Source organism: Oncorhynchus nerka, linkage group LG25 (genome assembly GCF_034236695.1).
Source record: "Oncorhynchus nerka isolate Pitt River linkage group LG25, Oner_Uvic_2.0, whole genome shotgun sequence".
Taxonomy (NCBI): Eukaryota; Metazoa; Chordata; class Actinopteri; order Salmoniformes; family Salmonidae; genus Oncorhynchus; species Oncorhynchus nerka.
In genome coordinates this window covers 24807693-24929731 of record NC_088420.1, presented here as the reverse complement: position 1 = coordinate 24929731, position 122039 = coordinate 24807693, and the positions used below count along the sequence as shown (strand labels likewise).

General features: G+C 44.0%; 1 protein-coding gene across 1 annotated transcript; it reads right to left on the bottom strand.

Moving 5' to 3' along the window:
• Positions 1–2633: 2633 nt before the first annotated feature.
• LOC115109267 (protein kinase C-binding protein NELL2a-like) lies at positions 2634–110572 on the bottom strand. The gene is made up of 20 exons (XM_029633995.2): positions 110190–110572; positions 109756–109884; positions 94396–94546; positions 92391–92564; positions 90669–90765; positions 88561–88633; positions 88273–88355; positions 84098–84226; positions 76800–76902; positions 66971–67062; positions 63759–63864; positions 63229–63357; positions 55668–55793; positions 40685–40807; positions 40262–40357; positions 13171–13311; positions 12202–12395; positions 8185–8361; positions 3345–3569; positions 2634–3133 (listed from the first exon to the last, which is right to left on the bottom strand). Exons 1-20 carry the CDS (start codon positions 110236–110238, stop codon positions 3092–3094), a joined length of 2439 nt encoding a protein of 812 aa, XP_029489855.1. The 5' UTR covers positions 110239–110572; the 3' UTR covers positions 2634–3091.
• Between the last annotated feature and the right edge of the window lie 11467 nt (positions 110573–122039).

Below are 122039 nucleotides of genomic sequence, written 5' to 3'. Positions count from 1 at the left end.
GGGCACGGAGCTGTACAAGAATGCTTGTAAAAGTCAAACTGGGCAGTCAAACCAACTAGTCACTCTGCAGTGTAGTTTGTTGGATAAGGGAAACAATTCTTACAGCTGGAGTGCTTAGAAGCCATTCCCAGTGTGCCACTGCAGTGAGGAATTAGATATTGATTTATGGGTGTATGCAGTAAGTGAGGGAAATCATCAAACCAAGAGTTTCAATAATGTTCGGGATGAGGTGGGACGTCTGTGCCCAAGTTGTGTACTCCCAAAATGAGATGGTTACTGCAATGGGTAAAGTTGGCCCTTCTGTAAGTGAGGAATAGTCATGCAACTTTGCAAGAATTGGCTTCAAACAAATTTTAGTTCAACTTCATGTCTGTGAACTGTGAGTCTCCTGTGAATCCATCAGTCAGGACAGAGGCAGGGTGGTTTCCCCATGAGACTGACTGGTCTGAAGACAGTCTGTCTGTCAGCTGTGTCTGGCGCTGTGGATGATGATGTTATCCCTGCCTGATTCCTACTGTGCCTCTGATGCCTAACAGTGAGACAGGGGGCTCAGATTAGTCCCTGGGTAGACTATATCCAGTCACTCGCTTGGAAGAGAGATTGACGGACAAAGAAAAAGTATTACTCCGATTGACTTTCTTCTGCTTCCTTTTCTTTGGAATAGAGAGGTGGCGAGAGTTCATTTTTATCAGCGAGGATGACGTGCTTTGAGTTAAGCAATGGTGGTTGCACACTGTGGAACTAATACCTGCACATATACTGTATGGTTATGCAGCGGAGGTGGTTTCTCAGCTAGTATAGCCTTGAGTGTTGACACCTCTCTTAATTTACTTACTGATGCAATACACAACACTTGTCGCGAGAATCAAAAAATAAGGGACTGCAGCTTTAGTGCATTCAACCAACCAACTATTTTGCCAAATAAGCACATACTGCATGTAATTTCTAGTTAAATGTAGGCTAAATCCGGACATATAGTGATAATTGGAGGCTTTGCTATACATAGTCAGCACTGTCTTGGATTTACATATGAACAAATTTGCCAATTAATAAAGATTTGAGGTTGAGTCTCTGCTGCTCCCTCTGACACACAGAATATGAACCAGGTCCCCTTACAGAGGAATCAAGCTACTGTAGCATTCTACACTGTACGTCCAAGATCTATGAAAGGGTTCAATAATGTCTGATGACTGACCTCCAATACATTACTCTTCTGATGCCTTGAGAGTTGTCAATGTCAACTAACACGCATGTTGTAAACTAATGGTTTATGAAGGCTACAGTGTTTACAGATCTCCACGTAAAACTATTGCGCTGCTCCACTGCCTTAGTCCTCCTGCCAATGCCAAACCCAATAATATGAGTGTCCATTAGTAATGAACACAGGACAGGCAATAATGTGGGTGGAGACATCTGTTGCGGTGAGTTCAACTTACCCCACCATGGAAAATTGGACATTTAGGAGCCAGCTGGACAACCACTCTGCCCCGCTGTGCCACTACCCCTGTGCCCCTGGCAAGGAGCCACCACCAGCTAGGAGTCACCACCGGCTTGCAGTCACTGGACCAAAGCCTGCCAGATGGTGCCCTTGCCAGTGTGCTTCCAGCCACTGCGGACGCACATATACACACACACAAACCAGACACGCTCGTATGCGCACACACGCACACTTTCATTGCAGTCAGGCACACGTTCACAGTAGTCTATATTCATCATTTGACAGGTATAACACGTTTCGAAGGAGAGAGAGATGGCAAATGTTCCACTGAGGGAGGAGGAAATGGTAGAATACCAATGTGCTCCATGATTCGGTTCCGCTTTGTTTTTGTTCATGTAAGAAGCTCTGCTAGGGAGACCCAGGGAATTAGTTGGTTAGTCTTATTCAGGCACAACTCATTCCTCCCAGCCAGCCTGTATATTGATATGCTAATTATTTTAGGAGTTTTAAGCACTGTACTCTGAATCATACAAGTATTACCATTACCTCTGGAACCAGTGGAAGGAAGCAAATCAAACCAATTGGGACATTGTGTATACTGTATCACAGTATACACACATGAGATGCTCAATGTATTGAACAAATGAAAGTTCTCAATCAAATCCAGTACTCAATCAAGTACTGTGTGTGTATTGACAAACCCTCAAAATGCTTAAAATCCTAAACTTCAAACACCTTCCAATTATCCATTCAATATCAGACTGATCTGGATGGTTCTTGATCCTGCACTGTACTATGTAATCATCACCAGCACCATGTACACCGGCAGCAGTGCAGACAGAGGAAGTCCACCTGCTCAATGAATATTTGATGTGAAAGGTCAGGCGTGATGATGTGTAGGTACCACTGATAGGCTGTGATTGCTGGTGTCAGGCTGAGTTTCCTCTCCTCTTTTCTGCTCTAACACACTGTCACATAAACATGTGTTCTGACATGAACTAACTCTCACCTCGCTATCCTCTTCACAGGAAGTGGGGAGGTCTGGGAAGGCACAGCTCAAGTGATTTGTCATCTGTGTTGATTGAATTTTCGGGTACCTGAGAGGATGAGTTTTTGACTTCAAATTAATACAGAGATCGATGGTTTCCAATGACTAATACACAACATCTTAATAAAGACAAGCTCAAACAATTAATGTAAATTGAAATACTTTATTCACCATTACACATTAACAAGCCTGGAAATAAATGTAAAAGATGAATAGAAAATAATGCTAGAGGACCACAAAATATCGACAACTTTAATAGTGTAGCAAATGAAACTTACACTAAAACAACCACTATCTAGGATATCATTGACATTTAAAGAGTTTAGAAATTAGCAAAATGTTTCTACATCGAGCACATTCATGCCAGTATAATAGTATTTTACAGCGTCATGTTGCAGATGATTTGGGGGTGTTCCTCAATGCACACAGGTCACCCTGATTGGTGAGGCTGAACACAGAGGGGGCTTGTGGGTACTGTAGTCCATCTGTGTTCTATGATACATTTTTTGTATTTGGTATAAAGAAGTTGGGCTGGAGGGTGGAAAACGCTGGTTGTTTTTACATGGATAACACTGTACAGGGAGGTGCCTTCAGAGCTTCAGGAACTAAAGGCACATGGGGTCCACTGAGCAACAAATATGTCCATTCTGAAAGAGAGGAGGAGGAGAGAGAGACTTTAGAGTGGGTCACTGTTAGACAACCCAGAATGAGCTTCTGTTATTATGTTCTGTTATTTCTCACTGAAAGGCTAACTTGGTTTAACATTTAGAATTTCGATAGTCATGGAGTGTTTAGCGCCAACATGGGGTATGGTTGGCTTAAGTCTGCATAGATATAATGAAAATCCATGGCTGTTACCTTGCACTGGCAGAGGGTGCACTCGGTGCTGTGTTTGACCCATGAGGACCCGCTGAAGCGCTGGATGCCGTGCTCGTCCATGCACGTCTTGGTGATGTTGTTGCGTATGGTGTCGGCCTGGCAGGGATCAGTGACGCAGCGGGCACAGCATTCGCCCTCGGGCACCACCGTGAATTCACAGTCCACATGGGGGCACAACAGGGGCCAGCAGTCCACCTGTCCCTGCTGTGGATGGGTGAGACAGAAAGACAGACTGGAGTCATATCACTGGGACAATACAATGATACATACCCATGGAGGCTGCTGAGGGGAGGACGGATCATAATAATGGCTGGAATGGAGCCAATGGAATGGTATTAACCACGTGTTTGATACCATTCCATTGACTCCATTCCAGACATTATTAAGAGCTGTCTTCACCTTAGTAGCCTCCACTGGTATGTGCAGCCCATCACCCCTACAATTGTATTGAATAGATCCTGTCCCTTGCCAAATGTTTAGGCATACTTCTATACCACCCTGATGCAGTCATTACCATGTAAACATAGACATTTTGTCCTGATACATCATAGATGTACAGTAAATTGGGCTAAGAATATGTTGTTGTGTAGGAGTAGCAGTATCAGAAGAAAGACATTTTCAGACACTGGTCTAAATGTTCTGTGTTTCCTAATGGAGTTGTTTTGGTCACCCGTTCATTCTCCCTCTTATATGAATCACTACACAGTTGCAGTAGAGAACGCCTTATTGGATTTCTCCAGCAGTCGTTTCAATAAGCCAGTGAATACATGACATATATTCTGGCCAACTTTATAGATCTTGGTTAAGCTATGATTCTGCATGACCTAGTTCTGTTAACATTTTCATCCCTGAGCTTTTGTGGTTTACACCTCCTTGGAAAAAGAGCACACACACACACACACACACACACACACACACACACACACACACACACACACACACACACACACACACACACACACACACACACACACACACAGTGTATTCATTAGTCGGATTCCATTGCAAAACATTTCATCTGTTGCAAAACGTTTTGCAATGGAAAGCATTCACTCAAAACGGAAAACGTTTTGCAATGAAAACAAGAGCTTCTATTGGACAAATGCAGGTAGGTCCCTCCATGGGTGGCAGACTGAAATTCGGGGTTCCCCAAAAACGTTTGAAAAAATTAAATGTGATGAACAGAACAACAATTTGTATTAGGTTTTTCCATAATAAATTATATTGAACTCAAGTACTCAAATAAAAAATATATTTTTTAGAACACATGGCCAGAAATGTTTTTTTTCATTTATCTATAGGCCAACAATGCCTAATATATCATAGCCATTACAGATAACAAATCCTAATTGCTAAATTGACCATATACACTGAGTGTACAAAACATTATGCTCTTTCCATGACATAGACTGACCAGGTGAATCCAAGGTGAAAGCTATGATTCCTTATTGATGTCACTTGTTAAATCCACTTCAATTAGTGTAGATGAAATGGAGGAGACAGGTTAAAGGATTTTTAAGCCTCGAGACAATTGAGACATAGATTGTGTATGTTTGCCATTCAGAGGGTGAATGGGCAAGACAAAATACTGAAGTGCCTTTGAATGGGTTATCGTATTAGGTGACAGGCGCACCAGTTTGTGTCCAGAACTGCAACGCTGCTGGGTTTTTCACACTCAACAGTTTCCCATGTGTATCAAGAATGGTCCACCCCCAAAAGGACATCCAGCCAACTTCACAACTGTTGGAAGCATTGGAGTCAACAGGGCCAGCATCTCTGTGGAACGCTTTTGACACCTTGTAGAGCCCATGCCGACGATTTGATTTGATGAAACCATAATATCAACTGGTTATATTATCGTGGGACACAATCTTCAAAAAGGCAGTAACCTCAGCAATGGCCCTTGCTTGTGGAAGCCAATGGCTGCGCAATGGCACAGCCTTGTTTTGTTAATTTAGCAGACAAGATACTTATTTCCCGAGCCCAGTTCACAGTCAAGACTCACCTATTTTATAGTACAAAACATGACGTAATATTACAGAATAAAATATGACAGAATATTTTTCCAGATGCGCATCTCGCTTTTGGAGCAGTTATTCTCAGAGGGATCAATTGAAAAGGGGGTCAATTTGGCGAGTTGAAAGACCATTTTTCCAGGGTTACAAACCAAAATCGCTCTTCTTTTTGATATAAAGACCTTCAATTTACACTGAACAAAAATATAAACTCAACATTCAACAATTTCAATGATTTTACTGAGTTACAGTTCATATAAGGAAATCAGTCAACTGAAATAAATTCATATAGGCCATAATCTATGGATTTCACATGACTGGGAATAGAGATATGCATCTGTTGGTCACAAACACCTTAAAAAAAAAAAGAGGTAGAGACTTGGATCATAAAACCAGTCAGTATCTGGTGTGAGCACCATTTGCTTCATGCAGCACAGCATATCTTGATCAGTTGATCAGGCTGTTGATGGTGGCCTGTTGAATGTTGTCCCACTTCTCTTCAACGGCGTGCAAAGTTGCTGGATATTGGCAGGAACTGGAACACGCTGTTGTTCAGGTTGATCCATAACATCCCAAACATGCTCGATGGGTAAAATGTGCCATGAGTATGCAAGCCATGGAAGAACTGGGACATTTTCAGCTTCCAGGAATTGTGTACAGATAATCATGCTGAAACATGAGGTGATGGTGGCAGATGAATGGCACAACAATGGGCCTCAGGATCTTGTCACCGTATCTCTGTGCATTAAAATTGCCATCGATAAAATGCAATTGTGTTCATTGTCCATAGCTTATGCCTGCCCATACCATAACCCCACCGCCACCATAGGGTACTCTGTTCACAATGTAGGAAATCAGCAAACCGCTCGCCCACACGATGCCTTACACACGGTCTGCCATCTCCCTGGTACAGTTGAAACCCGGATTAATCCGCGAATCAGCGTGCCAGTGACGATCAAAGGTGAGAATTTTCCCACTGAAGTCGGCTCCGACGCCGAACTGCAGTCTGTGTAACATGATAGAGCAGGAGCTCCCGTCCTGTAGATTTTCACTCTAACACTAATCTAGCACACCTGATCCTAATAATTAGCTGGTTGATAAGCTGAATGACATCAGTTAAAACTGGGGTTGGAGCAAAAACCCACAGGAGGGTAGCTCTCCAGGAACAGGGTTGAAGAACCCTGTGATAGAGTATGTGATGTCCTTCAATCACCTTCACATGAGCCCTGGCAGTTGGGTAAGTCACTGATAAGTTTCTAAATAGGCCACTCTTTCTCTTAAAAATAATCATGTTTTTAGATCTCAGTACGCTTTACAGAAGATGGTCCTATAAAAATGCATAAATGTTGCAGCATGTTTCAGGAGAATTACATTTACCGGTGAATTACATTTGGTTTAGGGAGCTTTGCCAGAAATGTTCCTTGGTTAGACAACAGCGTGGCGAACAACAACCATGTTTCAACCCTCCAAATCTAAGGCGAAAATAGTATCCTATACCCATTACGTCTAATACCTATAGTAGCAACTCAGAGATACATACGTCAAAGAGCCATATTCTGTCATTCAAATATTCACAAAAATACATGTAATTTAAAAGGGAATTTGTATCTTTGTCTTAGAGAATTGCTTTTCTGTTTCCCTGCTGAGCAGAGCAGGGCCAGTATGGTTCTGGCTCTGCTAACTGTGTAGGCATTCAAGGTTCATTTCACTTCGCGGTCACGCTTCTAGATCCCACGCGTATCTCTCACCATTCTCCTCCACTCCTCTATACCATTCTCCTCCACTCCTCTCTTTCGTTTGCTGCTGTTTATACCATTTTGGCTGGTAGCTGTCTTTGTGTGTGTGTGTGTGTGTGTGTGTGTGTGTGTGTGTGTGTGTGTGTGTGTGTGTGTGTGTGTGTGTGTGTGTGTGTGTGTGTGTGTGTGTGTGTGTGTGTGTGTGCATGCATATGTTAATCACAGAAGGAGAGTAAGGTGGGAAGGCTGTATGTGAGGCTACAACGTTCTGTTTGATCGGAGGGAAAAAAGAACCTACGGTAATGCCACTCCTCTGAGGGAACGGGCGGGCGGGAGAGAGCTGGCAGAACAACAAAGCTAAAGATGATTTATGGGTCGACGCAAAGGCAGATTGACACAAATGCAGCTAAGTGTTACTTTTATCTGGGAGTGGAATGGCCAGAGTGAATGCCAAGTGTGATATTTGCATTTAATAAACATATGGCTGGTGGTGAAGAGCGTCTGAAAGGCTTATTGAAGGCGGTAGGATGTGATGTTCTGTCAGATTTAGTATGAAATCCTTGTAAAAAAGCCTTCCTGTTGTTTGAACAGCAGGGATGCGGGAACCCAGGAAAAGGTCAACAGTGGAGAGAGTCAATGCAAACAGTGCGCATTTCTCTGAGTAGATTCAATAGAGAACGCTCTTGACACATCGTAATTCAGTTATATATATTGCAGGGCATAGAGACCTGTGGACATAGAAACCTGTATACAGTACACACACACACACACACACACACAGTATCTCCCATACATGAATCACGAAAGTACTGGTACTGGTATTCCCTGTATATACTGTAGCTCCATTCTTGCGTATTTTATTTTATTCCTCTTGTGTTAGATACTATTTATTATTCTTTTTTTTTTTAACTCTGCATTTTTTGGAAAAGTTCGTAAGCAAGAATTTCACTGTAAAGTCTACACCAGTGGTATTCAGCGCATGTGATAAATACAATTTGATTTGATTTAAAGCAGAGTCCAGTACAGTGTGTTCTATCTATTTATAGGGTGTATATTATTGGTACTCACCAGACACTGGCACTGCTGGCAGTTCTCCACCCAGGTGTCTCCACTGCCATAGGTCAGCAGGCCGTTCTGGTGCAGACACTGGCTGCTGAGGCGAGGGTCACACTCTGGACAGCAGAACAGGTCAGCTGTCGGGTTCTCACAGTCACACACCATCCTCCTGCACATCACCCGGCCAGTCTGCACAGAGGGGAGGGGGGCGATACACTGTCTGTCAATCAACTGTCAGTAACTTATTTTTTTTAAACTCTGCATTGTTGGTTAAGGGCTCGTAAGTAAGCATTTCTTGTTAAGGTCTACACCTGTATTCAGCGCATGTGACAAATACAATTTGAACAACTATTGTAAAGTACAGTCTCCATAACCCAAACTCAATATTTGCTAGTTGTTGACCTTGGTTATTGGTTGATTACACACACTCAATATTACCATTGCTCTCTACTAGCTGACCGTGAACATTACAAAACAATAACATGTTTACTCATTTAACTGTTTGCTCAGCTGTTCAATACTACTAATTCTGACAGACAGGTTCTCAATTTCTCCAATCAATTAAAATGACTAATTTCATTAAAGCTTAATTTCTCCCTCCTCTTTAATCAAATGTCAACTATGTGTCTGTCTATCCCTGTTCTCTCCTCTCTGCACAGACCATACAAACGCTCCACACCGCGTGGCCGCGGCCACCCTAATCAGGTGGTCCCAGCGCGCACGACCCACGTGGAGTTCCAGGTCTCCGGTAGCCTCTGGAACTGCCGATCTGCGGCCAACAAGGCAGAGTTCATCTCAGCCTATGCCTCCCAAAAGTCCCTCGACTTCTTGGCACTGACGGAAACATGGATCACCACAGATAACACTGCTACTTCTACTGCTCTCTCTTCGTCCGCCCACGTGTTCTCGCACACCCCGAGAGCTTCTGGTCAGCGGGGTGGTGGCACCGGGATCCTCATCTCTCCCAAGTGGTCATTCTCTCTTTCTCCCCTTACCCATCTGTCTATCGCCTCCTTTGAATTCCATGCTGTCACAGTTACCAGCCCTTTCAAGCTTAACATCCTTATCATTTATCGCCCTCCAGATTCCCTCGGAGAGTTCATCAATGAGCTTGATGCCTTGATAAGCTCCTTTCCTGAGGACGGCTCACCTCTCACAGTTCTGGGCGACTTTAACCTCCCCACGTCTACCTTTGACTCATTCCTCTCTGCCTCCTTCTTTCCACTCCTCTCCTCTTTTGACCTCACCCTCTCACCTTCCCCCCCTACTCACAAGGCAGGCAATACGCTCGACCTCATCTTTACTAGATGCTGTTCTTCCACTAACCTCATTGCAACTCCCCTCCAAGTCTCCGACCACTATCTTGTATCCTTTTCCCTCTCATCCAACACTTCCCACACTGCCCCTACTCGGATGGTATTGCGCCGTCCCAACCTTCGCTCTCTCTCCCCCGCTACTCTCTCCTCTTCCGTCCTATCATCTCTTCCCTCTGCTCAAACCTTCTCCAACCTATCTCCTGATTCTGCCTCCTCAACCCTCCTCTCCTCCCTTTCTGCATCCTTTGACTCTCTATGTCCCCTATCCTCCAGGCCGGCTCGGTCCTCCCCTCCCGCTCCGTGGCTCGACGACTCATTGCGAGCTCACAGAACAGGGCTCCGGGCAGCCGAGCGGAAATGGAGGAAAACTCGCCTCCCTGCGGACCTGGCATCCTTTCACTCCCTCCTCTCTACATTTTCCTCTTCTGTCTCTGCTGCTAAAGCCACTTTCTACCACTCTAAATTCCAAGCATCTGCCTCTAACCCTAGGAAGCTCTTTGCCACCTTCTCCTCCCTCCTGAATCCTCCTCCCCCTCCTCCCTCTCTGCAGATGACTTCGTCAACCATTTTGAAAAGAAGGTCGACGACATCCGATCCTCGTTTGCTAAGTCAAACGACACCGCTGGTTCTGCTCACACTGCCCTACCCTGTGCTCTGACCTCTTTCTCCCCTCTCTCTCCAGATGAAATCTCGCGTCTTGTGACGGCCGGCCACCCAACAACCTGCCCGCTTGACCCTATCCCCTCCACTCTTCTCCAGACCATTTCCGGAGACCTTCTCCCTTACCTCACCTCGCTCATCAACTCATCCCTGACCGCTGGCTACGTCCCTTCCGTCTTCAAGAGAGCGAGAGTTGCACCCCTTCTGAAAAAACCTACACTCGATCCCTCCGATGTCAACAACTACAGACCAGTATCCCTTCTTTCTTTTCTCTCCAAAACTCTTGAACGTGCCGTCCTTGGCCAGCTCTCCCGCTATCTCTCTCAGAATGACCTTCTTGATCCAAATCAGTCAGGTTTCAAGACTAGTCATTCAACTGAGACTGCTCTTCTCTGTATCACGGAGGCGCTCCGCACTGCTAAAGCTAACTCTCTCTCCTCTGCTCTCATCCTTCTAGACCTATCGGCTGCCTTCGATACTGTGAACCATCAGATCCTCCTCTCCACCCTCTCCGAGTTGGGCATCTCCGGCGCGGCCCACGCTTGGATTGCGTCCTACCTGACAGGTCGCTCCTACCAGGTGGCGTGGCGAGAATCTGTCTCCTCACCACGTGCTCTCACCACTGGTGTCCCCCAGGGCTCTGTTCTAGGCCCTCTCCTATTCTCGCTATACACCAAGTCACTTGGCTCTGTCATAACCTCACATGGTCTCTCCTATCATTGCTATGCAGACAACACACAATTAATCTTCTCCTTTCCCCTTCTGATGACCAGGTGGCGAATCGCATCTCTGCATGTCTGGCAGACATATCAGTGTGGATGACGGATCACCACCTCAAGCTGAACCTCGGCAAGTCGGAGCTGCTCTTCCTCCCGGGGAAGGACTGCCCGTTCCATGATCTCGCCATCACGGTTGACAACTCCATTGTGTCCTCCTCCCAGAGCGCTAAGAACCTTGGCGTGATCCTGGACAACACCCTGTCGTTCTCAACTAACATCAAGGCGGTGGCCCGTTCCTGTAGGTTCATGCTCTACAACATCCGCAGAGTACGACCCTGCCTCACACAGGAAGCGGCGCAGGTCCTAATCCAGGCACTTGTCATCTCCCGTCTGGATTACTGCAACTCGCTGTTGGCTGGGCTCCCTGCCTGTGCCATTAAACCCTACAACTCATCCAGAACGCCGCAGCCCGTCTGGTGTTCAACCTTCCCAAGTTCTCTCACGTCACCCCGCTCCTCCGCTCTCTCCACTGGCTTCCAGTTGAAGCTCGCATCCGCTACAAGACCATGGTGCTTGCCTACGGAGCTGTGAGGGGAACGGCACCTCAGTACCTCCAGGCTCTGATCAGGCCCTACACCCAAACAAGGACACTGCGCTCATCCACCTCTGGCCTGCTCGCCTCCCTACCACTGAGGAAGTACAGTTCCCGCTCAGCCCAGTCAAAACTGTTCGCTGCTCTGGCCCCCCAATGGTGGAACAAACTCCCTCACGACGCCAGGACAGCGGAGTCAATCACCACCTTCCGGAGACACCTGAAACCCCACCTCTTTAAGGAATACCTAGGATAGGATAAAGTAATCCTTCTCACCCCCCTCCCCCCCTTAAATGATTTAGATGCACTATTGTAAAGTGGCTGTTCCACTGGATGTCATAAGGTGAATGCACCAATTTGTAAGTCGCTCTGGATAAGAGCGTCTGCTAAATGACTTAAATGTAATGTAAATGAATAATATGATGCTTGATTGTTAAATACCCATACTAATCCTCTATAATCACCTGCAAGCATTCCCATACACCAGACATTATCCAGAAGTAAACGCTAAATGACTAAACAAGACTGTAGCCTAATAATGATTAGATAAATGTTAGGTTTTTTGCTTAATTAAAAACTAAGTTTTCCAAATAACTGGTTCTAGACACATCTAAATTCTTCAGACCTGTATTAATCATATAACTAACTGAATTAATAAAGTCATCATAATGCTTTACATCAACCAATAGAAAGCCCCTGACCTGATCATAGTTTTTTTCACCCATCATCCTCTCTGTCTCACCTGACAAGAGCAGACTGAGCACCTATCATTGTCCAGCACCCAGATCTGTCCATTGTGTTTGACTTTGTTGTCATGAATACAGTCTCCGGTGCAGTTCCTCCCATGGGGGCACCTGCAGTCATAGCCCCCCTCTAAGTTGAAGCACACCGTGTCATTGGCACAGGTGTTCCTCCCCGTCTTGCATTCATTGATATCTGTAGGGAGCCAGAGAGATGACTTCAGGCATATGCTCAACAGAGGTCAAATGCTGTAGGTCATGCTTAAATTCACATGCATCTTACTGCTTTAAAAAATTCAAAGGAAGCACATGTATTATATTCTAACAGCTCTCAGCCTCTGTAAACTAAAGTGGGCTTTCTTGTCAAAACACTTCGTAATTTCGTCCCCCCAGAGACCATTTTTCATCAAATTATAACTGCAGTTGGCTTTGTTCTTCACAGTATGTTCACCTCTCTGACAGTCTCTGATGTGCTCTGTGTGGATCGGCTAGACTTGACAGGTAACATTTGTCTATAGCGCAGACAGACAGACACAGAGCTGTAGTACTGTCACTACTGAGGCGTAACTGCATAAGGGTTTCCCTCCATTTTGACATGTGACAAGCTCTTGGCAGGCAGCTTCAGAGAATGTTCCAGAAAGATTGAATGAGCAGTAAAAAGCAGACAGGGATTTTGAGGTAAATGCACCAGTAATGGTATGTCCAGCCCAAACATATTGTTACCCACACCCGACAGCAAAAACAACTGGTCAAAAGAAGACCAAGGACATTTCTAGTTCTGCAATGGTTAGATGTGCTGCTATGATCAATGTTAGAATACACTAGACTAGAATCATGGAAAAACAAACTAGTTTGTAGGTATACTCTATGTGATATCAATATAAATTATCATATGTGACTAGGTGAATAAAGATTGCCTACAAACGCAATGTTTCTTTTGGTCTTGTGATGAAAGGAGTGAATCAACTCACCTATGCACGACTCCCCATTAGTAGAGAACAAGCCGTTGTCGTGGTAGCCATCCAGACACTCGCAGTGGTACCACCCGGGCAAGTTGACACAGATGGCTTTGTCATCACACTCCACGAAACCATGAAAACACTCATCGATGTCTGTCAGAGGGGGGGGGGGGGGGGGAGAGCGAGAGAGAGCAGTGAGGACTAGAACTCATCTCCCTACGTTTGGAACAGCGTATCGAATTTAGCTTCATTCTTGCCTGACAGGCATTTTCAACATTGACCGTGACAATTTATATAGACAAACAACTACTTGACCATCCATTTATTACAAAGGAATGAGGTGCAAATAAATTAAACATCTCAAATCAACTGGATTTATGTGAGTACTGAAAAAGAAGATGCCCTAATATTTCAACGAATATTTAATTAGACTGGATGAGAGAAGCTTAGCTAGTGATTACAGGATTGGGGCTAAATGTAAGGGCCCAGGTTGCAGAGTGATTAAATGTGTCTGTGTAGGCACGGATGGATTTTTTATGATTGTGTGCGTGTGTGATGCATTATCAGAGTCCCTCATTATGATAATTGCCCTGTACTATCAGTGACCTTCCCATTCAATTCCCCCAGAGTCCAGACAGAATAGAACCCATCAGTATCCCCTGGAGGGCCCAGGTCAGGCCTCCTCGTCCCCTCATCCACTCCTTCCCTCCATTCTCATTTCCTTTCCTCTCTGCTCTTCCCCTTACTCCCCTCCCCTTTCGTCTCCCCTCCCCTTTCGTCTCCTCTCCCTTCCTCTCCTCTTGTCCTCTCCCTCTGCCACAGCAGTAATAGGATTAAGATCTATTGGCTAATGAGCATTCACCCCTTTAAAATAATTTAACCAGCAGAAATGTTGTGGATATTAGGCACTTATCAGGGATAATTCACCCAAATTACATATTGGTTTCCTTACACTGTAAGCAGTCTATGGACAAGGTTTGACAGCAATCCAGGATTTTGGTTTACTTTGTTTCCAAATGCTAATGTTTTAGGATTTGTGGCAAACATCTCATCCAAGTCTTGGTACATGTTATCGTGTCCAAATCTTCAAAAGGTATCTAAAATTGATTGTGAAACTCAACAAAGTCACTTACAGTGCATTTGGATAGTATTCTGACCCCTTGACTCTTTCCATATTTTGTTACATTACAGATTTATTCTAAAATGTACTACAGACAATACCCCATAATAACAAAGCAAAAACAGGTTTAGACATTTAAGCAAATGTATAACAAATAAAAAGCTTTAATATTACATTTACATATGTATTCCGACTATTTACTCAGTACTTTTTTGAAGCACCTTTGGCAGCTATTATAGCCTCGGGTCGTCTTGGTTATGACACTTCAAGCTTGATACACCTATATTTGGGGAGTTTCTTCCATTCTTCTCTGCAGATCCTCTCAAGTTCTGTCAGGTTGGTTGAGGAGCGTGGCGGCACAGCTATTATCAGGTCTCTCCAGAGATGTTCGGGTGGGTTCAGGTCTAGGCTCTGGCTGGGCCACTCAAGGACAGAGACCTGTCCCGAAGCCACTCCCGCATTGTCTTGGCTGTGTGCTTAGGGCCATTGTCCTGTTGGAAGGTGAACCTTCACCCCAGTCTGAGGTCCAAAGGGCTCTGGAGCAGGTTTTAATCAAGGATCTCTCTGTACTTTGCTCTGTTCATCTTTCCATCGATCATGACTAGTCTCACAGACCCTGTGGCTGAAAAACATCCCCACAGCATGATGATGCTGCCACCACCATGCTTCACCGTAGGGATGGTGCCAGGTTTCCTCCAGACGTGACACTTGGCATTCAGGCCAAATAATTCAATCTTGGTTTCACCAGACCAGATAATCTTGTTTCTCATGGTCTGAGAGTCCTTTAGGTGCCTTTTGGAAAACTCCAAGCGGACTGTCAAGTGCCTTTTACTGAGGAGTGGCTTTCGTCTGGCCACTCTACAATAAAGGCCTGATTGGTGGAGTGCTGTAGAGATGGTGGTGCTTCTGGAAGGTTCTCCCATCCCCACAGAGGAGGTCTGGAGCTCTGTCAGAATGACCCCTCTCCCCTGATTGCTCACTTTGGCCCGGCGGCCAGCTCTAGGAAGAGTCTTGGTTGTTCCAAACTTCTTCCATTTTAAGAATGATGGAGGCCACTGTGTTCTTGGGGACCTTCAATACTGCAGAAATGCTTTGGTACCCTTCCCCAGATCTGTGCCTCGACACAATGGTGTCTCGGATGCTCTACAGACAATTCCTTCGACCTCATGGCTTGGTTATATAGACAGGTGCGTGCCTTTCCAAATCATGTCCAATCAATTGAATTTACCACAGGATGACTCCAATCAAGTTGTAGAAACATCTCAAGGATAATGGAAACAGGATGCACCTGAGTCTCATAGCAAAGGGTCTGAATACTTATGTAAATAAGGTATCTGTTTTTTTTTATACATTTGCAAACATATTTGCAAACAATATTTTATCAATTTTTGAAAAAAGTCTAACGTAACAAAAAGGTGGAAAAAGTCAAGGGGTCTGAATACTTTCCGATTGCACTGTATAGATGTTTGATCTGTGTGTGCGAAAAATGCTAATATCGGTACCATGAATTGGATTTGTGTCACCATGTAGGAAAAAGGTATTACAGTAAGATGAACTATGTTGAGAATACAGTATGTATATACACTGCTCAAAAAAATAAAGGAAACACTAAAGTAACACAGTCTAGATCTGAATGAATGAAATATTCTTATTAAATACTTTTTTCTTTACATAGTTGAATGTGCTGACAACAGAATCACAAAAATTATGAATGGAAATCAAATTTATCGACCCATGGAGGTCTGGATTTGGAGTCAGACACTACAGGCTGATCCAACGTTGATGTAATGTCCTTAAAACAAGTCAAAATGAGGCTCAGTAGTGTGTGTGGCCCTCATACCACCCTCATGGAGTCTGTTTCTAACCGTTTGAGCAGACACATGCACATTTGTGGCCTGCTGGAGGTCATTTTGCAGGGCTCTGGCAGTGCTCCTCCTGCTCCTCCTTGCACAAAGGCGGAGGTAGCAGTCCTGCTGCTGGGTTGTTGCCCTCCTACGGCCTCCTCCATGTCTCCTGATGTACTGGCCTGTCTCCTGGTAGCGCCTCCATGCTCTGGACACTACGCTGACAGACACAGCAAACCTTCTTGCCACAGCTCGCATTGATGTGTCCATCCTGGATGAGCTGCACTACCTGGGCCACATGTGTGGGTTGTAGTCTCCGTCTCATGCTACCACTAGAGTGAAAGCACCGCCAGCATTCAAAAGTGACCAAAACATCAGCCAGGAAGCATAGGAACTGAGAAATGGTCTGGTCACCACCTGCAGAACCACTCCTTTATTGGTGTCTTGCTAAATGCCTATAATTTCCACCTGTTGTCTATTCCATTTGCACAACAGCATGTGAAATTTATTGTCAATCAGTGTTGCCTCCTAAGTGGACAGTTTGATTTTACAGAAGTGTGATTGACTTGGAGTTACATTGTGTTGTCTAAGTGTTCCCTTTATTTTTTTGAGCAGTCTATAAAGTAAATAATCAATTAGTTATTTTTCAGAGATCAATTACATTTTAACAGAATAATGATGCAGGAATGCAAATCTCATCTGTTCCTAACTACAGAAACGATTTCAGAAAAATAAACATTACGTAAACATTATTAAAGTGACCAGTGTTCAATGACTCTGTACATAGGGTAGGAGTCTCTATGGTGCAGGGCGGGCTACGGGGCGGAGGCCGGATAGTGATGACTGTTTAACAGTCTTATGGCCTGGAGATAGAATCTGTTTTCCTTCTCTCTGTCCCAGCTTTGATGCACCTGTACTGTCTCCGCCTGCTACATGGTAGCAGGGTGAACAGGCCATGGCTCGGGTAGCTGAAGTCCTTGATGATCTTTTTGGGCTTTCTTTGACACCGGGTGCTGTAGATGTCCTGTAGGGCAGGGAGTGTGCCCCTGGTGATGCGTTGGGCGGACCACACTACCATCAGGAGAGCCCTGCGGTTGCGGACAGTGCAGTTGCCGTACCAGGCCATGATACAGCCTGACAGAATGCTCTCGATGATGCATCTGTAGAAGTCTTTGCCAAATTTCTTCAGCCTCTTGAGTTTGAAGAGGCTCTATGGCGCCGCCTTCACCACAGTGTCAGGATGGAGGGACTATTTTAGTTTCCCAGTGATGTGCACACCGAGGAATTTGAAGCTTTTGACCCTCTCCACTGCGTTCCCGTCCCTAGCATAAGACTGCCAAGGCTCTCACCTCCTCCCTGTAGGCTTTCTCATCTTTGTTGGTAAACAGGCTGTTGTGTTGTCAGCAAACTTGATAATTGAGTTGGTGACGTGCGTATCCATGCGGTCATGACCGAACAGTGAGTACAGGAGGAAGCTGAACACGCACCTATGTGGGGCCCCCGTGTTGAGGATCAGTGTGGCGGTGTTGCTGCCAAACTTCACCACCTGGGGTCATCTAGTCACGAAGTCTAGGACCCAGTTGCAAAAAGAGGGGTTCAGTCCCAGGGACCTGAGCTTAGTGATGCGCTTGGAGGGCAGTGTGAGGGCAGTGTGCAGTCCAATGGCGATTGCGTCGTCCGTAGATCTGTTGGGGCGGTATGGAAATTGTAGTGAGTCTAGGGTGCCAGATAAGGTGGAGGTTATATGGTCCTTAACTAGCCTCTCAAAGCACTTCATGATGACAGAAGTGAGTGCTTCCGGGCGATAGTCATTTAGTTAAGTTACCTTCGCTTTCTTGGGAACAGGAACAATGGTGGACATCTTGAAGCAAGTGGGGACAACATACTGGGATAGGAAGAGATTGAATATGTATGTAAACACTCCAGCCAGCTGTACTGTCATTTTGCATCTTTGATTTCCTTACGGAGGTCCTCGCTGGTCTGTTTGTACATGTCCATGTTGCCAGTCACCTTCTGGTGGATACATGTGGTGGTTTGAGATTTCAGTTTTGCCAAATGCTGCCATCTATCCACGTTGTTTGGTTTGGATAAGTTCTAAACGTCACAGTAAGAATAACATCCTCTATGCACTTCTTGATGAACCCAGTCACTGAGTCTGTGTATACATTGAAACTATTCCCAGAGGCAACCCGTGATCAAAACAATCCTGAAGCATAGATTCTGATTGTTCAGACCAAAGTAGAACATGACCTTACCACGGGTGCTTCCTGTTTAACCTCTTCAGTCGACCCTCTACTTTTTTGAACATTCTGTTAAAAATCGCGCAACATTTCAGCGCCCTGCTACTCATGCCAGGAATATAGTATATGCATTTGCTTAGTCTGTGTGGATAGAAAACACTCAGACGTTTAAAAAACTGGTTAAATCACTGCTGTGGCTTTACCAGAACGGCATTTACATCGAAAAGCACAGGAAAAACTGATCACTGAAAATGGGAAAATATATCCATGCGCTACTTGATCCCATTGATAAAGGTGAACCACAATTAATTGACTGAGGTTGCAGTACCTACAGCTTCCACACGGTGTCTAGAGTCTTGTCATTTCCCTTCGAGTTTTTTCTTGGTCAAACACATACAGGACACCGATCTAAATCCTCTGGTCTAGGACCGGATATTTTCGTTGAGTTTCTAGCCGGACATTTTTCCAGACGGACAGCTAATGATCTTTACATCGCCTCCTGATGAATTTTATCGCTTATTAACGTTTACTAATACCTAAAGTTGCATTACAAACGTATTTCGAAGTGTTTTGTGAAAGTTTATCGTCGACTTTTTGAATTTTAAAAAATGACGTTACGTTTTGAAACAATGTTTTTTTCGTTTATCACACAGTCTACATATAACGATATCTAGGCTTTATATGGACCGATTTAATCGAAATAAAGACCCAAATAGTGTTTATGGGACATCTAGGAGTGCCAACAAAGAAGATGGTGAAAGGTAATGAATGTTTTCTATTTTATTGTGCGGTTTGTGTAACGCCGAAATGCTAATTATTTTGTTTACGTCCCCTGTGGGTCTTTTGGGGTGTTGCATGCTATCAGATAATAGCTTCTCATGCTTTCGCCGAAAAGCATTTTAAAAATCTGACTTGTTGCCTGGATTCACAACGAGTGTAGCTTTAATTCGATACCCTGCATGTGTATTTTAATGAACTTTTGAGTTTTAACTAATACTATTAGCATTTAGCGTAGCTCATTTGCATTTCCAGAGCTCTAGTTGGGACGCAAGCGTCCCGAGTAGAAGCAACAGGTTAAGCTTCTGCTTATAGGCGGGGCAGAGCAGGATAGAGGTGTGATTTGATTTGCCGCATGGGAGGGCCTTGCAGTTGTCCCGGAAGTGAGAGTAACAATGGTCAAGCGTGTAGAATTTTGGGAGTGTTTTCCTAAGATTTCCTTTATCAAAGACCCCAGCTACAATAAATGTGGCCTCAGGAATTGCGGTTTCCAGTTTGCACAAAGTCAAATCAATCAAATTGTATTGTATTTGTCACATTTTTCGTAAACAACAGGTGTAGACTAATAGTGAAATGCTTACATACAGGTCCTTTTCCAACAATGCAGAATTAGAGATAATATACAGTACCATTCAAATGTTCGGATACACCTACTCATTCTAGTGTTTTTTTCTTTATTTGGACTATTTTCTACATTGTAGAATAATATCAAAGACATCAAAACTATGAAATAATATGGAATCATGTAGTACCGAAAAAAAGTGTTAAATCAAAATATATTTTATATTTGAGATTCTTCAAAGAAGCCACCCTTTGCCTTAAAGACAGCTTTGAACACAACCCTGTGGTTGTGGGCGGTGCAGTTGCCGTACCATGCGGTGATACAGTCCGACAGGATGCTCTCAATTGTGCATCTGTAAATGTTTTACGTGACAAGCCACATTTCTTCAGCGTTTTGAGGTTGAAGAGGTGCTGTTGCGCCTTCTTCACCACACTGTGTGTGTGAGGAGGACTATTTCAGTTTGTCCGTGATGTGCCGAGAAACTTAAACCTTTCTACCCTCTCCACTGCTGTACCGTCGATGTGGATAGGGGGGTGCTCCCTCTGCTGTTTCCTGAAGTCCACGATCATCTGTTTTGTTGATGTTGAGTGAGAGGTTGTTTTCCTGACACCACACTCCGAGTGCCCTCACCTCCTCCCTATAGGCTGTCTCGTCATTGTTGGTAATCAAGCCTACTATCGCTGTGTCACCTGCAAACTTGATGATTGAGTTGGAGGAGTGCATGGCCAAGCAGTCATGGGTGAACAGGGAGTACAGGAGAGCGCTGAGCACGCACCCTTGTGGGGCCCCAGTGTTATTTCACCTTTATTTCAACAAGGAACACAGCCTGAAACCATGGTTTCCTTTACAGCTGGGCCCTGCGTATATATATACAGTTTAAGTACATCCAGCAGTTTCAGTGTGGATGCCGTAGCATGCATGTAGATAATATCCCCACAATCTATAACAGACATAAAAGTAGCTTGAGGATCAGCAAAGTGGAGATGTTGTTTCCTACCTTCACCACCTAGGGGCGGCCCATCAGGAAGTCCAGGACCCAATTGCACAGGGCGGGGTTGAGACCCAGGGATGCCGTACGGGCAGGCAGCCTTGCAAGGGTTAACACGTTTAAAATGTCTTCGGCCAGGGAGAAGAAGAGCCCACAGTCCGTGTTAGCGGGCCGCATCAGTGGCACTGTATTCTCCTCAAAGCGGGAAAATGTGTTTAGTTTTTCTGGAAGCATGACATCGGTGTCTGTGACGTGGCTGGTTTTCTTTTTGTAGTCGGCAATTTTCTATAGACCCTGCCATACACGTCTCGTGTCTGAGCTATTGAATTGCGATTCCACTTTGTCTCTATACTGACATTTCGCTTATTTGATTGCCTTGCGGAGGGAATAAGTACACCGTTTGTATTCGTCCATATTCCCAGTCACCTTTCCATGGTTAAATGTGGTGGTTCACGCTTTCAGTTTTGCGCAAATGCCGCCATCTGTCCACGGTTTTTGGTTAGGGTAGGTTTTAATAGTCACAGTGGGTACAACATCTCCTATGCACTTCCTTAAACTCACTCACCGAATCAGCGTATAAATCAATATTATTCTGAGGCTACCTCCGGGCATGTCCCAGTCCGTGTGATCAAAACAATCTTGAAGTTTGGATTCCGATTGGTCAGACCAGTGTAGAATAGTCCTTAGCACGGGTACGTCTTGTTTGAGTTTCTGCCAATAGGAAGGGAGGAGCAAAATGGAGTCTTGGTCAGATTTGCCAAAAGGAGGGCGGGGGAGGGCCTTTTATGCATCATGGAGGTAGCAGGGATCCAGTTTTATGCCAGCGCTACAATCAATATGCTGATAGAATTTAGGTAGCCTTGTTCTCGAATGTGGTTTGTTAAAATCCCCAGCTACAATAAATGCAGCCTCAGGACATATGGTTTCCAGTTTGCATAAAGTCCATTGAAGTTACTTGAGGGCCGTTGTGGTATCGGCTTGAGGGGGGTATATACACGGATGTGACAATAACCAAAGAGAATTCTCTGAGATAATACGGTCAGCATTTGATTTTCAGGGATTCTAGGTCAGGTGAACAAAAGGACTTGAGTTCCTGTATGTTGTTACAATTACACCATGAGTCGTTAATCATGAAACATACATCTCGCCCTTCGTCTTCCTGGAGAGATGGTTACTCCTGTCGGCACGATGCACTGAGAATCCCGGTGACTGTACTGACTCCGACAACATATCACGATAGAGCCATGTTTCTGTGAAACATAGTATGTTACAATCCCTGATGTCTCTCTGGAAAGCAACCCTAGTCCTAATTTTGTCTATCTTGTTATCTAGAGACTGGACATTAGCGAGTAATATACTCGGAAGCTTTGGGTGGTGTGCTAAAACTGCAAAATTCGCTATGAACCCATAGCGAGGCCGCACTCTCTGTCGGCGCCATCTTGGTTAGTGCCTGGTATGGCAACTGCTCATCCCCCGACCGCAAGGCACTACAGAAGGTAGTGCGTACGGCCCAGTACATCACTGGGGCCAAGCTTCCTGCCGTCCAGGACCTCTACACCAGGCGGTGTCAGAGGAAGGCCCAAAAATTGTCAAAGACTCCAACCACCCTGGACATCGACTGTTCTCTCAGCTACCGCACGACAAGCGGTACCGGAGCACCATGTCTAGGGGGGGTTCTTTGCTGGTGACACTGTCAGTGACTTATTTAGAATTCAAGGCACACTTAACCTCGTAGTCCGACCCATCCCGGATCCGGTATCGTGACTACAGCCTCAAGCTCATTACCATAACGCAACGTTAGCGATTTCTAAAAATCGCAAATGAAATGAAATAAATATGCCTGCTCTCAAGCTTAGCCTTTTCTTAACAACACTGTCATCTCAGATTTTCAAAATATGCTTTTGAACCATAGAAAATCAATCATTTGTGTAAGAGTGTTGATGGCTAGCTTAGCATTTAGCATAGCATTTAGCACGCAACATATTCACAAAAACCAGCAAAGGAATCAAATCAAATAATTTACCTTTGAAGAACTTCAGATGTTTCAATGAGGAGACTCTCAGTTACATAGCAGATGTCCAGTTTTTCCTGAAAGATTCTTTGTGTAGGACATATCGCTCCGTTTTGTTACTACGCATTTGGCTACCGAAACTAACCGAAAATTCAGTCACCTAAACGTCGAACTTTTTTCCGAATTAACTCCATAATATCGACTGAAACATGGCAAACGTTGTTTGAATCAATCCTCAAGGTGTTTTGTAATATATCTCTTCATTGAAATGCCGTTCGTGGAAGCATGGTTTCTTGTCAGAATCCCATGGAAAAATACCAGTAGCTGAGTTTTGCGCACCAATTTCCACGCAGGACACCGTGCGGACACTTGGCAATTGTAGTCTATTATGGTATTATGGTCTTCCAATGATATGCCTGCAAATACGTCACAATGCTCCAGACCCCTTGGGGAAACGATAGAAAGGGTAGGCTCATTCCTGTCGCATTCACAGCCATATAAGGAGATCATGGAAAACGTAGCTTCAGAAATCCTGTTCATTTCCTGGTTGCAGAAACATCTTGGTTTTGCCTGAAGGTTTTGTTCTAAGGCACTCACAGTGAAAATCTTTGCAGTTGTGGAAACGTCAGAGTGTTTTCTTTCCAAAGCTATCAATTCCATGCATAGTCGAGCATCTTTTCGTGACAAAATATTGCGCTTAAAACGGGCACGTCTTTTTATCCAAAAATGAAATACTGCCCCTAGAGTCTTATGAGGTTAATCAGCATGGCTACCACATCATTCTGCAGCGATACGCCATTCCATATGGTTTGTGCTTAGTGGGACTATCATTTGTTTTTCAACAGGACAATAACCCAAAACACCTCCAGGCTGTGTAAGTGCTATTTGACCAAGAAGGAGAGCGATGGAGTGCTGCGTCAGATGACCTGGCCTCCACAATCACCTGACCTAAACCCAATTGAGATGGTTTGGGATGAGTTGGACTGCAGAGTGAAGGAAAAGCATCCAACAAGTGCTCAGGATATGTGGAACTCCTTCAATACTGTTGGAAAAGCATTCCAGATGAAGCTGGTTGAGAGAATGCCAAGAGTGTGCAAAGCTGTCAAGGCAAAGGGTGGCTACTTCGAAGAATCTCAAATATAAAATATATATTTTGATTTGTTTGACACTTTTTTTTGGTTACTACATGATTTCATGTGTGTTATTTAATAGTTTTGATGTCTTCACTATTATTCTACAATGTAGAAAATACTTTTTTTTTAAACCATTGAATCAGTAGATTTGTCCAACCGTTTGACTGGTTCTGTATATAAAATGAATAAATATACAGTAAAAAACGAATAACGATCACTAAATTAAAATGGTTATATACAGGGAGTACCAGAACCGAATCGATGCGAAGGGGTACGAGGTAATTGAGGTTGCTTTGTACATATAGGTAGGAGTAAAGTGACTAGGCAACATGATAGATAGACAGTAGTAGCAGCGTATGTGGTGAGTGTGAAAGTGTGTGTGTGGCATTAGTATGCATGTGTTACGAGTATGTAGTGTGTGTGTGTTTCGCTGTCAGTGTAAGTATGTGTGAGTTTGTGGGTAGAGTGTGCATAGAGTCAGTGCCTTCCTCTGACAGCACTTGGTATGGAGCTCCTGGATGGTAGGAAGCTTGGCCCCTGTGATGTACTAGGTGGTACTCACCACCGTAGCGCCTTGCCTTGCAGTTGCCGTACCAAGCGGTGATGCAGGCAGTCAAGATGCTCTCAATGGTGCAGCTGTAGAACTTTGAGGATCTGAGGGCCCATGCCAAATATTTTCAGCCTCCTGAGTGGGAAGAGGCACTGTTGTACCCTCTTCACAGCGATGTGGGTTTGTGTGCACCATGTTAATTCCTTAGTGTTGTGGACACCGTGGAACTTGGATCTCTTGACATGCTCCAATACGGGCCCCATCAATGTGGATGGGGGTGTGCTCGGCCCTCCGTTTCCTGTAGTCCATAATCAGTGTAATGATTCCGTAAAACAGAGTATGCTACCGTCCCATATGTCTCAATGAAAGGAGATCCTTGCCCTGAGCTTGTCTACATTATTGTCCAGGGACTGAACGTTTGCGAGTACTATACTTGGAAGCGGTGGGTTGTTTGCTCGCTGCCTGACTAGAACCACACTTCTCCTCCCTTTTCTCTGGCGTCAACATTTGGGTGTAGCACCCAGGATGAATGGGGCTGCCTCGGGAAGTCCCAACAAAGGATCCAGATCAGGGAAGTAAAATTTCTGGTCGAATTTCTCGAGTGACCTCCAAAATAATGTCCAAACATTATTTTTGGTTGTAGGACATAATACTTAACATTCTGAGCAAATCATTTAAGAAATAACACAAAAAAAGCTAACTACAGCACCTTGCCACTATAATGAATACTCATTCACATGCAGAGCGCGGCAGGTGGTTATTTCACCTTTACAGAAGGCAAGACTCTTGGTCACAGGCAGGCAATGGTCATACACAGGTAGGCAAACAGGCAGGTGAATCAGAACTAGGACTGAAGGCTATAACTGGTTCTCACAAACGAGCTAGGAAAAGGCTTAGTAGAGTTAAAATGAACAATACCTCACAAAGGCACAAACAGAATGAACTGAACTAAATAAGGAGCTGATGAGACCAGATGACTAACTAAACACAGGTGACATCAATGAACAAAAATGAAAGACAGGGCTACGTTCAAGAACACAACAAAACAGAACACACGGTTGACTAAGAAAATAAATGCAGACCCTTACAGCCACCTTGTCAACTAAAATCATATGGTAACACCAAAAATAATAACCAGCCTTGAAATGAATCATATTCTCTCGTCTCTCAGTCATAAAGTGAAATCTCTCATGATCTTTGCTGCCAGTGAATTTCCGTTGACAGAGCTTGGCATGCTTTGAAATAGAAGCGGCATGTGGTCTCAAGCCAGGATGGGGAAGGGGGAAGAAAGAATCTATTGAAATTATATTTTCATCCAATCTAACTGTATGAAATTGTTCAAAGAAAGATAGAGTTACTATTTATAACCAACCTAGAGGGAATGCAGTTCTAAATATACACAAATTGAACTATTTTCAGCGTATATTCATTCAAACTGTTCTGTTGCTATGCCTAAATGCCCTGCAATGGTGACAGGAGGTCACGTTTTCAATTAAAAGTTTAACCCTCTACTTCCTTTATGTGACACCACAGCTGTCGATCACAATTACAACAAAGCACTTCCGAGGCCTTTGTAAAATTGATGGTGGGTCTAAATATACCTTCTCACACGACTGCTTCCTGTCACGTCTGAATTAGACTTATCACGAATACACGGCACATGCGTAAATTCCCCCTTACATTCTACAATTCTTAATTTACCATCAAGAGCAATAACAATATGGGCATTTCATGTGAAAATGACCTATTCCTGGTGAGAGGAAGGAAATTAAATGAATATGAATGCATGAGGTAGAATGACTGTGAATCACTATAAGCAGTGGCAGTGCCTGACTCAAGTCTGTGAATCATATTTTATTACATCTTGGCCATAACTGGTATAATATTTTATTTTCAGTGAAAAACAATGGCTACCGAAAGAGAGCGATAGCGATCAACTCAACTACTTGGTTGATGTTTTCTCTTACCTTTCCTCCTATTTGTTACACTGGCACTTCCTCCTTCTCAACCGGATGGACAATTACTGAGGATGGTAGCGGACTATTGTCACTCCTATTTCCCATTAATTCTAAGCCTACGGGAAAGTGTGTGCCCTCAGGCCGGGAGGAAAGCAAACACTGGGCGTAAAGGATCCATATATCTTTACAGGACAAGTTTTTGATATTCTAGAGAATACAGACCATTTCCAATGCATATTTTGAGTTTTGTAGATATGCACCTTATCCTGACAAATTCTGAATCCAGATGTATCTTTTACTCCGAATATCACATATTGACATTTCCTATGGCTGGATATGGACTCATTCAATATCGTGAGACATGACATCCTATTTTCTCTCTTCATGTTAACAAATACTGACTGTATACATCCAACCTGGTCTCAGAGCATTTTGTATTATTCTGTACAAGACACTCCATTTATACTGATAAAAAATATAAAACGCAACATGCAACTATTTCAAAGATTTTACTGAGTTTTATAGTTAATATGAGGGAATCTGTCAATTGAAATAAATTCATTAGGCCCTAATATATGGATTTTACATGACTGGGAATACAGATACAGTGCATTCGGAAGTATTCAGACCCCTTGAATTTTTTCACATTGTTATGTTACAGCCTTATTCTAAAATGGATTACATTGTTTTTCCCCCTCATCAATCGACACACAATACCCTATAATGACAAAGCAAAAACAGGTTTAGACATTTTTGCAAATGTATTCAGATCCTTTACTCAGTACTTTGTTGAAGCACCTTTGACAACGATTACAGCCTTGAGTCTTCTTGGGTATGACGCAATAAGCTTTGCACACCTGTAATTGGGTAGTTTTTCCCATTCTTCTCTGCAGATCTTCTCAAGCTCTGTCAGTTTGGATGGGGAGCGTTGCTGCACAGCTATTATCAGGTCTCTCCAGAGATGTTCGATCAGGTTCAAGTCTGGGCTCTGGCTGGGCCACTCAATGATATTCAGAGACTTGTCCTGAATCCACTTCTGCGTTGTCTTGGCTGAGTGCTTTAGGGTCGTTGTCCTGTTGGAAAGTGAACCTTCACCCCAGTCTGATATCCAGAGCGCTCTGGAGTAGGGTTTCATCAAGGATCTCTCTGTACTTTGCTCTGTTAATATTTCCCTCAGTCATAACTAGTTTACCAGTCCTTGCCGCTGATAAAAATCCCCACAGCATGATGCTGCAACCACCATGCTTCACTGTAGGGATGGTGCTAGGTTCCCTCCAGACGTGAAGCTTGGTATTCAGGCCAAAGAGTTCAATCTTGGTTTCATCAGACCAGAGTATATTGTTACTCATGGTCTAATCCTTAGGAAACTTTGCGGTATTTGTTTTTATTATGTATTATTTCTTACATTGTCATCCCAGAAAATCTTAAGTGCTATTACATACAGCCGGGAAGAACTGATTCCTGAGGCTGACCCAAAACAACGCCGCCGGAGGAGAGGGAGTCGGAACGGTCTTCTAGTCAAACTTCGGAGGCGCACACCACCCACCGCTTCCGAGTATATTACTCGCTAATGTCCAGTCCCTAGATAACAAAGTTGACAAAATCAGAGTAAGGGTTGCTTTCCAGAGAGACATCGGAGATTGTAACATACTCTCACGGAAACATGTCTCTCTCGGGATATGTTGTTGAGTCAGTACAGCCATCGGGATTCTCAGTGCATCGCGCCGACAGGAGTAAACATCTCTCCAGGAAGAAGAAGGGCGGGGATGTATGTTTCATGATTAACGACTCATGGTGTATTATCTCCCAAGGGAATTCTCTTCGGTTATTGTCACAGCCATGTATATCCCCCCTCAAGCCGATACCACAACTGCCCTCAAGGAACTTCACTGGATTTTATGCAAACTGGAAACCATATGTCCTGAGGCTGCATTTATTGTAGCTGGAGATTTTAGCAAAGCTAATTTGAGGAAAAGACTAGCTAAATTATATCAGCATATCGACTGTAGCACTCGCGCTGGAAAAACACTGGACCATTGTTACTCTAACTTTTGCGGTGCATGCAAGGCTCTCCCCTGCCCTCCTTTCAGCAGACTCCATTTTGCTCCTCCCTTCCTATAGGCAGAAACTCAAACAGGATGTACCCGTGCTAAAGACTATTCAACACTGGTCTGACCAATCATAATCCATGCTTCAAGATTGTTTTGATCACATGTTCTGGGTAGCCTCAGAATAATATTGACATATATGCTGATTTGGTGAGTGAGTTTATAAGGAAGTGTATAGAAGAGGTTGTACCCACTGCGACTATTAAAACCTACCCTAACCAGAAACCGTGGATAGATGGCAGCATTCGCGCAAAACTGAAAGCGCGTACTACCTCATTTAACCATGGCAAGGTGACTGGGAATATGGCAGAATACAAACAGAGGAGTCATGGGGCGGCAGGGTAGCCTAGTGGTTAGAGCGTTGGACTAGTAACCGAAAGGTCAGCTCTGGGATTTGAACTTGCAACAAGGTACAAATCTGTCGTTCTGCCCCTGAACAGGCAGTTAATCCACTGTTCCTAGGCCATCATTGAAAATAATAACTTGTTCTTAACTGACTGGCCTAGTTAAATAAAGGTAAAAAAAAAAAATCCCTCCGCAAAATGTCAGTATACAGACAAAGTAGTCGCAAGTCAAAGACTCAGACACGAGACGTATGTGGTAGGGTCTACAGACAATCACGGACTACAACAGGAAAACAAGCCACGTCGCAGACACCGACGTCTTGCTTCCAGACAAACTAAACACCTTCTTTGGCCGATTTAGGGTAATACAGTGCCACCGACGCGGCCCGCTACTAAGGACTGTGGGCTCTCCTTCTCCGTGGCTGACATGAGTAAGACATTTAAACGTGTTAACTCCCACAAGGCTGCCGACCCAGACGGCACCCCAAGCCGCATGCGCAGACCAGCTGGCTGGTGTGTTTACGGACATATTCAATCTCTCCCTATCCCAGTCTGTTGAACCACATGGTTCAAGATGACCATTGTTCCTGTACACAAGAATGCAAAGGTAATTGAACTAAATGACCATCGCCCGTAGCACTCACTTCTGTCATCATGAAGTGCTTTGAGAAACTAGTCAAGGATAATATCACCTCCACCTTACCTGTCACCCTAGATCCACTTCAATTTTCTTACCGCCCCAATTGCATCGCACTGCACTGCACATCTGGACAAGAGGAATACCTATGTAAGAATGCTGTTCATTGACTACAGCTCAGCATTCAACACCATAGTACCCTCCAAGCTCATCATTAAGTTTGAGGCCCTGGGTCTCAACCATGCCCTGTGCAATTGGGTCCTAGACTTCCTGACGGGCCGCCACCAGATGGTGAAGGTAGTAAACAACATCTCCACTTTGCTGATCCTCAACCCTGGGGCCCCTCCTGTACTCCATGTTCACGCATGATTGCGTGGCCATGCACGCCTACAACTCAATCCTCAAGTTTGCAGACGACACAACAGTAGTAGGCTTGATTACCAACAATGACGAGACAGCCTTCAAGGAGGTGGTGAGGGCTCTCAGAGTGTGGTGTCAGGAATATAACCTCTCACTCAACGTTGACAAAACAACGGAGATGATCGTGGACTTCAGGAAACAGCAGAGGGAGCAGCCCCCTATGCACATTGACGGGACAGCATTGGAGAAGGTGGAAAGTTCCTCGGAGCACATATCACTGAAACTTCAATGGTCCACCTCACACAGACAGTGTGGTGAAGAAGGCGCAGTAATGCCTCTTCAACCTTAAGAGGATGAAGCAATTTGGCTTGTCAACTAAACCCCTCACAAACATTTACAGATGCACAATTGAGAGCATCCTGTCGGGCTGTTGTATCACGGCCTGGTATGGCAACTGCACCTCCCGCAACCGCATGGCTCTCCAGAGGGTTTGCGGTCTGTACAATGCGTCACCGGGGGCAAACTACCTGCCCTCCAGGACACCTACAACACCCGATGTCACCGGAAAGGCCAAAAAGATCATCAGGGACAACAACCAGCTGAGCCACTTCCTGTTCACCCCGCTATCATCCAGAAGGTGAGGTCAATACGGGTGCATCAAAGCTGGGACCAAGAGACTGAAAAACAGCTTCTATCTCAAGGCCATCAAACTGTTAAACAGCCATCACTAGCACAGTGAGGCTGCTGTCGACATACAGACTTGTAATCTCTGTCCACTTTAATAAATGGAACACTAGTCACTTTAATAATGTTTACATTGCTTGCATTTCTCATCTCATATGTACACTACTGTTCAAAAGTTTGGGGTCACTTACAAATTTCCTTTGTTTTTTAAAGAAAAGCACATTCTTTGTTCATTAAAAAAACATAAAATTGATCAGAAATACAGTGTAGACATTGTTAATGTTGTAAATTACTATTGTAGCTGGAAATGTCTGATTTTTAATGGAAAAGGCCATATCTCAGACTGGCCAATGAAAAATAAAAGATTAAGATGGGCAAAAGAACACAGACACTGGACAGACTAACTCTGACGAGTAGGCCAACAACCCGGAGTCGCCTCTTCACTGTTGACGATGAGACTGGTGTTTTGCGGGTACTATTTAATGAAGCTGCCAGTTGAGGACTTGTGAGGCGTCTGTTTCTCAAACTAGACACTCTAATGTACTTGTCCTCTTGCTCAGTTGTGCACCAGGGCCTCCCACTCCTCTTTCTATTCTGATTAGAGCCAGTTTGCACTTTCTGTGAAGGCAGTAGTACACAGCATTGTACCAGATCGTTAGTTTCTTGTCAATTTCTCGCATGGAATATCATTCATTTCTCAGAACAAGAATAGACTGACGAGTTTCCAAAGAAAGTTCTTTGTTTCTGGCCATTTGAGCCTGTAATCGAACCCACAAATGCTGATGCTCCAGATACTCAACTAGTCTAAAGGCCAGTTTTATTGATTCTTTAAATCAGAACAACAGTTTTCAGCTGTGCTAACATAATTGCAAAAGGGTTTTCTAATGATCAATTAGCCTTTTAAATGATACACTTGGATTAGCTAACACAACGTGCCATTGGAAAACAGGAGTGAGGGTTGCTGATAATGGGCCTCCGTACGCCTATGTAGATATTCCATTTAAAAAATCTGCCGTTTCCAGCTGCAATAATCATTCACAACATTAACAATGTTTACACTGTATTTCTGATCAAGTTGATGTTATTTTAATGGGCAAAAATGTGCTTTTCTTTAAAAAAAAATACATTTCTAAGTAACCCCAAACTTTTGAACGGTAGTGTACACTGTATTCTAAACCATCGATTGCATCTTAGCCTATGCCGCTCTGACATTGCTCATCCATATATTTATATGTATAAATTCTTATTCCATTCCTTACTTAGATGTGTGTATTAGGTATTTGTTGTGGAATTGTTAGATATTACTTGTTAGATATGGCTGCACTGTCGGAACTAGAAGCACGAGCATTTCTCTACACTCGCAATAACATCTGCTAACTATGTGTATGTGACCAATAACATTTTATTTGATTTGAGAGTCTTTTAGGTGCCTTTTGGCAAACTCCAAGAGTGTTGTCATGTGCCGTTTACTGAGGGGTGGCTTCCATCTGGCCACTCTACCATAAAGACCTGATTGATGGTGTGCTGCAAAGATGGTTGTACTTCTGGAAGGTTCTCCCATCTCCACAGAGGAACTCTGGAGCTCTGTCAGAGCGACCATCGGGTTCTTGGTCACCTCCCTGACCAAGGCCCCTCTTCCCCCGATTGCTCAGTTTGGCTGGGAGTCTTGGTGGTTCCAAACTTATTCCATTTAAGAATGATAGAGGCCACTGTGTTCTTGGACCTTCAATGATGCAGAAATGTTTTGCTACTCTTCCCCAGATCTGTGCCTCGACACAATCCCGTCTCTGAGCTCTACGGACAATTTCTTCGACCTCATGGCTTGGTTTTTGCTCTGACATGCACTGTCAACTGTGGGACCTTATATAGACAGGTGTGAGCCTATCCAAATCATGTCCAATCAATTGAATTTACCACAGGTGGACTCCAAGTTGTAGAAACATGTCAAGGATGATCAATGGAAACAGGATGCACCTGAGCTCAATTTTGTGTCTCATAGCAAAGGGTCTAAATACTTATGTAAATAAGGTATTTCTGTTTTTATTTTTTACGAATTTGCAAACATTTCAAAGAAACTGTTTTAGCTTCGTCATTATGGAATATTGTGTGTAGATTGATGAGGAAAACATTTTATTGAATCAATTTATAATAAGGCTGTAACATAACAAAATATGGAAAGGATCTCATCACAGTATCTCTGTGCATTCAAATTGCCATTGATAAAATACAGTTGTGTTTGTTGTCCGTAGCTTATGCATTCCCATACTATAAACCCACCACCACAGGGCAGTCTGTTCACAACGTTGACATCAGCAAACCACTCGCCCACACGATGCCAAACACGTGGTCTGCAGGTTGTGAGGCCGGTTGGACATGTCAAACCTTTAACTGCAGTGTGCTAAATCAAGGTCACACAGTGTTTCTTTGTAGTCTTAAACAAATCAACTTTGAAACAAAAGTATACACCTCACACATATGGTTATGGGCTTAAAAAAGACACCTGTACCATGTCAAATATAGAGTTTGAATGTATTCAATATTACACTTCATATACATCACAGAAGACTTCAATTTAAAAAAAATGTTAGACATAGAAACACCCTAGTAATTATTTTTTGTATGTTCATTAATTATTAACATTCCACCCATGAGGCCACTAGAGGGCTCTTTGGTCATTTGACTGCAGGAGAGGGCTACATAAACATTTATTTTTAGCAAAGATTTGCCTACATTTGCAATTTTGTGATGGGAGCTCTGGATTTGCTGTGCTGCATATTTTAAACAGAAATAGCAAAGATGTGCTTTGGAAATAGCAACTTGGATTAAATATGATGTTCGCCTTTCTGTGCTTTGTAAAACCTACTACTGAATATGGTGCAAATGTATGCTCAGATATGTCACCATCATATGTGAAGAAGCATGCTGATTTTCGGCACCTGAACAGGTAAAATCATTTGGTCACTAGGCATTTAATGAGTTGGATTTAGCCCTTTTTCAATCAGACATGTGAGGATGAATATTACATATCATTTAAGGATATATATTGAAGAAATTCAGTATTAAAAAAACATATACATAAATGATCAGGTAACCAAAGATATGATACATTTCTGAAAATATGTAAGCGGGTGCACGCGCATCAGGTGTGTGTCTTGAACATATCTCACCTCAGATATCTCTCTGGACTCATACGGTAGCAGGGAGATTTCTGAAGTCCAGAGTGGACACATGTAGAAACTGTCCCATTAAGGAGAATATCCTAGCTCTGTATATGAAAGGACATGAGTATCTGGAGCATGTCTATGTATATATTTCTGGATATCTAACATGTTATTTAATATATCCCCTGATAAGACCGTTTGAGCCCAGTGAAAAGTAATTATACAACCAAAAAATACCAAAGAGCCCTTTACTCGTTCAAACAGCCGACCAAAGCAGCCTGCTACCGACCTTCACTAAACCTTTTAACCAGATACAATGCTATTTTACAGTAAATGTGTTAACTGACAAGGTAAAAATCTGTCATTCTGCCCATGAACAAGGCACTGTTCCTAGGCCGTCATTGTAAATAAGAATTTGTTCTTAACTGACATGCCTAGTTAAATAAAGGTTAAATAAATACAAAATATAAATGGTTTGGTTGATTAGCAACAAAACTGATGCGTGCGCAACTACAGGGAAAAACAGACAGGGATGGCTCAGATTGTTTTTAACATGGAAACTATATTTAGTCTACAATGTTTAAAAAAAACAGAACTAAAGTTCCACAATGAGCACTCAAATACATATTTACAGCTGTTGGTTAACTAGCAAGCTAGCAGATGTTAGTCATATTTGCATAGACGCGACATCAGTCAAAACACCTCAAAACGAGACATGGTATCAAGAACAAGATCAAATGAGCTGAAATGAGCCACTTACGATTCCCCACATGGAAGTTTCTTGTCATTGTTGTTAACTATCGTGCCGCTTTGAAGCGTGCACATCGTTTTCATGACATTGTCAGCAAATGACTGATGGATTGGCTGAAAGAATTGGCTAAAATAAGAAGATTGTGGAAGCAGTTATGTTAGACTTCAGTGCAGCTTTTGACATTTTTGATCTTAGAAAATACCGTGTTATGGCTTCACATCCTCTGCCATATTGTGGATTGAGAGTTACCTATCTAACAGAACACAGAGAGTGTTCTTTAATAGAAGCCTCTCCAACATAATCCAGGTAGAATCAGGAATTCCTAATGTAAACCAGGTAGAGTCTTGGCCCCTTACTTTTTTTTTTTTTTTTTACTAATGACCTACCACTAGCGTTGAGTAAAGCCTGTGTGTCTATGTACACTGATGAATCGACATTATACACATCAGCTACCACAGCAAGTAAAATCACTGCAACACTTAACAAAGAGCTGTAGTCAGTTTCAGAATGGGTGGCTAGTTTTACGGTAGTCCTAAATATATCAAAAACTAAAAGCATAGTATTTGGGACAAATTATTCGCTAAACCCTAATCCTCATTGTTATCGGCTTTGGTTTTCAAGGTTGGTTCTATTCAGGTGTGGACACACACTGATTGGAATCATTCTCATTGGTCAGGATGTGTTGCAACTGTCGCCTCATTAGTCAGTCGTTAGTCTCACCTGTTGAAGAGACTAAACTGCTTAGTGTAACACAAGATTGTAAACTGACAGAGTCAAAACATTTTTGATGTAACAGTAACTAAGATGGGAATTGGTCTGTCCGTGATAAAGAGTTGCTCTGCTTTCTTGACATCACAATCAACAAAACATGTCCTACAGGCCTTAGTTTTAACACACCTGGACTACTGCCCAGTTAAATGGCCAAGTGCCAAAAAGAAGGACATAGGCAAATTACATTTGGCCCAGAACAGAGCAGTGTACACAGAGGGCTAATTTCAATAACATGCATGTCAATCTCTCCTGGCTCAAAGTAGAGGACTTCATCACTTGTTGTCTTTGTGAGAGGTATCAACGTGTTGAAAGCGCCGAACTGCCTGTTCAAACAGCTAAAACACAGCTGAGACATACATTCCCCACAAGACTTGCCACCAGGAGTCTCTTCACAGTCCCCAAGTCCAGAACAGACTCTGGGAAACACAGTACTACATAGAGCCATGAGTACATGGAACACCTCATGGCACAAAGTGGACAGTGAAGAGACACACACGCACTCTAACACATACACTCTACACACATTTTATACTGTAAATTTGTAGTAATGGAGCAATGCCAATATGTATAATGCCCAATTTGTAGTTTGATGTACTGTTTTATTTATGATGTAGACTATTGTTTTATTCCTGTTTGGACCCCAGAGAGAGTCTCTCCCTCTCTCTCTCTCTCGATCGCAGAACATCAGGGCCTGGACAGTCAGATCTTACATACAGTACAATATGAATACAGTATTTCCATTTTCACAGGAAAATTAACTATAATCCTGATCTGCTCCTCTTATTTATAACACTTCCTAATCCTATTTCAAATATGAATCTGGTGTCCTCTCCTGTATACATGCTTTGGCGTTAAGTGGATTTATGACAGAATACTGATCCTGGGGGTGTGTCTGGGGAATAGAGGAGTGTGTTAAAATACTCTGTACACATTAAATGAACATTAGCATGTACAGTAACAATACAACATGGTAGAGAACGAACAGTGAGTCACTTGGAAACAGGAGAAGTATGGCGAAGTGAAGTAATAATCATTGTGATTAAAACATCACTAGATCAACTGGGCCGCATATATATGAGAGAGAGAGAGAGAGAGAGACTTCATGGGGGCTGTTGAGGGAGGAAAAGCAATCACTGCAATACTATTCAAACACTCACTCCCTACTTCAGACTATGTAAGGAAACAGTTATGTGAATAGGAGAGCATTTCGCTACACTCGCATTACAATTTGTTAACCATGTGTATGTGTGACAAATAAAATTTGATTTGACAAGATGTCTCCTCCAGCTACCGTCTGTCCGTCTGTCTGTCTGTCTGTCTGTCTCCATGTTAATGAGGTCTGTAGTAACAAACTGTTTGTCTGCATCCGTCCACCCATCCACCCTCCTGGTCGATGTGTCAGAGTGACCCCTGGGCTCCGGCTCCTCTGCTGTCTTGTTTGTAACATAACTGTGCTGTATCCTCTCTGCTCTTTCTCTAGTCAGGCTACCACTCTCATTTAATAGAGCCTAAAAAAAGCCTAAAATATGAAGTTACCTGAGGATGTTGAAAGGTTCATCAAGCATGTTTAAGACCTTTCGGACCTTTCTTAAATGTAGAAAGGAGAGTATGTAAATCTGAGTATGTAACTACTGTAATAGTACAAAAATAACAAGCCTTGAATAGTTACAAGCTTTTCAAAGCTTTCCACCAGGTTGTTCTCCATATTTCAAGCAGAGTTGTTTCTAAAGCACATCAATAACATCTAACACAAGCCCCTTTCTTTATCTTGGTCCTCGAAGAACAATTTTAGTGTAAAGATGAGTCAAACATAGGGAGTGAGACAACACCAAGATCACTCTTGTTTTGGCTGCTTTCATTGTCTTATTGTAACCACAGATAACTGCCGCCAAGGGCAAAAACGGGTTGCCATTAGCGACTGAAGGCACAGTGGGCTATCAGAGTGGAGGAAAAAAAACAATAAAGCATAACAAGCTTGGAATGGCTTTGAATATAAAGGGAGACGATAATGAGCTAAAAACAAAATAAATATGTAGTGTGTGTGTGTGTGTGTGTGTGTGTGTATCTTCGCTCTGTGTTTTAGGACCTCACTCTCAGCTGTCACAGGCAGGTAGCTTGCCACTGTTCTGGAGGCAGTGTGTGTGGGGGGGTTCTAAAAGCAGCGCGGTGGGTTGGTTGGGGGAGTGGGCCGCTGTGAAAGCTTTTCCTTGTTGGATGGATGGAGCTCTCTCTCTGTCTCTCTCTCTCTCTTTCTCTCTGCTCATAAGCACATGAGCACCGACTCCTCCAGTCCATCCACTGACTGCCTGGTGAGGTCTCTGCAGAGGCCTCCAGAGGTTGCCTGGTTGCCCAAACTCCTTGCTCTAGCCAAACGCTGCGTCACGCCCATGGACGTTAGTTTCTTCTCCTCAATGAGTCTGGATCTGAGTACCACCAGACTATTTCCAGAACCCGATGGGTTTCATACGTGGGTAAAGCAGCGTTTAGAAAATGTGTCATTGGTGGGGCCTCCCGAGTGGCGCGTAACTATAGACCCGGGTTTAATCCCAGGCTGTGTCGCAGCCGGTCGCGACTGGGAACCCCATGAGGCGGTGCACAATTGGCCCAGCATCATCCGGGTTAGGGGAGGGTTTGGCCGGCCGGGATGTCCTTGTCACATCGCACTCTAGCCACTCCTTGTGGTGGGCCGGGCGCATGCACGCCGACTTCGGTCGCCAGTTGTACGGTGTTTCCTCCGACACATTGCTGCGGCTTGGCAGTGTCGTTTTGGAGGACGCATGGCTCTCGACCTTTGCCTCCACCGAGTCCGCACGGGAGTTGCAGCGATGGGACAAGACTGTAACCACCAATTGGATACCACAAAAAAGGGTGTAAAAAAGAATGCGCCATTGGCTTTGATACTCTGATTGGTTAGAGATGATCCAATCGCTGATGTTTTGTGCAACATCCCTAATTTTGACGTCACCACAAATTACTTCAACTATGGCGTCTCAGACTGAAGTATGTAGTGTACATAGAGCAGCGGAAGAATTCAGTTTGAGTCGTCAGGCAACTCCAGAGGTGGCTCCAGCTATTTGTTGAGGGCACAATGGGCACGTGAGGACAGGAGCTGTCACAAGCCTGACGGGGCTGGAGACAGAGTGGAAAGGAGGAGAAGACTCTCAGAGGGGAAAGGAGGAGAGAAACAGATGCAGAGGTGGTGACAAAAGCCTTGTCACCTGAGGCACCCTCTCTGGGAATCTGTTTGAGTGTGTGTGTGTGAATTAACATCAACATTGATGATTAACTGTTGGGAAGGAAGGAGCCCAAAATTAACAGAGGCCTGAGCTCCACATCATCATCATTACTGTTTTCCCTCATTCTGTGATTAAATTGACAAAGTCACTCTGCACCACAACTATTTGTTTGTCACTAATTAGGCTTTAAGCATTCTGTTCTAAACTGTTCTATTAAACAGAAAATACATTCTCACAATTCCATGTCCCCTGCTACTCACTATTGCTAGATCTACAGAACAGAAAATTGCAGATTCTACAGAGAAAACCTAGTGAAGGCAAAGCCCAGACTAGTGAAGGTAATGAAATGGTTGAGGGCTCTGGCCATATCTTTACTAGGGTACATGGTCATCAGAGCTGGTCTACTGCAGAGAGCAGGTGGAGTGATAAGAGATCGTGGTTATTATGCTCATAACACCAGCCAGCTTTCTAGCCTTCCCTTCAGCTGTCCTCAGCATCACAAAACAGGACAGAACAGCACCTTGAGAAAAGTAATTTGCTTTAAGACAGGCAGTAAAAGGGTACGCCTCATAAAGGTCCTTTATGTGCAATCAATACCTGCACCAATGAGTAGGCAGCGGCTCAGCTCAGCAGATCTCGGTTTCTGTTCTGTCTGCCCTGTCTGGGAGCCTAAAGACAGTCTCAAACTGTAAGGGCCCTGTTTTTTTTATTAGCTTTCCATGTTGCCTTGTCCTGACAGCTATTCTCTATGTACAATAGGCTGAGAGCAAAGCATCTGTTGTATAGATCAGGGATAAGGAGTGTTAAGCTAATACATGAGCATGTCAACGCTGTTTCAACCTCTCCCCATGATGCTAACATATACACCACCGCAGATGGAAATATATACAAAAAACAGATTACAAAAGATATACATCAATATAGGATGAGTTTGATACATAGTGGTAAATCTACAGTATAATGCTTGATGCACTATAATGCACAGCGAATCAGTGTTTGTGTGCTATTGTCATTTGAAAGTGAGAAAGTTTAAAGCCCTGTAAAAGAAAATGCCATACTGAATAATATCTGGTGATATTAATAACAGATTACTATCTTATTAGTCACCACAGAACAGAATACATAGGTAATGATGGAGGATGAACAGGGGAAATGGAGAAACTAAGAGCCATGTATTTATGGATAACAGTTCTGGAGAAACTGAAGACGGGTGCTTTTTGTGAATAGTTTCAAGTTTTAATGTCACAAGTACAGTGAAATGCCTTTCTTGAGAGCTCCAAATACCTCAGCTGGGGTATAGTGAAAATACCACATGCCATTTTTACTGTCAGAGTAAATAAAGACAGTCACTAAGTACAGTCAGGGCCAGGTCAACACTTAAAATGGACAACAGTCTCATTTGTTTGTCTCAGTCAAATGTATTCCAATTGAACACAAGACATTGGTTTTATTTTAAACAAGGAGGCAGATGACTTAATGGGCTCTTTCTGGTATGTCTAGAGAATGAAATAAACTCTGGCACCAAAGCGATGATAACACTGAAAGTATCCTCTTAAGATTTTATTTTCAGCAAGAGTGACTACTTTAAAGTAGTCTTGAGTGACTAGTTTAACACTTATTTAACACTTAAAGCATTGTTGGTTAAGGGCTTGTAAGTAAGCATTCCACTGCAAGGTCTACAGCTGTTGTATTCGGCGCATGTGACTAACATTTGATTTGATTTGATTTAAAAAATCATATTTGATCCTTTGAAATGCAAATCAAAGTAAACAACTCCACACTTCACCTCTTCCCTCATACTTTATATTATGTAGTCTTGATGCAGTGTTTAAATCAGAGGACTGCTGACTGGACAAAGGAAGTCTTACCTGTCTCACACCTCTTCCCTGTGAAGCCTAGCTGGCAGATGCAGTTATTAGGGGAGATGCAGGTTCCTCCATTCTGGCACAGGCCATCACACATCACTAGAGGAAGAACACAGGTACCACAAAGTCAATATTCAATATTAATTTAGCTCGATTAACATTTTATTTAGGCCTAGATAAAAAAGGGTTATAAAAAGGTTTCTTCAGCTGTCCCCATAGGAGAACCATTTTTGGTTCCAGGTAAAACCATTTTGGGTTCCATGTAGAACCCTCTGTAGAAAGAATTCTACCTGGAACCAAAAGTGTTCTATCTGGAACCAAAAAGGGTTCTCCTATGGGGGCAGCTGAAGAAACCTTTAAGGTACTAGAATGAAAAATGACCCTATCTGTACTGTATCTGTGTGGGTCTGGTCAGTAGGATCTCACCTTTGCAGATGGTACCGTTGCCAGTGTATCCCGGCTTACAAGAGCAGCTGTGTCCCCCCACTGTATTGAAACAGAGGGCATTCTGGGCGCAGCTGTGTAGTCCGCTCACACACTCATCATGCTCTGGAACAGCAAAACAAACACAGATCAATCATACCATAACCGCACCTTTAAGACCTGAACTAAACTTCACCTTACACAGGTCAATCATTCCATAACAGCACCTTTAAGACCTGAACTAAACGTCACCTCACACAGGTCATCATACCATAACAGCACCTTTAAGACCTGAACTAAAATTCACCTTACACAGGTCAATCATACCATAACAGCACCTTTAAGACCTGAACTAAACTTCACCTTACACAGGTCAATCACACCTTAGCCGCAGGAAGCAGAGAGAGGCAGACACACACTATCATCAGTACCAAGCAGAACACAGGGAGATCTTTATCCCAGACACGCAGGAATAAATCTATTCTGTGTGGACCGTTCCAGAGGGTTCAATTTTATTGGTCGCATACACATATTTAGCAATGTTATTGTGGGTGTAGCGAACTACTACTTTGTGATAAGTATTTGCTTACTGTGTCCAACTTAAGGACGTTTTTTACTAAACTTTTGGTGTTGCGTTGTGACCTTCCAAAAATGACTGGAAACTTCCTGTGTACCTTTTTATAGAAGCAAAACAAAACTTCAGTTATGACTCAGTATCTAGAATGACACAAAAAGTCAGGTCCCAAAGGACCCAAACCTGCCATTGGTTATCAAACTATCCAACTCTTTTTGGCAGAGAGAATAATTCTAGTCCTATGGTGCATAACATTGTATTGCTTATCTCTGGGTAACACTTCTACCATTTGTGTTAGTGGATTTCTGGGCCATCCTAAGCCTGGCATCAAGTCCTCTTTGCTGTGCTCACACATGTTCATACACCAACCGACTAACTCTCAGGAGGCTTACTACACAATAACAATAAAGTATAGTATTAATATATTGTGCTTTTCTCCTAATTAGTGGAAGTATTTTTTCTGTAGTTGTTGGACTTCTATTGTTTAATACAGCAAAAATCAAACGTCCCTCGAACTGAACATCTTACTATCTGAGAACAAGGATGTATCTGAATGAGAATGCGTGCCACGGGAGAGACCTAAGCTACATCCATTTCATTGTAATCATCCCATCCATTACATTTCCTGAACAGTATCAGGCTCAAACAAATTGAAAGTGATGTGGTGTTGAGCTTCTCCTTTGAGGGTATGATGTCTATATGACAGAGTCAAGAACATGGAGGAACACCGGTCCTGCTGCTCTATCACACCTGCTGATGTCCTGCATTAAAACCTGCTCTGAGTCCCCACTGAGGCAGCATATAGGATGTGTCCGAAATGGCACCCTTTTCCCTACAAAGTGCACTACTTTTGACCAGAACCCTATGGTACCTGGTCAAAAGTAGTGCACTTTATAGGGAACAGGGCGTCGTATGAGATGCAGATAGCATATAAAACTAACGGAAGGGGAAAGTAAAAACAGAGAGGAGATTTGCCCAAGGTCACATCTGTCACATCTGCAGGGGAGTTGTATGCCATCACTCTGAATCGACAGGATGGAGAAATTGGCAGACTAGGTGCGTGTGTGTGTGTGTCTGCAAAGAGGTTATCCTTTGTGTGTGTGTGTGTGTGTGTGTGTGTGTGTGCGTGCGCGTACAGTACATGTGTCTGCGTGCGTCCATCTGTGTATGTGTGTGCCTTTGCGTCCTGTGTAGGGGTTTTTCTTCTTGACTAGTGCTGCTCATGCTGCAGACAGATAAACAATCAATTATGTACAGGCTGTCACTAGGGAGCCCTCTGTAGCATGCTACAGCAGACTGACTGACTGGAGCCTCAGCCCAGCCTGGAGCCAACTCCGCCTTTGTCCAACAATTTGACCGACACACTGTAACTAAAACTGCATTAGGCCGTGGTAATACAGTCACTGTATCAGTTAATACAGTCACTGCATCTAGAACTACTTATAAACTGATGGAGAACGCACTGATCTTAATGCAAAATGGAGACATTCTGGGTCTTCACAGGCATATCATAATAACAGTTCTAAATGTGAAGGCTGTGGTGAAATAGCAGTGTCTGTTTTCCATCTTTGGGAGAGTATCAACGTCATCATAAGATGCAATATCTGAGATAAAGGGAGATATAATAGAGTGGGAACAAAGCATGAAAGGATGGGGAGGAGACGGGGGTCAAGGCCCACTGTTTTCCCATAATCCTCTATATCTGCCAGGCCCTTTGACTTCACACAGTGGAAGTTATCCTTTCTAATCCCCACTGCCCCACCGCCGCCCTCCCTTCAAATCCACCTCCGCCCTCCCTCCCTTCAAATCCACCTCCGCCCTCCCTCCCTTCAAATCCACCTCCGCCCTCCCTCCCTTCAAATCCACCTCCGCCCTCCCTTCAAATCCACCTCCTCCCTCCCTTCAAATCCACCTCCGCCCTCCCTTCATATACACCTCCGCCCTCCCTTCATATACACCTCCGCCCTCCCTTCATATACACCTCCGCCCTCCCTTCAAATCCAACTCCGCCCTCCCTTCCTTCAAATCCACCTCCGCCCTCCATCACCACCTCCGTCCTCCCTTCAAGTCCACCTCCGTCCTCCCTTAAAATCCACCTCCGTCCTCCCTTCAAGTCCACCTCCGTCCTCCCTTCAAGTCCACCTCCGTCCTCCCTTCAAGTCCACCTCCGTCCTCCCTTCAAGTCCACCTCCGTCCTCCCTTCAAGTCCACCTCCGTCCTCCCTTCATGTCCACCTCCGTCCTCCCTTCATGTCCACCTCCGTCCTCCCTTCATGTCCACCTCCGTCCTCCCTTCATGTCCACCTCCGTCCTCCCTTCATGTCCACCTCCGTCCTCCCTTCATGTCCACCTCCGCCCTCCCTTCATGTCCACCTCCGCCCTCCCTTCATGTCCACCTCCGCCTCCCTTCATCACCACCTCCGTCCTCCCTTCAAATCCACCTCCGCCCTCCCTTCATCACCACCTCCGCCCTCCCTTCAAATCCACCTCCGCTCTCCCTTCATCACCACCTCCGCCCTCCCTTCATCACCACCTCCGCCCTCCCTTCATCACCACCTCCGCCTTCCCTTCAAATCCACCTCCGCCATCCCTTCAAATCCACCTCCGCCCTCCCTTCAAATCCACCTCCGCCCTCCCTTCAAATCCACCTCCGCCCTCCCTTCAAATCCACCTCCGCCCTCCCTTCATCACCACTTCCGCCCTCCCTTCATCACCACCTCCGCCCTCCCTTCATCACCACCTCCGCCCTCCCTTCATCACCACCTCCGCCCTCCCTTCATCACCACCTCCGCCCTCCCTTCATCACCACCTCCGCCTTCCCTTTCACCTTCCCTCCTTCCTTCCTTTCCTACTGCCTCTGAGACCAAGGCCGGATTGGTTATCATCGGATAAGAGCGGGGTCACACACCTCACATCTCACCACACACACCTCAGGACAGCAGCCCTCTAATAACATTCAAAGGCAACCCATCTCTAGGAGTGAGGAGCACACCCCAGGCACTTTCCTTCAAGATCAAGGCTAAAATGATAGTCAGAGAGCAGGGGAAAGTTGGATTGCTCCTTTCTGTTCTGACTCTATTCGACATTGACCAGATGGGATGTTAAAAAGTGACCCCTTTCACTGTGGGGTGTTTTACGTAAATACCATGTTCACTTGAACCCAGAACCTCATGATGTTACTATAGAAAATCTCTCTGGGTTTAGCCTTTTAATCCAGAATTACTGTTAGAGTTACTCAATTAAATAAGTGTATTCTATCTTAAATCACTATGCGGACTAGTAGATACATGCACTTATGAAAAAGCAATATAATTAGGCTACCTGTGCATTATTTCTGCTGAGGTTTGCAATCTAGTAATTGCTCGAATCCACGGAGAATAATAAAGATCCTCATATTGAATGAGTTATTCTAATGGACATGGGAGATATTATATTTTGTGTTTTGTTGAGCTGGTGCTATATTTCCTTTCTAAGCCACTTGGGGAATAGCCCATTCCCTCTGGACCCTGTTCAAACAGAAACAGATGTTTGATTGCTATTAATAATGAATAGAACCCCATGGCTAGCTTAGCACAGGGCCCCTATCACTAACATATCACAGTGCAACAGGAATGGGCGAGATGGCATACTCTGGAAATAAACATTGAATCTTGTCGGAGGCAGTGCCTTGTGTATGTGCTCTAATAAGATTGTGTCGGTTTGATTTGATTTAGCCACATATGAGTCCATCGGACAAGTTTTGAATGAAGTACAATTTAACCATAATTGATCTTTTTAATATCAGATAAGAGGTGGAGTGTGGCTCTATATGAGCGATTCTATATCATGCGCTGAAGCAATGATTGTGAATATACACTGATAGTCCAATAACTCAGAGAGAGATTACGACAGTAATTTGACTGTACTGTAGCAGGCAGAAAGTCATTACATCAGGCCCCCTGAATACGCCTCGGTTTAATCAGGATGCATAACAGAGGTGTGCATGGCTCTGACTTGAAGGCATTTTAATAAGATTCTATGTAAAATACAGAGACACAAACTTAATCCACTGGGCTGCAGTATTAATCTTCTTTGTAAATCGGTGAAACTAATGGGTTGCAGGATAGGAGACAAATGAATAGGAGACTGCATCCAGCTCTAAAATGCATAGAAATATAACTGAGTGGAATGTAATTCAGGGTGTGTCTAAGGAGAACTAACACTAGAGAAAAAGACTGAAGTACGCAAGGTGTCTTTTCTTCACTGAATAAATAAGAAAACTAAAAAGTGTGAGATGAGTGAGAATTCTCATGATTATTCCTTCTGAAACATTCCTAAAATACCTACTGACAGCCTCACCACCTCCATTCCCATATCCTCTTTTGTTTCCTGTTCCCATCAACAAGGGGAAACCCACCATGGGCATAGTTGTGGCAGTCAGGAAATGTAAAAAATCTGCTGTGTTGTTGCATTGTCTTGGTGGGTCTTACAGACTCTTACTGCTTTAATTCAAACCCAGAAGCTCAGAGGGGAGGGAGGGAGGGGGGAGGAAAGCAGCGTTGCAGCAGGCCCGACTCCTTTCTCTGGTTATGTCCTAAATGCACCATATTCCCTATATAGTGCACTACTTTTGGCCAGAGCCCTATGGGCCCTCCCTACGGGCCCTGGTCAGAAGTAGTGCACTATAAAGAGAATAGTGTGCCATTTGGGATGCAACCCCTCTTTCTGGCACATCTCAGCCAGGCAGGCTGTTCCTTTACTCTGCATTCTACCTCATCTCCTCTCTGTCTCCTCTCCTCCTCGTGCTGAGTTAGGTTGAATTAGTGGTAATTGCTTTTTAATTACAGAAGAAGAGGAAATGTTTTGTGTCCCCATCAGAGACGACACACACAGGGATCTACTTAGCCTCATAACTCGCACTGTAATGCACTCACAGCGAACATGACGACCATGCTACATACTGTATCTATGGGTATACCATTGAGTCATCTTTACAACTGGAAGGAGACATGGGCTTGCTGTTCAGTAACAATATTAGTCATGATGTTAATTTAAATATTTGATTTCTTTCTTTATCTTTGTGATATTGTTTATTGTGAAGCGTAAGATTGATTAAAATGACTAATGGAACAATGGTTGTTCGTCAACAGTTTGTGGGTCATCAAGAAGTCAGGGCCATAATCAAATGATCTTCATTAAAGCCTGAGTGTAGTCACAAAGGTCTACTCAAGTTCAAGTAGTGTATTTGCTATTTATCTATTCAAGGTCTGCACCTACATCCACGGTATGCAAACTTAGTAAATCTTTCCCGAAGTCTGTTTCTTCAACTCACTACCTGAAACAATCTAAGGGAACACAACTCTGCCTCCCAAGTGGGTGAGCCTATACCTTCTAAGGGAACACAACTCTGCCTCCCAAGTGGGTGAGCCTATACCTTCTAAGGGAACACAACTCTAAGGGTAGCTCTACAGAAAAAGAGTGCTTGTTTCAGTAGTAACTGTGTCACCATGTGGCATTTCAATCTGGTGTGAGGAGAACTGGCTGACCTGAACATGGAGGGCTACAGTACTGCTGGCAGAGAAACAGAACAGGGGAGAACAGAGGAGAAGAAAGACGACGAATCTTGCTTGCAGTCTTTTTATATTAAACAAATATATATATAAATGTTTTTTTTTTTTGTGTGTGTTTTTTTTCACCTTTATTTAACCAGGTAGGCAAGTTGAGAACAAGTTCTCATTTACAATTGCTACCTGGCCAAGGTAAAGCAAAGCAGTTCGACACACACAACAGAGTTACACATGGAGTAAAACAAACATACAGTCAATAATACAGTAGAAAAATAAGTCTATATACAATGTGAGCAAGTGAGGTGAGAGAAGGGAGCTAAAGGCAAAAAAAAGGCCATGGTGGAGAAGTAAATACAATATAGCAAGTAAAACACTGGAATGGTTGATTTGCAGTGGAAGAATGTGCAAAGTAGAGATAGAAATAATGGGTGCAAAGGAGCAAAATAAATAAATACAGTAGGGAAAGAGGTAGTTGTTTTGGCTAAATTATAGATGGGCTATGTACAGGTGCAGTAATCTGTGAGCTGCTCTGACAGCTGGTGCTTAAAGCTAGTGAGGGAGATAAGTGTTTCCAGTTTCAGAGATTTTTGTAGTTCGTTCCAGTCATTGGCAGCAGAGAACTGGAAGGAGAGGCGACCAAAGGAAGAATTGGTTTTGGGGGTGACCAGAGAGATATACCTGCTGGAGCGCGTGCTACAGGTGGGTGCTGCTATGGTGACCAGCGAGCTGAGATAAGGGGGGACTTTACCTAGCAGGGTCTTGTAGATGACCTGGAGCCAGTGGGTTTGGCGACGAATATGAAGCGAGGGCCAGCCAACGAGAGCGTACAGGTCGCAGTGGTGGGTAGTATATGGGGCTTTGGTGACAAAACGGATGGCACTGTGATAGACTGCATCCCAATGTATTGAGTAGGGTATTGGAGGCTATTGGAGGCTATAAATATATTAAAAGTGTTGGTTCCATCTGTCATGAGCTGAAATAAAAGATCCCAGAAATGTTCCATACGCACAAAAAGCTTATTTATCTCAAATCTTGTGCACGAATTAGTTTACATCCATGTTGGTGAGCATTTCCCCTTTGCCAAGATAATCCATCCACTTGACAGGTAAGGCATAGGTCACTCAAAAATGTGCAGTTTTGTCACACAACACAATGCCACAAGTTGAGGGAGCGTGCAATTGGCATGCTGTCTGCAGGAATGTCCACCAGAGATGTTGCCAGAGTATTTAATGTTAATTTCTCTACCATAAGCCACCTCCAATGTCGTTTTAGAGAATTTGGTCTCACAACTGCAGACCACTTGCAACCACGCCAGCCCAGGACCTCCACATCTGGCTTCTTCACCTGCGGGATCATCTAAGACCAGCCACCTGGACCGCTGATGGAAATGAGGAGTATTTCTGTCTGTAATAAAGCCCTTTTGTGGGGAAAAACTCATTCTGATTGGCTGGGCCTGGCTCCCCAATGGGTGGGCCTGGCTCCCAAGTGGTGAGCCTATACCTTCCCAAGCCAACCCATGGCTGTGCCCCTGCCCTGTCACATCCATAGATTACGGCCTAATTTATTTATTTGAATTGACTGATTTCCTTACATGAAGTGTAACTCAGTAAAATCGTGGAAATTGTTGCATGTTGCGTTTATATTGTTGTTCAGTATAGATTGACTTGGCTGCCTCTTCTCCCTCCCCACTCTGTCACATGCACGCCCTGCCTGCCCTAATTTGTTCAACTGATATAGCGCTTTCAAAGAATCTCAAAGCGATTCAAGTCACATGCGCCAAGTCACATGCTCCGAATACAACAGGTGTAGACCTTACAATGAAATGCTTACTTACAAGCCCCTAACCACCAATGCAGTTAAAAAAAATACAGATAAGAATAAGAGATAACAGTAACAAGTAATTAAATAGCAGCAGTGAAATAACAATAGCGAGACTAAATACAGGGGGGTACTGATACAGAGTCAATGTGCGGGTGCACTGGTTATTTGAGGTTGAATGTACAAGTTGGAAGTTTACAAACACTTAGGTTGGAGTCATTGAAACTAGTTTTTCTTGTTAACAAACTATAGTTTTGGCAAGTCGGTTAGGACATCTACTTTGTGCATGGTCTACCTTCAAACTCAGTGCCTCTTTGCTTGACATGGGAAAATCAAAAGAAATCAGCCAAGACCTCATAAAAAATGTTTTGACCTCCACAAGTCTGGTTTATCCTAGGGAGCAATTTCCAAACACCTGAAGGTACCACGTTCATCTGTACAAACAATAGTACGCAAGTATAAAAACCATGGGACCACGCAGCCGTCATATCGCTCAGGAAGGAGACGGGTTCTGTCTCCTAGAGATGAAAGTACTTTGGTGCGAAAAGTGCAAATCAATCCCAAAACAACAGCAAAGGACCTTGTGAAGATGCTGGAGGAAACATGTACTAAAGTATCTACATCCACAGTAAAAACGAGTCCTATATCGACCTAATCTGAAAGGCCGCTGAGCAAGGAAGAAGCCACTGCTCCAAAACCGCCATTAAAAAGCCAGACTACGGTTTGCAACTGCACATGAACTAGCCAGCTAGCTACCAGCTAGCTACCAGCTATCAGTCAGCAAACCATTGCTAGCGGTCTTCAGCTAACCGGTCATCAGCTAACCTTTAGCTCGGAAAGCTCTCGCCAGTTCGAACAACGCGACTCTAACCAGAGCATAACGGACCTATTATTTTTATCCCCGGATTCCCACCGCAAACGGAACATTTTCAGCTGGATTCTTCACAACTAGCTATCTAGCTAACCGCAACCCCGGATGATTACTCCTGGGTAGCGTTTCCACCCACTTAGCTTGAAGCTAGCCCGGCCAGAGCTCCTGTGCTACCACCGAAGCATACTCCTGGGCTACAATATCCGGACCCACGACCGGTCTATCGATGTCACCGCATGAAGAGGAATAAACAGACTCACCCCATCGCGACGTCCCCCAAAGGCTAACTTTCTAGCCCTTGCTATCTCCTTGCTTGCTAATTCGGCCTGCTAACTGCTAGCTTGTTTAGCCCCGGTCCGCTAACTGCTACCTTGTTTAGCCCTGGCCTACTAACAGTTAGCTTGTTAGCACAGGCCTGCTAACCGTCTGAATCACCGCGTCCCAAACACTCACTGGATCCATATTTACTTTCTATCTCTTTTCGATTTTTAATTTGTTTATACCTTCCGGTAACCTGCCTCACCCAATGTGATACGGAATCACCATTATTTTTAATTTTTAGAACACACTCAAGAACCTCCAGAAGCTAACCAGCTAATTAGCTACAAGCTATTTAGTCATTGTTAGCCACTGCTAACTGTTTTTTAACCTGGATAACACTCGCCAGTCCAGCTTCCCTGCCCCATCCACCGCTGCCCCCCTGGACACTGATCACTTGGCTACATAGCTGATGCATGCTAGACTGTCCATTAATCATGGTACTCCATTCTGCTTGTTTATGTTTTATCTGTCGGCCCCAGCCGCACTCAGGCTCTGTGTGTAGTTAATCCGACCCTCCCTGCCTAGCCAACGCCATTTTACCTGCTGTTGTTGTGCTAGCTGATTAGCTGTTGTTGTCTCACCTACTGTTTTAGCTACTGTTTTAGCTAGCTCTCATTCAACACCTGCTAGCTCTCATTCAACACCTGTGATTACTGTATGTCTCTCTCAAATGTCAATATGCCTTGTATACTGTTGTTCAGGTTAGTCATCATTGTTTTAGTTTACAATGGAGCCCCTAGTTCCACTCTTCATACCCCTGATACCTCCTTTGTCCCACCTCCCACACATGTGGTGATCTCACCCATTACAACCAGCATGTCCAGAGATACAACCTCTCTCATCATCACCCAGTACCTGGGCTTACCTCCGCTGTACCCGCACCCCACCATACCCGTCTGCGCATTGTGCCCTGAATATATTCTACCATGCCCAGAAATCTGCTCCTTTCATTCTCTGTCCCCAACGCTCTAGGCGACCAGTTTTGATAGCCATTAGCCGCACCCTCATACTACTCCTCCTCTGTTCCGCGGGTGATGTGGAGGTAAACCCAGGCCCTGCATGTCCCCAGGCACCCTCATTTGTTGACTTCTGTGATCGAAAAAGCCTTGGTTTCATGCATGTCAACACCAGAAGCCTCCTCCCTAAGTTTGTTTTACTCACTGCTTTAGCACACTCTGCTAACCCTGATGTCCTTGCCGTGTATGAATCCTGGCTCAGGAAGGCCACCAAAAATTCTGAGATTTCCATACCCAACTATAACATCTTCCGTCAAGATAGAACTGCCAAAGGGGGAGGAGTTTCAGTCTACTGCAGAGATAGCCTGCAAAGTAATGTCATACTTTCCAGGTCCATACCCAAACAGTTCGAACTACTAATCTTGAAAATTACTCTCTCCAGAAATAAGTCTCTCACTGTTGCCGCCTGCTACCAACCCCCATCAGCACCCAGCTGTGCCCTGGACACCATTTGTGAATTGATTGCCCCCCATCTAGCTTCAGAGTTTGTTCTGTTAGGTGACCTAAACTGGGATATGCTTAACACTCCGGCAGTCCTACAATCTAAGCTAGATGCCCTCAATCTCACACAAATCATCAAGGAACCCACCAGGTACAACCCTAACTCTGTAAGCAAGGGCACCCTCATAGACGTCATCCTGACCAACTGGCCCTCCAAATACACCTCCGCTGTCTTCAACCAGGATCTCAGCGATCACTGCCTCATTGCCTGTATCCGCTACGGAGCCGCAGTCAAACGACCACCCCTCATCACTGTCAAACGCTCCCTAAAACACTTCTGTGAGCACGCCTTTCTAATCGACCTGGCCCGGGTATCCTGGAAGGACATTGACCTCATCCCGTCAGTTGAGGATGCCTGGTCATTCTTTAAAAGTAACTTCCTCACCATTTTAGATAAGCATGCTCCGTTCAAAAAATGCAGACCTAAGAACAGATATAGCCCTTGGTTCACTCCAGACCTGACTGCCCTCGACCAGCACAAAAACATCCTGTGGCGGACTGCAATAGCATTGAATAGTCCCCGCGATATGCAACTGTTCAGGGAAGTCAGGAACCAATACACGCAGTCAGTCAGGAAAGCTAAGGCCAGCTTCTTCAGGCAGAAATTTGCATCCTGTAGCTCCAACTCCAAAAAGTTCTGGGACACTGTGAAGTCCATGGAGAACAAGAGCACCTCCTCCCAGCTGCCCACTGCACTGAGGCTAGGTAACACGGTCACCACCGATAAATCCATGATTATCGAAAATTTCAACAAGCATTTCTCAACGGCTGGCCATGCCTTCCGCCTGGCTACTCCAACCTCGGCCAACAGCTCCGCCCCCCCCCCCCCCCCGCAGCTACTCGCCCAAGCCTCTCCAGGTTCTCCTTTACCCAAATCCAGATAGCAGAAGTTCTGAAAGAGCTGCAAAACCTGGGCCCGTACAAATCAGCTGGGCTTGACAATCTGGACCCTCTATTTCTGAAACTATCCGCCGCCATTGTCGCAACCCCTATTACCAGCCTGTTCAACCTCTCTTTCATATCGTCTGAGATCCCCAAGGACTGGAAAGCTGCCGCAGTCATCCCCCTCTTCAAAGAGGGAGACACCCTGGACCCAAACTGTTACAGACCTATATCCATCCTTCCCTGCCTATCTAAGGTCTTCGAAAGCCAAGTCAACAAACAGGTCACTGACCATCTCGAATCCCACCGTACCTTCTCCGCTGTGCAATCTGGTTTCCGAGCCGGTCACAGGTGCACCTCAGCCACGCTCAAGGTACTAAACGATATCATAACCGCCATCGATAAAAGACAGTACTGTGCAGCCGTTTTCATCGACCTTGCCAAGGCTTTCGACTCGGTCAATCACCATATTCTTATCGGCAGACTCAGTAGCCTCGGTTTTTCGGATGACTGCCTTGCCTGGTTCACCAATTACTTTGCAGACAGAGTTCAGTGTGTCAAATCGGAGGGCATGCTTTCCGGTCCTCTGGAAGTCTCTATGGGGGTGCCACAGGGTTCAATTCTCGGGCCGACTCTTTTTTCTGTATATATCAATGACGTTGCTCTTGCTGCGGGCGATTCCCTGATCCACCTCTACGCAGATGACACCATTCTATATACTTCCGGCCCGTCCTTGGACACTGTGCTATCTAACCTCCAAACGAGCTTCAATGCCATACAACACTCCTTCCGTGGCCTCCAACTGCTCTTAAACGCTAGTAAAACCAAATGCATGCTTTTCAACCGTTCGCTGCTTGCACCCGCACGCCTGACCAGCATCACCACCCTGCATGGTTCCAACCTTGAATATATGGACATCTATAAGTACCTAGGTGTCTGGCTAGACTGTAAACTCTCCTTCCAGACTCATATCAAACATCTCCAATCGAAAATCAAATCAAGAGTCGGCTTTCTATTCCGCAACAAAGCCTCCTTCACTCACGCCGCCAAACTTACCCTAGTAAAACTGACTATCCTACCGATCCTCGACTTCGGCGATGTCATCTACAAAATTGCTTCCAACACTCTACTCAGCAAACTGGATGCAGTTTATCACAGTACCATCCGTTTTGTCACTAAAGCACCTTATACCACCCACCACTGCGACTTGTACGCTCTAGTCGGCTGGCCCTCGCTACATATTCGTCGCCAGACCCACTGGCTCCAGGTCATCTACAAGTCCATGCTAGGTAAAGCTCCGCCTTATCTCAGTTCACTGGTCACGATGGCAACACCCATCCGTAGCACGCGCTCCAGCAGGTGTATCTCACTGATCATCCCTATAGCCAACACCTCATTTGGCCGCCTTTCGTTCCAGTTCTCTGCTGCCTGTGACTGGAATGAATTGCAAAAATTGCTGAAGTTGGAGACTTTTATCTCCCTCACCAACTTCAAACATCTGCTATCTGAGCAGCTAACCGATCGCTGCAGCTGTACATAGTCTATCGGCAAATAGCCCACCCATTTTTACCTACCTCATCCCCATACTGTTTTTATTTATTTACTTTTCTGCTCTTTTGCACACCAATATCTCTACCTGTACATGACCATCTGATCATTTATCACTCCAGTGTTAATCTGCAAAATTGTAATTATTCGCCTACCTCATGCCTTTTGCACACAATGTACATAGACTCCCCTTTTTTTCCCCACTGTGTTATTGACTTGTTAATTGTTTACTCCATGTGTAACTCTGTGTTGTCTGCTCACACTGCTATGCTTTATCTTGGCCAGGTCGCAGTTGTAAATGAGAACTTGTTCTCAACTAGCCTACCTGGTTAAATAAAGGTGAAATAAAAAAAATTAAAAAATGGGGACAAAGATTGTACTATTTGGAGAAATGTCCTCTGGTCTGATGAAACAAAAATAGAACTGTTTGGCCATAATGACCATCGTTATGTTTGGAGGAAAAAGGGGGAGGCTTGCAAGCCGAAGAACACCATCCCAACAGTGAAGCACGGAGGTGGCAGCATCATGTTGTGGGGGTGCTTTGCTGCAGGAGCGACTGGTGCACTTCACAAAATAGATGGCATCATGAGGATGGAAAATTACATGGATATATTGAAGCAACATCTCACGACATCAGTCAAGAAGTTAAAGCCTGGTATAATTGGGCTATATGTTTAGATTTTTTTATACATTCTAAGGCTGCATCATGTGACCTAATGATGATTTAAAAAAAAAGTTGCACGGAAGGCATGAGCTCTGTTTTTTTTGTGATACAAACGTTGGGCCATATGTTTAGATTTTTTATACATTCTAAGGCTGCATCATGTGACTAATGATGATTTGTTTTAAGTTGTATGGAAGGCATGAGCTCTGCTTTGTTTTTGTGGAGGCTGCACACATTTCCTCTGTCTCTCATTAAAAATTTGACAAGCACTTGATAATCCCTTGAATTTCGAGGTGGCATCCCCTTTGTGTGGCCGTAATGCCCTCTAAAAAAATGCATGCCTTTTGCGGCCAGTGTCCGTTGTACCCTTGGGCTGAATATAATAATTATAATTCCCTTCTCCCGGCTGCGTGCTCCGAAGCACCTCTCACTCACATGGCTCTCTCAGATATCTCAATTCTTATTAGCCAATGCCCGTCACGTGATCGGGTCCTTCTCATAGCCATCTCGGGTCCTCTCAAGCTAGAAGTGAAGAAAAACACATTGTCCTAATTGAATTCCGAGGCGCATATTCAAGATGATGGAAGAACTGGCTACCCAAAACGTTTGACCCAAGTTAAAGGCAATGCTACCAAATACTAAATTGAGTGTATGTAAACTTCTGACCCACTGGGAATGTGATGAAATAAATAAATCTGTACATGACTATGCAGTGTTTGAAGTGTTTTCATCACATGATGATAGTTCTGGAAATGTTTTAAAAAGACTCACAAGCATGAGTCACAATTGCGGGCACACACTGACACACACATACAAACGCTGACACACACACACTGAGCACAGCTAAGTTACCTTATTAAATAATATCCCTTCCAATAACTTCTGTTGAAAAGTCAAGTCTGCAACTTTCAACGGTTTAGTCCGAAGTCATAAACATGAAACAAGTACAGTATGCTGCCTTACCAAGCAAAAAGGCAGTAACTGCTTATATCGTGGAACTAAGAAAAATGGCTTTTATTAACGTGGTTTCACAATAACTTTATGCAGTTACTGCTGACATGACCCCCATTTTCTCCAAGTCAAAATAGTGGAAGGACACTTGTCCACATTATTAAGCATGTATTTAATGTAGCAAAAATGACATCAACTCTTTTTCAAATGAGCAGTTACTGCCTTTTTGCTTGGTAGGGCAGTATGGGTCTCTCCTGTTAGCAGCTATAAGAGTCTGCCAGAAGAAAGGACTCACCTGTGCAGCAGTAGTCATCGATCCTGATGTAACCCGTGTGGCAGACACACATGAAGGAGCCGGGGGTGTTGACACACAATGTGTTCTCCCTGCAGTAGTGTTTCCCCTCTGCACACTCATCGATATCTGGGGAGAGGTGTAAAGACAGGGCAGCTGGTCATGCATGGCCAACCCTAGGATCCTCTACTAAAGACAAGGGCCCCAGATTAGCTTTAAGTCCTCATACAAAGCTAGGGAAGGAGGGAGAGCTCAAGTGTAGTTTTTCTTCATCAGTGGAGACCCTGAGGAGATGGAGGGGGACACTGGAGGCTGTGCGTCTAGGTCTTCCATGTACTCAAAGAACAACATCCTTTACTCATACTTTAGGTTAGGGATGGGCAACTTTGATGGGGGTGGGGGCCATCAAAAATCTTGAAGGGCGACAGTTGCTCGCAGGACTGCATGCCCACATGTGCGTACCTCTCCCCCACCACCACATTACAAGCAAAACATTTTAGCAGCCCACTTTTGACAGAAGATACATTTTTTACATTTTAGAGTTAATTTCGTGCCATGGGGCGAAGAGAAAATGTTGCTGTTTAAACAGCTAATTTCCTGCAATTCTACATATTTTCCAATAGGGTGGAGAGAAATGTTTGCAGGTTTTAATATGATATCTGAGTGAGGTATATTTTTGATTCAGGGCCTTCAAAAGGAGGGCCAGTTGCCCATCCCTGCTGTTGTACTGGAAAAGCCAAGTAGTCATGTAGTCAAGTTCACAGAACTGTCTATATATTTTCTTTATGCATAACGACTCACCACAAGGCAGTAGATTCAATCTTTTATAAATGTATTCCTAACCCCATTAGCTAATATAATAAATAATAATTAGGGGGTGCTTATATAGTCCTGTTTCACTGTATGTTTAAGTGGGTAACCTGTACAGGTGTGAGGTGTGAAATGGGTTTGCATCCCCCTGTGGTCACAGCAACTCTTTGTGAAGTACACAAACAAAAAAAACTGTCAAAAGCATTATACACAATATGCAGAATCTCAAAAAACTGTTGGGGTAAATAAAATGCTCATATTGTGATTCAACGCAGTGCAATGCAAACAGAGCTCAACCAACAACCAGCGATCTACTGTATACAGTGAATTTGAAAATTACTATAATAACCTATAATGATAAAGCAAAAACCAATTTCACATTTACATAATCATTCAGAACATTTACTCAGTACTTTGTTGAAGCACCTTCGGTGAACGGAGCAAGAGTATATAAATAGGCTATTCTGTTTGGAGAGTTTTCAGACATTTCTGTCTTTCAGACAATTCAGTAGTTGCCACTGCTTTCCGTATGAATTACATGTTTTTAAATTATTCTACATATTACAATAAAAAAATAGTTCCTCAATAGGTTTCTCTCTAGGCAGCACTCCACTTACTGTGATGCTACATGTTAATTGTCTATGTATTTGTGATGGAAAATGCTATGTTGGTGCTTTTCTATTTACCAATTTCTATGTTCTATGTTTGTGCTTTTCTATAAACCAATTTCTGTGTTCATGCAAATGACTGATTTAACGAGTCCTCACACACAGAGCCTTGTTTAGAGATATCTCCGTTTTAAGGTCTCCGCTCAGAGAGAAGAAGCCTTGTGAGGTATTGGTCTGTCACATGCATGACCCAGTATTGGTCTGTCACATGCATGACCCAGTATTGGTCGGTCACATGAATGAAGCAAACAATGATTAATGAATTATGAAAGGGAAAAGGGGATACCTAGTCAGTTGTGCAACTGAATGCCTTTAACTGAAATGTGTCTTCAGCATTTAACCCAACCCCTCTGAATCAGAGAGGTGTGGGGGGCTGCCTTAATCGACATCCACGTCTTCGGCGCTCGGGGAACAGTGAATACGCTAAATCATGCAAATATGACTTGTCAGTATAAAAGGGAACTAACGGGACTGCCCCGTTCGAGTTTCTGACAGACGTTCACTATAGGGAATTAACTTTGTTGGAACCTCTCAAGCATGCTGACAATAAACAATGATTAATTTAAGATTGACTTTGAGTGTCTCTGTGTAAGAATTTCCACAATATATTGCTTAGGTCGAAGGAGGCAGAGCATGGTATATTAGGAGGGAGAATAAATACAACTCCATCTCCTTCATTCAGCAGAGTCTGCAGCTGTAATTGATAGAGGAAAAATAGCTGGCTCCTTTATGTTAAAATCCCAAGAGTCTCCGATTATTTTCAAGCTACATGTTATAATCACTCTACGCAAGCAGGCCTCTCAGTAAAACAACTAGGAAGCCATTAGTATCTCTTCAGAACAATTGCCTAAACATTGGTGGGGAAATTATATGCTTTGTTGATTGTGTTTTAATGGGCGAGACACAATGCTCAACATCTTTTCATCTCTTTCAAAAACCAGTCAATGAGACCAAAACAAACATGGAAAAGCATCTCAAACTGTTTTGGAAAGCGAAACAATTAACACAATGGAGTGAAAAGAAGCAACAACAATTCTGTCTCAATTCTGTTTAAAAAGCAGTACAGTCATTGTCTCTTTTCAAGGCAACAACCAGAAGTGATAAATCATAGCGAGAATGAAGTGAGAGGATTCATACCACTACAGTACCTGAGTTTAGAATAACGGACTGGTATGAATGAACTCCGCAGACACTGAGGAATGCAGTGTGTGTGTGTGTGTGTGTGTGTGTGTGTGTGTGTGTGTGCGTGTGTGTGTCATGACAAGCTACTGTATATGAATGCTAATGTATTTTACGGAATAAACTCCTTGCTATGCTATCAAGCATGTAAGGAAATGATGGGGGATTTGTCTGAGGGAGTGAGTGGGCTTACGCTCCTTCACGACACTCATTAATCCTGAGGAATCTTGCCTCTTTGAATGAATCACCATCATCTATCATCCTTCTCTCTGAATAACAGGTGCTAGTAGTTGTAGCTGTCTCTAATGCTGCCTGACAAACACAGGGGAAGTGTCTCTGGTGATGAAGGATACAGTAGGAGTGTGGTTGCTGTCATATGCTGATGCTATTTACAGACTGGCCTGGTTTTCAGCACCACAGGGTGTTTGTCAGCAGTCTTGGCGTTTGCACGCTGTGTGGGTCAGGCTCATCCCAGCAGTGATTGCGTTGGGGAGTGAGCTGTGCCCCTCAGTCAACACCAATTAGCCTCCCTCCACCTTGTGACATTAAAACACGCTGCAAAATACACCGGCCAGGTCACAATGCACTGGATGGTACACAGCCGCTATCCTTCTGTACACACACAGTCCCTCTGAATGGTAATAATACACTAGATAAATCTTGTGAGGTTTGCAATGTGCAAATGCCGATAGTTGACTAAATTACTGCGTACTTCAAAATAGAGACGCATTTCAAATTGTCCTTTTGAGGTATAAAAAGAAAAGTGATACAACAGTAATTTTCAGAGACCCAGAAAAGAATGATTTCCGTATGAGAAAAACCTACACGATCTGCCCCTTGTCCTTTCTCCTGTGGTAAGAATACTAATAACGAGACTAGCTTCAACCTTTAGAGCGCTTTACTGATGCCTCAATTTAGAGCCAATCACACAGTCCATCACATAGAGTAAGAGCCAAGCTGCTGTGGCTAACATTGATGTTTAATACACCCCAACACATGAAGCTGTGTTGGAAAATACAAATCAAAATAGGTCATATGCGCCAAATTTCACTTTACCTTGAAATGCTTACTTACGAGCCCATTCCCAACAATGCAGAGTTGAAAAATGTCATAAAAGGAAAAATAACAATGCAATACAAGGAGTACTGGTAACGAGTCAATGTGCAGGGGTACGAGGTAGTTGAGGTAATATGTACATGTAAGTAAGGGTAAAAGTGGCTAGGCAAACAGGATAGATAAACAGAGTAGCAGCAACATATGTGAAGAGTGTGAAGGAGTGTGAAAGTGTGTCTATGTGCGAGTGAGTGTGGGTGTGTGTGGCGTCAATATGCATGTGTGTGTGTGTATGTGTTTGTGAGCATATGTAGTGTGTATGTATGTGTGTGTTGGAGGTTCAATGTAGTATGTGTGAGTGTGTGTGTAGAGTCTACAGTGTTCATACAGCCAGTGCAAACAAAATAAAAATAATAATAATAATAAAAGGGGTCAATGTCAATAGTCTGGGTGGCAATTTGATTAACTGTTCAGCAGGCTTATGGCTTGGGGGTAAAAGCTGTTCAGGAGCCTTCTTAATGGCTGCCTTCGCCTTCTGAGGGACTGAGATTGCATCCCAAATGGTACCCTATTCCATATGTAGTGCACTACTTTTGAACAGGTACCATAGGGCTCTGGTCAAAAAGTAGTGCAATATATAGGGAACACGGTGCCATTTGGGGCGCACCCTTAGAGATGGGTTCTGGTGCTTTTCTCACAGAGCAGAGAGAGGAGTGTATCTCCCCCTTTGTCTCTGCTACCATTGCTTCTATGAAACATTTACACAGGAGTGATCTCATATGCTATTTTCAGCACATCAGTGACCTAGGACTGTTTTAAAGAGCTAACGTTAGTGTCTGTCTTATCTTCCAGACAGAGATATACCTAGTCCTATCTGACTCCTGCCTGATGGGTGCAGGGAACTGTATTGGGGTATTTTGTATGTACTTTATGTATTGTGTACTGTATGTACATTGTGTGCAGCAAGACTGTCTATCAGAGTCCATCTCATCTCTTCTGCGATCTGATAATGAAGCTGACAAACATTTGGAACCTGCCAATTTCAATGTCTGTGTGCATCTGTCTACTGACATATACCAACCCTCAACAGCAAAATGGTATAACTACCTTTGTCCAGACTATTATCTGAACAACACTCTCTCATACACTCACTCAAAACAACTACAGTGTAAGTTGACGGGCCCACTTATTTTAGCAGGGCACATTACTCAAAATGTAAGTGACATCCAGAAGCACCCCCAAAAATACATGTATTTTGTGAGAGTTACAAAATTTGGTTCCTATGCAATTTCAGATGCAAATGCAGTTTTCAGATCACACCCCTATCCAATTTCATACAGAGACCTGGGTCACTCTCGAGCTAAGCTATGAGCAATAGCTAAGTCTATGAATGTAAGAGTGATTACATTCTTCCAGCCGCATCCCTCAACTTTTTACCGAATCAGTGGCGGGGAAACGCTTTGTTGTCGTTTTAACAGCTGATTGCCCCTTTGATGGAATGGCTGTTCTGAGTCATTCAGTGAACAACTGAATACAGTCATGAATATGGTCAATTTCCAAACATACTACAACATCAATATAAAGCAAAATAAAAACACTATTATGGCTCTAAATTGAAATATACCTAATTTGAACCTTCACATTCATTACACAATAGGTGTGCAAAAACATTGGACATTGGTCTTCCTCACAGATTTTGCAAAGCCTTTAGCAAAACTCTTCCCTCCAACATATAGTGGGTTAAGCTGCCTGTAGTGCTGCATGTACACAGCGGAGGGAGGTCACAGTCTATTTCAGTGCGTGGAGGTGGTGCCGTGTGGCAAGAGCTTAACCTGAAGCCCAGAGACCATACACTCCATTAATTTGAGACCGGGGGCTGATGTCATCTTCAATTATGCAGATTCCCAGAGATGCAGAGAATATGACCAACTGGTCATATTCAGCATATTAAAACAGACTGACATGAGGTCAGGAATAACTGTTCTCTTTCTCACACACATGCCTTTCCCTCCTTGGTTATCTCTGTCAGCGCCAACGAACTTGTAGCCAAAGACATCCCACTGATCTTGGTGAAGGTGACAGAAGAGAGAAGTTGGAGGGAATGTTTCAGCTTGCTAAAAGTAGGGCATGTATGCACACAGGCACGGAGTGAAGCAGTGAGGAAGAAAGCGATATGGAACCAAGATTTAATGGCTTATTTGCACTAGTCATCAACGTCATGTTTCGATTTAGCTCCCGGAATCCCACATGTATTAATATGAGTTGGGGTAAACACTGTAGATGTTATAGCATGACATCACTGCAGATGAAGCAGTCATCTCGTCTTTGATCATCCCAGGAAGATTCCGTATAGTAAGAAGCATACATGTACTGTATGTGGGAAGTTCCACAGAGGGAGGAGGAGGGGCGAAGACATCTATATTCACAGTGTATGTTATATAGCATTTACAAGCATGTATTTTAGCAGGCAACGCATGTGAAATTATAATGCCCTTGATGTATTAACACGTTTTCCAATCTTCAAAAGTGGAGGGCCAAATCACCTCACCTTGTGCACAGGGGCATTGTCATGCTGAAACAGGAAAGGGAATTCCCAAAACTGTTGCCAAATGTTGGAAGTACAGTATTGTCTAGAATTTCCCTTCACTAGAACTAAGGTGCCTAGCCCGGACCATGAATAACCAGACCATTATTCCTCATCCACCAAACCTTACAGTTTGCACTATGCATTGGGGCAGGTAGCGTTCTCCAGGCATCTGCCAAACCCAGATTTGTCCATTGTACTGCCAGATGTTGAAGCGTGATTCATCACTCCAGAGAACACGTTTCCACTGCTCTAGAATCCAATGGTGGTGAGCTTTACACCACTCCAGCCGACGCTTGGCATTATGATCTTAGGCTTGTGTGCGGCTGCTCAGCCATGGAAACCCATTTCATGGAGCTTCCAACTAACAGTTCTTGAGCTGACGTTGCTTCCAGAGGCAGTTTGGAACTCGGTAGTCAGTGTTGCAACAGAGGACAGACAATTTATACGCGCTACAGCACTCGGTGGTCCCATTCTGTGAGCTTGTGTGGCCTACCACTTTGCGGCTGAGAAGTTGTTGTTCCTAGAAGTTTCCACTTCACATTAACAGCACTTACAGCTGATCGGGGCAGCTCTAACAGGGCAGATATTTGACGAACTGACTTGTTGGAAAGGTGGCATCCTATGACGATGCCACGTTGAAAGTCACTGAGGTCTTCAGTACAGGCTATTCTATTGTCAATGTTTCTCTATGGAGATTGCATGGCTGTGTGCTCGATTTTATACACCTGTTAGCAACAGTTGTGGCTGAAATAGCCGAATACACTCATTTGAAGGGGTGTCCATATACTTTTGTATATATAGAGTAACACTACTTACATGACTGCACTACTTATGAGCATCTCTGCTCATAAAATATCACTGATGCATTCTTGACAGTGATACAATAAACAAAGCTAGGGAGCATTCTGTATTTTCATACCAATGGACAGTAGAGACTGACCACAAGCAGACACAGGGACAAGAGTGGTGTGAGAATGTCAGTGAAAGTAAGTCCTTGGATCGGACACTGTACGTATGTCTAATACCTCCACACAAATCCCAGCAGACAGTCTGTTTAACAGTATGTCCTCTCTCAAAGTGTTGAAAGATGTAGTTATGTTGCAAAATAAGAATTATGCTGTTACAAGTACCTCACAGTTCAACCAAAGTGCACAAAAGGAAAAGCAAACTGGATCTACAAAATAAATTAACCTGTAGGAAAACAGTAGATCAATGGAAGGTGTTTGTTATCAATTCTATTATTATTTTATTAGAATCCTTTATGTACCTTCACAGTATGCGTTGTCATCTCGGAGCGGGCGGAAGCCGTCCTTGCAGCTGCAGCAGACTCCAGCCTCCAGGTTGATACAGTCAGAGTGCTCCACACAGCCGTGGCCCTCCGCACAGAAGTCGTGACCTAGGGCACAGAGGTTACTATAGATATAGATAGAGGACTCATGGATGTAAGCCGTTTTAGCATGGACATTGCTTTAAAATGGTGGAAGCTATCAATGGCAATCCACTGGGTGGGGATTCCTATGACTTGGGAGCAATCAGCCAATGAAGAAGAAGAAAATGGACTACTTTAAAATGTAGATAGCCTCAATGGCGCTGCCCATGCTGTAAAAGATGCTATAACAATACAGATACAAATATTAATCCTCTATCCATCTCTATGGAGGTTACACACAGGTCACTCCTCTTAGACTGGGTCTAACAGTCCAGGTGGGTTTCTTGCAATGATTCCAGTCATGATTTGCAGATTATTTTAAGGTTTACATCTGTAGAATATAGGTAGGTGAATGTATTTTCCAATACCTCTGCAGACTTTGCAGCACCTGTTGGTGAGGGTGACCTGCTCGGACTCTGGACAGTTAAGTTCAGGACAGGGGCTAGTCATGACGACCCGATGCATGGTCCTCTCCTAGTAACAGGGAACCAATGAGAAACAATATGAGACACAACCCAATGGAGGGTTAGATTAGCTCAGCTGCTAGTTTCCCACAGATTTAATAAGGCTTGAATTTAATTAGAGGCAATTAGCCATCCATTGTGTGCCTCCTTCCTCACTGTGCACATCTTCCCAACTAAAGTGACATAATGGGTCAATAGCAGTAAGGTCTACATATTTCAGGTTAGTGTTTAGCGATGTAGTAAACTCTGCACGTCGATTCTCTTACCTATAGATGGATTGGCTGACAACGTCACAAAAATGATGCACTCACATCGATGAGGTAGAAGGCCGTGTGACGTTATGATTCTGAATGGTCAGATAGCTAGAAACAATGACAAGAAGCTGCCATGTGGAGAATTGTAGGTGTATCGTTTCAGCTCGTTGTAGCTTCTTATTGATGTCATGTTTTGACTCATGTCATGTCTATGCTAATAAGGCAAAAATTCCCTAGCTAGCTAACCAACAACTGTAACTATGCATTTGAGCAACAACAAGTGCTCATTGTGCAAAAGTATTTATGTTTTTAATCAACATTTGGAGAGGAAATATATCTTATAAGCTAAACCTTTCTGTTTTACTCCATAGTTGTGCACAAGTCGATTTTGATGCTAAACAACCAACCTGTCTTTTAAGATTCATGATGAGTATGAGCATGATCTCCAATTGAACAGAGCTCATTGGATAGGATATGAAACCAGTGTATTTGTCCCCAATTGTATGATTAGACAGTAACGTTATAAGGGGGCTCCCTCTCCCACCATCTCTTCAACAGCTCCGCTCTTCTCCACTCTGTCTACCTGACTGATGCCAAAATAGAGATACATCTAATAGTTGTCTCTCTTAGTCACTCTCTCCCCAGAAACCTCCTTCAACCAGCAGCAGTCAGACATGAGATCAGAGACACAAGACATGCCAGGCAGCTGTCACCAGTAGTCAGATGGCCACCTGTCTGAGACTGGAGGACCAGGATGACTATTGCCATCACCCAGTCCTTTCATCTGCAGCTTCTGTCTGTAGCTTGTGTCTATGTCCGTCTGAGTCTGTATCTTTATCTATTGTATGTCTACATCTGTGTCTGTAACTGTGTCTTTATCTATGTCCCTCTCGGAATCTGTCTGTCTGTAGCTGTATCTTTATCCATGTCTGTATCTGTGCTGTCAGAATGCAGGGGCCGTCAGTGGGCCAGGTGAGTGACCTCACCATACACTCTTAGGTTCTAAAAGGGTTCTTCGTGGAGGGATAGTGTTTTACCAAGAATTGTTTTGATCAGAAAAAATTGGTTCTTTGAAAGGCAAGAAGAGTTCTACATTGAACCATATATAATATTTCCCAGCATGCTCTATTGCAGGAAGATTTTCAGAACTGGTTGTTTTACTGTAGTATCTGTTTGTGCAAGTACATTGATTGGTTGATACATTTTATGCTACACAATGATTAATAACATACGGTTTTCTTAACTAATCCAATCTGTTGGATTTATTACACCCGTTACTGAGATGGCTGTTCCAGTTTAGATGATTGTAGGTCGTCTCAGTAGTTAATCTTTCCTACCCTGGCAGTCACCCTGAATGCAGGTCAAGGGTGATTAACAATTGCACTTCTTGGATATCCTAACTCTGGCTCGATTTCAATAGAATTACACGTCACATTTGCAAGCCAGCATAATGTGACTTGCAGGCCTGATGTGGCCTGTCAACCAGGAGATTCCGAACACTGCCGTGTTAGGGTATAACTGTAACGATCTTCTTCATCTGATGAGGAGTATGAAAGATCGGACCAAAACGCAGCGTGGTAAGTGTCCATTTTAATGAAATATAACTGAACACTGAATACAAAATAACCAAAGTGAAACAATGAAAATCGAAACAGTTCTGTATGGTGAAACACAGACACAGAAAACAACTACCCACAACCCATAGTGGGAAAACAGGCTGCCTAAGTATGGTTCTCAATCAGAGCAAAGATTGACAGCTGGCTCTGATTGGGAACCATACCAGGCCAAACACATAGAAATCTAACACACAGAACAAAACATAGAATGCTCACCCCAACTCACGCCCTGACCAAACTAAAATAGAGACATAAAAAAGGAACTAAGGTCAGGACGTGACAATAACTAGGCCTTAAAAAAGGCCTCATGAGATATGTAATGTATCATCTTAAATTATACATGTTAAAGGCTAATAATGTTGGTGGAACCGTTCATAGAGGGTTCTAGGAAGAACCCACCAAAGATAAAAGGGTTCTCGGTAGAACCCTTCATAGACGGTATTAGGAAGAACCTTTAGATGATAAACTGGTTCTTGGTAAAAACCCTTCATAGAGGGTTCTAGGTAGAACTATATACAGGTGGTTCTTTGAAAAACCCTATATAGAGGGATCTAGATAGAACCCTATGCAAAGGGTTCTACACAGAACCAAAAAGGGTTCCCCTATGGGGACAACCCGAAGAACCCTGCATGGTTGTACAGTACTTAGCACCTTTTTTCTAAGAGTGTACATCCATCAGTCTCAAATCAAATCTTAATTGTCACATGCTTCGTAAACAACAGGTGTAGACTAACAGTGAAATGTTTACTTACGTGCACTTCCCAACAATGCAGAATATATGTATTTTTTTTATAAAATCTATAGGGCCATGCATGAATCCACAGGAGATGTATTTGATGAGGATGGATCAAAACCCTGGAGTGATTGACATGCTGTGACAGTGTGGTACCCTTACGGAAACTCAATTACTCAGTTCTGCCCATTTACTTTCCCCTTAGAGAGCAATAGATAAAAATGGGGAGTTGACAACCAACGGATCAATACATTTAGCTGATGTTGACGGCCACCACAGTCTCTCATTCAGGCCTGATTTAGCCCCTGGCCTGAGGAGCGCAGCTCCAGTCAGGAATCACTATTTAATGAGGCTGTCATACACATCAAGATGAAAATGAAAACACTGAAATACACTTTTAGCGCTTGTTTGCTTGAATTATTGTATTTTTTCAGAAGAGTTGAAGGAGTTTTAAGCAAGCAGTACTACAGAAAAACAGTTGTATGTTTTTATTAGGGCTGTCGTGTTACTTACCCTGCACTCAGACAGCTGGCATCTGCCAGAGTTATAATGCACCGCTTTCTGATCTCCCTCCACCAACTCTTCTTCTCCGAAATGGCATACAGCTGAAAATAGACACACACACACACACACACACACACACTTTTCAGTATGGCAGTCTGTGACAACCTGTGGTGGTGTGGAGTAACACTGGGATCAGGCATGGCAATCTTTATTATCAAAAAATAGAATTGGAGCATTGGACTTCAATGTTACTTGGGCAGAACATCATATTAAATGTGTCAGGTTGATGTGAAGGTTTGAGTGGATAGGCTACCTGGTTATCAGAATTATTGGAGGAAAGCACTATATAGGACTAGCACTAAGCCACTTCACACTTCAATCAAACTGTGAATTTCTACATCTGCAAGAACTACAGTAGTAAAACTGAATAAACGGATACATCACATCCAGTATGTTAGAATGGGGATTACAAGTCAAATCAATGATGAACTTTTGACAACGCAATTAAACATTGTGTTTGACAAGTCATCAGAACGAGAACCTAGCTCCTTGCCTCCCGCTCCGTGGAGGATACTGTACAATATGTCAACAGATAAGGTTTTAATTTGGAGCGGGAGCTGTGACTTTGTGTCTAACACCAAAGCGAGCTCAATAAACCCTATGTTTGTCTACCTAAGTGAGATAAGCGCTGTACACAGAGACACGGTAGAGACACACTAGCAGGAGGATTAATACCAGTATGTTGATGTCAGATTAGGGTGTTTACAGGCCTTATGACCCACTCCCCCAACGTAGTGCAGTTGGGTATGAAGTGGGTATGGAGTGAGAGTGTTTACATCAACACAGCCTGATTAGCTAGCTAAGCTAATGGAGGTTTTGTAGAGTGTGAGTTTGAAGTGAATTCAATTTACATGTGAGAGTATGTATGTACTGTTTAACCCACCCAGGCCTCATATACACTACCATTCGAAGGTTTGTGGTCACTTAGAAATGTCCTTGTTTTTTAAAGAAAAGCTCTTTTTATGTCCATTAAAATAACATCAAATTGATCAGAAATACAGTGTAAACATTGTTAATGTTGTGAATGACTATTGTAGCTGGAAATTTCTTTTATGGAATATCTACATAGGCGTACAGAGGCCCATTATCAGCAACCATCACTCCTGTGTTCCAATGGCACGTTGTGTTAGCTAATCCAATTTTATCATTTTAAAAAGGCTAATTGATCATTAGAAAACCCTTTATTAAATTATGTTACCACAGCTGAAAACTGTTGTCCTGATTAAAGAAGCAATAAAACTGGCCTTCTTTAGACTAGTTGAGTATCTGGAGCATCAGCATTTGTGGGTTTGATTTACAGGCTCAAAATGGCCAGAAACAAAGAACTTTCATCGGAAACTCGTCAGTCTATTCTTGTTCTGAGAAATGAAAGAAACAGATGCCTCACAAGTTCTCAACTGGCAGCTTCCTTAAATAGTACCCGCAAAACACCAGTCTCAACGTCCGTGTAGAGTGAAGTGAACAGTGAAGAGGCGACTCCGGGATGCTGGCCTTCTAGTCAGAGTTCTTCTGTCCAGTGTCTGTGTTTTTTTGTCCATCTCAATCTTTTCTTTTGATTGGCCAGTCTGAGATATGGCTTTTTCTTTGCAACTCTTGCCTAGAAGGTAGTAGTACTTCCGGGTTGGAGCGAGCGGTCCGCAGGTAGTATTACATTTCATTATAGTACAACGGTTAGATTTGTCTAATCTTATCAATTTCTTCTTAGCTAGCTACACAGCCGTCTTTGTATCATAGATAATTGCGTAATTATCGTATTTCGTCGTCCTAACGCAGTCTACACTGCCCTGCAGCTAGCCAGCTAGCTAACGTCCACCGTTAGCTAGTCCACCGTCTACCGATTAGCAGCACAACTATTACACTCAACTGAACGACTTGATTAGTGTAGTGTTAGCTAGCTACATAGTTGTCTTTGCTGTCTTCGTACCCAAGATAATTGTGTAGTTTAGAGTGTGTAGTTTTATGTCGTCCTTAACATAGGAGACTCTGCTAGCTAGCCAACAGCTAGCCAACGTCTACCGAACAGAACTTCTGCACTCAACAATCCGGTCGCATTTCGCTTCGCTCCACAGGTAGTATCACATTTTTCATTTCATTTCATTACAGTACAACGGCTTGATTTGTTTGATCGTAGCTAGCTACATAGCTAGCTACATAGCCGTCTTTGTATCAAAGATAATTGTGTAGTCTAGAGCGATTTCCTAGGTTAGTTAGCCAGCTATTGTCGTTCTTTTAACGCAACGTAACGTAATCAACACTGCTAGCTAGCCAGCTAGCCCCGAATAGCAGCACAGTAGAAACTATTACACTCAACGGAACGACTTGATTAGTGTAGTGTCAACAACGCAGCCAATGCCAACTAGCCTACTTAGTCAACAACGCAGCCTCTGCCAGCTAGCCTACTTCAGCAGTACTGTATCATTTTAATCATTTTAGTCAATAAGATTCTTGCTACGTAAGCTTAACTCTCTGAACACTCGTGACGTGTAGTCCACTTGTCATTCCAATCTCCTTTGCATTAGCGTAGCCTCTTGTGTAGCCTGTCAACTATGTGTCTGTCTATCCCTGTTCTCTCCTCTCTGCACAGACCATACAAACGCTCCACACCGCGTGGCGCGGCCACCCTAATCTGGTGGTCCCAGCGCGCACGACCCACGTGGAGTTCCAGGTCTCCGGTAGCCTCTGGAACTGCCGATCTGCGGCCAACAAGGCAGAGTTCATCTCCGCCTATGTCTCCCTCCAGTCCCTCGACTTCTTGGCACTGACGGAAACATGGATCACCACAGACAACACTGCTACTCCTACTGCTCTCTCTTCGTCTGCCCACGTGTTCTCGCACACCCCGAGAGCTTCTGGTCAGCGGGGTGGTGGCACCGGGATCCTCATCTCTCCCAAGTGGTCATTCTCTCTTTCTCCCCTTACCCATCTGTCTATCGCCTCCTTTGAATTCCATGCTGTCACAGTTACCAGCCCTTTCAAGCTTAACATCCTTATCATTTATCGCCCTCCAGGTTCCCTCGGAGAGTTCATCAATGAGCTTGATGCCTTGATAAGCTCCTTTCCTGAGGACGGCTCACCTCTCACAGTTCTGGGCGACTTTAACCTCCCCACGCCTACCTTTGACTCATTCCTCTCTGCCTCCTTCTTTCCACTCCTCTCCTCTTTTGACCTCACCCTCTCACCTTCCCCCTACTCACAAGGCAGGAAATACGCTCGACCTCATCTTTACTAGATGCTGTTCTTCCACTAACCTCGTTGCAACTCCCCTCCAAGTCTCCGACCACTACCTTGTATCCTTTTCCCTCTCGCTCTCATCCAACACTTCCCACACTGCCCCTACTCGGATGGTATCGCGCCGTCCCAACCTTCGCTCTCTCTCCCCCGCTACTCTCTCCTCTTCCATCCTATCATCTCTTCCCTCTGCTCAAACCTTCTCCAACCTATCTCCTGATTCTGCCTCCTCAACCCTCCTCTCCTCCCTTTCTGCATCCTTTGACTCTCTATGTCCCCTATCCTCCAGGCCGGCTCGGTCCTCCCCTCCCGCTCCGTGGCTCGACGACTCATTGCGAGCTCACAGAACAGGGCTCCGGGCAGCCGAGCGGAAATGGAGGAAAACTCGCCTCCCTGCGGACCTGACATCCTTTCACTCCCTCCTCTCTACATTTTCCTCTTCTCTCTCTGCTGCTAAAGCCACTTTCTACCACTCTAAATTCCAAGCATCTGCCTCTAACCCTAGGAAGCTCTTTGCAACCTTCTCCTCCCTCCTGAATCCTCCTCCCCCTCCCCCCTCCTCCCTCTCTGCAGATGACTTCGTCAACCATTTTGAAAAGAAGGTCGACGACATCCGATCCTCGTTTGCTAAGTCAAACGACACCGCTGGTTCTGCTCACACTGCCCTACCCTGTGCTCTGACCTCTTTCTCCCCTCTCTCTCCAGATGAAATCTCGCGTCTTGTGACGGCCGGCCGCCCTACAACCTGCCCGCTTGACCCTATCCCCTCCTCTCTTCTCCAGACCATTTCCGGAGACCTCCTCCCTTACCTCACCTCGCTCATCAACTCATCCCTGACCGCTGGCTACGTCCCTTCCGTCTTCAAGAGAGCGAGAGTTGCACCCCTTCTGAAAAAACCTACACTCGATCCCTCCGATGTCAACAACTACAGACCAGTATCCCTTCTTTCTTTTCTCTCCAAAACTCTTGAACGTGCCGTCCTTGGCCAGCTCTCCCGCTATCTCTCTCAGAATGACCTTCTTGATCCAAATCAGTCAGGTTTCAAGACTAGTCATTCAACTGAGACTGCTCTTCTCTGTATCACGGAGCGCTCCGCACTGCTAAAGCTAACTCTCTCTCCTCTGCTCTCATCCTTCTAGACCTATCGGCTGCCTTCGATACTGTGAACCATCAGATCCTCCTCTCCACCCTCTCCGAGTTGGGCATCTCCGGCGCGGCCCACGCTTGATTGCGTCCTACCTGACAGGTCGCTCCTACCAGGTGGCGTGGCGAGAATCCGTCTCCACACCACGTGCTCTCACCACTGGTGTCCCCAGGGCTCTGTTCTAGGCCCTCTCCTATTCTCGCTATACACCAAGTCACTTGGCTCTGTCATAACCTCACATGGTCTCTCCTATCATTGCTATGCAGACGACACACAATTAATCTTCTCCTTTCCCCCTTCTGATGACCAGGTGGCGAATCGCATCTCTGCATGTCTGGCAGACATATCCGTGTGGATGACGGATCACCACCTCAAGCTGAACCTCGGCAAGACGGAGCTGCTCTTCCTCCCGGGAAGGACTGCCCGTTCCATGATCTCGCCATCACGGTTGACAACTCCATTGTGTCCTCCTCCCAGAGCGCTAAGAACCTTGGCGTGATCCTGGACAACACCCTGTCGTTCTCAACTAACATCAAGGCGGTGGCCCGTTCCTGTAGGTTCATGCTCTACAACATCCGCAGAGTACGACCCTGCCTCACACAGGAAGCGGCGCAGGTCCTAATCCAGGCACTTGTCATCTCCCGTCTGGATTACTGCAACTCGCTGTTGGCTGGGCTCCCTGCCTGTGCCATTAAACCCCTACAACTCATCCAGAACGCCGCAGCCCGTCTGGTGTTCAACCTTCCCAAGTTCTCTCACGTCACCCCGCTCCTCCGCTCCCTCCACTGGCTTCCAGTTGAAGCTCGCATCCGCTACAAGACCATGGTGCTTGCCTACGGAGCTGTGAGGGGAACGGCACCTCAGTACCTCCAGGCTCTGATCAGGCCCTACACCCAAACAAGGGCACTGCGTTCATCCACCTCTGGCCTGCTCGCCTCCCTACCACTGAGGAAGTACAGTTCCCGCTCAGCCCAGTCAAAACTGTTCGCTGCTCTGGCCCCCCAATGGTGGAACAAACTCCCTCACGACGCCAGGACAGCGGAGTCAATCACCACCTTCCGGAGACACCTGAAACCCCACCTCTTTAAGGAATACCTAGGATAGGATAAAGTAATCCCTCTCACCCCCCCTCCCCCTGAAAAGATTTAGATGCACTACTGTTCCACTGGAGGTCATAAGGTGAATGCACCAATTTGTAAGTCGCTCTGGATAAGAGCGTCTGCTAAATGACTTAAATGTAAATGTAAATGTAAGGAGTGGAGTCGCCTCTTCACTGATGTTGAGACTGGTATTTTGTGGGTACTAACACACTTTTGACTGGTACTGTATATATAAGGTATAGGTAGCCACAAAGAGACATAAACAAGAGCCATGTCTTATTGAGAGCAAACAAAGTTGAGAGAACCTTTGAATATGTGACATACAGCATGTACAGATATAGGATCCTAATTTGAGCCAGTTTGCTACAGCAGGAAAATAATTCCGCAGTAGAAGGAAATGTGAATTATTACGTGGATTATAATGAATGAACATTTTTATAGGGGTTGATACATTTTGTCAGGGAAAATCAAGTGGAAATTACAAACTTCAGAAGCAGTGTTGGACCAAGGTGGACCATGGACCAAGGTGCAACGTGGTAGGCATACATTTTTATTTTATTAAAAATGACACCAAAAAACAACAAAATATAAACAAATGTCAAATTCTGCTGGGCTAACAGCGCAAAAACAAGATCCCACAACAGAAAGTGGGAAAAAGGTCTGCCAAAGTATGATTCCCAATCAGAGACAACGATAGACAGCTGCCTCTGATTGGGAACCATACTCGGCCAAAAACAAAGAAAGACAACATAGAATGCCCACCCTAATCACACCCTGACCTAACCAAATAGAGAAATAAAACGGCTCTCTAAGGTCAGGGCGTGACAGTACCCCCCCCCCCCCCCCCCCAAAGGGCGGACTCCCGGCCGCAAACCTGAACCTATAGGGGAGGGTCCGGGTGGGCATCTACCCTCGGTGGCGGCTCCGGTTCGGGACGTAGCCCCCGCTCCCTACGCTGATCCCTCCGCTTCTGTGGAACCGGACCGGGGACCGTCGCCAGAGGCTCCTTGCCCTGGATTTTCACTGCAGGCTCCGGGCCATGGATCATCACTGGAGGCTTCGCGCCATGGATTATCACTGGAGGCTTCGTGCCATGGATCATCACTTCAGGCTCCGGGCCATGGATCATCACTGGAGGCTTCGTGCCATGGATTATCACTGGAGGCTCCGGGCCATGGATCATCACTGGACGCTTCGTGCCATGGATCATCACTGGAGGCTTCATGCCATGGATTATCACTGGAGGCTTCGTGCCATGGATCATCACTTCAGGCTCCGGGCCATGGATCATCACTGGAGGCTTCGTGCCATGGATCATCACTGGAGGCTCCGGGCCATGGATCATCACTGGAGGCTTCGTGCCATGGATCATCACTGGAGGCTTCGTGCCATGGATCATGGAGCCGGAACAGGTCTCACAGGACTGAGGAGACGTACTGGAGGCCTGGTGTGTGGAGCTGCCACAGGGCTTACCAGGTTGGGGAGACATACTGGAGGCCTGGTACGTGGAACCGGAACAGGTCTCACCGGACTGAGGAGACGTATTGAAAGCCTGGCTGGGGAGACTGTTACGTTCCCCAGTTTCTGTGTTGTAGTTTGTGTATTTGAGTGTGTTTCAGGAGCTTCCTGAAATCCCCCAGCAGCTGATTGGTCGACTCCACGATTAATTCAAATCAAATCAAATTTATTTGTCACATACACATGGTTAGCAGATGTTAATGCGAGTGTAGCGAAATGCTTGTGCTTCTAGTTCCGACAATGCAGTAATAACCAACGAGTAATTTAACTAACAATTCCAAAACTACTACCTTATACACACAAGTGTAAAGGGATAAAGAATAAAGAATATGTACATAAATATATATGAATGAGTGATGGTACAGAGCGGCATAGGCAAGATGCAGTAGATGGTATCGAGTACAGGATATACATATGAGATGAGTAATGTAGGTTATGTAAACAAAGTGGCATAGTTTAAAGTGGCTAGTAATACATGTATTACATAAATATGCAGTAGATGATATAGAGTACAGTATATACGTATACATATGAGATGAATAATGTAGGGTATGTAAACATTATATTAGGTAGCATTGTTTAAAATGGCTAGTGATATATTTTACATCAATTCCCATCAATTCCCATTATTAAAGTGGCTGGAGTTAAATTGGAGGGCTGACCCCGCCCCCTCGTCAGGACGCAGCTGTCTCCAATTTCCAATGCCTTCTGAAGCTATAAAAGCCAGTGTTCTATTGTTCAGGAGAGAGATTGATTGTGATGTAGATCATTGCTGAGAGAGGAGGTTGATGGCTGAGGGTTATAGCATGTTGGTCGTTGTTATGTACTATGTGAGTTGTTGTTGGTAGCAGCTTTGGTATGTTCTGTGTTTGTTGCTTTGTCAGAGCTTCTTTAATGGCCCGAGTTAGTTTTTTTCTCAGTTTTGTAGTGAAGTCGATTGTTTGTTATTCTGTTTAATTTGTACCCAGAGGGGAAGGGGCAGGCACCTAGGGAGTTCTTAGGCAAGAGGCCCGCGGGCATACATATACCCCTAGTATATTCACTGTGTAGGCACACTAGGTAAGACCTGGACGGACCACCCCCTGTATTTTGGTTAGCGCACCAGGTGGTGCTAGGTTAGATAGGTAGTGGGTAGGCAGGTTAGGTAGGAGAGGGGGCTTTGAGATTTACTTTCTTTGCTTTGGTTCCGGTCAGCCTCTTTTCCCCATATTACCGTGTGAAGGAATAAATTCCTAGTAACGGTAAATTCTCTGCATTTTGTCATCCTTACTCACACCTACAGTCCATAACTCTTTCACTTCACGGAGAGTTGAGTTGTAGCAGGGTGTTGGGTTCCCGCTTTACAGAGGCGTGCGTAACAGAGACATATTGGAGGCCTGGTACGTGGAACAGGTCTCACCGGACTGGGGAGATACACTGGAAGCCTGGTGTGTGGAACAGGCACCGGATACATTGGGCTGTGGAGGCGCACTGGAGGTCTCGAGCGTAGAGCTGGCACAACCCATCCTGGCTGGATGCCCACTGCAGTCCTGCAAATGAGGGGCGCTGGCACAGAGTGCACAGACCTGTGAATGCTCACTGGAGACACCGTGCGCATCACCGCATAACACGGTGCCTGACCAGTCACACGCTCCCCACGGTAAGCACGGGGAGTTGGCTCAGGTTTAAACCCTGACATCGCCAATCTCCTCTTGTGCCCCCCCCCAAAAATGTTTTTTGGGGCTGCCTCTCATGCTTGCTTTGTTGGTATAACTCCTCGTAATGTCGCCATTCTGCTTTCGCTGCCTCCATCTCCTCCTTCGGACGGCGATACTCCCCGGCCCTTGTCCAGGGTCCTGCTCCCTCCAGGATTTCCTCCCAGGTCCAGTCCTCCTGACCACGCTGCTTGGTCCGTTGGTGGTGGGATCTTCTGTTACGTTCGTCTGCATGAATAGACCAAGGTGCAGCGCGGGAGGCGTACATTTTTCTTTTATTAAAAATGACACCAAAAAACAACCAAATATAAAGGAACGTAAAGTTCTGCAGGGCTAACAGCAACTGTGCAAAAACAAGATCCCACAACAGAAAGTGGGAAAAAGGGCTGCCTAAGTATGACTCCCAATTAGAGACAAAGATAGACAGCTGCCTCTGATTGGGAACGCGGCCAAAAACAAAGAAATAGACAACATAGAATGCCACCCCAAATCACACCCTGACCGAACCAAATAGAAAAATAAAACGGCTCTCTAAGGTCAGGGCGTGACAAGCAGTTTTAAACCTCAAATACACAACAAGTTTTAGCGTATATAGCAAACGGCTATTGATCAAATACAAAACACACAGACATGTATCTTAATGTTTCATAGTCCACTCAGCCAGACACAAGGATACTCCAACAGCTTCCAACTTCCATTTCATAATTTTTTATTTTTTATTAAAAACTCAATGAAAGTCCTTGGATGTGTTCCCGGCTCATAGCATCATCCTGTCTATTGTAAACAGGAACTAGTTCATCGCACATCCTGCGACCCCTGAATTCTATTTCCCATTTGTGTCAATGTGGCCACCCCTGTTGAGAAGCTGGCTGTTGAATAATTGATTGGTCCATGTATATGCAAAAGTATGGAGCATCTCAAGAGGTGTGTTGGGGAGCAGCTTAGCAACGCAGGTCAGTTGCCAGGCAGCCGTTGTGGAGGCGTGCTATGTGTGTCTCTGGTGTTTCTGTGTTGAGTGTGTGAGAAGAGGAGTGTTTATGTGTGTGCATACGTGTGTCCATCTGTGCGTGTTTATGTTAAAACACTTCACTCACGTTGGCACTCCATGCAGCAGGCACCCTTCACGTAGGCAGGCGTGGTGTCCGCTGGGCACTGAGGGGGAGGGCAGGAGATAGTCTCACACTGCACCGTGCCGTTCTGTAGGAGAGAGAAAAGACTGGAAGTCACAGGCAACCCCAAAATAATTGCTTGCGGGTGGTCCCGGAGTTCAACATTTGGATAATAAAACATTTTAAGGCTGACAATGGTTGATTTATACGTTTTTTCAAGATGGTCGATGAGAAAAGTATCGTCCAACCCATCTCACTGCACCCGTACATGCCATGTCTTGAAATATGCAGACAGACAGATTAAAAGTTAATTTTCATTGTAATACTTCTGACAGCCACATTTCTAACTCTTCGTTTAACTTTCGGACTTCATAACATTCTCCGAAGGCATGGATTATTATAACCTAACGAAAAATGAATTTGGCAATCTAATTGTATTTATGCAGGCCTAAGATCTATGGGTTTAACCTTCTGAATGAATGATTATATTGAAGGTGGAAGAGTTGGGTGGGTTGTCTATGTTTGTTTTTCTATGTCGCGTTTTGTGTTTGGCCTGGTATGGTTCTCAATCAGAGGCAGGTGTCGTTAGTTGTCTCTGAGAATCATACTTAGGTAGCCTTTTCCCACCTGTGTTTCGTGGGTGATTTCCTGTTTTGTTATTTGTGTCACCATTCAGGACTGTTTTGGTTTTCATTTCCATTCACTTTGTTATTTTTGTATTGAGTCGTGTTCAGTTATTATTAAAGTATCATGGACACTTACCACGCTGCGTATTGGTCCGATCCTTGCTACTCCTCCTCAGACGAAGAGGAGGAAAGCCGTTACAGAATCACCCACCAAAAAAGGACCAAGCAGCGTGGTATCGGGCAGCAGCAGAAATCTCTGGACTCATGGTCATGGGAGGAGATTCTGGACGGAGAAGGACCCTGGGAACAGGCTGGGGAATATCGCCGCCCCAAGGCAGAGCTGGAGACAGCGAAAGCTGAGCGGCGGTGGTATGAGGAGGCAGCATGGCAGCGCGGCTGGGACGAGAGGCAGCCCCGAAAATGTATTGGGGGGCGGCACACGGGGAGTGTGGCTAATTCAGGTAGGAGACTTGAGCCAACTCCCCGTGCTTACCGTGGAGAGAGGTGGACCGGGCAGGCACCGTGTTAGGCCGTGAAGCGCACGTTGTCCCCAGTGCGCAGGCATAGCCCGGTGCTTTACATCGCAGCGCCTCATATCGGCCGGGCTAGAGTGGGCATCGTGCCAGGTGCCATGAAGCCGGCTCAGCGCATCTGGTCTCCAGTGCGTCTCCTTGGGCCGGGGTACATGGCATCAGCCCTACGCACGTGTGTCCCCGGTTCGCCCGCACAGCCCAGTGCGGTCTGTTCCACCTAGTCACACTGGCCTGGCGACGGGGAGTATCCAGCCAGGTAGGGTTGTGCAGGCTCGGTGCTCGAGACCTCCAGTGCGGCTCCCTCCACGGTCCCGTCTATCTGGTGCCTCCTCCACGTACCAGGCCACCGGTGGCAGCCCCACACACCAGGCTGTCTCTCTGTCTCCTTCCTCAAGGTGCTCCCGCCTGTCCAGCGCTGCCAGAGTCTCCCGTCTGTCCTGAGCTGCCAGAGCCGCTAGTCTGTCCTGAGCTGCCAGAGCCGCCCGTCTGTCCTGAGCTGCCAGAGCCGCCCGTCTGTCAGTCAGGAGCTGCCAGAGCCGCCCGTCTGTCAGTCCTGAGCTGCTAGAGCCGCCCGCCCGTCAGTCAGGAGCTGCCAGAGCCGTCCGCCCGTCAGTCAGGAGCTGCCAGAGCCGTCCGCCCGTCAGTCAGGAGCTGCCAGAGCCGTCCGCCCGTCAGTCAGGAGCTGCCAGAGCCGTCCGCCCGTCAGTCAGGAGCTGCCAGAGCCGTCCGCCCGTCAGTCAGGAGCTGCCAGAGCCGTCCGCCCGTCAGTCAGGAGCTGCCAGAGCCGTCCGTCAGGAGCTGCCAGAGCCGTCCGTCAGTCAGGAGCTGCCAGAGCCGCCCGTCAGCCAGGAGCTGCCAAAATCGCCCGTCACTCCGGCGCTGTCGGAGTCGCTCTTCACTCCGGCGCTGTCGGAGTCGCCCTTCACGTCGGAGCTGCCAGAGTCTCCCGCCGGTCTAGTGCTGCCGGAGTCTCCCACCTGTCTGGTGCTGCTGGAATCTCCTGTCCATTCGGGGCCCGTTGCTAGGGTGCCCAGTCCGAGGTCGGCGGCAAGGGTCGCCGCTCGAAAGGCACCACGGAGGCGGGTTAAGAAGCGGGTAAAGACTATGATGGAGTGGGTTCCACATCCCGTGCCAGAGCCGCCATCGCGGACAGACACCCACCCAGACCCTCCCCTATAGGTTCAGGTTTTGCGGCCGGAGTCCGCACCTTTGGGTTGGGGGGGAAGTACTGTCACGTTCTAACCTTAGTTCTTTTGTTAGTTCTTTTGTTATGTCTTTGTTTTACTATGGTCAGGGCGAGAGTTGAGTGGGTTGCCTATGTTTGTTTTTCTATGTTGTGTTTGGCCTGGTATGGTTCTCAATCAGAGGCAGGTGTCGTTAGTTGTCTCTGAGAATCATACTTAGGTAGCCTTTTCCCACCTGTGTTTCGTGGGTGATTGTTTCCTGTTTTGTTGTTTGTGTCACCATTCAGAACTGTTTCGGTTTTCGTTTCCATTCACTTGGTTATTTATTTATTTTTTCTTTCTTTAAAAAAATGTTTTACCCCCTTTTTTCTCCCCAATTTCATGGTATCCAATTGTTGTAGTAGCTATTATCTTGTCTCATCGCTATAACTCCCATACGGGCTCGGGAGAGACGAAGGTTGAAAGTCATGCGTCCTCCGATAGACAACCCAACCAGCCGTACTGCTTCTTAACACAGCGCGCATTCAACCCGGAAGCGAGCCGCACTCACTGCGCCCGGCCCGCCACAGGAGTCGCTGGTGCGCGATGAGACAAGGACATCCCTACCGACCAAGCCCTCCCTAACCCAGACTACGCTAGGCCAATTGTGCGTCGCCCCACGGACCTCCCGGTCGGTTACGACAGAGCCTGGGCGCGAACCCAGGGACTCTGATGGCACAGCTGGCGCTGCAGTACAGCGCCCTTAACCACTGCGCCACCCGGGAGCACTTTGTTATTTTTGTATTGAGTCGTGTTCAGTTATTATTAAAGTATCATGGACACTTACCACGCTGTGTATTGGTCCGATCCTTGCTACTCCTTCTCAGATGAAGAGGAGGAGGAAAGCCGTTACACTTACAGTGAAATGCTTACTTACAAGCCCTTAACCAATAATGTAGCTAAGAAAAATACCTTAAAAAAATATAAAAGTAACAAATAATTAAAGTGCAGCAGTAAAATAACAATAGCGAGCCTATATACAAGGGGGTAGCGGTACAGAGTCAATGTGCAGGGGCACTGGTTAGTTGAGGTAATTAAGGTAATATGTACATGTAGGTAGAGTTATTAAAGTGACTATCAATAGATAATAGCAGAGAGTAGCAGCAGCATAAAAGAGGGGGGCAATGGAAATAGTCTGGGTAACCATTTGATTACATGTTCAAGAGTCTTATGGCTTGGGGGTAGAAGCTGTTTAGAAGCCTCTTGGACCAAGACATGGTGCTCCGGTATCGTTTGCAGTGCGGTAGCAGAGAGAACAGTCACCGTTTGGTATAGAGGTCCTGGATGGCAGGAAGCTTGACCCCAGTGATGTACTGGGCCGTACACACTACCTTCTGTAGTGCCTTGTGGTTGTAGGCTGAGCAGCTGCCAAACCAGGCAGTGATGCTCTCAACTGTGCAGCTGTAGAACCTTTTGAGGATCTGAGGACCCATGCCAAATCTTTTCAGTCTCCTTAGGGGGAATAGGTTTTGTTGTGCCCTCTTCACGACTGTTTTGGTGTGCTTGGATCACGTTAGTTTGTTGGTGATGTGGACACCAAGGAACATGAAGCTCTCAATCTGCTCCACTACAGTCCCGTCGATGAGAATGGAGGCGTGATCGGTCCTCTTTTTCCTGTAGTACACAATCATCTCCTTAGTCTTGATCACGTTGAGGGAGAGGTTGCTGTCCTTGCACCACGCCGTCAGGCCTCTGACCTCCACTCTATAGGCTGTCTCATTGTTGTCGGTGGTCAGGCCTATCATTGTTGTGTCATCGGCAAACTTAATGATGGTGTTGGAGTCGTGCCTGGCCGTGCAGCCATGAGTGAACAGGGACTACAGGAGGGGACTGAGCACACACCCCTGAAGGGCCCCTGTGTTGTGGATCAGCGTGGCGGATGTGTTGTTACCTATCCTTACCACCTGGTGGCGGCCCGTCATAAAGTCCAGGATTCAGGTGCAGAGGGAGGTGTTTAGTCCCAGGGTCCTTAGTTGAGTGATGAGCTTTGAGGGCCCTATACTGTTGGACGCTGAACTGTAGTCAATAAATAAGATTCTCACATAAGTGTTCCTTTTGTCCAGGTGGGAAAGGGCAGTGTGAAGTGCAATAGAGATTGCATCATCTGTGGATCTGTTAGGACGGTATGCAAATTGGAGTGGGTCTAGGGTTTCTGGGATAATGGTGTTTATGTGAGCCATGACCAGCCTTTCAAAGCACTTCATGGCTACAGACGTGAGTGCTACGGGTTAGTAGTCTTTTAGGCAGGTTACCTTGGTGTTCTTGGGCACAGGGACTATGGTGGTCTACTTGAAACAAGTTGGCATTACAGACTCAGACAGTGAGAGATTGGAAATGTCAGTGAAGACACTTTCCAGTTGGTCAGTGCATGCTCGGAGTACACATCCTGGTAATCTATTTGAATGTTGACCTGTTTAAAAGGTCTTACTCACATCGGCTGCGGAGAGCGTGATAACACAGTCGTCCGGAACAGGTGATGCTCTCATGCATGTTTCAGTGTTATTTGCCTCGAAGCAAGCAAATAAGTAATTTAGCTCGTCTGGTAGGCTCGTGTCACTGGGCAGCTCACGGCTGTGCTTCCCTTTGTAGTCTATAATAGTTTGCAAGCCCTGCCACATCCAATGAGCATCAGAGCCGGTGTAGTACAATCTTAGTCCTATATTGACACTTTGCCTGTTTGATGGTTCATCGGGGGGCATAGTGGGATTTCTTATAAGCTTCCGGTTTAGAGTCTCACTCCTTGAAAGCGGCACCTAGGCACCTGCCCAGAGGGAAGTTACAGCCCTTACCCATTCCACAGAGGAGACCTGGGATGCCGCTCACCGCCACCGCAGTGAGGCCCCGGTGTTCGCACCTGGGGACCGGGTCTGGCTCTCGACCCTACACCTGCCCCTCCACCTGCCCTGCCGGAAACTGGGCCCGTGGTTTGTGGGGCCATTCAACGTACCGAGGAGACTGAACGAGGTTTGCTACAGTTTACAGCTTCCCCCCAATTACCGTATTAACCCCTCCTTCCATGTGTCTCTCGTTATTGTGGGCTCGGTATTTACAACATGTTATTGGAATATTTGAGTAAGGTTACTTGTGTTACTCATCTCTGCTGTCCAGCGCCTGACTCCTCTGCACCAGCTACACCCAAGACCATTACAGTATGCTGTGTGATGACACGCACAAATGAATGATTGATTGATTTCCTTTATATTGAAGTAGGCCTGTATGCCAATAAGTAAGTTACGCTAAAACAGCTACAGTAAACAGGACACTTAGGCCTACAGCTCCATGTCATTTCAATAACTTAACTTCTCAAAGATGCTCTCTGGTGGTCAAACTAAAATTAACTAGCATTAATGGAGACAATGGCTGAGAGTAAAATACTATGACGTCATGCACTCCAACGTGCCATACCATTCTGCAGCACCCTGCAAGCTGTGTCCTGCAGTATGATGCAACTTTTAAAGGAAGAACCACTGTATGTGACTGATCCACCGTAATTGATAACATCTTAATGCTGTGACCTTTGAGTTTCAAAGGTCGCGGCTAATTGCCACACATAAGGTAACGAACACGTCTATCTAATGGCGTAATTGCAGTCTGCATCAGAAAAGTGACACGTCGATGAGCACCGATGATTCATTAGACAAACGGGGCGGAACGAATCGCAGACGATAATTATCATCTGTCGAGAGTAATTAGGTGCAATATAGTGAGAGATGTGATTTACTCACATTATACCAATGTAATGTACTGAGAAATATGTGATCTCCTCAGTTTATCTCAGCTGCAGGTGCTAAGCCACAGATCCACCCCATTGGCTCATTTCAGGAGTCCAGTGGCATAGAAAGTAACACATGACCTATAGCTGGGAGAGTGACAGAGGTGAAATCTCTTTTGTTGTGGTAAATAATCCCAGAGACTCTCATAAGTATTTACGCTCCTTTGACATACTTGTTGAAGAGGAAAGTAGACCCTTGAGAGGGTCTGTCCAGCATAGCTGAGTCCTGGTGCTCTGTTTAATCCTAGCTACTGTGTATGTTTTCTATTATTCCTCAGTGTTTCTGTCCTGTTTTCTTTAAATATCTAGGGCAACTCTCCTCTCAAACCAATGAAGTAATGAGAACACAAGCCATCAACAATGGACAATTGATTAACAGAAGACTAAAACATAGGCAGGGTCAACAATGGGATTTAATCACTCACACATACACGTTTGTTTTACTATCTTTGTGGGGACCAAAAAATGTATTCCCATTCAAAATACTATTTTCCCTAACCATAACCACAATCACTAAAATAGCCTTTTTCCTTTTGGGGACCGGTGAAATGTCGGACTTCTGAAGCCCACAAGGATAGTAAAACCAAATGCATGCACACAGACACGCGTGCGCACACATACACACCAGTTATATACAATGAGTGTACAAAACATTAAGAACACCTTCCTAATATTGAGTGTACCCCGCCCCTTTTGCCCTCCGAACAGCCTCAATTTATTGGGGCAGGGACTTTACAATGTGGCAAAAGCGTTCCACAGGGATACTAATCCATGTTGACTCTAATGCTTCCCACAGATGTGTCAACTTGGCTGGATTTCTTTTGGTTGGTGAACCATTCTTGATACACACGGACAACTTTTGACTTGCCCATTTACTCTCTGAATGGCACACATACACAATCCATGTCTCTATTGTCTAAAGGCTTAAAAATCCTTCTTTAACCGGTCTGCTTCCCTTCATCTACACTGATTGAAGTGGATTTAACAAGTGACATCAATAATCCAAGCTTTCACCTGTACTCCCCTGGTCAGTCTATTTCATGGAAAGAGCAGGTGTTCATAATATTTTGTACAGTCAGTGTACACGTACTGTACACACACACAGTACACACACACTGATATAGCCCACCGTGCATGTGCAGTTCCTGCAGCCATCTGTCAATGATTCGTCCTCTCTGTAGACGACCCCCTTGACGCTGCAGGTCCTCTCACAGTAGCATCCATCCAGACTATTCATCATCTCCTCTGCTCTGGACAGCTGGCCAAGCCAGGCCCAGATATAAAGGGAGGGACGGAGATGGAGGGAGGGAGAGGGTCTCAGATCGGTGCATATAATCCATCTATATCAGTGGTCACCAACCTGTTGATCTCCAAGGCATTCCTAGTCGATCACCAAACATTTCTGTAAAAACCCAACGATAAAGCCTTGCGTTCCTGTGTTTTTTATTTGTTTTGTGCTGTTGGCTGGAGGTACACTTGATTCAGCAGCCCTAGCCCCGGAAAGGCAAAGTGTTCCCATTCTTAACCATTTCATGTGTCTGAAGGTAGAACTCCGCCTACCGGGCAGGCCCAGAGAAGATCAAGTGAATCTATAGGCTTACCGCTGCCCAATCAGATAGCTCAGACCACTGTGTCTGCACAGTTTCCTTGGGCCATAGACTGTAAAAATAAATCTTGAACGCACAGCAAAACTTAAAACCATGACTAGAGAGAGACAACACATACAGCTGCTGTTTTTAAAAGTATGTTCATGTTTAAATTGTTATTCAGCACCTGTCAACACTTTGTTCAACACTTTTATAAGGCATAAAATGCACGTTCTCACTACTTCCACTCACAATACAACCAGCCCTGCAATGAATAAGATAAGTATAGCAAATTATTTCTGATAAGCATGCGTTGTTATTATTATGCTCCCTCAGCTGTGCCTCATAAGTAATACAACAAATGATTACCAGTGTGATCATACACCTACATTTTGTAAATATAATTTCAAAATGATCTGAGAAAAACAACAATGGCAAGGCAATTCAAGATTAGCCAATATGCAATGATAATGTATTGGGTCTATAGCCTACTGCACAAATGTCATTGCTACAGAACTGTTTTTGATTGGTTAATGTTGCATAGGCTTACATTACATACAGTCATAAAAAAAAAAATCTGAGTGGTAGATCTCAGCTTGCATTTTGACTCAGAAAGCAATCTTGACTCAGAAAAGGTTGGTGACCACTGATCTATATACACATGAAACGCCTTCTACTACAAGCCTTGCTACAGTCAACCATGCACTAAAGGAGATCTACAGTGTATGACATCATCAAAGTAGATTCATATACATTGCCCTTGGAAAGTATTCAGATCCCTTGACTTTTTCCAAATTTTTTTAGGTTACAGCCTTGTTCTAAAACTGACCCCCCCCAAAAAGTGTATCAATCTACACACAATACCCCATAATGACAAAGCAAAAACAGGTTATTAGGAATTTTTGCTAATTTATTTAAAATACCAAACTGAAATATCACATTTACATAAGTATTCAGGCCCTTTACTCAGTAATTTGTTGAAGCACCTTTGGCAGCGATTACAGCCTCAAGTCTTCTTGGGTATGACGCTACAAGCTTGGCACACCTGTACTTGGGGAGTTTCTCCCATTTCTCTCTGCAGATTCTCTCAAGCTCTGTCAGGTTGGATGGGAGAGTTGCTGCACAGCTATTTTCAGGGTCTCTCCAGAGATGTTCCTTCTGTTTCAAGTCCAGGCTCTGAAGTCCAGGCTCTGGCTGGGCCACTCAAGGACATTCAAAGACTTGTCCCGAAGCCACTCCTGTGTTGTCTTGGCTGTGTGCTTAGGGTTGTTGACCTGTTGGAAGGTGGACATTCACCCCAGTCGGAAGTCCTGAGTGGAGTGGGTTTTCATTAAGTATCTCTGTATTTTGCGCTGTTCATCTTTGCCTCGATTCTGACTAATCTCCCAGTCCCTGCTGCTGAAAAACATCCCTACAGCATGATGCTGCCACCACCATGCTGAGTCTTTAAGTGCCTTTTTGAAAAACTCCAAGTGGGCTGTCATGTGCCTCTTACTGAGGAGTGGCTTCTGTCTGGTCACTCTACCATAAAGGCCTGATTGGTGGAGTGCTGCAGAGATGGTTGTCCTTCTGGAAGGTTCTCCCATCTCCACAGAGAAACTCTAGTGCTCTGTCAGAGTGAACATCGGGTTCTTGGTCACCTCCCTGACCAAGGCCCTTCTCCCCCGATTGCTCAGTTTGGCTGGGCGGCCAGCTCTAGGAAGAGTCTTGGAGTTCCAAACTTCTTCCATTTAAGAATGATGTAGGCCACTGTGTTCTTGGGGGCCTTCAATGCTTGAGAAATGTTTTGGTCCCCTTCCCCAGATCTGTGCCTCGACACAATCCTGTCTCGAAGCTCTACGGACAATTCTTGGTTTTTGCTCTGACATGCACTGTCAACTGTGGGACCTTATATAGACAGGTGTGTGCCTTTCCAAATCATGTCCAATAAATTGAATTTACCACAGGAGGACTCCAATCAAGTTGAAGAAACATTTCAAGGATGATCAATGGAAACAATTTTGAGTCTTATACCAAAGGGTCTGAATACATATGTAAATAAGGTATTTCTGTTTCTAAAGTAGAGTTTCTAAAGTTTCATTGTGGAGTATTGTGTGTACATTTGTCATGACGTTGGCCTCTTTGGGTATAGCAAACCCATCTCCCTCTCCCTGCCTCCCCCTTGCCTCCTTCAACTAGGCTTCTGTGGTCAGCGGTCGTAAATTCCTGAGAAGACCTCATGGACACACAGTTATAGAGAGTAGTTTTTCATGGAGACAAAGGAAATCCTTCCACCTCACAGAACTTGAGGTACGAACAAATTTCATGTTCCGGAGAAAGTGTAAAAGATCGGTGAAGAATCCAGCTACGAACTGGTCCGTTTGTCACAACTTGGGAAGCTCATGGGAGACGGTGTGGCCACATCACCATAACGCTGTTTAAATAATAGCCCCAGATATAAGGTTTATCTAATTGTTGTATAAGATGAATGAGTGAGTATGATACTGTTTACACAATTTTACAATGTGATTTTGGACTGTTTAATGAAGGAAAACTCAATAAGGGAATTGGATTTGAACTAAATAAGAGGACCGCTCTTGAGCCAAGTTAGGGTCAGACATTCTGGAACATTCCAAATAAAACTCAACTTTGAGAAATTATCACCAGACCGAGCGTACCTCAATTACGAGATGGCTAAAGGTTGCAGAATCTTTTAACCATACCACGTGGTTAAACTCTTAGACTATCGATACAGACAGAATGAGAACAAGTCTTTGATATTAATTACTAGTCTGCAGCTAGGAATTCGCTATCATTGAACGTGAAGAACGACAACCGCCGAAAAATCCATTCCATAACGAATGTCACTTTGAACTATCCCCTCTAACCAAGACAGAGAGAGAGAGAGAGAGAGACGGACAATTCTACGAAAGACAAACTTTTCTCCAGCGATCAAGACGACACACTGAGTGTAAATATATATATTGATTGCAATTGTTCCCGAATGAGTGAGCGTTCATGTGTAAAGGATTAGCATTTCAATTGTTATAAATCATTAACTGTAGTGACTTCTTAGTCGACCCCCACTCCCCCTCTTGTCTAACAAGCCGCCATGCCGGTTCAGCCCACTAGGGCACATTCTCCTATCATTTCATGTAACCACATTTACCATGTTTGTTTGTTTATGCATTCCTGTGAATTACTTAGTAATAAATAAATGATTTAAGACAATTGATGCATGGATGACTCAGTGAAGACTGGGTTCGTGCAGATAACCAACTATTTGGAATGAGACGTTTGGAATGAGACTAACGTGTGGTACAGTAAATAATTCATTAATTCGAAGACTAATTGATCAGATAAAATATCTGCAAAGTTATTTTAGGAAATAACTTTGTAATCTGAATAATTTTCCTTGGTGCCCCGACTTCCTAGTTAATTAGTTACGTGATTAATCAGTTGATCGCATAGTAACTAATTACAGAGAATCTTTGATAAAAACTATCAGTCTTCAGTTAATGATAGTAAAGACAGGACACATTGCTGAGGATTATTTATTTTTTAAAATCCATTTTAGAATAAGGCTGTAACGTATCAAAGTATTGAATACTTTCCAAAGGGACTGTAGGTAGACCATAGATGCCCTTTGATGGTGAATGAAACTTGTTGAAACAGAAATGAATAGCCTGAGGTATCAGCCTTGACAACAAAGGTTTATGAGCAGGATACATTACAGTACCTTGCTGGATGTTTTGGCTAAGGTATCCTGCAGTTCCATGATCTTCTGCACCAGTCCGTGGAAGTCATTGCAGGTTGGGCAAGCTAGAACAGACCACAGAGACATGTTTACACATAACTTTGTTATAGATGAATAACATTTTTATATGACTGCACCAATAAGTAGTGGAATGGTATCAAATAGATCAAACAAATTATTTCCAGGTGTTTGATACCATTCCATTTGCTCCGTTCTGGCAATTATTATGAGCTGTTCTCTCCTCAGCATCCTCCTACGGTGTAGACTTACTCCGGTTGAGATCTGGGCACTGGGAGATGAATCCCTGAGGCATGACTAATATCTGAACGTCCTGCATTACACCCTGCAGACACACATAGAAAAAAAAACACCGGCTTAGTTACAGCCAGCACAGAGCGTACTGTCTCGTCTGACAAAGTGTCCTACTTGATCACAGATAGCACCCCTAAATGAGAGGATAGCCGTCATCACAATGCCGTGGATGGTGTTATATAAAGAGAAGCTAGGACAACTACATGTGCAATAGGTAGAAAATAGATAAGAGAGATGGTCTAATATTCTTAGCACACACACACACAACAAAGCCCAATAAATACTGTGCTATAAGTAAACAACTACTAAATATTTAGTGAAAACTGTTACTGGAAATGTATGTTTCGATAGAAGGGAGGGAGTCTGACAAGTTTATTCTGAGTTAATGTGTTCTCTGGACTGGTACAGCCTGATGTCCGTTGAGTTAATTGGACTGAAATGGGATGTAAATTGAACCACTAATGAATGTAATCTCAATTTCTGTTTTCTTCTGATTCCCTTTGATAAGCATAGCTATGAGATGCATGTTAAATTTGATTCATAGGTATCCTCATTGTATAGCCTATCATTGTGTGGTCGAAGCACACATCCAGACACTCAGTAACCATGGAAACCTGGCCCATCTCATTCCTTGAGTGCATGTACTTCTCTTACAGAAGTGGAGCCACGCAACTTATGATATTTTTTATATTTTTTATTGTCTTGCCACTTTAATTTACTGGCCATGAATTCAAATCCAAAGAAACCAATGAGCTGATTTCTCACGGCAACATCATGCGAGATGGAAGCAGGCATGAGTCATGTTTTGTTAAACATGCTTCCATCTCCTGGTAATTTAGACTCAGTGGAAGGCTGAAAAACCATTGGACTAGGGATGATAATGCATGTATGTATCACTGATGAATGTGTGCATTTTGTGTGAAAGGTTATTGAGTATACGATTACAAACAAGCTACTTTGCAGATGTAGACTACAGCTGTAAACCACACACAGTGTCTTTTAATGAAAGACGAAGATCTAAATGCAACTAAATTGGTAATCAATTGTGAATAAATCATCTTATGGACTTCTACTTCACACACATCAAGGTATATTATACATGTAGGATGCTATAATATCGAACTGCTGAATGGGTATCATCCCATCTCTGTGATAAAAGTGTTTGCCACTATACTGCTGGGGATGCAATTTTTGCTTCCTCTAAACCCCCGAGAGAAAGAATGTCTGATTGTTAATGAAGGGGTTTTCCTTTAGATGAGATGTGGTTTTCCTTTCCCAGCACTAATCAGGGCTTCAGAGGCACAAAAGCGGGAGGTGTGGTGGGCACACGTCAAGATTAGTGGGTGACCTCCAAGTCTTCTTTCATCTGCCAATTAACGCAGAGTAAATGCAACAGCCAGGAGCATCACACAAAATTATACACATGCAGTTCAACACACAGACACACATACACGTTCTGCCCAACAGCAAACAAAAAGTAGTACCATTGTGGTTAAAATAGGTAAAATCCGACATTAAAGCTGACATTATACTCTAAGTCATCAATATGGGAAGGATGTTCCCATGTGGATTAAACCGCTGTGAGGGGTGATACATGTCTTCATGTCTGATAAACAATGGACCATGTTTAATGAGCACGGTCCAGAGAGTTTAATGATTTCTCCCAAATCAGTGTTAGTGGGATAATTACGGCAGCAATGCATAGAGCAGCAGACTAGGGGGGAAACAATTTATGGGACAAAATTGTAAATGTATTCTTAGCAGTGAGGGAGAGAAACGAGAAAGAATGCACAAATTACATTGGCAGTCTGGAGAAAATGCGAGCAATTAAATTCCCAGCCATAGTAAATAAAACAAGTCCAGGGCTAAACAACCGAGGATGGGAAGGGGGGTGCGGGGTACGTACCAGGGTGGCATGTGGGAAAACAACGTCCATGAGCCAACGCGCTTCATTTCCTCTTCAATTATTTGAATAATTTATTAAGCAGCATCGGCATCGTTTATGCCACACCGTCAAACCTAAGCCACCATGAAGAGTCTTCAGCTTTACAAAACGTAATATTTACCTTGAAAAAGCCATGGGCGCTGCTCCGCTGCCCTAACCAGAAGGTTGTGTCCTCAGGGATGTCCATGAATGGGATCTCTACCACCCTCTCATAGATCCTACAGAGACAGAAAGACAGGAACGGGTCCACAAAACATGATCACTGCTCATCATAAAACATACTGTATTTGCCAACCACACCACACCTTCTAATACTACTACCACTAAAGCTTGTAACAGTAATAATATGTAACCCGTTTCAGGAAACTACGCATATGTCGCAAGTCATGACTCCACAGGAGAGCCATTCTTTAAAAAAATATTTTATCAAAATGTGTTTTTTGGTAGAAATGCCTTCTGGAACATGTGAACTTTCATGTCCCTTAATAAGAAACATATATGCCATCTGTAAATACGAATAAAACTTTACAGTTATGAGCCTTGTTGGTTAAGCCACAGAAAAAGTCAGCAACCTTTCCACTAGCCATGATTGGCTGAGATAATGAGTGGGCTAGACATGCCGAAAGAGGAGTTCGGATTGGTCTGCCATACAGAGGGCTTCTGTCTATTTGAGTTGGTCAGTCTGTGTTGGTAATCCTGTTGAACGAGGCTTTTTTTTAAAATGTATTGTGTAGTGGAGCTGCGTAAGTGTTGCTCACCACTTTCTGGAGGATCGAGTTTTGAAATCAGTGGAATTGGAGTGTGATAGCTAAAGAGATGGAGAAAACACCGGATTACATCTTCAAACTAAGGGCAACCGTGACAGGGAGACCCATCCATCATGCATGATGATGTATACGGGTACGATAGTCTAGCTAGCTACATTTTCAGATATTACAAGTTCCTGATTTTGTCAGAGTGTTTTCATTTCAAGCTAAAGTGTACTGTTAGCTAGCTAGCTAACGTTAGCTGGCTGGCTCCCTAGCTAACGTTACGTGTATAACGTTATTATTCGTATTCGAGTCGTTTGCTTTGCAAGTTAGAGCCTAATGTTAGCTAGTTAACCTGGTTGGTTAGCTCCCAGCAGATTCATGCAGGGTACTAGCGACATGATTTGGCACGATGTTCATTGTTGTTTAACTAGCTAACGTTAGCTGGCTGGCTCGTTAGCTAACGTGACGTGTGTGATCTTATACGTTCTTTACCTAGCTAGGTTCGTTGTTTACCTAGCTAGCTAGCTACATGTCTTAAGCTAAAGTGTAAAACACCCATTGAATATGGCCGGTGTCAGTAAACGTCGGCAAAAAAAGAGTCATGAAATTGTTGCCAGCAGAGCTGGTTAGGCTGTTTTCATGCTATCCAGAGGTAAACAAATCATCCAGAGCGTCAAGTGTGCGCTTTGAACGCTCCGAGAGCGAAACGAGATGGGTGGGGCTCAAGCTTAAGAGGGTGTCAACGATGCTGAATGGGTGTAGACAAAGAAGAGCTCTTCACTAGATACCAACACATTCAGAAAACATTCTAAAAAGTGAGTTTACAAGTTCATCAACTTCCAAAGCATAATTACTTTCCCATTGTTACTCAGGAATGCAGTGTATGATATACCATTTGGTAGCTCTGAGTCTCTACTTTGATCCAATGTAATAAAAAAAAACATATTTGATTCAATTGATTGGTAATAATGCCTCTAACACTAAAATACACCCTCTTCAGTCACCTATTCCCTTCTTATTATAGGTTGTTTATACTGGGAATAATACTGGATTAAATGAAACAGGTTTATATCTCAGTACATTTAGCCTACCTGTTGCAGTCAACGTGCAGTATGATGTGGGAGGCACTGACAGCCACAGAGACCTTGTGCCACTGTCCGTCTGCCAGGCTGTAGGGAAACACCTCGGTGTGGGCCTTCTGACCCTTGGTGCGGTAGTGGAGACGCACCTCATTGCGCTGCCCACTGCTCTCCAACTCCAGGAACCTGAAGGGACGAGCAGACAGAATATGGATGGAGAGATGAATTGATATGGACACAAGTTTGTCTAAAGTGGATCCTGAAATAATGAGCAGATGGAATATGGAAAGAGAAAATGCTACACACATACACTACATGGCTAATAGTATGTGGACAACTGTTCGTCGAACATCTCATTCCAAAATCATGGGCTTTAATATGGAGTTGGTCCCCCCTTTGCTGATATAACAGCCTCCACTCTTCTGGGAAGATGTTCCATTAGAACATTTTTACGCACTACGTGCTTCAGCACTCGCCAGTCCCCTTCTGTGAGCTTGTGTGGCCTACCTATTCGCGTCTGAGCAGTTGTTGTTCCTAGACATTTCCACTTCACAATAAAGGCACTTACAGTTGACCGGGGAAGCTCTAGCAGGACAGAAATTTGACGAACTGACTTGTTGGTAAGGTGGCATCCTATGACGGTGCCAAGTTGAAAGTCACTGAGGTCTTCAGTACAGGCCATTCTACTGCCAATGTTGGTCTATGCCGATTGCATGGCTGTGTGCTCGATATTATACACCTGTCACTGTCAGTAACGGCTGTGGCTGAAGTAGCCGAATCCACCAATTTGAAGGGGTGTCCACATACTTTCGGCCATGTAGTGCACGTGCACACTACCCAATTCAACCACAACATCACTAACAGAGGTAAAAAGGCAGTGAAACTGAGGACAGACCACACCCATAACTCTACAGATAGCTGAACATTTCCTGTTCATTCCCTGAATCAGAATCCTTCCAGTAAAGTGGATTGTGCACCTCACTCACCCCATGGTAAATTATAAGTGCTTCACCCTGTTTCAAAGAATCATGACACATTCCTCTGTAGATCTGCAAACCCTTTCAAGATCCAATCACTTGAAGTGCAAGCTTAATGCTACACAACGGCTGTCAAGGACAGCTTCAGCGAGACAACACTAATGCATATGTGTAATGTGAGTGAGAGGAGTAAACTCATTGGTACATTGGTATTCCAGGAAACCCCTGCCTTCCTTCTGTCTAGTCCGTTGAGATTCCCCATGTGAAGTAGCGACACTAATGGAAAGAGCTGACAGAGTTACCAATACAGATTCATCAGCTCTGGCTTTAAAGACTTCTACTCACTTCAAAGCATTATTCAAAAGAAAAACAGCCATTTAGAAGAACTGTAGCGGTGGAGTGGATTTATCTACAAACCGAATCTAATGAGTTATTGTCCTCCAGCCATGCACAATATACCAGCTGCACAAATCCAGTAACACTGCCTGCCGAGATCCCCCAACAACCCATTTCTAAACCAAATGAAACAATGGTTCTGTAGCGTGAACACACATCCTGCACACAGTCTGGCTCAGCTAATCAGAGCTGGGGAAAGTCATTAACGTCGCTATGAGGTCTTTACTCTGCGCTGACTTTAATATACACAGTTCAATCAACACATTATGTGGCATCCTGACTGGAAAACAGATCAGCATACTAGCTAACTAATGGTTCACAATCACCACGGTTTTATGTTAAGTTTGGTGATATACTAGGAATAAAGTGTTGGTGTAATTTGCTTTTTCTGTACAGCATTGTTTAGTCTGTTTTGTCATCTGATTCCTGCAGCACTAACAGATTTACAAAAATACTGTATGTACCCTCAACACATTTTACGCACAGATGACAATCCCATATTTTTTTTATGGACTTCACTGCAAAGGTGAGCCATTCATTCTCTGACCAGTGTGTTTTATGTGGACTCTGGCATTGTGGTCAGTGGGTATTGTGAGGACTAAAGCATTGTATTCAGTACGTATTTGTAATGGCCCTGGCCATACCTCTGTTCAGAGTGGTGGATGGATAGGATGACCCCAGAGTTGAAGTGCTCCTGTTTCAGGGTGACCACAATGGTGAACTCCCTCCGGCCCCTCAGCTTCTGGAGCATCCGCTCAGACACATCCTCAGGAGCCTTCACCTCCCTGGACGAACCTGGGGAAAGGATGGTTGGCAGTTTGGTCATTAAAAAGGCAATATTGTAGTAGCACTTGAGCATTCAAATACATTAGCATTATTTACGTAGGCATTTCATTTCCATGTGTTTTTATTCATTACAGGTTATCATTGTTGCAAAATACAAATTATATTCATGATTGTTCAACCATAGTGCCATATTAGAAATTAAGGATGATTTCAACCAGTATAATGTGTTTAGATTAATAACAGGGAGATCAGTGTTACACCGTGGCTCTGGATAAGAGTGTCTGCTAAATTACTAAAATGTAAATGTGTCTCAACTGAAGCCAAACAGAGCCAGAACAGAGAAACAAACCCCCGTTAGCGTGATTCACAAATGCCTCAGTTGTTGGTACAGACAGTTAAAATAAGTATTTCAACACAGCTTGAAACTATCCAAATTACAGCAGAACACATCTGGCTGTTATAGAGAATACAAACAAAAGACCTCAGCTCCTATGAAGCTGAACAATCTCCGACAAGCAGCTTCAGAGCTGCACCTTTTGAGCTCAGCTTGAAGAAGAAAGAAAATGGAAGGAAGAAATAATAATAATAAGAAAGATTGAAGAAGAAGAAAAAATAAGGAATAAGTGCGGTGGAAATTCAGATCTCTGTGTAGCCTGGCTAGTCTGTAGCTACTGTTCTGCAGCTAGTCTTCTGTAGCTAGCCTTTTGTTCTCCAGTCCCAGTAGTGTGCCACCTTCTCCCCCTAACTCCACCCAGACATCTATGCTACTTTAATGGAAGCATCAATAAATGATGATGTTTCTCAGAAGCAAATCACATCAAAGGGTTCACTCCCAGCCAGGGGATGCATGCATGATGCCATGGCACACTTTAGAGCTACAAACAAACATCTTTCTGGTAAGAAGAGTGGCGGGGGCGTATGCCTCATGACTAACGAGACATGGTGTGATGAAGGAAACATACAGGAACTCAAATCCTTCTGTTCACCTGATTTAGAATTCCTCACAATCAAATGTAGACCGCATTATCTTCCAAGAGAATTCTCTTCGATTATAATCACAGCCGTATATATCCCCCCCCCAAGCAGACACATCGATGGCTCTGAACGAACTTTATTTAACTCTTTGCAAACTGGAAACCATTTATCCGGAGGCTGCATTCATTGTAGCTGGGGATTTTAACAAAGCTAATCTGAAAACAAGACTCCCTAAATTTTATCAGCATATCGATTGCGCAACCAGGGGTGTAAAACCTTGGATCATTGTTACTCTAACTTCCGCGACGCATATAAGGCCCTGCCCCGCCCCCCTTTCGGAAAAGCTGACCACGACTCCATTTTGCTGATCCCTGCCTACAGGCAGAAACTAAAACAAGAGGCTCCCACGCTGAGGTCTGTCCAACGCTGGTCAGACCAAGCTGACTCCACACTCCAAGACTGCTTCCATCACGTGGACTGGGACATGTTTCGTATTGCGTCAGATGAAAATATTGACGAATACGCTGATTCGGTGTGCGAGTTCATTAGAACGTGTGTCGAAGATGTCGTTCCCATAGCAACGATAAAAACATTCCCAAACCAGAAACCGTGGATTGATGGCAGCATTCGCGTGAAACTGAAAGCGCGAACCACTGCTTTTAATCAGGGCAAGGTGTCTGGTAACATGTCCGAAAATAAACAATGCAGCTATTCCCTCCGCAAGGCTATTAAACAAGCTAAGCGTCAGTACAGAGACAAAGTAGAATCTCAATTCAACGGCTCAGACACAAGAGGCATGTGGCAGGGTCTACAGTCAATCACGGACTACAAGAAGAAACCCAGCCCAGTCACGGACCAGGATGTCTTGCTCCCAGGCAGACTAAATAACTTTTTTGCCCGCTTTGAGGACAATACAGTGCCACTGACACGGCCTGCAACGAAAACATGCGGTCTCTCCTTCACTGCAGCCGAGGTGAGTAAGACATTTAAACGTGTTAACCCTCGCAAGGCTGCAGGCCCAGACGGCATCCCCAGCCGCGCCTCAGAGCATGCGCAGACCAGCTGGCCGGTGTGTTTACGGACATATTCAATCAATCCCTATACCAGTCTGCTGTTCCCACATGCTTCAAGAGGGCCACCATTGTTCCTGTTCCCAAGAAAGCTAAGGTAACTGAGCTAAACGACTACCGCCCCGTAGCACTCACTTCCGTCATCATGAAGTGCTTTGAGAGACTAGTCAAGGACCATATCACCTCCACCCTACCTGACACCCTAGACCCACTCCAATTTGCTTACCGCCCAAATAGGTCCACAGACGATGCAATCTCAACCACACTGCACACTGCCCTAACCCACCTGGACAAGAGGAATACCTATGTGAGAATGCTGTTCATCGACTACAGCTCGGCATTCAACACCATAGTACCCTCCAAGCTCGTCATCAAGCTCGAGACCCTGGGTCTCGACCCCGCCCTGTGCAACTGGGTACTGGACTTCCTGACGGGCCGCCCCCAGGTGGTGAGGGTAGGCAACAACATCTCCTCCCCGCTGATCCTCAACACGGGGCCCCACAAGGGTGCGTTCTGAGCCCTCTCCTGTACTCCCTGTTCACCCACGACTGCGTGGCCACGCACGCTCCAACTCAATCATCAAGTTTGCGGACGACACAACAGTGGTAGGCTTGATTACCAACAACGACGAGATGGCCTACAGGGAGGAGGTGAGGGCCCTCGGAGTGTGGTGTCAGGAAAATAACCTCACACTCAACGTCAACAAAACTAAGGAGATGATTGTGGACTTCAGGAAACAGCAGAGGGAACACCCCCTATCCACATCGATGGAACAGTAGTGGAGAGGGTAGCAAGTTTTAAGTTCCTCGGCATACACATCACAGACAAACTGAATTGGTCCACTCACACTGACAGCGTCGTGAAGAAGGCGCAGCAGCGCCTCTTCAACCTCAGGAGGCTGAAGAAATTCGGCTTGTCACCAAAAGCACTCACAAACTTCTACAGATGCACAATCGAGAGCATCCTGGCGGGCTGTATCACCGCCTGGTACGGCAACTGCTCCGCCCTCAACCGTAAGGCTCTCCAGAGGGTAGTGAGGTCTGCACAACGCATCACCGGGGGCAAACTACCTGCCCTCCAGGACACCTACACCACCCAATGTTACAGGAAGGCCATAAAGATCATCAAGGACATCAACCACCCGAACCACTGCCTGTTCACCCCGCTATCATCCAGAAGGCGAGGTCAGTACAGGTGCATCAAAGCTGGGACCGAGAGACTGAAAAACAGCTTCTATCTCAAGGCCATCAGACTGTTAAACAGCCACCACTAACATTGAGTGGCTGCTGCCAACACACTGTCATTGACACTGACCCAACTCCAGCCACTTTAATAATGGGAATTGATGGGAAATTATGTAAATATATCACTAGCCACTTAAAACAATGCTACCTTATATAATGTTACTTACCCTACATTATTAATCTCATATGCATACGTATATACTGTACTCTACATCATCGACTGCATCCTTATGTAATACATGTATCACTAGCCACTTTAACTATGCCACTTTGTTTACTTTGTCTACATACTCATCTCATATGTATATACTGTACTCGATACCATCTACTGTATGCTGCTCTGTACCATCACTCATTCATATATCCTTATGTACATATTCCTTATCCCCTTACACTGTGTATAAGACAGTAGTTTTGGAATTGTTAGTTAGATTACTTGTTGGTTATCACTGCATTGTCGGAACTAGAAGCACAAGCATTTCGCTACACTCGCATTAACATCTGCTAACCATGTGTATGTGACAAATAAAATTTGATTTGATTACAGGAAGCTAAGCTAGCATCGCTGCCTCTCTTTTCATCAGCGCATAAACATTTTACTTCCAGCTGGTGGGAGTAGCCAATTAACACAATGTAATATGAAAATGCTAAAAAGGCCATGATGAAGCCTGGCACTGTGCAGGGTGAGCACACAGAGTAGAGACATGTGCAATGCATGTGACTGGAGAGAAGCACGTTATACAGTCTTCAGAGAAGGAGTGTAGCGTGTGCTGCTAACATTAGCATCTGTCTGATCCTGGCTAGGCTACTCCATGGGGAGGCCATGTTTTGAGTCATTTCTGTCAGAACAAAAAGGTTGTCTGGTTTTTAGGTCAACTAGACAGATACAGTGCTTGAGTACATCCTCAACAGAGCTACTATCATTAAAGTGTTATTGGCTGAGGTGGGTCAGATGGTGTGATGACATGTACCAGAGTAGTCTGCTAAAGCAATAACCTGCACTGCAAAAAGGGAAATATAAGCAAGCCTAAATATCTTATATTGTGATAATTCACTTAGTGTCTATTACCATGCTAAATAACCTAACGTCATTGGTAGATACTTGTGCTTATTTTATCCCCCCCCCATTTTTGCCAATGAGATTAGATAATTTTAGTTTGGTGAGGATTCATTTTAAAAAGTGAATTATCACTCAAAATATATTTAGGCTTGTCTAGATTCACTTTTTGCAGTTGATGGTAGCAACAGAAAGCCTCTGAATGAATAATTAAATATAAGTGACCACTTTTCATAATAAATGTAGGACATTGGTGGAAATGATTAATGCTTTGAAGTGTCTTAGTAGACCACCTCATTAAATCACAATTACAGATCAAATAGACAGACCCATAAAGGGTTTGGTGCATTTTTTCCCTTTGGAAAAATTATACAATTGCAGTCAGATCCCGTGGAATTTTCTACAACAGAAATACAAGAAGCCATTTGTCAGACTTGAAACAAAACTAAATTCAAGCAAAAGACTTCATCCCGAAGATGGTAGAGTGCAGTGCTGATCAGTCATGTGCCAGACCTAAGCATGGCGAGTGTGACTGGGCAAGGAAAGGGGAGGACAACAGTGATACCTCAATCCCAGACACAATGGTTAGGGGGCAGTTTGGGCCGAGGGACCTTGGGACTAAGCCCCACCACAGGGCTCCACAGAAAGTCATCAGCCTTTGATCTGTTAGTAGCTTCTCTTCTCCAGGACACAGCCTGCCTCCCCACGGTGGATGGGGAGACGCCCAAGTGGGAGGAGGGGCAGGGTGGGTCTCACCGGACCCCTTTCTAGGACTTACTGATAAGCACGGCTGTCCTTGGAGAAGCCTGCATTTAAAGCACAGAGATAGGACCCCTGCATCAGTGCTGCTCACTCATGGCATAAGATTACCACCAGACAGTAGTACCCTACCAGTAAACCTCCCAAAAACCCTCCACATGAAAAAGGAGTGGATGAGACTCTGCTCTTATAAGAGGCCCCCCACCCCACCAAATCAATACCAATCAATTCACATCGGCATACCTTATCTCACATCGGCAGCGCTTTCAATGTTTCATTAAAACTAATGCACACAGATAATTACTGAAAAAAATAAGAAAACATTTACATTTTCAGGAATCAAGAAATGCATTGACAGAGTGAGAAGTCCAATGTCTCAGAGAGTGTTCCTGGGAAGCACAGCCTTGTGTTAGCCTTGCCGACACGCTAATCTTATCTGCAGGATCCAGTATAAACAGCTTTAAATGGTTTCATACCAGGCGATAGTCTCCATCATAGGGATTGACTCTAATCTGTCACTGAGTAATAATACCTTATTTTGTCGGTCTGAACTCTAAGTCCGTGCACAACGGTGAATGCTTCCCTACCATTACAAAATAAATACTGCCAATCTAATCAATGGTTCATATGTTTAGTATTTAGATCAGGTGCCTTTAAATGCTCCCTTTGAAAAGCTGCCCTACAGTACATTAACCTAACTATCACAATCATTTCTGCTCCCATATCTTCCTGTCTTTTCAGAGTGACTTCTTTACTGTATACTGTACAGGGAAGAACTTAGTTTATTGAGATGTAAACAGCCTCTCAAGGACGATATGAATTCACTGGGAAACATTTAAATTCATTTTGGCCCTGGTTTCAAATTATGAAGATGCCTGACTTTACCCATAACAAAGCAACAACAGCAAGTAAAAGATCACAGCGGTGTTCTGATCGAAATAACACGGGTCAGGTTTATAACACTCCTCTCCAACATTTCAAGTAATCTCTCTCAACATGCAACTGTGTGTAACCCAGGTCAAAACAATGGGTGAAATATTTATGTAAATGTGAACAAACAACCCAATTAGATTATCACCCAATCAGTAAAATTAGTAAAACGTGGATATATTTTCAGAAAAACGCTGATAATTGATGCTCTATTCATTGCAACATCTTGAAGTGGTTGAATGCATTTGTGGACCATTTACTTGATGAGTTTTATTTGCATTAATGAAGCTATTGATTTAGCGCCACGTTAGCGGGCCAAAGCTAACTTTTCTATATGTTAGTGAATGGTGTAACTTATGCTAATTGCTAAGCAAACTTTTGTAGCAGTAATAATTTTTATTTTTATTTTTTATTTTACCTTTATTTAACCAGGCAAGTCAGTTAAGAACAAATTCTTATTTTCAATGACAGCCTGGGAACAGTTCTGCCTGTTCAGGGGCAGAACGACAGATTTGTACCTTGTCAGCTCGGGGGTTTGAACTCGCAACCTTCCGGTTACTAGTCCAACGCTCTAACCACTAGGCTACCCAAGTGAACAATATATCAAACGGATGCATTTGGTGTCAGTAACATATTGTAGAAAAGTCAACTTATTGGTACTTTGTTCAAAGTTATTTGTTAATTGAGTGACACATTGAAACGTACATAGCACTAGCTAATGCAGGCAGTCAGATGCCATTTCACGGTAACTTTTGAGACGCACATGTTGTGTAACCATAGAGAAGACATTTTAATAGCAGTTTATTTCTTTGTTATTATTGTGGAAAACTAGATCCAAAGATTAAGGCATAGACTATTTAATTGGATAATAGAAAACATCTTTAATGCATACGAGCAGCTGCAAGGTAGATCAGTCTCTGATCGCAGTCAGGGAAGGAACTCGAAGAGTAAATCAAATCTAATTTTATTGCTCACATACACATTTTTAGCAGATGTTATTGCGGGTGTAGCGAAATGCTTGCGTCCCGAGCTCCAGCAGTAGTATCTAACAATTCGAAACAATATACACAAATCTAAAAGTAAAAGAATGGAATTAAGAAATATATAAATATTAGGTTGAACAATGTCGGAGTAGCATTGACTAAAATACAGTAGAATAGAATACATATATACAGTTGAAGTCGGAAGTTTACATACACCTTAGCCAAATACATAAAAACTCAGTTTTTCACAATTCCTGACATTTAATCCTAGTAAACATTCCCTGTCTTAGGTCAGTTAGGATCACCACTTTATTTTAAGAATTTGAAATGTCAGAATAATAGTAGAGAGAATGATTTATTTCAGTTTTTATTACTTTCATCACATTCCCAGTGGTTCAGAAGTTTACATACACTCAATTAGTATTTGGTAGCATTGCCTTTAAATTGTTTAACTTGGGTCAAACGTTTTGGGTAGCCTTCCACAAGCTTCCCACAATAAGTTGGGTGAATTTTGGCCCATTCCTCCCGACAGAACTGGTGGAACTGAGTCAGGTTTGTAGGCCTCCTTGCTTGCAAAAGCTTTTTCAGTTCTGCCCACAAATGTTCTATGGGATTGAGGTTAGGGCTTTGTGATGGCCACTCCAATACCTTGACTTTGTTGTCCTTAAGCCATTTTGCCACAACTTTGGAAATATGCTTGGGTTCATTGTCCATTTGGAAGAACAATTTGTGACCAAGCTTTAACTTCCTGACTGATGTCTTGAGATGTTGCTCCAATATATCCACAATTTTCTTTCCTCATGATACCATCTATTTTGTGAAGTGCACCAGTCCCTCCTGCAGCAAAGCACCCCCACAACATGATGCTGCCACCCCCGTGCTTCACGATTGGGATGATGTTCGTTGGCTTGCAAGCCTCGCCCTTTCTCCTCCAAACATAAATGGTCAATATGGCCAAACAGTTCTACTTTTGTTTAATCAGACCAGAGGACATTTCTCCAAAAAGTATGATCTTTGTCCCCATGTGCAGTTGCAAACCGTAGTCAGTTTATTTATGGCAGTTTTGGAGCAGTGGCTTCTTCCTTGCTGAGCAGCCTTTCAGGTTATGTCGAATATAGGACTCGTTTTACTGTGGATATAGATACTTTTGTACCTGTTTCCTCCAGCATCTTCATAAGGTCCTTTGCTGTTGTTCTGGGATTGATTTGCACTTTTCGCACCAAAGTACTTTCATCTCTAGGGGACAGAATGCGTCTCCTTCCTGAGCGGTATGACGGCTGCATGGTCCCATGGTGTTTATACTTGCGTACTATTGTTTGTACAGATGAACGTGGTACCTTCAGGCATTTGGAAATTGCTCCCAGGGATGACCCAGACGTGTGGAGGTCTACACCCATTTTTTTCTGAGGTCTTGGCTGATTTCTTTTGATTTTCCCATGATGTCAAGCAAAGATGTACTGAGTTTGAAGGTAGGCATTTAGCCCATTCTAAAATTCATACTTTTATTTTGAAGGCAAACCACAAATTCCACTATTGTGCCTAATCCTTATTGTGGCTAGCTTCACAACACAAAACCCGGTACGGTCGAGCCTCACTAGCCAGATGAAGCTAGCTGTCTGCTTATAATGTTAGCTTTGGGCAACAGGGTTAAATAGCTGGCTAGCTATTTATTTTCATCAACTGAAGTTCAATTTCAATAGGCGAATAACAAGTGGAAACCTAGCTAATACTTACTCACAAGGATTCCTAAATCATTGCTAAGAATAATGAAAATGACTGCAGTTTCTACTGGTCATTGTTTTCAGGCTGGTTGTATTGGTGCTAGCTAGGTACCAAGCTAAAGCTAGCTACCCCAGAAGTTGCGGTCAAACAAATGATGCTTTATTACCAATGCGGTATGGGGCGAAGCCCCGTTTTGGAGCCAGGTATAGTTTATTAATCCATAGTATGCATGAGTGGAAGTTTTGGCCTGCTTATTCAACACGCAGGTCAGGTTTTTTGATGGCGTTTGAGTCTTCTTGGATGGCGAGCCTACCCAGAGAGAACGACATCTTCCATTGCATGCAAAGAAAGAAGACATCTGAAGAAATCTTTTCAAGAGGACCTTTTCTTGAAGTACACTATTCTCCACAGCTCTACTGTGTTTGTCTCATTCGAACCTCTCTCATCAACTAACTGTTTTCGCCCACAGGACTGCTGATGTTTTGTTTTGTTTGTCGCCCAATTCTCTGTAAACCCTTGACACTGTTGTGTGTGTGAAAAGCCCAGGAAGGCAGCTGTTTCTGAGATACCGGATCTGGCACGACGATCATACCACAGTCAAATTCACTTAAGTCCCTCGTTTAGCACATTCTAAAATTAAATTGAACAGTAACTGATCACCCCATGTTATGTGGTAAGACTGAAATACTGTATCTGTATTTGAATATAATTTTCTGAATTGAACTCTACTGGTGATAATTGATACTATAGAAGGGAGAATGTGATTTTACCTGAGGTATTGAAATAGAACCATATATTATTTAACCCAGGGTATTTGTTTATTATGAAATGCTATTATTGTGAGCTGCATAAATATTCTTGGCACAGAATGACCAAGTGGGACCAGTCAGTCCAAACATAAACAAAATCCTAAACGGCCATATTAGAGAACAAATAATATATCACAGATTAGAGCTCTGCATGGGCATTCATTTTTTGCCCGACCCCTACCCATGCCTGCGACATTCAGGCCTTACCCTACCCAGGCCCGATTCCTTCTGCCAAATTTAAAGTCCAGGCCTGCCTGAAATCAGAAATAACTTCCTCAGTTATTAAATACAAATCGTGGCTAGAAGGGATCCAGCTTTTGTAAAATTATCGCCAAAAGTTTATTTGTTTAGCCAATAACAACCCTAAGCCTTTTCTTAACCTAATTCACGTAACCTGCTACGTTAATTCTCCTAACCTGCTACGAAAAGTCAAATCTGAAGGTAATTTGACAAAAACTGTATTTCTGCTAGCCATGACCGTAAATCTATTAGCCGCGCCTCTCTGTTGGTCACTGGCTCCCTGTGCACAGGAGGCTCGCTCTGCATGCATTCTACTCATGGCGGCTCTGAGTCTGTGAGTAACCATAGCAACAGCTCCGCTTGGGCCTCTCTGCTCAATAACGAGACAGAGCAGTGAGCTGTTAACTACTTTTCGTCACTCTAAACCCAGACAAAACTCAAGGAACATTAGTATTTTCTGTGAAATAATCTCTCCTGTCTTATATTTGACGAGGTTGAAGCACTTCTGACAGCATGTTTTGATCTTAGTAAGATATGACTGTACTGGCTCAGCTTCAAAATATTAGTGATCAATTTAATGATGCCCGAGCCCTACCTATATTCTAGTTATTGATGGAAGGAAACAGGCCCTACCCAATGTATAATGTTGGGGCCCATCAGGCTCGGCTAGCAGAGCTCTACCACGGGTAGACAATAAAAATATTCATGACTCACTCAACATTGCGTAACACTGCCAGTTAGAAAATGACATAGCATTTTTTCAAAACACTCTGCTTTAAACATCGGTGCTGAGGCTGAGGCATCTGCGTGGGATGGTTGGGCTTGAGAGCCTCTCTCTAGGGGGATTACATTAATAATAAACTCAACAGCAACTCGAAACCCTCACATAGCCCCCTTTTGGCTAGCCTACACCCTGAATATTCCAATACCAGCTCCAGCTCTTGCTCCGGCTGGCTCAGGAAATCTGCATTCGGAGGATGGTCTCTCCCTCCACTGTGTGTCCGCTCTACTGGAACAAATACTAAACCGAGCCAAGGGCACCTCCAGGACTGCTGGGGCAGCACTCTCTCCCAAATTCTCTGATCGACTCAGCCACTGGCTGTCTGACATTCAGTCTTTGAGCTGGTGTCAGCCACTAGTCCAAAATCTATGGTGGCGGCAGGTTGCCTGGTGGTTAGAGCGTTGGGCTAGTAACCGAAAGGTTGCTAGATTGAATCACTGAGCTGACAAGGTAAAAATCTGTTGTTCTGCCTCTGAACAAGGCAGTTAACCCACTGTTCCTAGGCAATCATTGTAAATAAGAATTTGCTCCTAACTGACTTTCCTAGTTAAATAAAAGGTTAAGTGTAAACACTATTTATGGTGGCCCGGAGATGACACAAATATCACTAAACCACCATAAGCAATTCTGGAATAAAGGATTTGGTTGGACTAAGAGGGCTAACACCTGGATTCCAAGTTACTGTTACAAGTCCTACCACAGAATCAGTCAGAAAGGAATGCAGTGTTTTGCCAGAATAGCTTTGGTAGCTGGCATTGGTGGCTGTAGCCCCAGAGGTTAGCCCATTAGTTGCCTCCTATTTGACACACACACAGGGAGCGCTGCTGTATAACAAATGAGTCTCTTCCATCCCTCTACCCTCCAGGGCAGTTGCAGTTAGGAGCATAACCACCACCAGATACACAGAAACACTTCACCGGCAGTGCTGCTCAGTGCTCAAACACTCAACAAGAACGAATGCCTTTCTGACACTGGTGATGACATAAAATCAGCACGTGGGTCTCTGGGCTCACATGCATGCAGCTGTGTAGATAGGATACTGCTCATTGGCTGCTTGCTGTCGTTACCATGGTAGGCTCCTCTTCCAGGATCAGTTAGGACAGAGTCTGATCCTAGTTCAGTGCTCTGGTTGTGGCCGTCTGTTTCATATGTAGCACAGGGACATTCCTTCCTCCAGCTTTATCATATCAGTCCGAGGCCTACCTCTGTATATCTACAGTACTGCCACTCACTGTACGGCTGACAGGTAATTTCAAAGGCAATCTGCAGCAGGTGAGAAGTTCTAAAATGTAATCCCCACCTCCCTCACAAACACACACACACATAGTTCATACAAGCCAGTGCACAGAAATGTATCCTTCTTCTCCCCCCTCCTAGAGATACCATCAATCCCCATGGGCAATCAGGCACCCAGCTAGCAACAAACATTCACACAACTTTAAGAATTAAACAACTTTAGAGAACGTTCTCTTAAGAGTCTCATTAGGTCATTACCTAATGTTTTCATAGGAATGTTCCAGTGACATGCAAGGACCGTTTCCAAGAGACCATTCCCTTAATGTCAAACATAACTTACCCGGAATTGGTTACCATGTACTCAGAATATTCAATATTAATGTTCTAGACACGTTTCATGGGAATGTTGCAAGAACATTCCTGTGTATCAGTGTTCAGGATGTTGCCTGATGGTCGCCAAAGATGTTTGTTTCATCATTACACATCACCCCTTGTTACTGTTGCTAAGCCCATCAAGGCTGATTGGTGAACAACCGCTCTTTATTTGTTGGCAAGTTTAGATAAAAGCATTGTTTGAGTGTAACAGTGTTTTCAACTTACATTTGACATCAATTATTATATTGTGCATCTTCATTAGTACAATTATTAAAAATATCCAGCCCTGGGATTTGAACTCTCAACCTTTAGGTTCACCGCAGTTTGATCATCCTGCTAACCCACCATGTCTGTATCAGTTAATGAACAGTTTCTCATCATTGATTTGACTGACTTATTTCAGCAATTTTAGGGCTTTTTGTAGAGTTGTATAATGTTAGTGGGGCATAACCCTGTTTAAATATTACTCCTGACTCACTATGATCAATAAAATCGGTTTTCTTGTGTACTTTTAACAGAGCTGAGATTTACTTCAAAGTTCATTTGCCCTATTGCTTATATCTACCCAGTTTCATATCTACACAATTGTCTAGGGAGAAGGAGTTAGGGTTGGCTTCAGGACAGGACCTAACTGTTTTGGCCCAATAAGCACATACTGTACACTCTAGGGACATCCCTTATTGGGAGAGTGGCTAAGGTGTTCTTCATTGGTGCTGGTGGCCTGGGTATGAGACCCACATGGGGAGTCACACTACTCTCACTTTCTAAGCAATGTATGTTAATGTCATTATTTGGTAACATATACAACACCCATAACTGATATAATTAAAATCAGTTTATCATTAAAAGAAGTGAATCTGTAAGATTACCCCTTGAGCACAAATGACATTTCCACTACCTCTCATAATTTATGAGTATTTATTAATTATATATAGCTGAGCATCTCTCTGTCATCTTCTTGAAACACACTTTGAAGTAAATCTCAGCTCTGTTTAAAAGTATACACAATAACAACTATTTCATTGTTCATAGGGAATCAGGAGTAACATTAAAACAGGGTAAAATGCCCCACCAACACTAAAATAGCCGAAATAAGAAAAGAAAATCGTCAGATTAACTGATAACTGACAGACATGGTGGCGTAGCAGAAAGATTGGAATGCTGTGAACCAAGAGGTTCTGAGTTCAAATCCCAATTGAGGACATGCTTAAAAATAATTACTTTAAATGAACATGAGCAATGTACTTATGTATGTCAACAGAACGCACTGTTAAAAGCACCATGTGTGTCCCTAACATTGCCAACTGACAAAGAGCTGTGAATAGATCGGAGGTAAATGAATCAGGTCCTTGATGTGCTCGGCAACAGTAACAATGTGTAATGAAACAAAACATTTTGGGGAGAATGTTTCTTTGGAACCATCAGGTGAAGTTCTGACAACTGATACACAGAAATGTTTTTGCAACATTCCCTTGAAATGTGTCTAGACCATTCATATCTTATGTTTTGAGGACATGGCAACTGTGGTCTGTGTATGTTTGGTGGGATGTTGATGGAATATTCTCCTAACCCTCAGAAAACTGAACACAGGAATGTTCTTGCAATGTTCCCATGAAACGTGTCTAGAACATTAATATCTTATATTCTGAGAACATGGCAACCACGTTCTGGGTCATTTCTGTTTGACATTTAGGGAATGTTCTCCTGACTCAGACAGCTCCCCTCGCTCTAGACAGCCTGCTCAGTGACTACACTACACAGAGGCCAGCAGGTTTGACTGCCGCTCCGCTCCTCGCCTCCACCCAGCATGACTTACTTAACAGAGACATCCTAAATGAAATAAGGGGTAACGCTGAAGAATGTATGGGGATGTCTGACTCATGTTTCCATTGTGTGACATTAATGGCAAACTGAAGGAGAGAGGGCGGGTGGAACCCCGCCTAGATGGAATGCATAAGCGTTGGAGTAGAGGACGGGACGTCATGTCCCCCTATCTTCAAAGAGGAAGAGGGGCTCCAGCTGCACTATACACACAGTAACTGTGCTGGCGTCGCTACAGAGGAGTATGTGTGAGGATAGGCAGGAGAAGATACCAGGTACACGTAGAAGAATTTGGAAATGAGTTATTCCTATAACAATGCTATTTACTTTTATATAGGATGATGTGCTATAAGATGGCAAATGTTCCTTTTGAAGCCAGAACTCATTATTTTGTATACATTGATCTGGAGGCTTACTGCTTCAGGTGCCAATTTGTCCAGGTTGAAATTCTTCTCCAGAGAATTTATCCATGGAAACACTATGTATCATGTAGTGATATTCTGAGAGGTGCTTGTCCAAGGGCAGAGCAGTAGGATGTACAACTAGAGCATAGAATTACATTTTACTAGACTTTCTCATCCAGAGCAATTTACAGTAGTGAGTGCATACATTTTCATACAGGTCCTCTGTTGGAATCGCCAACAACAGGTTCAGGCTAGACAACCCATAGACCTCAGACCTAGGGGGGTCATTAAAGGTCCAGTCTGGCTGGGGCCTGTAGAGTGGCTCATTCAACATCAACCACACATCACCATGAGCCTGGGGTTTTGTTTACTGTCTTCTCATTATGCCCAATCTTTCCATAATTATTTGCATGTCTGTGTCCCCCTCTCTTATGGGAACACTGTTCTTTGCTTTGGGCAGGTGGCATCCCAGGGCAGAGAGAAAATGACAACACTAGGATAAGTATGTCAAAATAAATGGTTGTGCAAACAAACAGGTTATATTGTGGACAATATGTATAAATGGAATGTTTTCCTTTTATGTGAGAGCTTCCAAAAGCATCAACACCCATTCACCATGCATGACAGTCAATCTAATATTACATGGAAAGAAACACGTTTTTTCCATTGCCATGAGTTTTTGAACTCATAATGCCTGCTGTTTTGTTTTCTCATTCTGATGAGGAAAAAACTGCAACTAACCATTCTTGCTCTCTCGCCTTCAACATACCACGTAGCATAGCCTATTAGGTTTCTTTATGGGAGCGTCTTACCTTGAAAGTGGAACGCCCGAGACTCGCTGTGGAAGCCCTGGACTTGAGTAACTCCATCAAACCCCTCTCCAAGCGTCAATTCATCGAAAACATTGATACATAGAGCAGGATCAACCCCGAAACCTAAAACTTAAGTGACAGAAACAAACACAGTACGCATGGACACAATTCATAGCATCAATTCGGTGACCTGTTTCTGAACGGCTATAAGGTGCTAGGTAGATGCGCATCAAAGTGTACAGAATTCCACCTGATATTTAAACCGGCAATTTGGAATAATAAGTGAAAATTGATAGGATAAACACTAATCTACAGGACAATAACAATACCGTTTTATGAAAGCCTATACCATACTTTGTTGTAAAATGGGTGTCTCAAGTCATTTACATTTTTATCTACAATACATTATGGTCAATGGCAAATGTGTGTCCTACCTGAGGTGACGCAGAATAAACCGAGGAAAATAAATAGTTTTAATCCCATTGTGAATAAAAATTAACAGTAGTCCATATTTTGATCACTTCCAAGAGTCAATCCTGCTCAATCGGTTTACATGCGAACGATGTCACACCAGCGCAGTGTTACAAATCCCACACTTGTGAAAACCGCAAAAACCGCATCAGATTCAGAACTTGGACGCCAGAGATATTATTCCATTCAGTACAAACTCCGTTACAGGTCTGTTACACAGGCATCGGTCCGTCGGTAACACAAGTGGGTAGGCAATAGTGTAGAGGTTGTAACAAAACAAGTTTTACCAGTCCCCGAGACGCTCTGTGCAGCAGTATGCACGAGCGCGTCGGAGGAGAGCGAGGGTACCCGCTTTCAAGGTGGGAAGGAAAGGCGAATATAGCCAATAAAATAGGACCAATAAGCCCCCTTGTGGTCTTCTGCTGAAAATGCCTTGAACTGGCCTTAATCCAAAACGCGCATTAAGGTGTACAAAACATTAGGAGCACTTTCCTAATATTGAGTTGCATCCCATTTTGCCCTCAGAACAGCCTCAATTCGTTGGGCATGGACTCTATAAGGTGATGAAAGCCTTCCACAGGGATGCTGGCCCATGTTGACTTCAATGCTTCCCACAGTTCCCACACTCAAACCAGTGTGCATGGCACCTACAGTACTACCATACCCCATTCAAAGGCAGTATTGTAGTATTGCCCAGTTACCCTCTGAATGGCACACATGGGGTGGCAAATAGCCTAGTGGTTATAATGTTGGACTAGCACCCGAAAGGTTGCAAGATTGAATCCCCGAGCTGACGAGGTAAAAATCTGTCGTTCTGCCCCTGAACAGGCAGTTAACTCACTGTTCCTAGGCCGTCATTGAAAATAAGAATTTGTTCTTAACTGACTTGACTAGTAAAATGTAAAAAATGACACATACATTATCTATTTCTCATTCTTTATGATCTGGTTTGGGGATTGCATCCTAATTTTAGGTGCATTCACCGTCACCTACTGTGCTGGAGTGTGAGGCCAGTCATGGCCTACCTACATTCAATTTCAGTAATAGAAAAGAGAAAAAATTGTAAAGGAAAATGAACCTTCCAACTAATAGCGCTCACTAAAAAAAACACCACCCACTCCACTATTTAACTCTGTATAATCCTACTCTAGGCCAATGGTGTTTGAGGACAGAACACTGCCCCTCAACACCCCCTGCAACTGTTCTGCAGTAAAACCTTGCAATCCCAAGTACTCTCTGCAGCTACCACTGCAACCTCTGTTTTCTGTGACTTACGTTCCATTTCTGCATTAAATTGACAAACATGACTATGAATGCTAAGACACCCACCTTGCTGAAGCACATATTATTCCCATCCCTCTATATTGGTCTCTGTCTACTCACAGGAATCCTCTCAGGATCCCTCACCCCATCTTTCTCTACCACTCTCTTCACTCCTTCAGCATACAACCCTTTCTGTACGACTCTGACCCTGGTAGCCACAACCTGCCTTTCGCCTCATAGGACACCTCCGATCTCCAGCCCCATGGGCACTCCCACAGCTAACACACAACTTTCTCCACCAATACTACACATTCCTTTGTTTCATTCCCTACTGTACACTTCTCACATCTACGAATCCACCTCCTACACACTGGTGCAACATGACCATAAGCTTGTCATCTAAAATACTGTAGTATGATTGGAACAAAAGCTCTCACGGCATAACTGGCAAACCCTAACTTGACCTTGTCGGGCAAAGACTCAAAACTTGCATCAAAACAAAGCAAGACAGACAATGTCTTCTCCGTTTCACCACCAAACGGTGGGCATCACAGACACCAGGAATCTTCCATTTCAGCTGATCCTCCTCAACATTTAATGCCACTCCCGTTATCACTCCTGTCAAAGGCGCCCTTCTCTGGTGAGCAAAGCAAGTAAATTCTTGTCCCTAGTCCCGTGGTTTCGGAGCACTCTGGATGGAAGACACAGAATAAATCACCAAAAGTCCACTTCGCATTACTTTAAAACAACTCAAAAGTTCCCAAACTCTTCTCCACTCAACCTGACATCACATATGAATCAGCCAGAATACAAGGATCCATTCTCTCCCCAAAGCTCACCCGCACTGTGCCAGAATCCTTCTTATCATTGGGATGAGGCTTGAACTCGGCGGTCCTCAACGCAGGTACTTCTTCCTTACTCTCGTCAGGTTCAATCTCTGAGCTACTGGAGCACGTATCCCTCTTTTTGTACTTGACACGAACCTTCCTCACCACACCACTCCCCTTAGCTCCTTCTAGGTGGTCATCACTGCACCTGCCATCGCATTTAATTCATCCTCATACTCGTCATGTTTAAGTTCCTTCTCTAGCTCATCCAAACATTCTGTGTGATCCTCCATTCCATATTCACTCAAAACTCACTTTTTTTTTTTACCTTATCCACCATCTTCTCCTTCATTAGATCTTCCAAAAGGCTTGTGCAATCCCACACTCCATATTTACTCATACTCTCTTCCACTTTCCTTCTTTTTTTCTTGTCCACCATCATCCACCTAGTGTTTGCAGAATGTTCAAACCGCTAGGAACATACCCAGCCCTAGAGTAAGTCGCTCTGGATAAGAGCGTCTGCTAAATTACTTAAATGTAAATGTAGAGTTAGCTATAGGTCCAACTTTCTCTTCTGTCAACAAGGAAGAGGCGACTCCGGGATGCTGGCCTTCTAGGTAGTTCCTCTGTCCAGTGTCTGTGTTCTTTTGCCGATCTTTTTCTTTGCAACTCTGCCTAGAAGGCCAGCATCCCGGAGTCGCCTCCTCACTGTTAACGGTGAGACTGGTGTTTTGCGGGTACTATTTAATGAAGCTGCCAGTTGAGGACTTGTGAGGCATCTGTTTCTCAAACTAGACATTCTAATGTACTTGACCTCTTGCTCAGTTGGCCACCGGGGCCTCCCCTCCTCTTTATATTCTGGTTAGAGCCAGGTTGCGCTGTTCTGTGAAGGGAGTAGTGCACAGTGTTCTACCAGATCTTCAGTTTCTTTGCAATTTCTCACATGGAATAGCCTTTTCTAATGTTCAATTAGCCTTTTAAACTTGGATTAGCTAACACAATGTGCCATTGGAAGACAGGCGTGATGGTTGCTGATAATGGGCCTCTGTATGCCTATGTAGATATTCCATTAAAATCTGCCGTTTCCAGCTACAATATTAATTTACCAAATTAACAATGTCTACACTGTATTTCTGATCAATTTGATGTTGTTTTAATGGACTAAAAATGAGCTTTTCTTTCAAAAACAAGAACGTTTCTAAGCGACCCCAAACTTTTGAACAGTAGTGTAAATACACATATATAGAGGACATACACACATACAGTGCATTCGGGAAAGTATTCAGACCCCTTGACATTTTCCACATTTTGTTACGTTACAGCTTTATTCCAAAATGTATCAAATTAATTATTTCAGACACTTTGCTATGAGCCTCGAAATTGAGCTCAGGTGCATCATGTTTCCATTGATCATCCTTGACATATTTCAACAACTTGATTGGATTTCAACTGTGGTAAATTCAATTGATTGGAAGGCACACCTGTAATTTTAAGGTCCCACAGTTGACAGTGCATGTCAGAGCAAAAACCAAGCCATGAGGTTAAAGGAATTGTCCGTAGAGCTCCAAGACAGGATTGTGTCAAGAAACAGATCTGGGGAAGGGTACCATAAAATGTCTGCAAAATTGAAGGTCCCCAAGAACAAAGTGGTCTCCATCCCCAAAAACACAGTGGCCTCCATCCTTCTTAAATGGAAGAAGTTTGGAACCACCAAGAATCTTCCTAGAGCTGGCCGCCCAGCCAAACTGAGCAATTGGGAGAGAAGGGCCTTGGTCAGGGAGGTGACAGAGCTCCAGAGTTCCTCTGTGAAGATGGCAGAACGTTCCAGAAAGACAACCATCTCTGCAGCACTCCACCAATCAGGCCTTTATGGTCGAGTGGCCAGATGGAAGCCACTCCTCAGTAAGAGGCACACGACAGCCCGCTTGGAGTTTGCCAAAAGGTACCTGAAGGAAACTCAGACCATGAGAAACAAGATTCTCTGGTCTGATGAAATCAAGATTGAACTGTTTGGCCGGAATGCCAAGTGTCACGTCTGGAGGAAACCTGGCACCATCCCTACGGTGAAGCCGGGTGGTGGCAGCATCATGCTGTGTGGATGTTTTTCAGCGGTAGGGACTGGGAGACTAGTCAGGATCGAGGCAAAAATGAATGGAGCAAAGTACAGAGAGAAAGTATTCAGACCCCTTGAATATTTCCACATTTTGTTACGTTACCGCTTTACCAAAAAAGTGTTAAACAAATCAAAATAGATTTTTTATTTAAGATTATTCAAAGTAGCAACCCTTTGCCTTGATGACAGCTTTGCACACACTTGGCATTCTCTCAACCAGCTTCATGAGGTAGTCACCTGGAATGCATTTCAATTAACAGGTGTGCCTTGTTAAATATTAATTTGTGGAATTTATTTCCTTCAACATGTGTTTGAGCCAATCAGTTGTGTTGTGACAAGGTAAGGGTGGTAACAGAAGACAAAAATGACAGAGAATGGAAATGAAAACCGAAACAGTCCTGAATGGTGACACAAACAACAAAACAGGAAACATTCACCCACAAAACACAGGTGGGAAAAGGCTACCTAAGTATGATTCTCAATCAGAGACAACGAACGACACCTGCCTCTGATTGAGAACCATACCAGGCCAAACACATAAACACAACCTAGAAAAACGAACATAGACTGCCCACCCCAACTCACGCGCTGACCATACTAACACAAAGACAAAATAAAGGAACTAGGGTCAGAACGTGACAACAAATAAACATTGAAAATTAAAACTTGATCCAGCTCTTCCCAACATAGTGGCATCCTTATTTGGTTGAATTGAGTTGCGGGAAAATTATTATTAAATAACAAACAATTTAGTTTAGTGCAATTGCAATAAATGCATTTTAGGTTATATCTTAGTTTAATAATTTCCTGGTTGTAAAAAATATCACTCAATTATTAGATTCTAAGCTCTGTTGTGAAGCGATGACAAATATTCTACATACCCCAACTTCTTGTTGTGTATCTTCAACGGATATATCTACTCTTCAATCTAGCCCTGGGCAGCAATTGTCAATAAAACCAAGTTGTTGTTTCCTGTATGGCTACTGTTCCAATGAAGCACATCTGCTGCTACTGTTCCAAGGAAGCACATCTGCTGAGAGAGCCTCCAACTCTCAATTCATTATTAATGCTGAATCTCATCTGGGCCGAGGCACAAGAAATGTAATTACTTTGTATTGCCCACAAGTCATAATTTCCTAAAGTGCCATTAGGAAAATAAAGTCATTCAAACATGATATTCTCCCAAGTAGACAGATGGAGGATGCATACATAGCCTAACCATGCTCTTTGGAATTCACCCCCTCGCTATAATGTTGGCAACTAACAATACTAATATCAAAGAGGCTACAGCATTAAGCAGTCATAGTCAGTGTTGGTAGCTACCTCGCAGTATGTGTGTCAAATTGGAAACTAGCTGAAGAAAATGGCTATTCTCTGTCCCCAAAGCTCCTCTCAGTTTCTCTGGGATATTTAAGCGATAACGCCAGAGAAGCCGGTGTTTGGAGGATATATTGGCACGGGTGTTGTTAGGTCCGAGAAGAAGGTCGAGGGCCGTGCTAATATATCCTCCAAACACCGGCTTTGATGGCATTATCCCTTTTATATAATGGGTTACCAAAATACTCAAATAATGATTGACATATTTTAATTAAAAACATTATTTTGATTAATTTATTCATACAATTGAATCCTTCCACAAGATATAGTCCCGACACAATTCTAGGGTTGCTACCCAAGCTGGCTGGTCATTCGTTCTATCGGTTTGGTTGCCAGAGACGCGACCGAGTCGTTCAGTCTTTTTCTTCTGTATCTATGGACGCTACCCAGTCGTATGTTCTAAATGTTCCATTGCCGTTTTTATCTCTTGCTTGCTAGCTAGCCTACTACGGCTAACTTACGTCAAAAAGTGCAGCCAGAATAATAGCAAAGTAGCTGCATTTGCTTTTGTTTACTCTGTTTTCTAGTGACATTTATTTGGATACATCCAAAACAATGAGTTAATGACATGTACATATTACCTCAATTACCTTGCTGCCTTGCTGCTGTTATTTTATTGTTGCTCATTAATTATTTCTTATTTTCTATTTTTCTTATAAAACATTTTTTTTATACATTTTTTACTTAAGTTTCTTTTAGTAAATACTTTCTTACCACTTTTTTTCTTAAAACTGCACTGTTGGTTAAGGGCTTGTAAGCATTTCACTGTAAGGTCTACACCGGTTGTATTCGACAAATCAAATTTGATTTGATGCACAATTTTGCCTGGCATAGAAAATGTTCTCTCTTGTCAGGACACTGTTGTTCAGAGGAGCTAGCCAACAACACAACAAACACAATCACTTCAAACTGAAGCTGGAAAGACAGCAAATTAGCTGCACTTTGTTTAGTTTGACTTGTTTTCTCTCGATAGTTTTGTATACATCCTTCAAAGTTATGCTGATTCATGATTTCAACTAGCTGAGAAAAGCTGTCTGTCTGTCTCATCCTTATTCCCGACACATTCATTACTACGGGACAGCTGGAGATCGAATTTGAATATTGAAACAATGTAGCAAATGTCAGAGAGACAGAGCGCAAGATTTATACAAATCTCCACCGTTGAAAACAAAATTTTAGTCTAAAAGAAATTAGAAATTGTCTAGATGCTTTTTATAGTGGAGATCAAGTTCATAAATTGCCTGGCTGGGCTGATGAGACAGTGGATTGCACAGTAAGATGGAACAGAGTAAATACGAATTTTAATGTAATAGATTTAGCCGGTGGTAACTTGTGGAATAGACACTGGCTGGAATGCCTTTTTAACCAATCAGTATTCAGGATTAGACCCACCCGAATAAAATACTGTGACATAATGCTGTACGAGCCTCATAGTGACAGTTCTCCTTGAGTGTCAAATAAGTCACTTGAAATAATAGACTTGTTGTCATTTTACAATCTTCATTTGTCCTTTGCAGGAGCCATGACAATTAACTGTATTTTATTTTTTAAATATTTTATTTTTGCATTTTCCAATTAAGAACATTCAAAACAAAAGTGAAAATATATTAGACAACGATAGGACAAAGTGACAGTAACAGACGAGCGTAACAAAAATAAATTATAATTATAATTATATAAACAAACATACAATAATAAAAAAATAAAAAAATAATCCCTAAAATAAAACAAGACATTGGATCACCTGCCGTAGGCTACATATTATACATTACGTGTGAAACATTATGTGAGGATTATATATAGATTCAATCAATGAGATGTGGGGGGAGATTCTCCATATAGTCAATAAAAGGTTGCCAAATTCTGTAAAATGTCTTTAACTTATTCCTCAAGCAGTAAGTGATTTTCTCCAAAGGGATACAACTATTAACTTCCGAAAGCCACATTGCAACTGGCAGGGAGGAATCCAATTTCCATTTCAAGGCAATACATTTCTTGGCAATCGCTAGCAATATTTCTGTTAGCTTTATAGTATGGCTTTGTTTAAGATTGGTGTTAGTAAAGTTACCCAGTAGACAGACCTCCGGGTCTAAAGGGAATGCAACCCCGTGAATTGAGGATATGGTATCGCATACCCCCTGCCAGAAACCGTGTAGTTTTGAACACTGCCAAGTGGAATGGAGGAATGTTCCTTCATCTGAGCCACATCTAAAACACAGGGAGGAGATATCTGGGTTGAACTTGTGCAGTCTAGATGGGGTGATATAGAGCTGATGGAGGAAATTAAACTGGATCAGTCTGTATCTGGAGTTCAATGTGGATGTAACCCCATCCCTGCATAGGTCACTCCATAGATCCTCATCAAGATCAATACCCAGATCTTTCTCCCATCTAAGTCGGGGTTTATCTAGCCCAGGCAGTGTTAGTCTTGACATAAGAGCATTGTAAACACGGGAAATGGTCTTGAACAGTAGTTGGTCTGAGTGGCAGAGTTGTTCAATAGGTGACATCTTAGGTAGGTTCCATTGTCCCTTGAGAGTCACCCTAATAAAGTTTAGTAGTTGTAGGTAGCTAAAGAAGTCCCTGTTAGGCAAGTGGTATTTCTGTTTCAGCTGATCAAAAGACATAAGAACTCCCTCCTCGTAACAATGTTCCAGAAGAGTGATCCCCTTATCAGACCATGGTCTAAAGTTACTATTCTGGAAAAACTTAGGGATCAATCTATTGTTCCATAAAGGGATTTTAGGGGAAAGGAATCCCCCTCGTCCGAACAGCTCATGCAGTTTGCACCATGCCAGGACAGAATGTATGATTAAAGGGTTGTCTGTGATGGTTTTTATAGATTTTCTGTCCCATTTGTAAAACAAATCTGCCCCAGTGTCATCATTTACCTCAAGCTTTTCAATGTTCAACCATGAGGGAGAGGGACCATTGTCAAACCTCTGAGCCAGAAACCTAGACTGTGCAGCCCAGTAGTACATTCTAAAATTGGGGAGGTTTAAGCCCCCTTGACTGTAATCAAGGGTCAGTTTATCTAGGCCAATCCTAGGGGTTTTGCCGTGCCAGATAAACCGTATAGCTACTGTTTAAAGGCCTCCTGGGCCATATACAGCGTTTCTCACTGAATTCCTATCGGACCTTGTAGTCATTGCAGATAATATTCTAATCTTTGGTGACTTTAATATTCACATGGAAAAGTCCACAGACCCACTCCAAAAGGCTTTCGGAGCCATCATCGACTCAGTGGGTTTTGACCAACATGTCTCTGGACCCACTCACTGTCACAGTCATACGCTGGACCTAGTTTTGTCCCATGGAATAAATGTTGTGGATCTTAATGTTTTTCCTCATAATCCTGGACTATCGGACCACCATTTTATTACGTTTGCAATTGCAACAAATAATCTGCTCAGACCCCAACCAAGGAACATCAAAAGTCGTGCTATAAATTCACAGACAACACAAAGATTCCTTGATGCCCTTCCAGACTCCCTCTGCCTACCCAAGGACGCCAGAGGACAAAAATCCGTTAACCACCTAACTGAGTATCTCAATTTAACCTTGCGCAATACCCTAGATGCAGTTGCACCCCTAAAAACTAAAAAAATGTCTCATAAGAAACTAGCTCCCTGGTACACAGAAAATACCCGAGCTCTGAAGCAAGCTTCCAGAAAATTGGAACGGAAATGGCGCCACACCAAACTGGAAGTCTTCCGACTAGCTTGGAAGGACGGTACCGTGCAGTACCGAAGAGCCCTTACTGCTGCTCGATCATCCTATTTTTCTAACTTAATTGAGGAAAATAAGAACAATCCGAAATTCCTTTTTGATACTGTCGCAAAGCTAACTAAAAAGCAGCATTCCCCAAGAGAGGATGACTTTCACTTTAGCAGTGATAAATTCATGAACTTCTTTGAGGAAAAGATTATGATTATTAGAAAGCAAATTACGGACTCCTCTTTAAACCTGCGTATTCCTCCAAACCTCAGTTGTCCTGAGTCTGCACAACTCTGCCAGGACCTAGGATCAAGAGAGACGCTCAAGTCTTTTAGTACTATATCTCTTGACACAATGATGAAAATAATCATGGCCTCTAAACCTTCAAGCTGCATACTGGACCCTATTCCAACTAAACTACTGAAAGAGCTGCTTCCTGTGCTTGGCCCTCCTATGTTGAACATAATAAACGGCTCTCTATCCACTGGATGTGTACCAAACTCACTAAAAGTGGCAGTAATAAAGCCTCTCTTGAAAAAGCCAAACCTTGACCCAGAAAATATAAAAACTATCGGCCTATATCGAATCTTCCATTCCTCTCAAAATTTTAGAGAAGGCTGTTGCGCAGCAACTCACTGCCTTCCTGAAGACAAACAATGTATACGAAATGCTTCAGTCTGGTTTTAGACCCCATCATAGCACTGAGACGGCACTTGTGAAGGTGGTAAATGACATTTTAATGGCAACGGACCGAGGCTCTGCATCTGTCCTCGTGCTCCTAGACCTTAGTGCTGCTTTTGATACCATCGATCACCACATTCTTTTGGAGAGATTGGAAACCCAAATTGGTCTACACGGACATGTTCTGGCCTGGTTTAGATCTTATCTGTCGGAAAGATATCAGTTTGTCTCTGTGAATGGTTTGTCCTCTGACAAATCAACTGTAAATTTCGGTGTTCCTCAAGGTTCTGTTTTAGGACCACTATTGTTTTCACTATATATTTTACCTCTTGGGGATGTTATTCGAAAACATAATGTAAACTTTCACTGCTATGCGGATGACACACAGCTGTACATTTCAATGAAACATGGTGAAGCCCCAAAATTGCCCTCGCTAGAAGCATGTGTTTCAGACATAAGGAAGTGGATGGCTGCAAACTTTCTACTATTAAACTCGGACTAAACAGAGATGCTTGTTCTAGGTCCCAAGAAACAAAGAGATCTTCTGTTGAATCTGACAATTAATCTTAATGGTTGTACAGTCGTCTCAAATAAAACTGTGAAGGACCTCGGCGTTACTCTGGACCCTGATCTCTCTTTTGAAGAACATATCAAGACCATTTCGAGGACAGCTTTTTTCCATCTACGTAACATTGCAAAAATCAGAAACTTTCTGTTCAAAAATGATGCAGAAAAATTAATCCATGCTTTTGTCACTTCTAGGTTAGACTACTGCAATGCTCTATTTTCCGGCTACCCGGATAAAGCACTAAATAAACTTCAGTTAGTGCTGAATACGGCTGCTAGAATCCTGACTAGAACCAAAAATTTGATCATATTACTCCAGTGCTAGCCTCTCTACACTGGCTTCCTGTCAAAGCAAGGGCTGATTTCAAGGTTTTACTGCTAACCTACAAAGCATTACATGGGCTTGCTCCTACCTATCTCTCTGATTTGGTCCTGCCGTACATACCTACACGTACGCTACGGTCACAAGACGCAGGCCTCCTAATTGTCCCTAGAATTTCTAAGCAAACAGCTGGAGGCAGGGCTTTCTCCTATAGAGCTCCATTTTTATGGAACGGTCTGCCTACCCATGTCAGAGACGCAAACTCGGTCTCAACCTTTAAGTCTTTACTGAAGACTCATCTCTTCAGTGGGTCATATGATTGAGTGTAGTCTGGCCCAGGAGTGGGAAGGTGAACGGAAAGGCTCTGGAGCAACGAACCGCCCTTGCTGTCTCTGCCTGGCCGATTCCCCTCTTTCCACTGGGATTCTCTGCCTCTACCCTGTTACGGGGGCTGAGTCACTGGCTTACTGGGGCTCTCTCATGCCGTCCCTGGGGGGGTGCGTCACCTGGGTGGGTTGATTCACTGTTGTGGTCGGCCTGTCTGGGTTGGCGCCCCTTGGGTTGTGCCGTGGCGGAGATCTTTGTGGGCTATACTCGGCCTTGTCTCAGGATGGTAAGTTGGTGGTTGAAGATATCCCTCTAGTGGTGTGGGGGCTGTGCTTTGGCAAAGTGGGTGGGGTTATATCCTTCCTGTTTGGCCCTGTCCGGGGTGTCCTCGGATGGGGCCACAGTGTCTCCTGACCCCTCCTGTCTCAGCCTCCAGTATTTATGCTGCATTAGTTTATGTGTCGGGGGGCTAGGGTCAGTTTGTTATATCTGGAGTACTTCTCCTGTCCTATTCGGTGTCCTGTGTGAATCTAAGTGTGCGTTTTCTAATTCTCTCCTTCTCTCTTTCTTTCTCTCTCTCGGAGGACCTGAGCCCTAGGACCATGCCCCAGGACTACCT

What these genes read in the sequence shown, in the direction of transcription:
- LOC115109267 (XM_029633995.2), bottom strand. Translation starts at nt 110,238, where the DNA reads ATGGGATTAAAACTATTTATTTTCCTCGGTTTATTCTGCGTCACCTCA. An exon ending in TTTATTCTGCGTCACCTCAG is followed by an intron (nt 109,885 to 110,189) that starts GTAGGACACACA and finishes CTGTCACTTAAG; the next exon opens with TTTTAGGTTTCGGGGTTGAT. An exon ending in CGATGACTACTGCTGCACAG is followed by an intron (nt 40,808 to 55,667) that starts GTGAGTCCTTTC and finishes TTGCTGTTCCAG; the next exon opens with AGCATGATGAGTGTGTGAGC.